Source organism: Ranitomeya imitator, chromosome 2 (genome assembly GCF_032444005.1).
Source record: "Ranitomeya imitator isolate aRanImi1 chromosome 2, aRanImi1.pri, whole genome shotgun sequence".
In the NCBI taxonomy this organism is placed as follows: domain Eukaryota; kingdom Metazoa; phylum Chordata; class Amphibia; order Anura; family Dendrobatidae; genus Ranitomeya; species Ranitomeya imitator.
The window spans coordinates 778,278,363-778,422,541 of record NC_091283.1 but is presented as its reverse complement, the minus strand read 5'-3'; positions in this window follow the sequence as shown (position 1 = coordinate 778,422,541).

Sequence of the window (144,179 nt, the reverse complement as noted above, 5' to 3'; positions counted from 1 at the left end):
AAGAGACAGGCTCCTAACGGGTGCCAAAGTGGAGGCTACAGGCTCCGCAGTCTTCCCCCTCCCTCTCCCTCTTTGGCCCGTAAGGGGAAGCTCTTCCTCAGAGCTGCTCCCACCACCTTCCTGTTCCTCACGCCACGATGGGTCAAGGACCTCATCATCTCCACTACCCTCTGCCACCAACTGCTCCTCCTGGGTAGTCTCGGCAGCACAGTACGCATCAGAAAGCGGCACCTGAGTTTCATCATCAGATGCGTACTGCGCTGTGGTCACCGGAGGCACTGGCCCACCTGCCTCTTCAGAGTCAGAGAGAAAAAGCTGTTGGGCATCACTGCACACTGCCTCTTCTTCCATTTCTCCAATGCTGCTTGGCTGGCCCCCTGTTTCCAAGCCAAGAGATTCAGAGAACAGAAGTAGAGACGGCTCCTGTCCTGGGCTCTCTGACTGCCTGGCCAATTTGGCAGGTGGTGAAGAGACAGATGGCTGCTCTCCAGTGCTCTGTGCCTGAGAGGATGTGGCACTAACTGAAGTTGATGCCGAGGCGTTAGCTGCCATCCACCCGACAACGGCTTCAATTTGGTCTTCACGCAGCAGCGGTGCACGGCGCTCTCCGACAAAGCTACGCATGAAGGACTGTTCCCTGCTGAAACTGAGTGACGACGAGTCACCGGCGCCCGCAGCAGGCACAGAATTACCACGTCCTCTCCCTGCTCCTCTCCCTGCTCCGCGCCCACGCCCACGTGCCTTACTCCCTGCCCTCTTCATCTTGGTTGACAGATAAAGATAAGCAGAAAAGTACTAAGGCCTTAGCGTGCTTATTCCTGAAATGCTCCTTCTAACAGGTGTAAGAAACACTAATGTTGTAAAGTGTGGACTAAACTTTATTATTTTTCAAATGTGGCCTACACAAGTGTTAAGTTGTGTTTGGTGAACTTTACTTTTTCTTTTGTGCAGATCGGGCTACAGAGCTAGTTTAAATCACACGGAGACCATGCAGACAGCCGTAAACGGCGCTGCAAGGCCAAAAAACCCTCCTCTAGGTTATCCTATGTAGTGTTTTTCCACTATTTAGCTGGAGACGGGTGGAAAGACACTAATAGGAATTTTTTTTTTTAAATTTTAAACAAGCTGCACTATTTGAAAAAAAGGAAATTGTTTTTCAAGGTATGAGGCAGTAACGCACCCTGAGCTGAATCCAACCGGCTATGGCTGCACACAGACTACAGGGCGAGCTGGGCTCACACGGAGACCGTGCAGACAGCCGTAAACGGCGCTGCAAGACCCAAAAACCCCCCTCTAGGTTATCCTATGTAGTGTTTTTCCACTATTTAGCTGGAGACGGGTGGAAAAACACTAATAGGGATTTTTTTTAAAAAATTTTAAACAGGCTGCACTATTTGAAAAAAAGGAAATTGTTTTTCAAGGTATGAGGCAGTAACGCACCCTGAGCTGAATCCAACCGGCTATGGCTGCACACAGACTACAGGGCGAGCTGCGCTCACACAGAGACCGTGCAGACAGCCGTAAACGGCGCTGCAAGGCCAAAAAACCCTCCTCTAGGTTATCCTATGTAGTGTTTTTCCACTATTTAGCTGGAGACGGGTGGAAAGACACTAATAGGAATTTTTTTTTTTAAATTATAAACAGGCTGCACTATTTGAAAAAAAGGAAATTGTTTTTCAAGGTATGAGGCAGTAACGCACCCTGAGCTGAATCCAACCGGCTATGGCTGCACACAGACTACAGGGCGAGCTGGGCTCACACAGAGACCGTGCAGACAGCCGTAAACGGCGCTACAAGGCCCAAAAACCCCCCTCTAGGTTATCCTATGTAGTGTTTTTCCACTATTTAGCTGGAGACGGGTGGAAAAACACTAATAGGGATTTTTTTTTAAAATTTTTAAACAGGCTGCACTATTTGAAAGAAAGGAAAATTTTTCTCAAGGTATGAGCCAGTAACGAACCCTGAGCTGAATCCAACCGGCTATGGCTGCACACAGACTACAGGGCGAGCTGGGCTCACACGGAGACCGTGCAGACAGCCGTAAACGGCGCTGCAAGGCCCAAAAACCCCCCTCTAGGTTATCCTATGTAGTGTTTTTCCACAATTTAGCTGGAGACGGGTGGAAAAACGCTAATAGGAAATTTGAGAAAAAATGTGCAGCAGGCTGCACTATGAGCAAAAAAGGACAACTGTGTGAGGCAGTGTGAACCCCCCCTGAGCTGAATACAACCGGGTATATGGCTGCACACAGACTACAGAGTGAGCTGCACACACACACACACACAGAGACCTTGCAGAACACTGTTAAAACAGCGCTGCAAGGCAAGAGCAAGGTGAACAGTGAAGAACACACAGCGTTTTGCTAAATTAGCCTTTGGAAAGGAAAATAAAGCAATTAGCTAGCTCAACTGGCCCTCAGTTAGAACACAGCGTCCTGTCCCTAACTGAAATCACAGCAGAGTGAGCGCAAAATGGCGGCAGCGTTTTTTATAGTGCAGAGTGACATCATTTCAGCAGCCAATCACAGCCTTGCCAGTACTTACATGCCCACCATGCTAAACAGGATGTGCCCACACTTCCAATCATTCCTCATTGGCTGCTGCGTTCTGTTTGAATTCTGGGAACTTCCGATTCCGGTATCCGATACGCGGGAAGTATCGGAATTCGGTATCGGAATTCCGATACCGCAAATATCGGCCGATACCCGATACTTGCGGTATCGGAATGCTCAACACTATTCGTAAACCAACTAGCTCCCTTAATCCTAGCAAACAAATCGGTAAGCAAAGGTAAAGGGTATTGAAACTTGACCGTGATTATATTCAAGAGGCGATAATCAATAGAGGGTCTCAAGGAACCATCTTTTTTAGCAACAAAAAAGAACCCCGCTCCCAACGGTGAAGAAGATGGTCGAATATGCCCTTTCTCCAAAGACTCCTTAATATAGATCCGCATGGCAGTATGTTCAGGTACAGACAGGTTGAAAAGTCGACCCTTAGGAAACTTACAGCATGGAATCAAGTCAATAGCACAATCGCAGTCCTTGTGCGGTGGAAGGAAACTGGACTTGGGCTCATCGAATACATCCTGAAAATCAGACAAAAACTCTGGAATTTCAGAAGAGGAAGAAGAGGAGATTGACATCAAAGGAACATCATTATGATCCCCCTGACAACCCCAACTAGTCACAGACATGGACTTCCAATCCAACACAGGATTATGTACCTGCAACCACGGAAAACCCAGCCCGATAGCATCATGCAAATTATGCAACACCAGAAATCGACAATCTTCCTGATGGGCTGGCGCCATGCGCATGGTCACCTGTGTCCAAAACTGGGGCTTATTTTTAGCCAAGGGTGTAGCATCAATGCCCCTTAAAGGAATAGGGTTCTGCAAAGGCTGCAAGGGAAAATCACAACGCCTGGCAAACTCAAAGTCCATTAAGTTCAAGGCGGCGCCTGAATCCACAAACGCCATGACAGAAAATGATGACAATGAGCAGATCAAGGACACAGATAACAGAAATTTAGGTTGTACAGTACTGCTGGTAAATGAACTGGTGATCCTCTTTGTCCGCTTAGGGCAGACAGAAATGACATGGGAAGCGTCGCCACAATAATAACACAACCTATTCTGACGTCTGAAACCTTGTCGTTCCGTTCTAGACAGAATCCTATCACACTGCATTGGCTCAGGAATTTGCTCTGAGGATAACGCGACAGCGCTCACAGTTCTGCGCTCCCGCAAGCGCCGGTCAATCTGAATGGCCAGAGACATAGAATCACTCAGACCGGAAGACGTGGGAAACCCCACCATAACATCTTTAACAGATTCAGAAAGACCCTTTCTGAAAATTGCCGCCAAAGCATCATTATTCCATTTAGTCAACACAGACCATTTTCTGAATTTCTGACAATACAATTCTGCCGCCTCTTGACCCTGAGACAGGGCCAACAAGGTCTTCTCAGCTTGATCCACAGAATTAGGTATAATAATAAGGTACATATAATAATCCTAAAGCCTGAAAAAAGGAGTCTACATTAAGCAAAGCCGGATTCCCAGATTCCAGGGAAAAATGCCCAATCCTGTGGATCGCCACGCAGCAGAGAGATGATGATTTTAACCTGCTGAATGGAATCACCAGAGGATCGAGGTCTCAGAGCAAAAAACAGTTTACAGTTGTCTTTAATACTCAAAAATTTGGACCTGTCACCAAAAAACAAATCAGGAGTAGGGATCTTCGGTTCTAAAACAGGAGTCTGAACAATATAATCAGAAATACCCTGTACCCGAGCAGCAAGCTGGACTACACGACAAGCTAATTCCTGAACATTCATGCTAGCACAAGGTTCCTCAGCCAACCAGAGATTAAGAGGGAGGAGAAGACAAAGCAGACTGAAGAAAAAAAAATGGCTCAAGACCTTTCTTCCCTTTTTCTGAGATGCATTTAACTCATTATTGGCCAGTTGTACTGTTAGCAAAAGAGGCCACTCTAGCTAAAATAGGAAAGGATAGGACAGGATACTAAGCGGTCAGTATTAAAATCCTTCCAAAAATATCCACAGCAGAAAATACAAAAACTCCACCATCTAACTAAAGATGTGGAGCGTATTTCTGCAACTCCAGAGAATCCAACAAGACTGAGAAAACACTTACACTGTCTAAGCTGGGCAAGAGAAAACAAATGAATAGCACAGAATATAAGCACACAGCTTGTGTGCCACAGAAAAAGAAACAGACACTTATCTTTGCTGAATTGGCAGCTAAGCAGGAGAAGCCAGACAAAGATCCAACACTTCCCAAGAAACATTGACAACTGGCAAGGACCAATGAGTCCTGCAAACTTAAATACCCCAGTCAGAATTGCAATCAGTAGATACACCTGTCCAAGACTGCAGCCCAGGGACAACTGCATTACCACCTAAACCACCGGAGGGAGCCCAAAAGCAGAATTCACAACAGGTATCATTAAAAACGTCAGCTCTGCATGCAAAAAAAAAGCCCTCACCTGACCCCAGATCACGGAAAAATGGAGACGCTACAGGTATTGGAAAATTGCACTATTTTTTTTATTTTTTTTATTTTTTTACCACTTAGATAAAAAATAACCTAGACATGTTATGGTGTCTATGAATTTGTAATGACCTGGAGAATCAAAATGGCAGGTCATTTTTAGCATTTAGTGAACCTAGCAAAAAAGCCAAACAAATAACAAGTGTGGGATTGCACTTTTTTGCAATTTCACCGCACTTGAATTTTTTTTCCTGTTTTCTAGTACACGACATGCTAAAACCAATGATGTTGTTTAAAAGTGTAACTAGTTCCACAAAAAATTAGCCCTCAAATGGCCATGCTGATGGAAAAAATAAAAAAGTTACGGCTCTGGGAAGGAAGGGAGCGAAAAACGAAAAGGCAAGACCGAAAAAAGCTGGGGTCATGAAGGGGTTAAACGCTATGGCATGAGACACAGGAGGACCCCACTGCTGACACAGAAGCATAAAAAGCTAGACTGCAGTTTGTCAAAATACACATGAGGAAGCCAAAATCCTTCTGGGAAAGTGTCTTGTTGACAGACTAGACCAATGTAGAGCATTTTGGTAAAGCACATCATTTTACTGTTTACTGAAAATGTTTTGCGATTGCTTTGCTTCTTCTGGCACTGGGTGTCTTGGCTGTGTGCAAGACATCATGAAATCTGAGCAATACCAAAGAATTTTGGCTTGCAATTTAATAGTCAATGTCAGAAAGCTGGGTTTACATCCTAGGTCCTGAATCCTCCAGCAAGACAATGGCCCCAAGCATATTTCAAAAAGAAATCAGAAATGGAGGGAAACAAAGTGCATGAGATTTCTGAAGTGGCTAGCAATGAGTCCGGATCTAAATCCCATTTAATACCTGTGGAGAGATCTTAAAATTGCTGTTGGGAGAAGGCACCCTTCAAATATGGGAGACCTGGAGCAGTTTTCAAATGAAGAGTCAATCAAAATTACAGTTTAGAGGTGTAAGTAGCTTGTTGATGGTTACATGAAGCGATTGATTGCAGTTATTTATTCCTAAGCGTGTGCAACAAAATATGAAGTTTTGAGGGTGCCAACAATTTTTTATGGCCTACTATTTGGCATTTTGTGTAAAATGATGTCCAATTTGGCTTTTTTCTCTGTTTTTTATTGTGTTTTTCTAATACTCACGAAGGAAATAAACATGTGTATAACAAAAATATTTGTAATTGCAATAACTTTATGGGAGAAATACTTCATTCAAGAGTGCCAACAATTTTGACTGTGACTATCAATATATATATATATATATATATATATATATATATACATATATATATATATATATATATATGTATATGTATATATATATATATATATATATATATATACAGTATATATATATATATATAGATAGGAAAAAAATGAGAGCAGCACAATGCTCACCGGTGGGTGCTAAGCCTCCTGGATAAGACCATCCACATGTCCAACCAAATAGTATGCCAAACAGAAAAAGAAGGCAGCACTCCAATAATTTTTAAAGGTGAAAAAGCTGTGAAGTTTATTTCAGACCCACATCTTGCTTTTTTTTTTCATTTTTTTTTAAGGTGAAAAAGCTGTGAAGTTTATTTCAGACCCACATCTCGCAACGTTTCGGCTCACACTGAGCCTTTCTCAAGCAGTGGGTGGTAACAAGTTGTGTCCTTATATATAGATAACCCTCAATCATTTACATAATAAATAGCCATACATATGCTTACAGTTATTGTGATAAATATACATCATACTTAAAAAATGCTCCATGTGTTACCCTGGTGTATAAAGTGCATTGTGCTAAGGTGCTTTAGACTTCTCTTGCTTCCACATACCCACTGATATTGCCGCTTTTAAAGCTATTTATGTTTTATTCTCTAATATGTATGAGATGATTCATATCCTCAGATATTAATAAAGTATAGCGCTTACCCTGCCGGACAGATGGAGTCACATGGAGGACTGAGTAGCCGCTGAATCCGGCGTTCCCTAAGGCTTACTGCGCATGACAAAGCCTCCCATACCCACATGTTGGGAAGCCAGCCAGTGAGATTATTATTATTTTATTATTATTATTATACAGTTTTATAGTGCCATTTATTCCATGGCGCTTTACATGTGAATATGAGGCAAATATAGACAAATACATTAAACATGAGCAGATAACAGGCACACGGGTGCATAAGGAGGGAGGACCCTGCCCGCGAGGGCTCACAGTCTGCAGGGGATGGGTGATGAAACACTAGGAGAGGGTAGGGCAGGTTGCGCGGTGGTTCAGTAACTTCAGGATCACTGCAGGCTTTAGGCTTGTCGGAAGAGGTGGGTCTTCAGGTTCTTTTTGAAGGTTTCTATGGTAGGCGAGAGTCTGATGTGTTGGGGTAGAGAGTTCCAGAGTATGGGGCAAGCACGGCAGAAGTCTTGGATGCGGTTGTGGGAAGAAGAGATGAGAGGGGAGTAGAGAAGGAGGTCTTGAGAGGATCGGAGGTTGCGTGTAGGTAGGTACCGGGAGACCATGTCACAGATGTATGGAGGAGAAAGGTTGTGGATGGCTTTGTATGTCATTGTGAGGGTTTTGAACTGGAGTCTCTGGGCGATAGGAAGCCAGTGAAGGGATTACAGGCGCTCCTTCATTTTGCCTGCGCCTGCGCACAGGAACTATGTCTGCCCCGCAGCTCCATCTTGGTTGTGGCAGCGCCGAGCTATATAATATATAGAAGAGCTCTCTCACTAAATATTCCTCCGCACTTTTTAATTATATTATCTTGTATACAGATACCAATTGGGCCACTATTATAATCCACTTTCAGCTAGCAGGACGGCACCTTATTCAGGCTGCCTCCCGCTGCCGATGGGCCTCTACTTTGACCTATGACCTTCTCAGATTACACAGTCTCCGTAGCAGGACCCATATCAGTGTGCCAATATTATGCCCAGTATCTGACAAAGAAAAAGACTTACTTCTAATATTGATTTTCTATATACAAAGATGAATGCCAATTTCATATTTATTGAGTCATATAAAGACAATCTCAACTGGCCAGCAAACCAACATCGGGTAATCATAAGAGGAATATTTTTAAACTAAAATGTATAAAGAAATTAAAGTGTATTGATAATTGTGTCCTCCTCTGTGAACTTCCAATCCATTAACAGCAGGGCAAGGACCTTTTCGCTGGGAGTGGATATACATCTAAAAAAATATACAAACATAACACTTATTAAAATAGGAGAAGTAGAACAGTCTTCATTCTGCATCTTCCATATTAACAACTGGAGTGTATATACAACCAATTCATATAAACATATCCCTTTAAGGTAGGACCATTTATGGATGGATTTTAAACTCTACATTTAGGCCTTTCGGCTTTAGTGTATCTAACTCATAAATCCAACGGAGTTCTAATTTTTTTAGAAGACACATTCTGTCCCCCCCTCTATATGTTGAAATGTTTATGATGAATATTACATACAGCAACTAGTGTAGAAAATGTCCTATTTTGGCGGGTTTAATTTTATACCTGACTAAATAAATTTTTAGACAATTAACAAGTATTGTTTCTTTGTACTTGTCACATCCACTTTACATGCACTTCCTTACCATTTTCTTTCCTAGACCTTCTCAAATTGTCTGCATCTTAAAAAAAAAAATATGTGGATATTCCTTTACTTTAAACTTCAATGCAGTCTGAGACTTAACATCTCATATTAGCCTTAACAGCAACTGTCGTAGACCAGCTGGCACCACCAACAAAAGGGAAGGTTCTGACACTCAGTGAAGATGCTTTTGTTTCAGTGGGCAACAAAGAATTCAAGGAAAGACCTATTATTAACAGCGGTGAGACCAGATTTACCATTTGATTAATCACTGGAGTCACAGTCAAAATTTAGTTAAAGCCGATTATAGCAAAGGAGACCTGTGTTAGTTCATTAGCTGAAGGAGGCTTGTAATTAACTTTCTTCCTTCATTAACTGTTTCTAGGGGAAAGAAAACACAAAAAAGTCATATATTCCGTCTCTGGTCGTTATTGTTTTTGTTGCCTGTCATAGTACACATTGTGTTTTCTGTGTTTTTCTAATCTATAGTGACACACTCATTTTTCAAATCCTTCAAAAGAGATAATGAGAGGTAACATAGCTTTTGATCTTTTTTCATAATTATTGCAGGGAGAAATCAATATGCTACAGAGAGGTCACCAATTTCCGTAAGCTTTCCTAACGCAAGTCTATGACTCCTGCCTCTAAGGAACTATACAGCTCTCAGACCAATTACAGTAGAGACTTGGATTTCAGTCTTCTTGAAGATCACCAGTGGGTCAGTACACATCCTGTCCAGTGACAAAGAGCAGTGCAGTTAATAAGTACTTTGCTGGATGTAGATGTATCTGTATTTTTCTACTGAGACGCTGCATTAGGGAGTGACAGCAGGAACGTCTCCGCTCTGGCGTCGAACAGTCCCTTGACCATGCATGCAATTTCAATTATTACAAGGCAATGCTGCAAGTATGAACGTTGGGATAAAATAAAGTAATTACATCTAATTAGGCAGCAGAAAAAAATGGTGGCCTGCCCGAGCTTTGCTGCCTTTGTTGACTTAACACAGGTAATGAATGAAACTTCAAAGTAGAAAGGGATGATTATTTCAGAGGGAGACACAGATCATTTTGTGAAGTAAAACAACATGTTTCTTCTTCAGGAATCCAGATAAATATGTTTTTGTCTCTTAGCAAAAAGATGTTAATGACAGAATAAGATATCAAGTTCCTATGGTGAGGATGTTTGACAGACACTTCAGAACTATAAAAGAAACTTTCAGTTTTAATTGTATAGGAGGAAAATGGCATTCAGATCCCAGTGCTAAAGAATCCTGATAAGCAAGCTGTTTTATTCTGAACATTGTGTGGGAATAAAAACCTGAGCAGTGGGTTATAATATACAGTATATTGTATGTACTACCTTTAAGGAAAAAATAGCCGCCATGGCTTGTAAGGTGACGTTCACACATTCTGTATTTGATCAGTATTTGTAAGCCAAAATCAGGAGTGGGGAAAAAACTCAGAAGTGGTGCACATGTTTCTATTATAATTTTCTTCTGATTGTTCCTCTCCTGGTTTTGGCTTATAAATACTGATATAAAATGCTGACCAAATACTGAACATGGGAATGTGGACTAAATTAGTGATTGACATTCCTAATTAGAGATGGGCAAAACCCGAAAAGTAAAGTTCGGTGTCTGTACCAAACACCTAATGTACGTTCATGGACCCCGAACACAGACTCTACCAGGAAGTTTGTGCTACTGTTTGGGTTTGGCACCCCGAACACTTGGGTGTTTCTCAAGCTGTCATCTGCATGACAGCATGAGAAATACTGGCAGCTCTGATCGGCGGTAAGATCATTACCACCGGTCAGAGCGCTGCACCTCTCATGCTGTCAGATGACCGCATGAGCTGGCAACTGTGACCAGAGGTTAAAAATTTACCTCCAATCTAAGGCGTCGGCTGTTGGGACTAGTAGTCCCATCAGCTGAAGCCTGATGTTGCTGATAACAGCGAGAGCAGGCGCCGCTGATGGGAGTATTCATCAGCAAGCACCTGTGCTATAAATATATAAATGAAAAAAATGGCATGAGTTTCCCTTATATTTTGGATAACCAGCATGGAAAAACAACCCTCAGCTGTTAGATTTAGCAATAATATCAAAAATAGAGGGCTGGCTGTCAAAAATGGGGGTACCCCATGCATTTTTTTTAAAAATATTTTTTTAACCCCTTCACAACCTTGGGGTTATCCATCTTTTGCGTTTACGTTTATTGCTCCCTGTCTTCCCAGAGTCATAACTTTTTTTTTTGTTTTTTAGTCAATATGGCCATGTGAAGTCTTTTTTTCGTGGGACGAGTTGCACTTTTACACTATTAGTTTTACCATATCATGTACAGGAAAACGACAAACAAAAATTGAAACTGCGGTGAAATTGCAAAAAAAGTACAATTCTTTTTTTTTTAACATGTTGACTACATGGTAAAACTGCCATTATTATTCCCCAGGTCATTACGAATTTGCAGATACAAAACATGTATAGGTTCTTTTTTAGGTGTTGAAAAAAAAATCCAAAGTTTGCAAAAAATAAAAATGTTGCCATTTTCCTAGACTCGTCGTGTCTCTATTTTTCGGGATCTGGGGCTAGGTGAGGGCTCTTTTTGGGTACCAAGCTGATGTTTTTATTCAAGCCATTTTGAGATAGATATGATCTTTTGATTGCCTGTTATTGCATATTATTGCTATGCTGCAGTGACAAAAAAAAATTCTGGCATTTTGATTTTTTTTCTCGTTACACTGTTTTTACCTGATCACATTAATTATTTTCATATATTGATAGATTGGACATCTCTGAATGCGGTGAACTCAAATGTATGTATTTTTTCTATTATTGTTTTCTTTTGAATGGGGTGAAAGGGGTGTGATTTGAAATGTTATATCTTTTTAACATATTTTTTAAATAATTTTTGTTTTATTTTGCACATGCTTCAATAATCTCCATGGAAGACTAGAAGCTGTGATCATCTGATCGCTTGTGCTATACACAGCATGGCTTCAGGGAAGGTTGTTAGGAGCAATTAAGTTAATTTCCTCCCAGCAGCGGGACTCTCAGTGTGGGCACCAGGCAGCTTCAGAACGCCACTAACCTGCAGACTGATCCCATATTTGTAAGTTAATGGCATTTTTGTACATGATATATTCCCTTGAATGATGATAGATGAAGGCACTAAGAAATTCAATGTATTTAAGTATATTGTCCATAGAATATACATTTTTATTAAAATGGTACAGACTGCTTATAAAAAACATGGCACCATACACTGTATGGCCTAACAGTAATTCAACCCTCCTCTGGCTTTTACAGCATTAGGGCACCTGGCAGAGATTGGACACCGATGAGGCCAGAGATTGGCTCATGGAAATGTCTGGTTGCCAACAGTGTGTTGAGAATGGGAAATTGCAAATTGCAAATTGTTTTATTACAAACTAGATGGCAGCCCGATTCTAAAGAATCGGGAGTCTAGAATCCATATATACTTTATTTATTCAAATGTAAGAATAATACAATTAATAAATAATAGTAAGAAAGAACAAAAATAATAGGCAGTATATGGAGAAAACACCAAACAAAAGTTCAAAATTGGTGTGAAAATGTCACTGAACCACTTCACAACTAAATATATATAGTTTTGGTAAATGGTATTATCATTTTTTTGACGAAATTCGGCAGGAGCTTGAAGAGCAACGTCACTGGGCCCGCCTCCACGCAGTAGAAACTTGCTGTGAGGTAAAAATTCAAAAATCACACCAAAATGGCGGGCGGAGTGTGTCACAGTACGGCACGTTTCTGATTGGTCGCTCGCAGCAGGCGGCAACCAATCAGACACTGGACACTGTTGACGTCACTTATCTCCGGACATTAGCTCCGGACATTAGCTCCGGACATTAGCTCCGGACATTAGCTCCGGACAAAGCCACGGAAGTTGGCACAAATTGCAGGAAGTAGTATTCTAGGCAATTATATATTAGATATTGTTTAAATAAGGATGATCTTTTCCCCTGTTCCTACTCTCCACATTTATCTGATCCAACCTTCTCCTATGCCTTTTTCTTTCCTTACAATTCCCCTCTACCTTTCCTAACCTTTTCTTCCACATTCTTTTCCTCCTGCATTAATCTTTTTTTCTCTGTTGATTCTTCTTTGAATATATCTTCTTACTTACTTGTTTAATAGAACAAGTTTTAGATCACTCTGTTATGTTTTATTACTCACCTTATTGAGTATAACTATAATCCCCTTCCCAGTAATTGTTAAAAAATCTCCCCCAAATAAAAAGAATATTGTTGAGAATGGGAATAGAAAGTATAGCAGGACCAATCAGAATTGGAACAACTTATGCCATCTTAATTATTTATATTCTCTGAAGGCCAGCTAAAAGGACACAATTAAAAAAGAGGTATGGACACACCCATGTAGACAAAACTATAAACCACCTTAATTGAAAGAAGTATGTACAAGCAAAAAACAATTATTAAAAACAGTTAAAAAATACTATGCCAGAATTACAAATCTGTAATAGTGTCCTGACATACTACCTTAAAGACCTTAAAGAAGCCCTTCTGCTAATTTTTTTTATTCCCTATTCCTGTGTAAATCTACCCATCATAATTCCACATGAGTCAATTCTCAGTAATTTAGACTCTCTGGATCACATTGCGTTCTATGTGTGAGCCAGAAGTCTCCTTTACATTTAAGCCTATGAAGCCTCATTCTGACGTTCTATAGACTTATACTGTAACATCCACTTTGGGGTCACGCAAAGCACATTTTAACCCAGAGAGTCTGAATTAACATTATGTGACTCAGAAGTAGAGACGAGCGAACTTGTACAGAAAACGGTCGCCAATCTCAAATTCGACACGGAAGTATCACATTCGGATTTGTGTTTGGATTGCCGAGCATTTTTCCTCAAAGTTGGAAAAAATTCGATCATCGTTCAGTAAATGATCGCGTTTCCACTAATGCTTTTGTTAAGATTTTGGCTGGGTGGTGGTGCTCTATGACAAGCTGGGGGATGTGTTTGATGAGAATAGGAATTGGGGAGAGGTGGGGGAGGGGGAGTAGCAACGGACTGTATTTTTTTTAAAAAACTAACTTTATGTGTTGACATTCTGGCAGCCAATCAGGGTGGAGAAAACATCCACAACATCCAGACACAAGGACTTCTGTCATTGTCTGCCAAAGTCACATGTCCCTCTCCATAAAAAAGTGAACATATTGTTTTGCTGGTGCTATTTCCTCAGTGTAAGAGTGCACAGAGGCTACTCCTGCTGCTGCAAGTTGTCGTATAGTTAACTAGAATCCTGTCCTGTGTGAAATCGACCTTCCAGCATAAGCAGTTTGTGTTAATAGTGTTGTGCAGGCAGGGGCCCACATTTTCTAATCCAAAATGTTTGGGCTAATACTGTTTTGCAGTCAGGACTCAGGAGGTCACATTTACTAATCAAAATCATTTTGGCTAGTAATGGGGTGCAGGCACCAGAACCCATTTCTTAATCCAAAACATTTGGGCTAACACTGTGTTGCTGTCAGGACTCATGAGGTCACATTTATTAATCAAAATCCAAAATCGTTTTGGCTAATATTGGGGTGCAGGCGCCACATTTCCTAATCTAAGTTATTTGTGCTAATACTCTGTTGCAGTCAGGACTCAGGAAGTCACATTAACTAATCAAAATTGTTTGGGCTAATATTGGGATGCAGGCACCAGGCCCCATTTCCTAATCCAAATTGTGTGTGCTAATACTGTGTTGCAGTCAAGACTCAGGAGGCCACATTTACTAATCAAAATCATTTCAGATAAAATTATAATGCAGGCACCAGGCCCCATTTTATAATCTAAATCATTTAGTCTAATACTGTGTTGCAGTTAGGTCTCACAAGGTCACATTTACCAATCAAAATCTTTGGGCTACTATTGGGGTGCAGGCACCAGGTCCTATTTCCTAATCCAAATCATTTGGGCTAATACTATGTTGCGGTCAGGACTCAGGAAATCACATTTACAAATCAAAATCATTTGGGCTAATATTGGGGTGCAGGCAGAAGGCCTCATTTCATAATCCAAATTGTTTGGGATAATACTCTGGTGCAGGCACCAGGCCTCACTTCATAATCCAAATTGTTTGGGATAATACTTTGGTACATAATATATATATCCTTTGTGTTAATACTGTGTTGCAGGCACCAGGCCTCTCTTTATAATATGAATCATTTGTGCTAATACTGTGCTGCGGGCACCAGGACTCATTTCATAATCCAAATCATTTAGCCTAATACTTTGGTACAGGCACCAGGCTCATTTTGTGATATAAATCCCTTGTGATAATACTGTGTTGCAGGCACAAGGCCTCATTTCATAATTCAAATCGTTTAGCCTAATACTCTGGTGCAGGCACCAGGTCTCATTTCATGATATAAATCTTTTGTGCTAATACTGTGTTGCAGGCACCAGACCCCATTTCATAATCCAAATTGTTTGAGAAAAAACTATGTTGCAGGCACCAGGCCTCATTTAATAATAAAATTAATTTGGGATGATACTCTGGTGCAGGCACTAAGCCTCACTTCATAATATAAATACTTTGTGCTAATACTGTGTTGCAGGCACCAAGCCTAACTTCATAATCCAAATTGATTGGGATAATACTCTGGTACAGGAACCAAGCCTCATTTCATAATCCAAATTGTTTGGCCTCATACTCTGGTGCAGGCACCAGGACTCATTTCATGATATAAATCTTTTGTGCTAATACTGTGCTGCAGGCACAAGGCCTCATTTCATAATCCAAATCATTTGGGATAATATTGATGTGCAGGCACCAGGCCACATTTCCTAATCAAAATTGTTTGGGCTAATATTGGGGTGCAGGCAGTAGTCTACTTTTCCTAATCCAAATTGCTTGTGCTAATATTGTTGTGCAGTCACCAGGCTACATTTCTTAATCAAAATTGTTTTGGGATAATACTCTGGTGAAGGCATCAGACCTCATTTCCTAATCCAAATCGTTTATTGCTAATATTGTTGGGCACTCACCAGACCACATTTCTTAATCAAAATTGTTTGGGCCAACATAGGAATGCAAGCAGGAGTCCTCATTTCGTAATCCAAATCATTTAGTATAATACTCTGGTGCAGGCACCAGGCCTCATTTAATAATTCAAATTGTTTGGGATAATACTTTCATGCAGGCACCACGCCTCATTTCATAATCCAAATCATTTAGGATAATACTCTGGTGCAGATACCAGGCCTCATTTCATAATCCAATTTGTTTGGGATAATATTCTGTTGCAGGCACCAGACCTCCTTTCATAATCCAAGTCATTGGGATAATATTCTGGTGCAGGCACCAGGCATCCTTTCATAATAAAAATATTTTGTACTAATTCTGTGGTTCCACCACTAGTCCACATTTCAGCATGTAAATCCTTTGTGCTAATTGTGTGGTCCAGCCACCAATCCAAATTTTAACGTATAAATCTTTTGTGCTAATTCTGTGGTCTAGTCACACTGTCTTAGCCAACTAATAATTATTATTAATTTAGTGACTGGTGACTGACAGGTCTAGGCCTAGGGTTGTGAAACAAATGGTTAAAAGAGGGGAAGTGTGCATTCAAAATGAGTGGGAAAAAGTAAGGTTGTAGTGGAAGGGTGAATAGGCTTGATGTTCTAGTTGTATGTGGGGTAGGTGGTAATGTTGTTGAAAGCTCTACTGAACAAACACTGACATCCTATCCAAAGAAAACTAACAACTTGTGCTACTGGATGGGCTACTCAACTCCCTTTCTTTGGCAGCCACACAGTGGCACGCCTTCTAGATGAGGGCCAGAGAGAGCATTTAGTCCAGTCAGTGGATGGCAAGCGCTGCATTAAGTGGCCTCCCTTCCTCCACCTTAACATCACACAGTCCTCAGAGATGGCAACAGAATGACAATTGTTTTCCTCCACGCTACAACTCTCCAACCACCCAACTGACTCAAAGTACAAATCATATAATTCTGCAACTTGGACTCATGGGGCAGGGCATCAGACATAGCTTGGACCACCATTTCTGGCCTAAATATTGATCAGTAACAGGTGGATGAGTGACAGGTGTAGGCCTGATTCTCTGAGATCCCTGCCAAATTCAGGCAACAAACATGAAGGAGACCCAATTTGGAGTCCAAACATTTCAAAAAATTAGAGTCAGACACCACTAAAGTTTCAACAATTTTCCGAGAGTATAAATAGTATAATGGGGCTCTGACACCTCTTCCACTACAGGAAAGCCACCAAATAGAGACCCAACTTGGAGTCTCCACATTTCCAAAAATTGTTAGTAACATCAGCAGGAACGGCAGGCACAGAAGCCATGACAAATGTGTCAAAGACTGCAATAACCCAAGATCAAAGCAGAACTCTAAAAGCTACACCATCATCTATTCTGCCCAGGAGGGTGACTGGGGTGCAAAAGTCAATGGTGATCTTTGACTTGTTCGTCTTGATGAAAGTTAGGTGGTCTACACTTACAGGGGACAGCCGGATGTGCTCATTCATGAGGATACCACCAACAGAGCTGAAGACACGTTCTTAGAGAACACTGGCTGCCGGACATGCCAAAACTTTCAAGACATGAAAGGTGAGCTTAGACCACTCTTCCGTTTTTGAAGACCAAAATGCCAAAGTGCCCCTTGATGACATTATTATTGAGCATGAGATACTCCAGCACCATTAACTCCAGTCGTTTCTGTGTGTCAGACTTGTACTCTAATCTGCTGGTGCAGGGGCTGGTCTTAAAAATGTGTGAAATGTGTGACTCCCAGAAATTGCTTCTGCCACTTATAGTGCTGCTGCTGCTAATGTTTTTCATTGATGATTCTATGTTTCCATGGTTTAAAGTCTATAATTGTGATGCACACTGTGTGCCTCACTGCTGTCTTGGGAATAAACACTCTCAAGATTGTCTACAAGTGTGTTTCGATACTCCAGCATACACGTGTCCCTTTCCAGGGTGAAGCATCTGGCAACATTTACTCTTGTACTGTGTATCTAACGGAAAGGCAACCCAGTAGTCAACCCTATTTCTAATCCTAACAATACGGATGTCATGTTGCAGATAGTGCAGCGAGAAGTTGCTCATGTGTTGGGCGCTTCCATGAAGTCTGAGTTCATGGTGTGTTGGTGGCGGGTAACACTCAAACTAGTTTCCTCCACACCCTCTCACCAACCACGGACAACAGAGAGGGGATCATTATACCCTTCATCGCCTGACTGTTGTACACCCATCACCTCTTCCTCCTTGTCCTCCTATATTTGTTTCTTGTCTCCTGCACCTTCACTAACAGTTTGTCTGGTACCATAAGCCTCCCTCGATTTCTGTAATCCACCCTCCCATGGTACCAGCGTGAGCAATGACAGGCTGGAATTTACAGATATTGTTATCCCTTTGGCATCCTCCTCTGCTTTCTGCTCTTCCTCTGGGACCATCATCCCCTTACACAGACTATTCAAACTGTGCTCCAGCATGTAGATGACTAGAATGGTGATGCTGATGATAGCATCTTCAGCGCTAATCATTTTAGCAGCCATTTTGAAACTGTGAAGAAGGCTATAGAGATGCTGTTTTGTCCCAAGCTATACTAAAGAACATACTGCACCGGGATCTGTCGCTGCTGCTATAGTCGCTGCAACATGTGTAGACTGGATTTCCAACATGTCGGCACTTCGTATATCAACTGGTTAACTGGTTGCCAGAAAGATCTCTGTAGCTATGCAAGTCGATGACCCACGGGTTGCGAAACAACAAAAGTGAGCACACAGCGATCGAGATTTCAGTATAAGCACATCCAGGCTGGGATTTTGACATAGAAATTGCTATGCTACCTGGTTGAGGACGTGAGCCATGCAAGGCACATGTGTGAGGTTGCCCCATCATAGGGCCGCCACCAGGTTCACACCGATATTGCACACTCCTTTCCGTGCATCCAGGTTCTATGGAGACAGCCATTGCTCAAACTCGACCTGAAAAGCTGTCCACAACTCTTTAGCTGTGTGAGGCAATAATTTTGTGAAATGTTTGTACTCCAAGTTTAGTTTTCTTCATGTGTGCTACCTGTTGCAGTAAGACACCCAGACCAGCAGTCCTGCACTTACTTTTAGTCACACACCTGTATTATTATCCTTAACCCCTTTACCCCCAAGGGTGGTTTGCACGTTAATGACCGGGACAATTTTTACAATTCTGACCACTGTCCCTTTATGAGGTTATAACTCTGGAACGCTTCAACAGATCCCAGTGATTCTGACAATGTTTTCTCATGACATTTTGTACTTCATGATAGTGGTAAAAAATTCTTTGATAGTACCTGTGTTTATTTGTGAAAAAAACGGAAATTTGGCGAAAATTATGAAAATTTTGCAATTTTCCAACTTTGAATTTTTATGCAATTAAATCACAGAGATATGTCACACAAAATACTTAATAAGTAACATTTCCCACATGTCTACTTTACATCAGCACAATTTTGGAACCAAAATTTTTTTTTTGTTAGGGAGTTATAAGGGTTAAAAGTTGACCAGCAATTTCTCGTTTTTACAACACCATTTTTTTTTTAGGGACCACATCTCATTTGAAGTCATTTTGAGGGGTCTATATGATAGAAAATACCCAAGTGTGACACCATTCTAAAAACTGCACCCCTCAAGGTGCTCAAAACCATATTCAAGAAGTTTATTAACCCTTCTGGTGCTTCACAGGAATTTTTGGAATGTTTAAATAAAAATGAACATTTAACTTTTTTTCACAAAAAATTTACTTCAGCTCCAATTTGTTTTATTTTACCAAGGGTAACAGGAGAAAATGGACCCCAAAAGTTGTTGTACAATTTGTCCTGAGTACACCGATACCCCATATGTGGGGGTAAACCACTGTTTGGGCACATGACAGAGCTCGGAAGCGAAGGAGCGCCATTTGACTTTTCAATGCAAAATTGACTGGAATCGAGATTGGACACCATGTTGTGTTTGGAGAGCCCCTGATGTGCCTAAACATTGAAACCCCCCACAAGAGACACCATTTTGGAAAGTAGACCCCTAAGGAACTTATCTAGAGGTGTGGTGAGCCCTTTGACCCACCAAGTGCTTCACAGAAGTTTATAATGCAGAACCGTAAAAATAAAAAATCATATTTTTTCACAAAAATTATCTTTTCGCCCCCAATTTTTTATTTTCCCAAGGGTAAGAGAAGAAATTGGACCCCAAAAGTTGTTGTACAATTTGTCCTGAGTATGCTGATACCCCATATGTAGGGGTAAACCACTGTTTGGGCGCATGGGAGAGCTCGGAAGGGAAGGAGCGCCGTTTGACTTTTCAATGCAAAATTGACAGGAATTGAGATGGGACGCCATGTTGCGTTTGGAGAGCCACTGATGTGCCTAAACATTGAAACCCCCCACAAGTGACACCATTTTGGAAAGTACACCCCCTAAGGAACTTATCTAGCTGTGTTTTGAGCGCTTTGACCCACCAAGGGCTTCACAGAAGTTTATAATGCAGAGCCGTAAAATAAAACAAAACATTTTTCCCACAAAAATTATTATTTTAGCCCCCAGTTTTGCACTTTCCCGAGGGTAACAGGAGAAATTGGACCCCAAAATTTGTTGCCCAATTTGTCCTGAGTGCAATGATACACCATATGTTGGGGGAACCACTGTTTGGGCGCATGGGAGGGCTCGGAAGGGAAGGAGCGCTATTTGGAATGCACACTTAGATGGAATGGTCTGCAGGTGTCACATTGCGTTTGCAGACCCCTAATGTACCTAAACAGTAGAAACCCCCCACAAGTGACACCATTTTGGAAAGTAGACCCCCTAAGGAACTTATCTAGATGTGTGGTGAGCACTTTGACCCACCAAGGGCTTCACAGAAGTTTATAATGCAGAGCTGTAAAAATAAAACAAACATTTTTTCCCACAAAAATTATTTTTTAGCCCCCAGTTTTGTATTTTCCCGAGGGTAACAGGAGAAATTGGACCCCAAAATGTGTTGTCCAATTTGTCCTGAGTGTGCTGATACCCCATATGTGGGGGAAACCACCGTTTGGGCACATGGGAGGGCTCGGAAGGGAAGGAGCTCCATTTGGAATGCAGACTTAGATGGAATGGTCTGCAGGTGTCACATTGCGTTTGCAGAGCCCCTAATGTACCTAAACAGTAGAAACCCCCAAAAGTGACACCATTCTGGAAACTAGACCCCCTAAGGAACTTATCTAGATGTGTTGTGAGAGCTTTGAACCCTCAAGTGTTTCACTAAAGTTTGTAACGCAGAGCTGTGAAAAAAAAAAAAAACTTTCCCCCCAAAATTATTTTTTAGCCCCCAGTTTTGTATTTTCCCCGGGGGTAAGAGGAGAAATTCGACCGCAAAAGTTGTTGTCCTATTTGTCCTGAGTACGCTGATACTGCATATGTTGGGGTAAACCCCTGTTTGGGCGCACGGGAGAGTTCGGAAGGGAAGAAGCACTGTTTTACTTTTTCAACGCAGAATTGGCTGGAATTGAGATCGGACGCCATGTCGCGTTTGGAGAGCCCCTGATGTGCCTAAACAGTGGAAACCCCCAATTATAACTGAAACCCTAATCCAAACACACCCCTAACCCTAATCCCAACCCTATTCCCAACTGTAAATGTAATCTAAACCCTAACCGTAACTTTAGCCCCAACCCTAACCCTAACTTTAGCCCCAACCCTAACTGTAGCCCTAACCCTAACCCTAGCCCTAACCCTAACCCTAACCCTAGCCCTAACCATAACCCTAACCCTAACCCTAGCCCTAACCCTAGCCCGAACCCTAGCCCTAACCCTAACCCTAGCCCTAACCCTAGCCCTAACCCTAGCCCTAACCGTAACCCTAACCCTAGCCCTAACCCTAGCCCTAACCCTAACCTTAGCCGTAGCCCTAGCCCTAACCCTAACCCTAGCCCTAACCCTAACCCTAACCCTAACCCTAGCCCTAACCCTAGCCCTAACCCTTGCCCTAACCCTAACCCTAACCCTAGCCCTAACCCTAGCCCTAGCCCTAACCCTAACCCTAGCCCTAACGCTAGCCTTAACCCTAACCCTAACCCTAGACCTAACCCTAGCCCTAATGGGAAAATGGAAATAAATACATTTTTGAAATTTTTCCCTAACTAGAGGGGTGATGAAGGGGTGTTTGATTTACTTTTATAGCGGGTTTTTTAGCGGATTTTTATTATTGGCAGCCGTCACACACTGAAAGACGCTTTTTATTGCAAAAAATATTTTTTGCGTTACCACATTTTGAGAGCTATAATTTTTCCACATTTTGGTCCACAGAGTCATGTGAGGTCTTTTTTTTTGCGGGACGAGTTGACGTTTTTATTGGTAACATTTTTGGGCAGGTGACATTTTTTGATCGCTTTTTATTTTGATTTTTGTGAGTCAGAATGACCAAAAACCAGCTATTCATGAATTTCTTTTGGGGGAGGCGTTTATACCGTTCCACGTTTGGTAAAATTGATAAAGCAGTTTTATTCTTCGGGTCAGTACGATTACAGCGATACCTCATTTATATTATTTTTTATGGTTTGGCGCTTTTATACGATAAAAACTATTTTATAGAAAAAATAATTATTTTTGCATCGCTTTATTCTCAGGACTATAACTTTTTTATTTTTTTGCTGATGATGCTGTATGGCGGCTCGTTTTTTGCAGGACAAGATGACACTTTTAGTGGTACCATGGCTATTTATATCTGTCTTTTTGATCGCGTGTTATTCCACTTTTTGTTCGGCAGTATGATAATAAAGCGTTGTTTTTTGCCTCGTTTTTTTTTTTTTTTTCTTACGGTGTTTACTGAAGGGGTTAACTAGTGGGCCAGTTTTATAGGTCGGGCTGTTACGTATGTGGCGATATTAAATATGTGTACTTTTATTGTTTTTTTTTTATTTAGATAAAGAAATGTATTTATGGGAATAATATTTTTTTTCATTATTTTGGAATATTTTTTTTTATTTTTTTTTACACATTTGGAAATTTTTTTTTTAACTTTTTTACTTTATCCCATGGGGGGACATCTCAGATCGGTGATCTGACAGTTTGCAGAGCACTCTGTCAGATCACCGATCTGACTTACAGCACTGCAGGCTTCACAGTGCCTGCTCTGAGCAGACTCTGTGAAGCCACCTCCCTCCCTGCAGGACCCGGATGCCGTGGCCATCTTGGATCCGGGTCTGGAGCAGGGAGGGAGGTAGAGAGACTCTCGCAGCAACGCAATCACATCGCGTTGCTGCGGGGGGCTCAGGGAAACCCGCAGGGAGCCCCCTCCATGCGCGATGCTTCCCTGTACCGCCGGCACATCGCGATCATGTTTGATCGTGGTGTGCCAGGCTTTAATGTGCAGGGAGTGGTCCGTGACCGCTCCTGGCACATAGTGCCGGATGTCAGCTGCGATAGGCAGCTGACACCCGGCCGCGATCGGCCGCGCTCCCCCCGTGAGCGCGGCCGATCGCGTATGACGTACTATCCCGTCGGTGGTCATAGGGGCCCACCCCACCTTGACGGGATAGTACATCTGATGTCAGAAAGGGGTTAAATGTTTCTAACAATAGTAGGCGATAAAGCTGATATTTGTGCCACCTGAATGTGGCTGAGCAGAAAAGCAGTTTGAGCTGTTACATGAGGTATCAGGGCTCCTACCAAAGCAGGCTGACACTTCATCTTAAATGAAACTTAAATTAAAAGCTCTAAATGCTGGCCCAGACTCTGATACCTCATGCATGACCCATGGCTGACTGCTGCTGTCACATTACTGCATTAATGCCACTTTTCTGGTGTCTGCCCCTAATTTGAGATGTTTGAACCCACCTTAAAGTGTTGTCTTTGCGTTTGGTTTTACTTTCCATTAAATTCAACGGGGTTCGGGTATGTAACACGTTTGTCGAACTGAACCGAATCTTGAATGTTTCGCTCATCTCTACTCAGAAGAGAAGCTAAACGGCGTGAGATACCAGAGGAGATGGTGATAGGTGAGTACATTAACACACTGACACTACACTACACAACATTTACACTGGTTTAGGGAATAAGAACACTTAAAAGAAATGCTTTTTTAAATAGAGAGTAAGGAGAAAAAATTGTAAGTCCTGCCTAATATGAAATTATGGGCATGATAAAATCTGTATCATAAATAAAATATTTATTTATTTTTAATAATTATTAATATTTAATGGCCTTTATCTCTATCTCGAGCCATGGTGAGTTGATGAAAGAATGATTTGCAGGAAGATCTATTTTATCCAAGTGTAGATAGGTCCATCAGGGTCTTCTCTGCTGTTATCTTGATGGTATCAAACCATCAGGTTGCTCGTCTTCCTCTTTGCCTCGTTTCTTCTTTCTTCCAACCATGATGTCCTTCTCCACTGATTGCTCATTTCGTATGATGTGTCCAAAGTAGGCAAGTTGAAGCTTGGTAATCCTTGCTTCAAGTGACATAACTGTCTTGATTTGTTGCAAAGTTGATTTGTTTTCTCTTCTTGCCATCCATGATTTTGATAACATCTTTCACCAGCACCACATTTCAAAGCTGTTGATGCTTCTTTTATCCTTTTTCTTTATCATCCAGATTCCACATCCGGTTGTTACAGTAGAAAAGACCAGACTATGTGTGAGTCGTGTCTCAAGTGCAAAAAAATCAAACTGCAATAAAGAGGAAATTAATTAAAAAATTCAGAATGTATCCATAAAAGTGCATCATTAAGTCCCCCTATAAAGCATGTATAAAAGAGAATTAAGAGATCCAAATACGTCAAAATGGACCTACATGTTACACTGCCTGAAATTTGGTGGGTCCAGATAATTTTTAAAAATTCTACAAAAATTCAATTTGCATTGAACCGATTTGTTCATCTCTATTATCTCTAGCTCCAAGTTAAAGTATAACACATTGCAGGAATGGACATAGACAGAAGAGATCCCCTGTGCAATGACAATATATGGTTCTTTGCATGGGCGGACATACCGCCGGTTCAACCGGTGCGACTGCACTGGGCCCAGAGGCTCCTGGGGGCCCCTGCAGGGCGGCTAATAATGAGGGCAATCAGGTCAGGTTATCCTGGCCTGATTGCCCTCTTGTGCCGCGGGCAGGGAGCAATCCCTGCAGCTCCGCTGCCTGCAAGAGAAAATGGCAGCGGAGTGGAGCTGCAGGGAATGGATGCTTCCTGGCAGCTTCCTGTCTCACACAGCACCAGCTGCATGACATCATCATTCGGCGCAGCGGCTGTGCGAGACAGGAAGCTGCCAGCGTGCGGCTTCATGATAGGATACCGTGCGCAGAGGTGAGACATCTCCTGTCTTCTTCACAGCTGCTCCTCCTCCCGGCTCGTACCTGTTAGATCGCCCCTTCTCCCTGCACACATTTCCAGCCTCTGCAGAACGGTGTCTGCACGCTCATGGCTGGATGGAAGCTGCAGCTTTGTGCAGGACCTCAATAACCCCCTAAACAGGAGGTAAAGAATGGTCCTAATGTGATGGATTGTTTAGTAGAGTAAAGCGAGGAGGCAGGGGCTGCAGTCAGAGACTAGAAGCAGTGATTTACTGACTGTGACCCCCGGAGCTTTGTGTTGTCTGGTAAGTGCAGGATTCTCATCCACAGACAACACCAACTAAAGTATATATACAGGTCCTTCTCAAAAAATTAGCATATAGTGTTAAATTTCATTATTTACCATAATGTAATGATTACAATTAAACTTTCATATATTATAGATTCATTATCCACCAACTGAAATTTGTCAGGTCTTTTATTGTTTTAATACTGATGATTTTGGCATACAACTCCTGATAACCCAAAAAACCTGTCTCAATAAATTAGCATATTTCACCCATTCAATCAAATAAAAGTGTTTTTTAATAACAAACAAAAAAACCAACAAATAATAATGTTCAGTTATGCACTCAATACTTGGTCGGGAATCCTTTGGCAGAAATGACTGCTTCAATGCGGCGTGGCATGGAGGCAATCAGCCTGTGACACTGCTGAGATGTTATGGAGGCCCAGGATGCTTCAATAGCGGCCTTAAGCTCATCCAGAGTGTTGGGTCTTGCGTCTCTCAACTTTCTCTTCACAATATCCCACAGATTCTCTATGGGGTTCAGGTCAGAAGAGTTGGCAGGCCAATTGAGCACAGTAATACCATGGTCAGTAAACCATTTACCAGTGGTTTTGGCACTGTGAGCAGGTGCCAGGTCGTGCTGAAAAATGAAATCTTCATCTCCATAAAGCATTTCAGCCGATGGAAGCATGAAGTGCTCCAAAATCTCCTGATAGCTAGCTGCATTGACCCTGCCCTTGATGAAACACAGTGGACCAACACCAGCAGCTGACATGGCACCCCACACCATCACTGACTGTGGGTACTTGACACTGGACTTCAGGCATTTTGGCATTTCCTTCTCCCCAGTCTTCCTCCAGACTCTGGCACCTTGATTTCCGAATGACATGCAAAATTTGCTTTCATCAGAAAAAAGTACTTGGGACCACTTAGCAACAGTCCAGTGCTGCTTCTCTGTAGCTCAAAAGTGGCTTTACCTGGGGAATGCGGCACCTGTAGCCCATTTCCTGCACACGCCTGTGCACGGTGGCTCTGGATGTTTCCACACCAGATTCAGTCCACTGCTTCCTCAGGTTCCCCAAGGTCTGGAATCGGTCCTTCTCCACAATCTTCCTCAGGGTCCGGTCTCCTCTTCTCGTTGTACAGCGTTTTCTGCCACATTGTTTCCTTCCAACAGACTTACCATTGAGGTGCCTTGATACAGCACTCTGGGAACAGCCTATTTGTTGAGAAATTTCTTTCTGGGTCTTACCCTCTTGCTTGAGGGTGTCAATGATGGCCTTCTTGACATCTGTCAGGTCGCTAGTCTTACCCATGATGGGGGTTTTGAGTAATGAACCAGGCAGGGAGTTTATAAAAGCCTCAGGTATCTTTTGCATGTGTTTAGAGTTAATTAGTTGATTCAGAAGATTAGGGTAATAGGTCGTTTAGAGAACCTTTTCTTGATATGCTAATTTATTGAGACAGGTTTTTTGGGTTATCAGGAGTTGTATGCCAAAATCATCAGTATTAAAACAATAAAAGACCTGACAAATTTCAGTTGGTGGATAATGAATCTATAATATATGAAAGTTTAATTGTAATCATTACATTATGGTAAATATTGAAATTTAACACTATATGCTAATTTTTTGAGAAGGACCTGTATATATATTATAGGTTTGTCGCCTTAAAAGGAGGGGGGCCCAGACACATTTCCTGCACAGGGGCCCCAAGCTGTCTGTGTCCGCCCCTGGTTCTTTGCATTCCAATAACTCATCATAATGCATAATTCCACCTACTTTAGAAGTAAAAGTGAGCCCCTTTACCTCTTAGGGTACCGTCACACAGTGGCATTTTGATCGCTACGACGGCACGATTCGTGACGTTCCAGCGATATAGTTACGATCTCTCAGTGTCTGACACGCTCCTGCGATCAGGGACCCCGCTGAGAATCGTACGTCGTAGCAGATCGTTTGAAACTTTCTTTCGTCGTCTAGTGTCCCGCTGTGGCGGCATGATCGCATGGTGTAACATATATCGTATACGATGTGCGCATAGTAACCAACGGCTTCTACATCGCACATACGTCATGAAATTATCGCTCCAGCGTCGTACATTGCAAAGTGTGACAGCAGTCTACGATGCTGGAGCGATATTGTTACGATGCTGGAGCGTCACGGATCGTGCCGTTGTAGCGATCAAAATGCCACTGTGTGACGGTACCCTTAGGCCCCTGTGCATTTGCACAGGTTGCACCAATAGTATGTTGGCCCCTGACAAATTGGAAAGCAGAACCAGGAAACTATATTATAGGATCAGAGCTGTCCTGTTAGCCAAAAAAGCAATCAATGTTAAAAGATTGTTAAAAAAGCAAAAACGAAAAAGGTTAACTTGTTTTATCTATAAAAGACATAATTAATGTTGTAATTCCCACTGGCAAAGTTTAAAATACCTGTCTTTTGTAAAATTGTCAAGAATACAGTATTTTTACCTGAGTACAGTAATAGTAGGATTATAATATGTATCATAAACTGAGGTTATGGTTCTTGAGCTTACATCTTACTGAATATGTCACTTACTAATCTTCAAAAGCATTTTACCTTTCTATTATGTCCCATTTTGAAACACAATTGCAAAGAGCAGAACAAAAAGCAAAGTCGTCTGCAAAGGATTTGACAGTGTAATTGGCCTTTGAAAGGGAATGTCATCATTATAATATATTATATTGAGGATGGTTTGTTGTAACAAAGCTACAAGTAGAAAAGTAGGTTAAAGAAGCTGAACGAGGTTTAGTCTTTCTGTAAACAATGCTGAAATAACAGAAAATGTTGTCTTCTGACACTTGAGTATACAATGTTAGGCTATGGTCACACCACCGTATTTTCTCTCATCAGAGAGAATCGGGAATATTATGCTAATCACATTCGGATCAATCCCTAATCAGAGTTTGATGAGAGTTTGATCACAGTGGGATCTGATTTTCTACGAGCAGAAGATAGGAAAATAATCTTTTTTTATTAATCTCTTCTTTATGAAAATCGGATCACACTCGGATGCCATCCGAGTGCTGTGCGATATTTTGGTGGACCTATTAACTTGCATGGCTTAATGCAATCTGATTTACCAATGCAAATTGGTCCGAGGAAAAATTCAGATGTGCACGGCCCCATAGAATATCATTAGCCCAAGTGTATTTTGTCGGATCACACTTGGATTGAAAGAACAGTTGTCTGGACCAGCCCCAAGGCCGGGTTCACACTTGCATACCGGGGTTTTGTGGACAGCTGCGTACTTCCTCCATGAAGCTCCGCCCACTTCCACACTTCTTCCGTTTAGGTCCTCCTACTTCTTTTTGCGTCCCCGTGCAGTCGGCGGGTGCATCAAAATGACGCATCCGCATACATCCACATGTCCTGCGTACCCAATGTTAAAAATAGGTATGCAGGACGCATGCAGAAGTAGGCAGACCTAAACGGAAGAAGTGCGGAAGTGGGCGGAGCTTCACAGAGGAAGTATGCAGCCGTCCGCAAAGCCCCAGTACGCATGTGTGAACTTAACCTAAGGCAAGTTTCGGATGAGCAGTCTAAAGGCATATGTGCCCATCTTACGGATTCCTCTCCTGCCCCAAACATGGGTCTAAGGACCCGAACTGAGAGTCACATAGACATCTGTGGCTGTAATTCACTCATCTAATTCTTTAAAATTGGTCTTTAAATAGTTTCTCCAGTGGTTTTTACTGAGTGTTGTGAATAGTGTACAGAAACTGGAAGATGATGAAATGTTAATATGTCATGTAGTTTATTTGTAGGTGGTGAATACATAGTAACATGTGTTATGGACCTGGTGGTTAGGAGCACCCGGAACGACCTGATGGTTAAACTCACACAGAACAAGCTCTGGGAAGTGAGAGCTCTGCTGACCGCAACCCCTAATCCTATCACACAACTAGAAATAGCCGTGGAGCGTACCTAACTCTACCTAGACGCCTCTTCACAGCCTAATAGCTAACTAGCCCTAGAGATAGAAAATAAAGCCTACCTTGCCTCAGAGAAATTCCCCAAAGGAAAAGGCAGCCCCCCACATATATTGACTGTGAGTAAAGATGAAAGTCACAAACACAGAAATGAAACAGGTTTAGCAAAGGGAGGCCAGACTTACTAAACAGACTGAGGATAGGAAAGGTATCTTTGCGGTCAGCACAAAAAACTACAAAAAGACCACGCAGAGTGTGCAAAAAGACCTCCGCACTGACTCACGGTGCGGAGGTGCCACTCTTCATCCCAGAGCTTCCAGCTAGCAAAGCAAAATCATGATAGCAGGCTGGACAAGGAAACAATGAACAAATAATTAACTAGCAGGGACTTAGCTTCTGCTGGAGTAGACAGGTCACCAGAAAGATCCAAAAGCGAACAGAACCAGTACAAGAACATTGACAGCTGGCATGGAGTAACGATCAAGGTGGAGTTAAATAGAGCAGCCAGCCAAGACTAAACTAGGTCACCTGTGGAAGGAACCTCAGAACCAGCAGCTCCACTCACAGCCACCAGAGGGAGTCCATGGACAGAACTCGCCAAAGTACCATTCATGACCACAGGAGGGAGTTTGATAACAGAATTCACAACAGTACCCCCCCTTGAGGAGGGGTCACCGAACCCTCACCAGAACCCCCAGGCCGATCAGGACGAGCCAAATGGAAGGCACGAACCAGATCGGCAGCATGAACATCAGAGGAAACAACCCAGGAATTATCTTCCTGACCATAACCCTTCCACTTGACCAGGTACTGGAGTTTCTGTCTCGAAATACGAGAATCTAAAATCTTCTCCACCACATACTCCAACTCCCCCTCGACCAACACCGGGGCAGGAGGGTCAACGGAGGGAACCATAGGCGCCACGTATCTCCGCAATAACGACCTATGGAACACATTATGGATGGCAAAAGAAGCTGGAAGGGCCAAACGAAATGACACAGGATTGAGAACTTCGGAAATCTTATACGGACCAATGAAACGAGGCTTAAACTTAGGAGAGGAAACCTTCATAGGAACATAACGAGATGACAACCAAACCAAATCCCCAACACGAAGTCGGGGACCAACACAGCGCCGGCGGTTAGCGAAACGTTGAGCCTTCTCCTGGGACAATGTCAAATTGTCCACCACATGAGTCCAAATCTGCTGCAACCTGTCCACCACAGTATCCACACCAGGACAGTCCGAAGGCTCAACCTGCCCTGAAGAGAAACGAGGATGGAAACCAGAATTACAGAAGAAAGGCGAAACCAAAGTAGCCGAGCTGGCCCGATTATTAAGGGCGAACTCAGCCAAAGGCAAGAAGGACACCCAATCATCCTGATCAGCAGAAACAAAGCATCTCAGATGTTTCCAAAGTCTGATTAGTTCGTTCGGTTTGGCCATTTGTCTGAGGATGGAAGGCCGAGGAAAAAGACAAATCAATGCCCATCCTAGCACAAAAGGACCGCCAAAATCTCGAAAAACAAACTGGGAACCTCTGTCCGAGACGATGGTCTCCGGAATGCCATGCAAACGAACCACATGCTGGAAAAACAATGGCACCAAATCAGAGGAGGAAGGCAATTTAGACAAGGGTACCAAATGGACCATCTTAGAGAAGCGATCACAAACCACCCAAATGACCGACATCCTTTGAGAGACAGGGAGATCTGAAATAAAATCCATGGAAATATGCGTCCAAGGCCTCTTCGGGACCGGCAAGGGCAAAAGCAACCCACTGGCACGAGAACAGCAAGGCTTAGCCCGAGCACAAGTCCCACAGGACTGCACAAAAGAACGCACATCCCGTGACAAAGAAGGCCACCAAAAGGATCTAGCCACCAAATCTCTGGTACCAAAGATTCCAGGATGACCAGCCAACACCGAACAATGAACCTCAGAGATAACTCTACTAGTCCATCTATCAGGGACAAACAGTTTCTCCGCTGGACAACGGTCAGGTCTATCAGCCTGAAACTTCTGCAGCACCCGCCGCAAATCAGGGGAGATGGCAGACAAAATCACCCCCTCTTTGAGAATACCCGCCGGCTCAGGAACACCCGGAGAGTCAGGCACAAAACTCCTTGACAGGGCATCAGCCTTCACATTCTTAGAGCCCGGAAGGTACGAAACCACAAAATCAAAACGGGAGAAAAACAGCGACCATCGAGCCTTTCTAGGATTCAACCGTTTGGCAGACTCGAGATAAGTCAAATTCTTGTGATCCGTCAAGACCACCACGCGATGCTTGGCTCCTTCAAGCCAATGTCACCACTCCTCGAATGCCCACTTCATGGCCAACAACTCTCGATTGCCAACATCATAATTGCGCTCAGCAGGCGAAAACTTTCTAGAAAATAAGGCACATGGTTTCATCACCGAGCCATCAGAACTTCTTTGCGACAAAACAGCCCCTGCTCCAATCTCAGAAGCATCAACCTCGACCTGAAACGGGAGCGAAACATCTGGCTGACACAACACAGGGGCAGAAGAAAAACGATGCTTCAACTCCTGAAAAGCCTTTACAGCCGCAGAGGACCAATTGACCACATCAGCACCTTTCTTGGTCAAATCAGTCAACGGTTTAGCAACACTAGAAAAATTAGCGATGAAGCGACGGTAAAAATTAGCAGAGCCCAGGAACTTCTGCAGGCTCTTCACAGATGTCAGCTGAGTCCAATCATAAATGGCCTGAACTTTAACAGGGTCCATCTCGATAGTAGAAGGGGAAAAAATGAAACCCAAAAATGAAACCTTCTGAACTCCAAAGAGACATTTTGACCCCTTCCCAAACAAGGAATTCGCACGAAGGACCTGGAACACCATTCTGACCTGCTTCACATGAGACTCCCAATCATTCGAAAAGACCAAAATATCATCCAAATATACAATCATGAATCTATCCAGGTACTTTCGGAAGATGTCATGCATAAAGGACTGAAACACAGATGGAGCATTAGAAAGCCCGAATGGCATAACCAGGTACTCAAAATGGCCCTCGGGCGTATTAAATGCTGTTTTCCATTCATCGCCCTGTTTAATTCGCACAAGATTATACGCCCCTCGAAGATCTATCTTGGTGAACCAACTAGCCCCCTTAATCCGAGCAAACAAATCAGACAGCAGCGGCAAAGAGTACTGAAATTTGACTGTGATCTTATTAAGAAGGCGGTAATCAATACAAGGTCTCAAAGAACCATCCTTCTTGGCCACAAAAAAGAACCCTGCTCCCAACGGTGATGATGACGGGCGAATATGTCCTTTCTCCAAGAATTCCTTTATATAACTCCGCATAGCGGCGTGCTCTGGCACAGATAAATTAAACAGTCGGCCCTTAGGAAACTTTCTACCAGGAATCAAATTAATACCACAATCGCAGTCCCTATGAGGAGGTAGGGCACTGGATTTGGGCTCATCAAATACATCCTGGTAATCTGACAAAAACTCAGGGACTTCAAAAGGAGTGGAAGGCGAAATTGACAGCAATGGAACATCACCATGTACCCCCTGACAACCCCAGCTGGACACAGACATAGATTTCCAATCCAATACTGGATTATGGACCTGTAGCCATGGCAACCCCAAAACGACCACATCATGCAGATTATGCAACACCAAAAAGCGAATTTCCTCCTGATGTGCAGGAGCCATGCACATGGTCAATTGAGTCCAGTACTGAGGCTTATTCTTGGCCAAAGGCGTAGCATCAATTCCTCTCAATGGAATAGGATACTGCAAGGGCTCCAAGAAAAAACCACAGCGCCTGGCAAACTCCAAGTCCATCAAATTCAGGGCAGCGCCTGAATCCACAAATGCCATAACAGAATAGGATGACAAAGAGCAAATCAGAGTAACGGACAAAAGAAATTTAGACTGTACCGTACCAATGGTGGCAGACCTAGCGAACCGCTTAGTGCGCTTAGGACAATCGGAGATAGCATGAGTGGAATCACCACAGTAAAAACACAGCCCATTCCGACGTCTGTGTTCTTGCCGTTCAGCTCTGGTCAAAGTCCTATCACATTGCATACATTTCAAAAACCTGACCTGCACATCCAAACATAGACTGAGTGTGAACAGGTGCTGAACCCAGAGTCGCCAACTCGTATATAGTTAAATAAATAGGGCAGCACACTGCAGCGCCAAAACATGCAAACTTGAAAAAACGAAATTTGAACTGCATTACTGCACTAGAAATATGAAAAATGAGAGCTTTTAGCGCACAAAAATGGCCAATTTTATGTGTACCTCGTAGCCACGTTAAGGCATCTCTCTTATACGAGGTCCTACGCTTGACCTACCTCACTGAGAATAAACGTCTCCATCTGAATGGGTACATGTAGAAACCTCTTCTTGGACTCAAATTCTCTCTCTATGTGGAGGGGTATTGGACCTACTATAATTAAAACACCTGAAACTAGGAGGCGGGGAGTGCACGATCAGAAGGCTAGAGAATACATTTCAAAAACCTGACCTGCACATCCAAACATAGACTGAGTGTGAACAGGTGCTGAACCCAGAGTCGCCAACTCGTATATAGTTAAATAAATAGGGCAGCACACTGCAGCGCCAAAACATGCAAACTTGAAAAAACGAAATTTGAACTGCATTACTGCACTAGAAATATGAAAAATGAGAGCTTTTAGCGCACAAAAATGGCCAATTTTATGTGTACCTCGTAGCCACGTTAAGGCATCTCTCTTATACGAGGTCCTACGCTTGACCTACCTCACTGAGAATAAACGTCTCCATCTGAATGGGTACATGTAGAAACCTCTTCTTGGACTCAAATTCTCTCTCCATGTGGAGGGGTATTGGACCTACTATAATTAAAACACCTGAAACTAGGAGGCGGGGAGTGCACGATCAGAAGGCTAGAGAATACATTTCAAAAACCTGACCTGCACATCCAAACATAGACTGAGTGTGAACAGGTGCTGAACCCAGAGTCGCCAACTCGTATATAGTTAAATAAATAGGGCAGCACACTGCAGCGCCAAAACATGCAAACTTGAAAAAACGAAATTTGAACTGCATTACTGCACTAGAAATATGAAAAATGAGAGCTTTTAGCGCACAAAAATGGCCAATTTTATGTGTACCTCGTAGCCACGTTAAGGCATCTCTCTTATACGAGGTCCTACGCTTGACCTACCTCACTGAGAATAAACGTCTCCATCTGAATGGGTACATGTAGAAACCTCTTCTTGGACTCAAATTCTCTCTCTATGTGGAGGGGTATTGGACCTACTATAATTAAAACACCTGAAACTAGGAGGCGGGGAGTGCACGATCAGAAGGCTAGAGAATACATTTCAAAAACCTGACCTGCACATCCAAACATAGACTGAGTGTGAACAGGTGCTGAACCCAGAGTCGCCAACTCGTATATAGTTAAATAAATAGGGCAGCACACTGCAGCGCCAAAACATGCAAACTTGAAAAAACGAAATTTGAACTGCATTACTGCACTAGAAATATGAAAAATGAGAGCTTTTAGCGCACAAAAATGGCCAATTTTATGTGTACCTCGTAGCCACGTTAAGGCATCTCTCTTATACGAGGTCCTACGCTTGACCTACCTCACTGAGAATAAACGTCTCCATCTGAATGGGTACATGTAGAAACCTCTTCTTGGACTCAAATTCTCTCTCTATGTGGAGGGGTATTGGACCTACTATAATTAAAACACCTGAAACTAGGAGGCGGGGAGTGCACGATCAGAAGGCTAGAGAATACATTTCAAAAACCTGACCTGCACATCCAAACATAGACTGAGTGTGAACAGGTGCTGAACCCAGAGTCGCCAACTCGTATATAGTTAAATAAATAGGGCAGCACACTGCAGCGCCAAAACATGCAAACTTGAAAAAACGAAATTTGAACTGCATTACTGCACTAGAAATATGAAAAATGAGAGCTTTTAGCGCACAAAAATGGCCAATTTTATGTGTACCTCGTAGCCACGTTAAGGCATCTCTCTTATACGAGGTCCTACGCTTGACCTACCTCACTGAGAATAAACGTCTCCATCTGAATGGGTACATGTAGAAACCTCTTCTTGGACTCAAATTCTCTCTCTATGTGGAGGGGTATTGGACCTACTATAATTAAAACACCTGAAACTAGGAGGCGGGGAGTGCACGATCAGAAGGCTAGAGAATACATTTCAAAAACCTGACCTGCACATCCAAACATAGACTGAGTGTGAACAGGTGCTGAACCCAGAGTCGCCAACTCGTATATAGTTAAATAAATAGGGCAGCACACTGCAGCGCCAAAACATGCAAACTTGAAAAAACGAAATTTGAACTGCATTACTGCACTAGAAATATGAAAAATGAGAGCTTTTAGCGCACAAAAATGGCCAATTTTATGTGTACCTCGTAGCCACGTTAAGGCATCTCTCTTATACGAGGTCCTACGCTTGACCTACCTCACTGAGAATAAACGTCTCCATCTGAATGGGTACATGTAGAAACCTCTTCTTGGACTCAAATTCTCTCTCTATGTGGAGGGGTATTGGACCTACTATAATTAAAACACCTGAAACTAGGAGGCGGGGAGTGCACGATCAGAAGGCTAGAGAATACATTTCAAAAACCTGACCTGCACATCCAAACATAGACTGAGTGTGAACAGGTGCTGAACCCAGAGTCGCCAACTCGTATATAGTTAAATAAATAGGGCAGCACACTGCAGCGCCAAAACATGCAAACTTGAAAAAACGAAATTTGAACTGCATTACTGCACTAGAAATATGAAAAATGAGAGCTTTTAGCGCACAAAAATGGCCAATTTTATGTGTACCTCGTAGCCACGTTAAGGCATCTCTCTTATACGAGGTCCTACGCTTGACCTACCTCACTGAGAATAAACGTCTCCATCTGAATGGGTACATGTAGAAACCTCTTCTTGGACTCAAATTCTCTCTCTATGTGGAGGGGTATTGGACCTACTATAATTAAAACACCTGAAACTAGGAGGCGGGGAGTGCACGATCAGAAGGCTAGAGAATACATTTCAAAAACCTGACCTGCACATCCAAACATAGACTGAGTGTGAACAGGTGCTGAACCCAGAGTCGCCAACTCGTATATAGTTAAATAAATAGGGCAGCACACTGCAGCGCCAAAACATGCAAACTTGAAAAAACGAAATTTGAACTGCATTACTGCACTAGAAATATGAAAAATGAGAGCTTTTAGCGCACAAAAATGGCCAATTTTATGTGTACCTCGTAGCCACGTTAAGGCATCTCTCTTATACGAGGTCCTACGCTTGACCTACCTCACTGAGAATAAACGTCTCCATCTGAATGGGTACATGTAGAAACCTCTTCTTGGACTCAAATTCTCTCTCTATGTGGAGGGGTATTGGACCTACTATAATTAAAACACCTGAAACTAGGAGGCGGGGAGTGCACGATCAGAAGGCTAGAGAATACATTTCAAAAACCTGACCTGCACATCCAAACATAGACTGAGTGTGAACAGGTGCTGAACCCAGAGTCGCCAACTCGTATATAGTTAAATAAATAGGGCAGCACACTGCAGCGCCAAAACATGCAAACTTGAAAAAACGAAATTTGAACTGCATTACTGCACTAGAAATATGAAAAATGAGAGCTTTTAGCGCACAAAAATGGCCAATTTTATGTGTACCTCGTAGCCACGTTAAGGCATCTCTCTTATACGAGGTCCTACGCTTGACCTACCTCACTGAGAATAAACGTCTCCATCTGAATGGGTACATGTAGAAACCTCTTCTTGGACTCAAATTCTCTCTCTATGTGGAGGGGTATTGGACCTACTATAATTAAAACACCTGAAACTAGGAGGCGGGGAGTGCACGATCAGAAGGCTAGAGAATACATTTCAAAAACCTGACCTGCACATCCAAACATAGACTGAGTGTGAACAGGTGCTGAACCCAGAGTCGCCAACTCGTATATAGTTAAATAAATAGGGCAGCACACTGCAGCGCCAAAACATGCAAACTTGAAAAAACGAAATTTGAACTGCATTACTGCACTAGAAATATGAAAAATGAGAGCTTTTAGCGCACAAAAATGGCCAATTTTATGTGTACCTCGTAGCCACGTTAAGGCATCTCTCTTATACGAGGTCCTACGCTTGACCTACCTCACTGAGAATAAACGTCTCCATCTGAATGGGTACATGTAGAAACCTCTTCTTGGACTCAAATTCTCTCTCTATGTGGAGGGGTATTGGACCTACTATAATTAAAACACCTGAAACTAGGAGGCGGGGAGTGCACGATCAGAAGGCTAGAGAATACATTTCAAAAACCTGACCTGCACATCCAAACATAGACTGAGTGTGAACAGGTGCTGAACCCAGAGTCGCCAACTCGTATATAGTTAAATAAATAGGGCAGCACACTGCAGCGCCAAAACATGCAAACTTGAAAAAACAAAATTTGAACTGCATTACTGCACTAGAAATATGAAAAATGAGAGCTTTTAGCGCACAAAAATGGCCAATTTTATGTGTACCTCGTAGCCACGTTAAGGCATCTCTCTTATACGAGGTCCTACGCTTGACCTACCTCACTGAGAATAAACGTCTCCATCTGAATGGGTACATGTAGAAACCTCTTCTTGGACTCAAATTCTCTCTCTATGTGGAGGGGTATTGGACCTACTATAATTAAAACACCTGAAACTAGGAGGCGGGGAGTGCACGATCAGAAGGCTAGAGAATACATTTCAAAAACCTGACCTGCACATCCAAACATAGACTGAGTGTGAACAGGTGCTGAACCCAGAGTCGCCAACTCGTATATAGTTAAATAAATAGGGCAGCACACTGCAGCGCCAAAACATGCAAACTTGAAAAAACGAAATTTGAACTGCATTACTGCACTAGAAATATGAAAAATGAGAGCTTTTAGCGCACAAAAATGGCCAATTTTATGTGTACCTCGTAGCCACGTTAAGGCATCTCTCTTATACGAGGTCCTACGCTTGACCTACCTCACTGAGAATAAACGTCTCCATCTGAATGGGTACATGTAGAAACCTCTTCTTGGACTCAAATTCTCTCTCTATGTGGAGGGGTATTGGACCTACTATAATTAAAACACCTGAAACTAGGAGGCGGGGAGTGCACGATCAGAAGGCTAGAGAATACATTTCAAAAACCTGACCTGCACATCCAAACATAGACTGAGTGTGAACAGGTGCTGAACCCAGAGTCGCCAACTCGTATATAGTTAAATAAATAGGGCAGCACACTGCAGCGCCAAAACATGCAAACTTGAAAAAACGAAATTTGAACTGCATTACTGCACTAGAAATATGAAAAATGAGAGCTTTTAGCGCACAAAAATGGCCAATTTTATGTGTACCTCGTAGCCACGTTAAGGCATCTCTCTTATACGAGGTCCTACGCTTGACCTACCTCACTGAGAATAAACGTCTCCATCTGAATGGGTACATGTAGAAACCTCTTCTTGGACTCAAATTCTCTCTCTATGTGGAGGGGTATTGGACCTACTATAATTAAAACACCTGAAACTAGGAGGCGGGGAGTGCACGATCAGAAGGCTAGAGAATACATTTCAAAAACCTGACCTGCACATCCAAACATAGACTGAGTGTGAACAGGTGCTGAACCCAGAGTCGCCAACTCGTATATAGTTAAATAAATAGGGCAGCACACTGCAGCGCCAAAACATGCAAACTTGAAAAAACAAAATTTGAACTGCATTACTGCACTAGAAATATGAAAAATGAGAGCTTTTAGCGCACAAAAATGGCCAATTTTATGTGTACCTCGTAGCCACGTTAAGGCATCTCTCTTATACGAGGTCCTACGCTTGACCTACCTCACTGAGAATAAACGTCTCCATCTGAATGGGTACATGTAGAAACCTCTTCTTGGACTCAAATTCTCTCTCTATGTGGAGGGGTATTGGACCTACTATAATTAAAACACCTGAAACTAGGAGGCGGGGAGTGCACGATCAGAAGGCTAGAGAATACATTTCAAAAACCTGACCTGCACATCCAAACATAGACTGAGTGTGAACAGGTGCTGAACCCAGAGTCGCCAACTCGTATATAGTTAAATAAATAGGGCAGCACACTGCAGCGCCAAAACATGCAAACTTGAAAAAACGAAATTTGAACTGCATTACTGCACTAGAAATATGAAAAATGAGAGCTTTTAGCGCACAAAAATGGCCAATTTTATGTGTACCTCGTAGCCACGTTAAGGCATCTCTCTTATACGAGGTCCTACGCTTGACCTACCTCACTGAGAATAAACGTCTCCATCTGAATGGGTACATGTAGAAACCTCTTCTTGGACTCAAATTCTCTCTCTATGTGGAGGGGTATTGGACCTACTATAATTAAAACACCTGAAACTAAAAGCTCTCATTTTTCATATTTCTAGTGCAGTAATGCAGTTCAAATTTCGTTTTTTCAAGTTTGCATGTTTTGGCGCTGCAGTGTGCTGCCCTATTTATTTAACTATATACGAGTTGGCGACTCTGGGTTCAGCACCTGTTCACACTCAGTCTATGTTTGGATGTGCAGGTCAGGTTTTTGAAATGTATTCTCTAGCCTTCTGATCGTGCACTCCCCGCCTCCTAGTTTCAGGTGTTTTAATTATACAGGTCCTTCTCAAAAAATTAGCAAATAGTGTTAAATTTCATTATTTACCATAATGTAATGATTACAATTAAACTTTCATATATTATAGATTCATTATCCACCAACTGAAATTTGTCAGGTCTTTTATTGTTTTAATACTGATGATTTTGGCATACAACTCCTGATAACCCAAAAATCCTGTCTCAATAAATTAGCATATTTCACCCATCCAATCAAATAAAAGTGTTTTTTAATAACAAACAAAAAAACCAACAAATAATAATGTTCAGTTATGCACTCAATACTTGGTCGGGAATCTTTTGGCAGAAATGACTGCTTCAATGCGGCGTGGCATGGAGGCAATCAGCCTGTGACACTGCTGAGATGTTATGGAGGCCCAGGATGCTTCAATAGCGGCCTTAAGCTCATCCAGAGTGTTGGGTCTTGCGTCTCTCAACTTTCTCTTCACAATATCCCACAGATTCTCTATGGGGTTCAGGTCAGGAGAGTTGGCAGGCCAATTGAGCACAGTAATACCATGGTCAGTAAACCATTTACCAGTGGTTTTGGCACTGTGAGCAGGTGCCAGGTCATGCTGAAAAATGAAATCTTCATCTCCATAAAGCATTTCAGCCGATGGAAGCATGAAGTGCTCCAAAATCTCCTGATAGCTAGCTGCATTGACCCTGCCCTTGATGAAACACAGTGGACCAACACCAGCAGCTGACATGGCACCCCACACCATCACTGACTGTGGGTACTTGACACTGGACTTCAGGCATTTTGGCATTTCCTTCTCCCCAGTCTTCCTCCAGACTCTGGCACCTTGATTTCCGAATGACATGCAAAATTTGCTTTCATCAGAAAAAAGTACTTGGGACCACTTAGCAACAGTCCAGTGCTGCTTCTCTGTAGCTCAAAAGTGGCTTTACCTGGGGAATGCGGCACCTGTAGCCCATTTCCTGCACACGCCTGTGCACGGTGGCTCTGGATGTTTCCACACCAGACTCAGTCCACTGCTTCCTCAGGTTCCCCAAGGTCTGGAATCGGTCCTTCTCCACAATCTTCCTCAGGGTCCGGTCTCCTCTTCTCGTTGTACAGCGTTTTCTGCCACATTGTTTCCTTCCAACAGACTTACCATTGAGGTGCCTTGATACAGCACTCTGGGAACAGCCTATTTGTTGAGAAATTTCTTTCTGGGTCTTACCCTCTTGCTTGAGGGTGTCAATGATGGCCTTCTTGACATCTGTCAGGTCGCTAGTCTTACCCATGATGGGGGTTTTGAGTAATGAACCAGGCAGGGAGTTTATAAAAGCCTCAGGTATCTTTTGCATGTGTTTAGAGTTAATTAGTTGATTCAGAAGATTAGGGTAATAGGTCGTTTAGAGAACCTTTTCTTGATATGCTAATTTATTGAGACAGGTTTTTTGGGTTATCAGGAGTTGTATGCCAAAATCATCAGTATTAAAACAATAAAAGACCTGACAAATTTCAGTTGGTGGATAATGAATCTATAATATATGAAAGTTTAATTGTAATCATTACATTATGGTAAATAATGAAATTTAACACTATATGCTAATTTTTTGAGAAGGACCTGTAGTAGGTCCAATACCCCTCCACATAGAGAGAGAATTTGAGTCCAAGAAGAGGTTTCTACATGTACCCATTCAGATGGAGACGTTTATTCTCAGTGAGGTAGGTCAAGCGTAGGACCTCGTATAAGAGAGATGCCTTAACGTGGCTACGAGGTACACATAAAATTGGCCATTTTTGTGCGCTAAAAGCTCTCATTTTTCATATTTCTAGTGCAGTAATGCAGTTCAAATTTCGTTTTTTCAAGTTTGCATGTTTTGGCGCTGCAGTGTGCTGCCCTATTTATTTAACTATATACGAGTTGGCGACTCTGGGTTCAGCACCTGTTCACACTCAGTCTATGTTTGGATGTGCAGGTCAGGTTTTTGAAATGTATTCTCTAGCCTTCTGATCGTGCACTCCCCGCCTCCTAGTTTCAGGTGTTTTAATTATAGTAGGTCCAATACCCCTCCACATAGAGAGAGAATTTGAGTCCAAGAAGAGGTTTCTACATGTACCCATTCAGATGGAGACGTTTATTCTCAGTGAGGTAGGTCAAGCGTAGGACCTCGTATAAGAGAGATGCCTTAACGTGGCTACGAGGTACACATAAAATTGGCCATTTTTGTGCGCTAAAAGCTCTCATTTTTCATATTTCTAGTGCAGTAATGCAGTTCAAATTTCGTTTTTTCAAGTTTGCATGTTTTGGCGCTGCAGTGTGCTGCCCTATTTATTTAACTATATACGAGTTGGCGACTCTGGGTTCAGCACCTGTTCACACTCAGTCTATGTTTGGATGTGCAGGTCAGGTTTTTGAAATGTATTCTCTAGCCTTCTGATCGTGCACTCCCCGCCTCCTAGTTTCAGGTGTTTTAATTATAGTAGGTCCAATACCCCTCCACATAGAGAGAGAATTTGAGTCCAAGAAGAGGTTTCTACATGTACCCATTCAGATGGAGACGTTTATTCTCAGTGAGGTAGGTCAAGCGTAGGACCTCGTATAAGAGAGATGCCTTAACGTGGCTACGAGGTACACATAAAATTGGCCATTTTTGTGCGCTAAAAGCTCTCATTTTTCATATTTCTAGTGCAGTAATGCAGTTCAAATTTCGTTTTTTCAAGTTTGCATGTTTTGGCGCTGCAGTGTGCTGCCCTATTTATTTAACTATATACGAGTTGGCGACTCTGGGTTCAGCACCTGTTCACACTCAGTCTATGTTTGGATGTGCAGGTCAGGTTTTTGAAATGTATTCTCTAGCCTTCTGATCGTGCACTCCCCGCCTCCTAGTTTCAGGTGTTTTAATTATAGTAGGTCCAATACCCCTCCACATAGAGAGAGAATTTGAGTCCAAGAAGAGGTTTCTACATGTACCCATTCAGATGGAGACGTTTATTCTCAGTGAGGTAGGTCAAGCGTAGGACCTCGTATAAGAGAGATGCCTTAACGTGGCTACGAGGTACACATAAAATTGGCCATTTTTGTGCGCTAAAAGCTCTCATTTTTCATATTTCTAGTGCAGTAATGCAGTTCAAATTTCGTTTTTTCAAGTTTGCATGTTTTGGCGCTGCAGTGTGCTGCCCTATTTATTTAACTATATACGAGTTGGCGACTCTGGGTTCAGCACCTGTTCACACTCAGTCTATGTTTGGATGTGCAGGTCAGGTTTTTGAAATGTATTCTCTAGCCTTCTGATCGTGCACTCCCCGCCTCCTAGTTTCAGGTGTTTTAATTATAGTAGGTCCAATACCCCTCCACATAGAGAGAGAATTTGAGTCCAAGAAGAGGTTTCTACATGTACCCATTCAGATGGAGACGTTTATTCTCAGTGAGGTAGGTCAAGCGTAGGACCTCGTATAAGAGAGATGCCTTAACGTGGCTACGAGGTACACATAAAATTGGCCATTTTTGTGCGCTAAAAGCTCTCATTTTTCATATTTCTAGTGCAGTAATGCAGTTCAAATTTCGTTTTTTCAAGTTTGCATGTTTTGGCGCTGCAGTGTGCTGCCCTATTTATTTAACTATATACGAGTTGGCGACTCTGGGTTCAGCACCTGTTCACACTCAGTCTATGTTTGGATGTGCAGGTCAGGTTTTTGAAATGTATTCTCTAGCCTTCTGATCGTGCACTCCCCGCCTCCTAGTTTCAGGTGTTTTAATTATAGTAGGTCCAATACCCCTCCACATAGAGAGAGAATTTGAGTCCAAGAAGAGGTTTCTACATGTACCCATTCAGATGGAGACGTTTATTCTCAGTGAGGTAGGTCAAGCGTAGGACCTCGTATTAGAGAGATGCCTTAACGTGGCTACGAGGTACACATAAAATTGGCCATTTTTGTGCGCTAAAAGCTCTCATTTTTCATATTTCTAGTGCAGTAATGCAGTTCAAATTTCGTTTTTTCAAGTTTGCATGTTTTGGCGCTGCAGTGTGCTGCCCTATTTATTTAACTATATACGAGTTGGCGACTCTGGGTTCAGCACCTGTTCACACTCAGTCTATGTTTGGATGTGCAGGTCAGGTTTTTGAAATGTATTCTCTAGCCTTCTGATCGTGCACTCCCCGCAACTAGTTTCAGGTGTTTTAATTATAGTAGGTCCAATACCCCTCCACATAGAGAGAGAATTTGAGTCCAAGAAGAGGTTTCTACATGTACCCATTCAGATGGAGACGTTTATTCTCAGTGAGGTAGGTCAAGCGTAGGACCTCGTATAAGAGAGATGCCTTAACGTGGCTACGAGGTACACATAAAATTGGCCATTTTTGTGCGCTAAAAGCTCTCATTTTTCATATTTCTAGTGCAGTAATGCAGTTCAAATTTCGTTTTTTCAAGTTTGCATGTTTTGGCGCTGCTTTGTGCTGCCCTATTTATTTAACTATCACATTGCATAGGCTCAGGCCTATGCTCAGAGAATACCGCCAAATGGTGCACAGCTTTGCGCTCACGCAAGTGCCGATCGATCTGAATGGCCAAGGACATAGACTCATTCAGACCAGCAGGCGTGGGAAATCCCACCATGACATCCTTAAGGGCTTCAGTAAGACCCTTTCTGAAAATTGCCGCCAGGGCACACTCATTCCACTGAGTAAGCACAGACCACTTTCTAAACTTCTGACAATACACCTCCGCTTCATCCTGACCCTGACACAAAGCCAGCAAGATTTTCTCTGCCTGATCCACTGAATTCGGTTCATCATAAAGCAATCCAAGCGCCAGAAAAAACGCATCTACATCACGCAATGCAGGATCTCCTGGCGCAAGGGAAAATGCCCAGTCTTGAGGGTCACCACACAACAAAGAAATAATGATCTTTACTTGTTGAACGGGGTCACCAGAGGAGCGGGGTTTCAAAGCTAGAAACAGTTTACAATTATTTTTGAAATTCAAGAACTTAGATCTATCCCCAGAAAACAAATCAGGAATTGGAATTCTAGGCTCTAACATCGGATTCTGAACCACAAAATCTTGAATGTTTTGTACCCTTGCAGTGAGATGATCCACACAAGAGGACAGACCTTGAATGTCCATATCTACACCTGTGTCCTGAACCACCCAGAGGTTAAGGGGAAAAGAAAGACAAAACACACTGCAGAGAAAAAAAAATGGTCTCAGAACTTCTCTTATCCCTCTATTGAGATGCATTAATACTTTGGGCCTGCTGTACTGTTATGGACCTGGTGGTTAGGAGCACCCGGAACGACCTGATGGTTAAACTCACACAGGACAAGCTCTGGGAAGTAGGAGCTCTGCTGACAGCAACCCCTAATCTTATCACACAACTAGAAATAGCCGTGGAGCGTACCTAACTCTACCTAGACGCCTCTTCACAGCCTAAGAGCTAACTAGCCCTAGAGATAGAAAATAAAGCCTACCTTGCCTCAGAGAAATTCCCCAAAGGAAAAGGCAGCCCCCCACATATATTGACTGTGAGTAAAGATGAAAGTCACAAACACAGAAATGAAACAGGTTTAGCAAAGGGAGGCCAGACTTACTAAACAGACTGAGGATAGGAAAGGTATCTTTGCGGTCAGCACAAAAAACTACAAAAAGACTACGCAGAGTGTGCAAAAAGACCTTTGCACCGACTCACGGTGCAGAGGTGCCACTCTGCATCCCAGAGCTTCCAGCTAGCAAAGCAAAATCATGATAGCAGGCTGGACAAGGAAACAATGAACAAATAATTAACTAGCAGGGACTTAGCTTCTGCTGGAGTAGACAGGTCACCAGAAAGATCCAAGAGCGAACTGAACCAGTACAAGAACATTGACAGCTGGCATGGAGTAACGATCAGAGTGGAGTTAAATAGAGCAGCCAGCCAAGAATAAACTAGGTCACCTGTGGAAGGAACCTCAGAACCAGCAGCTCCACTCACAGCCACCAGAGGGAGTCCATGGACAGAACTCGCCGAAGTACCATTCATGACCACAGGAGGGAGTTCAATAACAGAATTCACAACAAACATGGTAACATAGTTATTAAGGTTGAAGGAAGACTTTAAGTCCATCTAGTTCAACACATAGCCTAACCTAACATGCCCTAACATGTTGATCCAGAGGAAGGAAAAAAAACCCATGTGGCAAAGAGTAAGCTCCACATTGGGGAAAAAAATTCCTTCCCGACTCCACATACGGCAATCAGACTAGTTCCCTGGATCAACGCTCTATCAAGGAATCTAGTATATATAACCTGTAACATTATACTTTTCAAGAAAGGCATACAGTCCCCTCCTAAATTTTAGTAATGAATCACTCATTACAGCATCATATGGCAGAGAGTTCCATAGTCTCACTGCTCTTACAGTAAAGAATCCGCGTCTGTTATTATGCTTAAACCTTCTTTCCTCCTTGTCCCTGTCTCAGGTCTATGAATAAAAAGATCTCCCTTAGCCTTTGTTTTTCCAAACTAAATTGCCCCAAGTGTAATAACCTATCTTGGTACTGCAGACCCCCCAGTCCTCTAATAACCTTGGTCGCTCTTCTCTGCTCCTGCTCTAGTTCAGCTATGTCTTTCTTATACACCGGAGACCAGAACTGTGCACAGTATTCTAAGTGTGGTCGCACTAGTGACTTGTAAAGAGGTGAAATTATGTTCTCCTCATGAGCATCTATGCCTCTTTTAATGCATCCCATTATTGTATTTGCCTTTGTAGCAGCTGCCTGACACTGGCCACTAAATGTGAGTTTGTCATCCACCCATACACCCAGGTCTTTTTCATTGACGGTTTTGCCCAGTGTTTTACAATTAAGCACATAGTTATACATCTTATTTCTTCTGCCCAAGTGCATGACCTTACATTTATCCCCATTAAAGCTCATTTGCCATTTATCAACCCAAGCTTCTAGTTTGCATAAATCATCCTGTAATATAAAATTGTCGTCCTGTTACCCTGCATAGTTTAGTGTCATCTGCAAATATTGAAATTCTACTTTGTATGCCCCCTACAAGGTCATTAATAAATATGTTAAAATGAAGAGGGCCCAATACTGACCCCTGTGGTACCCCACTGCTAACCGCGACCCAGTCCGAGCGTGCACCATTAATAGCCACCCTTTGTTTCCTATCCCTGAGCCAGCTCTTAACCCACTTACACATATTTTCCCCTATCCCCATTGTTCTCATTTTATGTATCAACCTTTTGTGTGGCACCGTATCAAAAGCTTTTGAAAAGTCCATATACACTACGTCCACTGGGTTCCCTTGGTCCAGTCCGTAACTTACCTCTTCATAGAAATTGATCAGATTAGTCTGACATGAACGATCCCTAGTATTGATACTGGATCATGAGTAGTGTTGAGCGATACCTTCCGATATTTGAAAGTATCGTTATCGGATGGGATCAGCCGATATCCAAAAAATATCAGATATCGCCGATACCGATACCCGATACCAGTGCAAGTCAATGGGACACAAATATCGGAAGTGATCCTGGATGGTTCCCAGGGTCTGAAGGAGAGGAAACTCTTCTTCAGGCCCTGGGATCCATATTCATGTAAAAAATAAAGAATAAAAATAAAAAATATGGATATACTCACCCCTCCGACGAACCCTGGCTGTCACCGCTGCAAGCGTCTGCCTCCTAACCGCTCACCTGACCGCTCACCTGACCGCGACGTCATCGAAGGTCCTTCACTCACTGCATTCTTAGGAACGGAGGCAGACGCTTGCAGCGGTGACAGCCAGGGTTCGTCGGAGGGGTAAGTATATCCATATTTTTTATTTTTAATCTTTATTTTTTAAATGAATATGGATCCCAGGGCCTGAAGGAGAGTCTCCTCTACTCCAGACCCTGGGAACCATACGCACCGCACACGCCGAAGATGACTGGGAACTTATAGGAACTTCCGATTCCGATTTCCGATATCGCAAAAATATCGGAACTCGGTATCAGAATTCCGATACAGTAAATATCGTCCGATACCCAATATTTGCAGTATTGGAATGCTCAACACTAGTCATGAGGTTATTCCTCTTCAGATACTCCAGTATAGCATCCCTTAGAATGCCCTCCAGGATTTTACCCACAATAGAGGTTAAGCTTACTGGCCTATAATTTCCGAGTTCAATTTTTGTCCCCATTTTGAATATTGGCACCACATTTGCTATACGCCAGTCCTGTGGTACAGACCCTGTTATTATGGAGTCTATAAAGATTAAAAATAATGGTCTATCAATGACTGTACTTAATTCCTGCAGTACTCGAGGGTGTATCCCATCCGGGCCCGGAGATTTGTCAATTTTAGTGATTTTTAGACGCCGCTGCACTTCCGGCTGGGTTAAGCAGGTGAAATTAAATGGGGAATTTTTATTTATCACTGATCATATTGTCTGCCATGGAATTTTCTTGTGAAAATACTGATGAAAAAAAGTCATTTAGCATATTGGCTTTTTCCTCATCCTCATCCACCATTTCACCCAGACTATTTTTAAGGGGGGCAACACTATCATTTTTTAGTTTCTTACTATTTATGTAGTTAAAGAATATTTTGGGATTATTTTTACTCTCTTTGGCAATGAGTCTCTCTGTCTAAATCTTTGCTGCCTTGATTTGCTTTTTACAGAATTTATTTAATTTTCTGTATTTATTTAATGACTCATCTTTACCTGCTTCCTTTAATTCTCTAAATGCTTTATTTTTGTCACTTATTGCGCCCCTTACAGCTCTATTTAGTCATATTGGTTTCCTCCTATTTCTAGTATGTTTATTCCCATACGGTATATACTGTGCACAGGTCCTATCCAGGATGCTAATAAACGTCTCCCATTTTCTTTGTGTATTTTTGTGTCTCAGGATATCGTCCCAGTTAATTGCACCAAGATCCTCTCTCATCCGTTGGAAAGTTGCCCTCCTGACGTTTAGTGTCCTTGTAACCCCTCTACTACACATCTTATTAAAGGATACATGAAAACTTATTATTTTGTGATCACTATTCCCCAAGTGACTCCCAACCCTTATATTTGCTATGCGGTCTGGCCTGTTGGTTAATATTAGGTCTAGCAGTGTCCCCCTTCTTGTTGGGTCCTGAACCAGTTGTGAAAGGTAATTGTCTCTCATAGTTGTCAAAAGCCAATTACCTTTGTTGGAACTGCAGGTTTCTGTTCCCCAATCTATTTCAGGGTAGTTGAAGTCCCCCCTAATAATGACTTCTCCTTGAGATGCAGCTTCATCTATTTGCTTTACAAGGATATTCTCTGTTGCTTCCATTATTTTTGCAGACTTATAACAAACCCCTATCAGTAATTTATTATTTTTTCCCCCTCCCTTTATCTCCACCCACAGGGACTCTACATTTTCATTAGATTCACCTATATTATCACGCAGGATGGGTTTTAAGGATGATTTTACATATAGACACACCCCTCCCCCTCGCTTATCTGTACGGTCATTTCTGAACAGACTATAGCCCTGCAAGTTAACAGCCCAGTCATGGCTCTCATCCAGCCACGTCTCAGATATCCCCACCATGTCATAGTTGTGCTCCAACAAAATTAATTCTAATTCGTCCATTTTTGGTGAGGCTCCTGGCATTAGTATGCATGCACTTTATGTATCTCTCTGCACCTCTATTCTTTCTTAAATTATTAATTGTTCTAACCCCACCTCCCATGCCACCCCCCCCCCCCCCCCAATTTCTTTACTTATGCCCAGGTCTCTATCTGCACTATCTTCCCCTCTTATAAAATTAATACCCTCCCCCCAATCCTTATTTTAAACACTCCTCCAACCTTCTAGCCATTTTCTCCCCCAGCACAGCGGCACCTTCCCCATTGAGGTGCAGCCCGTCCCTAGCGTAGAACCTGTAGCCATCTGAGAAGTCTACCCAGTTCTCCAGGAACCCAAATCCCTCCTTCCTACACCAATTCTTGAGCCACTTATTAACCTCTCTAATCTCCCATTGCCTCTCTGGCGTGGCACGTGGTACAGGCATTATTTCAGAAAATACCACCTTTAATATTGCAGCCTAATTCACTGAAATCATCTTTAAGGACCTTCCACCTACCTCTTACTTTGTCATTTGTGCCAATGTGCACCATGACCGCTGGGTCCTCACCAGCCCCTCCCAATAATCTGTCAACCCGATCAGTGATGTGTCAGACTCGAGCGCCAGGTAGGCAGCATACCGTTCGACTATCCTTGCCTCTGTGGCAGATTGCCCTATCTGTCCCCCACTACCAGCACCTGTCTGGCCAGCCCTGCTCTCCTATTTCCCTCCTTACTGTAGCAGTCACTCCTCCGGCTTTCAGAGGACATGCCTGGCTGCAGCAGTGCTACCCCTGCACTGGCACCCCCCTCATCTGCCAACTTAGCAAACTTATTGGGGTGTGCCAGATCAGGTCTAGCCTCCCTGGCACTCTTCGCTCTACCCGGCCTTCTAACTGTCACCCAGCTTGCTTCTCCACTGTCCTGTGGCTCCATCCTACCATCCCCCACCTCATCTATCCCATTGAGCATCTGCTCAGTGAGCAGAAGACTCCTTTCCATATTGTCAATGGATCTCAGTGTTGCCAGCTGCACATTTAGATTCAGAATCTGGGCTCCGAAATGCACAATGTGCTCACATCTCACACAGCAGTATGCACCCTCCACCGGCTGCTCAAGGACTGCATACATGTGGCAAGATGTGCACTGGATGGCATTAACAATAGTGGAGCACATTTCCTAATGGGGATTGCACCAGACAGAAACGTTAAATAAAAAATAAATACAAAGTATTAATAAAATACAGACAGCAATTCAGTAATTCCTCCCTTGGAAACTCCCTGAACCCAAAGTCACTGAATCATAAGTCACACTTACCGCCATTCACACTTACGCTCAGGTCACACTCAGCTCGTTCACACTCGCTAACCTGAAGATTTAAAGAGATTTTTTTTGCAATTCACCCTGCTGTTCAATGCACTTCCAAAAGGACTTGAGCCCCAACCAGCTGCCCCTTATAAAACCTTAATTATGAGCCCCCACCCTAAATTAACCCCTTGTGAATATAGCTATTCACAATTCAGCAACTCACACCAATTCACACAGGTATTTATTAAAGGTTGCTTACATACACTTACCTATAAAGGATACTTTACAAATAACGCCTAATTAGGTCTACTTATCCAATTGATATAGGTCAATAGACAGTCCCCCAAGAGTATAATCATTTTTCCCAAAGGGGTAGTGGACTAGCCTGCAGAGTCAGGCACAGCATGCAAGCAAAATGACTATTCAAAGGGATAGTGTCACATATCAATCTCAGAAAAAGCAGCACCCCATGCATGACTGTGCACAGTAGTACAGCGCAGCGCTGTGCCTGGAGTCTGGCAAGCAAAGAATTATTTCAGGTTCCTTCAGCTTTAAGGTTCCAGTGGTGCTGACTAAGGATGAGTAAACCCATACCAGTAGCGTAATCACCATTGAGACATGACCGTGAGTAACTTATGATCTTGACAAAGAGCGCATGTCGCTCGAAACGCGTCAAAGGAGGCCTGTACTCACTTTTTTGTAAACACACAATTTTAATTTTTACTTCAAGTACTTTGGATAATAAAATGCACCTTTTTAGATTTCATCTGTGAGCTGGATACTTCTGCTTTCTCCATTGAATGCTGTACCCTGCCCAGGTGCTATCCGTGCTCCAGAAGTGTGGAATCACAGGTGGTGAGCTGGATCTTCTTCTGTGATTTTAACTTATGAAGCATCGCTCTCAGAATGATGCTCCATAGGTTGCAATAGAGAATCACTGGACGTCGTAAGAGCCACAATGAATTAAGTCAGAGCTGTGGGGGTTCTTTTTTAATAATAAATGGGTAAACCCGGGAATGTGTCAGGGTCCAGGAATCTTTATTCAAATAAACTTTTTCCTGCTTGTGTGTCTTTTTATTTTTAAATACATGGTTAGTAATCATAGAATAATAGCATACTACAGTTGAAAGGGACCTCCAGGGTCATTGTGTCCAACCACCGGCTCAATGCAGTATTCACTAAACCATCTCACCAGATGTCTGTCCAGCCTCTGTTTGAAGACTTCCAATGAATGAGAACTCACCACTAGTGTTGAGCGATACCGTCCGATACTTGAAAGTATCGGTATCGGATAGTATCGTCCGATACCCGAAAAATATCGGATATCACCGATACCGATATCCGATACCAATACAAGTCAATGGGACATCAAGTATCGGAATGTATCCTGATGGTTCCCAGGGTCTGAAGGAGAGGAAACTCTCCTTCAGGCCCTGGGATCCATAGTGAGGTGTAAAATAAAGAATTAAAATAAAAAATATTGATATATTCACCTCTCCGGCGGCCCCTGGACATCACGCTGGTAACCGGCCGGCTTCTTTGTTTAAAATGAGCGCCTTTAGGACCTGCGAATGACGTCGCGGCTTCTGATTGGTCGCGTGCCGCTCATGTGACCGCCACGCGACCAATCAGAAGCCGCGACGTCATTCGCAGGTCCTCAATTCCTAGAATTAGGAGTTTAGTGAATGAGAATGACGTCGCGGCTTCTGATTGGTCGCGTGGCGGTCACATGGGCGGCACGCGACCAATCAGAAGCCGCGACGTCATTCTCAGGTCCTAAAGGCGCTCATTTTAAACAAAGAAGCCGGCCGGTTACCAGCGTGATGTCCAGGGGCCGCCGGAGAGGTGAATATATCAATATTTTTTATTTTAATTCTTTATTTTACACATCCCTATGGATCTGATACCGATACCCGATACCACAAAAGTATCGGATCTCGGTATCGGAATTCCGATACCGCAAGTATCGGCCGATACCCGACACTTGCGGTATCGGAATGCTCAACACTACTCACCACCTCTCGTGGCAGCCTGCTCCACTCATTGATCACCCTCACTGTGAATTTTTTTTTTCTACTATCTTATCAGTATCTTCTCCCTTTTAATTTCAGTTCATTGCTTCTGTGTTTCCATGTGCAAATAAGAATGAGAATTATCCCTTCATAAATTTGTAGGCGGGTATTAAGTCTTCTCTTTGCCTTCTTTTTTGCAAGCTAATCATTCCCAGAGCCTTTCATCGTTCCTCATTGGACATACTTTGCAGTCCTCTCACCATCCTGGTAGCTCCTCTCTGAACTTGCTCCAGTTTTTTAATGTATTTTTTAAAATGTGGTGCCCATTATGGAAACAGTATTACAGATGAGGCCTGACCAAGGAGGAGTATATGAGATAATTACTTCACGTGATCTAGTCTCTTTGTTTCTCTTAATACATCGTAGAATTGTGTTTTCTTTTTCACACTAGTAATGGGGGTGTCTGATAATCCTCCCCTGCACTTAGTGCCAGCAGACATTACACAGCTGACATCAACCTCAAAAACTATTACCGCTATTGCCACCGCACCAATTTGTGCATTTAATGGATGAGGTCAGGTCTTATTAACCCCTTTCTGACATTAGACGTATTATCCCATCGAGGTGGGGTGGGCCCGTATGACCACTGACGGGATAGTACGTCATATGCTATTGGCCGCGCTCACGGGGGGAGCACGGCCGATCGCGGCCGGGTGTCAGATGACTATCACAGCTGACATCCGGCACTATGTGCCAGGAGCGGTCACGGATCGCTTCTGGAGCATTAACCCCCGGAACACTGCGATAAAACATGATCTCAGCATTCCGGCGGCAAAGGGAAGCATCGCGCAGAGAGGGGGCTCCCTGCGTGCTTCCCTGAGACCCTCAGAGCAACGCGATGTGATCGCGTTGCTCCGAAGGTCTCCTACCTCCTCCTCCCTGCAGGCCCCGGATCCAAAATGGCCGCGGGGCTGCTTCCGGGTCCTGCAGGGAGGTGGCTTACAATCGCCTGCTCAGAGCAGGCGCTGGTAAGCCAGGAGCACTGCCTGTCAGATCGCTGATCTGACACAGTGCTGTGCAAAGTGTCAGATCAGCAATCTGACACTATAGTGTGATGTCCCCCCTGGGGCAATGTAAAAAAGTTTAAAAAAAACATATTTACTTGTGAAAAAAAAATCCTAAATAAAGAATATATATATATATATATATATTGTTCCAATAAATACATTTCTTTATCTAAATAAAAAAAGCAATAAAAGTACACATATTTAGTATCGCCGCGTAGCGACCCGACCTATAAAACTGTCCCACTAGTTAACCCCTTCAGTGAGTCACAAAAAAACTAGGTAAAAAACAATGCTTTATTATCATACGAATAAAAAGTGGAATAACACGCGATAAAAAAAAGGATATAAATATCCATGGTACTGATGAAAACGTCATCTTCTCCCGCAAAAAACGAGCCGCCATACAGCATCATCAGCAAAAAAATAAAAAAGTTATAGTCCTCAGAATAAAGCGATGCAAAAATCATTATTTTTTTAATATAAAATAGTTTTTATCGTATAAAAGCGACAAAACATAAAAAAAGATATAAGTGAGGTATCACTGTAATCATACTGACCCGAAGAATAAAACGGCTTTATCAATTTTACCAAACTCGGAACGGTATAAACGCCTCCCGCAAAAGAAATTCATGAATAGCTGGTTTTTGGTCATTCTGCCTCACAAAAATCAGAATAAAAAGTGATCAAAAAATGTCACGTGCTCGAAAGTGGTACCAATAAAAACTTCAACTCGTCCCGCAAAAAACAATATCTCATGTGGCTATGTGGACCAAAATATGGAAAAATTATAGCTCTCAAAATGTGAAGACGCAAAACTATTTCTTGCAATAAAAAGCGTCTTTTAGTGTGTGACATCTGCCAATCATAAAAATCCATTAAAAAACCCGCTATAAAAGTAAATCAAACCCCCCTTTTTCACCCTCTTAGTTTGGGAAAAATAATAAAATTTAAAAAAATGTATTTATTTCCATTTTCCCATTAGGGCTAGGTTTGGGCTGGGGTTAGGGCTAGGGTTAGGGCTAGGGTTAGGGTTGGGGCTAAACTTAGGGTTGAGGCTAGGGTTAGGGCTGGGTCTAGGGTTAGGGTTGGGGCTAGGGTTAGGGTTGGGGCTAGGGTTAGGGTTAGGGCTAGGGTTAGGGCTACAGTTAGGGCTGGGGCTAAAGGTAGGGTTGGGGCGGGCTAACGTTAGGGTTAGGGTTTGGATTACATTTACTGTAGGGATTAGGGTTGGGATTAGGGTTAGTGGTGTGTCTGGGTTAGAGGTGTGGTTAGGGTTATCGTTGGGATTAGGGTTAGGGGTGTGCTTGGATTAGGGTTTCAGTTATAATTGGGGGGTTTCCACTGTTTAGGCACATCAGGGGCTCTCCAAACATGACATTGAGTCCGATCTCAATTCCAGCCAATTCTGCGTCGAAAAAGTAAAACAGTGCTCCTTCCCTTCCGAGCTCTCCCGTGAGCCCAAAGGTTTACCCCAACATATGGGGTATCAACGTACTCAGGACACATTGGACAACAACTTTTGGGGTCCAATTACTCCTGTTATCCTGTTGACCATACATTGTTGTTTTCATTTGTTTATTTATTAACAAGTTCAGTAAACTACACAGGCAAGGCACTGCTCCAGTCCTCCAAGGTGCCGTAGATCTCATTTTTTAAACAATGAAGGGGATCTCTGTGTCTTCCAGCTGATTGTCAGTGCTATCCCCATTTGTAAGATATTAGTGGATGCCATAAATATAATGTAGCCCTGGAAAACCCATTTAGTACAGTTGCTAACCAGCTGCTTTTATGTAATTCTTTGCACTACTGTACTCGTTTAGTTAGAAGAATGGTAGAAGCACTAAATAATATTAAGTTAAAATTGATTTTAAAAATTCTAAAGGTAAAACAAGCATCAAAAGAAAAAAACATACATAAACTTTAACTGTGGTGACCTCACTTTGCTCTGCTATGCCTTGAAAAGAGAAAAACATCAACATCAATTCACTTTCCGCATTGAGCTCTGTAGCATGTCCAATTCACTATAATTACATTTAAGCTTCCTTCATAATTAACAAGATCGTATAAATTGAAAAAAAAAATAGCAAAAAACATAAAAAAAGAGACCTTGCTAAGTGAATAATAAATCAGGATACAATTAATGCTTCCACAGATACTTTATGAAATCACTAGTGACTCCGTCGCTTCCTTTACTACTGTCTGGGAGACTCTACAATGTTATTTAAGAGGTGAGATTATGAGCACTTCCGTATTCTGGGGAAAAAAAGATATAGTTCAGGAAGCCTTAAGCATTTTCAAAGACAGCTATTCTTTTACTGTTTGATGGAACTAATGAAATATGTAGACAAACTAGAGAGAACATAATAAAATAAATATACTGTATAATTAGAAACTTACAAACCAAAATTCTCAAGAAAATGTACAGAGCTATGATAAAATTATACAGTTCACATGCAAAGTTCTTACAATGTATCATGTTACGCACTGCTGGATATAATATCTGCCATGTTATATTGAACATCCACCAAATGCATTTATTGGTAGATAAAAATTAAGACATGAAAGGATTTCGTCACCTGATTTTTGCCATCTAATCCAAGAGCAGCATAATGTAGGGACAGAGACCCTGATTCCAGAGATGTATAACTTATTGGGTTTTCTGTTCCACTTCTGACAAACTCAGTAATTTATCAACAGAAGATTATCGCTAAAGAACTCGTAAACCTGCTGTCATTCAGTTCTCCATATTCATGTGTTCTGTATAAACCACACCACTGGTTAGCAGCTTTCTGCCTATTCACAGTGTACACAGAAAGATAATAATCAATGTTGTGAGTAGGGTTGAGCGAAACGGGTCGTTCATTTTCAAAAGTCGCCGACTTTTGGCAAAGTCGGGTTTCATGAAACCCGATCCGACCCCTGTGCGGGGTCGGCCATGCGGTACGCGACTTTCGCGCCAAAGTCGCGTTTCAATTACGCGAAAAGCGCCATTTCTCAGCCAATGAAGGTAAACGCAGAGTGTGGGCAGCGTGATGATATAGGTCCTGGTCCCCACCATCTTAGAGAAGGGCATTGCAGTGATTGGCTTGCTGTCTGCGGCGTCACAGGGGCTATAAAGGGGCGTTCCCGCTGACCGCCATCTTACTGCTGCTGATCTGAGCATAGGGAGAGGTTGCTGCCGCTTCGTCAGAAGCAGGGATAGCGTTAGGCAGGGTACATTAACCCCCAAACCGCTTGTGCTGTAGCGATTTCCACTGCCCAACACCACCTTCGGTGTGCAGGGACAGTGGAAGCTACATTTTTTTTTTCCCTCAGCGCTGTAGCTCATTGGGCTGCCCTAGAAGGCTCCCTGATAGCTGCATTGCTGTGTGTACGCCGCTGTGCAAACCAACTGCTTTTTTCAAAGCACAAATCCTCTTGTTCCTTCCTTTCTGCACAGCTATCTTTTTTGTTTGTCCACACTTTTTATTTAATTTGTGCATCAGTCCACTCCTTATTGCTGCCTGCCATACCTGGCTGAGATTACTGCAGGGAGATAGTAATTGTTGGACACTCCCTGTTTTTTTTTTTTTTTTTTTTTTTTTGTGGGAGATTAAGATTGACATTTCTGCTAGAGTGCCATCCCTGTGTGTGCGATCTCTCACTCAGTGGGCCATAGAAAGCCTATTTATTTTTTTGCTTGATTTGGGTTATAAAATCTACCTGAAAAAATCAATACATCAATCAGTGGGAGAAAAATATTGGCCTCAGGGCTTGTGTGCCACTCTTGACTCCTGTGTGTGCCACCTCTCAGTCAGTGGGCCATAGAAAGCCTATTTATTTTTTTGCTTGATTTGGGTTCTAAAATCTACCTGAAAAAATCACTACATCAATCAGTGGGAGAAAAATATTGGCCTCAGGGCTTGTGTGCCACTCCTGACTCCTGTGTGCATCATCACTCACTCAATGGGCCACAGAAAGCCTATTTTTTTTTTTTTTTGCTTTATTTGGGTTCTAAATTCTACCTGAAAAAATCAATAAATCAATCAGTGGGAGATTAATATTGGCCTTTGGGCTTGTGTGCCAGTCCTAAGCGTGCCATCTCTCTCTCTCAGATAGTGGGCCATAGAAAGCCTATTTATTATTTTTTTTATTGGGTTTATGAATTTTCCCTGGAAAAAAAAAAAAAGTGGGAGATTAATATTGGCCTCTGGGCTTGTGTGCCAGTCCTGAGCGTGCCATCTCTCTCACAAATAGTGGGCCATAGAAAGCCTATTTATTTTTTTTTTTTTTGGTTTTATAAATTCTCCCTGAAAAAAAAAAGGGAGATTAATATTGGCCTTTGGGCTTGTGTGCCAGTCCTAAGCGTGCCATCTCTCTCTCTCAGATAGTGGGCCATAGAAAGCCTATTTATTATTTTTTTTATTGGGTTTATAAATTTTCCCTGGAGAAAAAAAAAAAAGTGGGAGATTAATATTGGCCTCTGGGCTTGTGTGCCAGTCCTGAGCGTGCCATCTCTCTCACAAATAGTGGGCCAAAGAAAACCTATTTATTTAATTTTTTTGGTTTTATAAATTCTCCCTGAAAAAAAAAGGGAGATTAATATTGGCCTTTGGGCTTGTGTGCCAGTCCTAAGCGTGCCATCTCTCTCTCTCAGATAGTGGGCCATAGAAAGCCTATTTATTATTTTTTTTATTGGGTTTATAAATTTTCCCTGAAAAAAAAAAAAAGTGGGAGATTAATATTGGCCTCTGGGCTTGTGTGCCAGTCCTGAGCGTGCCATCTCTCTCACAAATAGTGGGCCATAGAAAGCCTATTTATTTTTTTGGTTGATTTGGGTTCTAAATTCTACCTGAAAAAGTCAATAAATCAATCAGTGGGAGATAAATATTGGCCTCTGGGCTTGTGTGCCACTCCTGACTCCTGTGTGCGTCATCTCTCACTCAGTGGGCCATAGAAAGCCTATTTTTTGTTTTATTTGTTTTATAAATTCTCCCTGAAAAAATAATTTTATTTTATTTGGTTTCTAAATTCTTCCTGAAAAAATCATTTTTTTTTATTATTTTTTTTTTCTAAAGTCTCCCTGGAAAAAAAAAAAAAATCAAATCAGTGGGAGATTAATATTGCCCTTTCTGCTTGTGTGCCAGTCTTGACTCCTGGGTGTGCCATCTCTCTCTCTCTCTCCAATTGTGGGCCATAGAAAGCCTATTATTTTTTTAGCTTGATTTGGGTTCCAAAATCTACCTGAAAAAATCACTACATCAATCATTGGGAGAACAATATTGGCCTCTGGGCTTGTGTGCCACTCCTCACTCCTGTGTGCGTCATCTCTCACTCCGTGGGCCATAGAAAGCCTATTTTTTCTTTTATTTGTTTTCTAAATTCTCCCTGAAAAAATAATTTTATTTTATTTGGTTTCTAAATTCTTCCTGAAAAAATCATTTTTTTTTATAATTTTTTTTTTCTAAAGTCTCCCTGGAAAAAAAAAAAAATCAAATCAGTGGGAGATTAATATTACCCTTTCTGCTTGTGTGCCAGTCTTGACTCCTGGGTGTGCCATCTCTCTCTCTCTCTCCAATTGTGGGCCATAGAAAGCCTATTATTTTTTAGCTTGATTTGGGTTCCAAAATCTACCTGAAAAAATCACTACATCAATCAGTGGGAGATAAATATTGGCCTCTGGGCTTGTGTGCCACTCCTGACTCCTGTGTGCGTCATCTCTCACTCAGTGGGCCATAGAAAGCCTTTTTTTGTTTTATTTGTTTTCTAAATTCTCCCTGAAAAAATCATTTTATTTTATTTGGTTTCTAAATTCTTCCTGAAAAAATCATTTTATTCTATTATTTTTTTTTCCTAAAGTCTCCCTGAAAAAAAAAAAAAATCAAATCAGTGGGAGATTAATATTTACATTTGTGCTTCAGTGACAGTCCTGCGTGTGTGGCATCTCTCTCATTTGTTGCCACCAACAACAGAGTGTGTAACATTGTGCCTGATTTTCGTTGTGGTCTCACTCACCTGTAAAGGGGTAGCTAAATCATACTGAAGTTATAGCTCACCGTGTAAGTTGTGTGACAGCAACAAATACCGTTAGTTTGGTTACGTTTTTAAAACAATGAGGAAGTCTGGTGGAAGAGGTCGTGGCCGGGGGCGTTCATTGTCAGCTGGTAATGAGGGTAGTGGTAGTGGTGGAGCATCAGCTGGTCGTGGGAAAAAAAATATTGCACCTAAGTCTGGAGCTGTGGAGCCAGGTTCGACGTCTTGCTACACAAGGCCTCGAACGCTCCCTTTTCTGGGAGTAGGAAAACCGCTTTTAAAGCCGGAGCAGCAAGAGCAAGTTTTGGCTTATCTTGCTGACTCAGCCTCTAGCTCTTTTGCCTCCTCTCGTGAAACTGGTAAATGTCAAAGCAGCGCGTCGTTAGTGGATGTTCACGGTCAGGGACAAGTCGCTTCCTTGTCCTCTTCAGCAAAAACAACAACAGAGAAGAATGCAGCAGGCGACACAACGGGTTACTCCATGGAGCTCTTTACACATACCGTCCCTGGTGCAGTGCTTCCTGAAAAGTTATCCGGGGTTATCCGACCTGCTCCTCAAAGTGCGTGGACTTTGCTCACATATCCGCCGTTCGCCCGTACACTCCAGCCGTATGCAGACCTATCAGCGTTCTTTGAACCTTCCCCAGCATTGCCTAATCATAGACGTTGCAACAAGGTGGAACTCAACACTGCACATGCTTCAGAGACTGTGCGAACAGAGGCGGGCTGTTATGTTTTTGTGGGAGGATACACATACACGGGCAGGCAGTAGGATGGCAGACATGGAGTTGTCAGGTGTGCAGTGGTCGAAGATTCAAGACATGTGTCAAGTCCTTCAGTGTTTTGAGGAATGCACACGGCTGGTTAGTGCAGACAACGCCATAATAAGCATGAGCATCCCCCTAATGCGTCTGCTGATGCAAAGTTTGACGCACATAAAGGATCAGGCGTCTGCAGCTGAGGAAGAGGAAAGCCTTGATGACAGTCAGCCATTGTCTGGCCAGGGCAGTGTACAGGACGAGTTAGCGGGCGAAGAGGAGGAGGAGGACGAGGAGGATGATGGGGATGATTATATTTTTAATGAGGAAGCTTTTCCGGGGCCACTGGAAGTTGGTGGCGCGGCAAGGCCGGGTTCTGGTTTTTGGAGGGACACAAGTGACGTGGATTTGCCTGAAACTGCCCCTCAACCAAGCACAACCGCAGATTTGAGAACTGGAACTTTGGCCCACATGGCGGATTATGCCTTACGTATCCTCAAAAGGGACACACGCATAACTAAAATGATGAACGATGACGATTACTGGTTGGCCTGCCTCCTTGATCCTCGCTATAAAGGCAAATTGCAAAATATAATGCCACATGAGAACTTGGAACTAATATTAGCAACCAAACAATCAACTCTTGTTGACCGTTTGTTTCTGGCATTCCCTGCACACAGCGCCCGTGATCGTTCTCACACGAGCTGCAGGGGCCAGCAGACCAGAGGAGTTAGAGGGGCAGAAATCAGAAGTGGCGTTGGCCAGAGGGGTTTTCTGACCAGGTTGTGGAGTGATTTTGCTATGACCGCAGACAGGACAGGTACTGCAGCATCAATTCAAAGTGACAGGAGACAACATTTGTCCAGTATGGTTACAAACTATTTTTCATCCCTTATCGATGTTCTCCCTCAACCGTCATTCCCATTTGATTACTGGGCATCAAAATTAGACACCTGGCCAGAATTGGCAGAATATGCATTGCAGGAGCTTGCTTGCCCGGCAGCTAGTGTCCTATCAGAAAGAGTATTCAGTGCTGCAGGTTCAATACTAACAGAAAAAAGGACTCGTCTGGCTACCCAAAATGTAGATGATCTAACCTTCATTAAAATGAACCACAACTGGATTTCGAAATCTTTTGCCCCACCTTGCCCGGCTGACACCTAGCTTTCCTATGAAAAGGTCTTGCCTGTGGACTATTCTGAATGACTTTTCCAATCTCGTAATTTTCTGCACCTGATTGTCCAGCATACGACATGTTTACACCTCACTAAATGGCCAAACTCCCCACACGGGGCCGTGGTATTGACACTTGGCGCCAGCACCCGTGAGAGTGCTGTTTGTCTGAAGAGGTGGGTGTGCCCGCTTTTGGTCGACGGCCCTGCCACTGGGTCCCTCCTAGTACAATAAAGTGTCTCTGGCGGTGGTGGTGCGCACCCAACGTCAGACACACCGTTGTAATATGAGGGGCCCTGGGCCTGTACCGCCGGCCACAAGACAGTTCCCCCCCCAGCTCAAACAGTGCTCTACCACTTGCAAAATTATCTCACAGCTCCACCAATGTTTAGTCTATGCGCTGACATCCTTCAATGCCTGCCACTGACAATACCATTGTATTGACATTTTTGTTATGTTAGGCCTTCGAAGCCTGTCTGCGGTCACTCCTTCCACTATGCCTCCACTGACCACACCACTGCTGCCTGTGTACCCCTGGAACCAATTTAAAATTGCCTATAGCCATGTGTTATTATTTTAGGCCTTCGATGCCTGTCTGCGGTCACTCCTTACAATATGCCTCCACTGACCACACCACTGCTGCCCGTGTACCCCTGGAACCAATTTAAAATTGCCTACAGCCAGCCCAATTTTTTTATTTTAGGCCTTCGATGCCTGTCTGCGGTCCGTTCTTTCTACTACTACTACACTGACCAGGTCACTGCTGCCCGTGTTCCCCTGGAACCAATTTAAAATTGCCTACAGCCATGTGTTATTATTTTAGGCCTTCGATGCCTGTCTGCGGTCACTCCTTCCACTAGGCCTCCACTGACCACACCACTGCTGCCCGTGTACCCCTGGAACCAATTTAAAATTGCCTACAGCCAGCCCAATTTTTTTATTTTAGGCCTTCGATGCCTGTCTGCGGACCGTTCTTACTACTACTACTACACTGACCAGGCCACTGCTGCCCGTGTTCCCCTGGAACCAATTTAAAATTGCCTACAGCCATGTGTTATTATTTTAGGCCTTCGATGCCTGTCTGCGGTCACTCCTTCCACTAGGCCTCCACTGACCACACTACTGCTGCCCGTGTACCCCTGGAACCAATTTAAAATTGCCTACAGCCAGCCCAATTTTTTTATTTTAGGCCTTCAATGCCTGTCTGCGGTCCGTTCTTTCTACTACTACTACACTGACCAGGCCACTGCTGCCCGTGTACCCCTGGAACCAATTTAAAATTGCCTACAGCCATGTGTTATTATTTTAGGCCTTCGATGCCTGTCTGCGGTCACTCCTTCCACTAGGCCTCCACTGACCACACCACTGCTGCCCGTGTACCCCTGGAACCAATTTAAAATTGCCTACAGCCAGCCCAATTTTTTTATTTTAGGCCTTCGATGCCTGTCTGCGGTCCGTTCTTTCTACTACTACTACACTGACCAGGCCACTGCTGCCCGTGTTCCCCTGGAACCAATTTAAAATTGCCTACAGCCATGTGTCATTATTTTAGGCCTTCGATGCCTGTCTGCGGTCACTCCTTCCACTAGGCCTCCACTGACCACACCACTGCTGCCCGTGTACCCCTGGAACCAATTTAAAATTGCCTACAGCCAGCCCAATTTTTTTATTTTAGGCCTTCGATGCCTGTCTGCGGTCCGTTCTTTCTACTACTACTACACTGACCAGGCCACTGCTGCCCGTGTTCCCCTGGAACCAATTTAAAATTGCCTACAGCCATGTGTTATTATTTTAGGCCTTCGATGCCTGTCTGCGGTCACTCCTTCCACTAGGCCTCCACTGACCACACCACTGCTGCCCGTGTACCCCTGGAACCAATTTAAAATTGCCTACAGCCAGCCCAATTTTTTTATTTTAGGCCTTCGATGCCTGTCTGCGGTCCGTTCTTTCTACTACTACTACACTGACCACACCACTGCTGCCTGTGTACCCCTGGAACCAATTTAAAATTGCCTACAGCCATGTGTTATTATTTTAGGCCTTCGATGCCTGTCTGCGGTCACTCCTTACAATATGCCTCCACTGACCACACCACTGCTGCCCGTGTACCCCTGGAACCAATTTAAAATTGCCTACAGCCAGCCCAATTTTTTTATTTCAGGCCTTCGATGCCTGTCTGCGGTCCGTTCTTTCTACTACTACTACACTGACCAGGCCACTGCTGCCCGTGTTCCCCTGGAACCAATTTAAAATTGCCTACAGCCATGTGTTATTATTTTAGGCCTTCGATGCCTGTCTGCGGTCACTCCTTCCACTAGGCCTCCACTGACCACACCACTGCTGCCCGTGTAACCCTGGAACCAATTTAAAATTGCCTACAGCCAGCCCAATTTTTTTATTTTAGGCCTTCGATGCCTGTCTGCGGACCGTTCTTTCTACTACTACTACACTGACCAGGCCACTGCTGCCCGTGTTCCCCTGGAACCAATTTAAAATTGCCTACAGCCATGTGTTATTATTTTAGGCCTTCGATGCCTGTCTGCGGTCACTCCTTCCACTAGGCCTCCACTGACCACACCACTGCTGCCCGTGTACCCCTGGAACCAATTTAAAGTTGCCTACAGCCAGCCCAATTTTTTTATTTTAGGCCTTCCATGCCTGTCTGCGGTCCGTTCTTTCTACTACTACTACACTGACCAGGCCACTGCTGCCCGTGTACCCCTGGAACCAATTTAAAATTGCCTACAGCCATGTGTTATTATTTTAGGCCTTCGATGCCTGTCTGCGGTCACTCCTTCCACTAGGCCTCCACTGACCACACCACTGCTGCCCGTGTACCCCTGGAACCAATTTAAAATTGCCTACAGCCAGCCCAATTTTTTTATTTTAGGCCTTCGATGCCTGTCTGCGGTCCGTTCTTTCTACTACTACTACACTGACCAGGCCACTGCTGCCCGTGTTCCCCTGGAACCAATTTAAAATTGCCTACAGCCATGTGTTATTATTTTAGGCCTTCGATGCCTGTCTGCGGTCACTCCTTCCACTAGGCCTCCACTGACCACACCACTGCTGCCCGTGTACCCCTGGAACCAATTTAAAATTGCCTACAGCCAGCCCAATTTTTTTATTTTAGGTCTTCGATGCCTGTCTGCGGACCGTTCTTTCTACTACTACTACACTGACCAGGCCACTGCTGCCCGTGTTCCCCTGGAACCAATTTAAAATTGCCTACAGCCATGTGTTATTATTTTAGGCTTTCGATGCCTGTCTGCGGTCACTCCTTCCACTAGGCCTCCACTGACCACACCACTGCTGCCCGTGTACCCCTGGAACCAATTTAAAATTGCCTACAGCCAGCCCAATTTTTTTATTTTAGGCCTTCGATGCCTGTCTGCGGTCCGTTCTTTCTACTACTACTACACTGACCAGGCCACTGCTGCCCGTGTACCCCTGGAACCAATTTAAAATTGCCTACAGCCATGTGTTATTATTTTAGGCCTTCGATGCCTGTCTGCGGTCACTCCTTCCACTAGGCCTCCACTGACCACACCACTGCTGCCCGTGTACCCCTGGAACCAATTTAAAATTGCCTACAGCCAGCCCAATTTTTTTATTTTAGGCCTTCGATGCCTGTCTGCGGTCCGTTCTTTCTACTACTACTACACTGACCAGGCCACTGCTGCCCGTGTTCCCCTGGAACCAATTTAAAATTGCCTACAGCCATGTGTTATTATTTTAGGCCTTCGATGCCTGTCTGCGGTCACTCCTTCCTCTAGGCCTCCACTGACCACACCACTGCTGCCCGTGTACCCCTGGAACCAATTTAAAATTGCCTACAGCCAGCCCAATTTTTTTATTTTAGGCCTTCGATGCCTGTCTGCGGTCCGTTCTTTCTACTACTACTCCACTGACCAGGCCACTGCTGCCCGTGTTCCCCTGGAACCAATTTAAAATTGCCTACAGCCATGTGTTATTATTTTAGGCCTTCGATGCCTGTCTGCGGTCACTCCTTCCACTAGGCCTCCACTGACCACACCAATGCTGCCCGTGTACCCCTGGAACCTATTTATAATTGCATAGAGCATCCTTTTTTTAATAGTAGGCGTACAAAGTCTGTCTGCGGTTCACTATTGAAATTGTCCTCCACTGCCCAGAGCACTGCAGCTTGTGTACCCCTGTAACTTTTTTCTGCTGCAGTGAGCCACATTTTTGGTTTGAGTCCTACTACCTGTGTCTGTCTGCGCCACTCAATTCAGCTGTGTTCCTTTGAAAAAAGCTGAGCGTCAATAGTCTTGTTTTCAGCCTCTAGGAATTTTAAAACTGCATTGGGTGTACAACTTTGGTAGGGCCTACTAACGGTGTCTGCCTCCCCAAGGTGTTCCCCAGGTGTCCTCTCCATTGCTTCAATCTTCATGCTCTCGTTTAGTAGTTGTTGGAAACTACGCTGCATTAGGCCTACAAATTGGGTATGGGGTGTAGAGAGATGGTGTGTTACACTCCAAGGTGTTCCCCAGGTTTCCTCTCCATTGCTTCAATCTTCATGCTCTCGTTTAGTAGTTGTTGGAAACTACGCTGCATTAGGCCTACAAATTGGGTATGGGGTGTAGAGAGATGGTGTGTTACACTCCAAGGTGTTCCCCAGGTTTCCTCTCCATTGCTTCAATCTTCATGCTCTCGTTTAGTAGTTTTTGGAAACTACGCTGCATTAGGCCTACAAATTGGGTATGGGGTGTAGAGAGATGGTGTGTTCCACTCCAAGGTGTTCTCCAGGTTGACTTTCCTGAGCTTCAATCTTCATGCTCTCGTTTAGTAGTTGTTGGAAACTACGCTGCATTAGGCCTACAAATTGGGTATGGGGTGTAGAGAGATGGTGTGTTCCACTCCAAGGTGTTCTCCAGGTTGCCTTTCCTGAGCTTCAATCTTCATGCTCTCGTTTAGTAGTTGTTGGAAACTACGCTGCATTAGGCCTACAAATTGGGTATGGGGTGTAGAGAGATGGTGTGTTCCACTCCAAGGTGTTCCCCAGGTTTCATCGCCATTGCTTCGATCTTCATGCTCTCGTTTAGTAGTTGTTGGAAACTACGCTGCATTAGGCCTACAAATTGGGTATGGGGTGTAGAGAGATGGTGTGTTCCACTCCAAGGTGTTCCCCAGGTTTCCTCGCCATTGCTTCGATCTTCATGCTCTCGTTTAGTAGTTGTTGGAAACTACGCTGCATTAGGCCTACAAATTGGGTATGGGGTGTAGAGAGATGGTGTGTTCCACTCCAAGGTGTTCGCCAGGTTTCCTCGCCATTGCTTCGATCTTCATGCTCTCGTTTATTAGTTGTAGAAAACTACACTGCATTAGGCCTACAAATTGGGTATGGGGTGTAGAGAGATGGTGTGTTCCACTCCAAGGTGTTCCCCAGGTTTTATCGCCATTGCTTCAATCTTCATGCTCTCGTTTAGTAGTTGTTGGAAACTACGCTGCATTAGGCCTACAAATTGGGTATGGGGTGTAGAGAGATGGTGTGTTCCACTCCGAGGTGTTCTCCAGGTTGCCTTTCCTGAGCTTCGATCTTCATGCTCTCGTTTAGTAGTTGTTGGAAACTACGCTGCATTAGGCCTACAAATTGGGTATGGGGTGTAGAGAGATGGTGTGTTCCACTCCAAGGTGTTCTCCAGGTTGCCTTTCCTGAGCTTCAATCTTCATGCTCTCGTTTAGTAGTTGTTGGAAACTACGCTGCATTAGGCCTACAAATTGGGTATGGGGTGTAGAGAGATGGTGTGTTCCACTCCAAGGTGTTCCCCAGGTTTCCTCTCCATTGCTTCGATCTTCATGCTCTCGTTTAGTAGTTGTTGGAAACTACGCTGCATTAGGCCTACAAATTGGGTATGGGGTGTAGAGAGATGGTGTGTTCCACTCCAAGGTGTTCTCCAGGTTGCCTTTCCTGAGCTTCGATCTTCATGCTCTCGTTTAGTAGTTGTTGGAAACTACGCTGCATTAGGCCTACAAATTGGGTATGGGGTGTAGAGAGATGGTGTGTTCCACTCCAAGGTGTTCTCCAGGTTGCCTTTCCTGAGCTTCGATCTTCATGCTCTCGTTTAGTAGTTGTTGGAAACTACGCTGCATTAGGCCTACAAATTGGGTATGGGGTGTAGAGAGATGGTGTGTTCTACTCCAAGGTGTTCCCCAGGTTTCCTCTCCATTGCTTCGATCTTCATGCTCTCGTTTAGTAGTTGTAGAAAACTACACTGCATTAGGCCTACAAATTGGGTATGGGGTGTAGAGAGATGGTGTGTTCCACTCCAAGGTGTTCCCCAGGTTTCGTCCACATTGCTTCGGTCTTCCGACTCTCGTTTAGTAGTTGTAGAAAACTACACTGCATTAGGCCTACAAATTGGGTATGGGGTGTAGAGAGATGGTGTGTTCCACTCCAAGGTGTTCTCCAGGTTGCCTTTCCTGAGCTTCGATCTTCATGCTCTCGTTTAGTAGTTGTTGGAAACTACGCTGCATTAGGCCTACAAATTGGGTATGGGGTGTAGAGAGATGGTGTGTTCCACTCCAAGGTGTTCCCCAGGTTTCCTCGCCATTGCTTCGATCTTCATGCTCTCGTTTAGTAGTTGTTGGAAACTACGCTGCATTAGGCCTACAAATTGGGTATGGGGTGTAGAGAGATGGTGTGTTCCACTCCAAGGTGTTCCCCAGGTTTCATCGCCATTGCTTCGATCTTCATGCTCTCGTTTAGTAGTTGTAGAAAACTACACTGCATTAGGCCTACAAATTGGGTATGGGGTGTAGAGAGATGGTGTGTTCCACTCCAAGGTGTTCCCCAGGTTTCCTCGCCATTGCTTCGATCTTCATGCTCTCGTTTAGTAGTTGTTGGAAACTACGCTGCATTAGGCCTACAAATTGGGTATGGGGTGTAGAGAGATGGTGTGTTCCACTCCAAGGTGTTCTCCAGGTTGCCTTTCCTGAGCTTCGATCTTCATGCTCTCGTTTAGTAGTTGTTGGAAACTACGCTGCATTAGGCCTACAAATTGGGTATGGGGTGTAGAGAGATGGTGTGTTCCACTCCAAGGTGTTCTCCAGGTTGCCTTTCCTGAGCTTCAATCTTCATGCTCTCGTTTAGTAGTTGTTGGAAACTACGCTGCATTAGGCCTACAAATTGGGTATGGGGTGTAGAGAGATGGTGTGTTCCACTCCAAGGTGTTCCCCAGGTTTCATCGCCATTGCTTCGATCTTCATGCTCTCGTTTAGTAGTTGTTGGAAACTACGCTGCATTAGGCCTACAAATTGGGTATGGGGTGTAGAGAGATGGTGTGTTCCACTCCAAGGTGTTCCCCAGGTTTCCTCTCCATTGCTTCGATCTTCATGCTCTCGTTTAGTAGTTGTTGGAAACTACGCTGCATTAGGCCTACAAATTGGGTATGGGGTGTAGAGAGATGGTGTGTTCCACTCCAAGGTGTTCTCCAGGTTGCCTTTCCTGAGCTTCGATCTTCATGCTCTCGTTTAGTAGTTGTTGGAAACTACGCTGCATTAGGCCTACAAATTGGGTATGGGGTGTAGAGAGATGGTGTGTTCCACTCCAAGGTGTTCTCCAGGTTGCCTTTCCTGAGCTTCAATCTTCATGCTCTCGTTTAGTAGTTGTTGGAAACTACGCTGCATTAGGCCTACAAATTGGGTATGGGGTGTAGAGAGATGGTGTGTTCCACTCCAAGGTGTTCCCCAGGTTTCATCGCCATTGCTTCGATCTTCATGCTCTCGTTTAGTAGTTGTTGGAAACTACGCTGCATTAGGCCTACAAATTGGGTATGGGGTGTAGAGAGATGGTGTGTTCCACTCCAAGGTGTTCCCCAGGTTTCCTCTACATTGCTTCGATCTTCATGCTCTCGTTTATTAGTTGTTGGAAACTACGCTGCATTAGGCCTACAAATTGGGTATGGGGTGTAGAGAGATGGTGTGTTCCACTCCAAGGTGTTCTCCAGGTTGCCTTTCCTGAGCTTCGATCTTCATGCTCTCGTTTAGTAGTTGTTGGAAACTACGCTGCATTAGGCCTACAAATTGCGTATGGGGTGTAGAGAGATGGTGTGTTCCACTCCAAGGTGTTCCCCAGGTTTCCTCTCCATTGCTTCGATCTTCATGCTCTCGTTTAGTAGTTGTAGAAAAGTACACTGCATTAGGCCTAGAAATTGGGTATGGGGTGTAGAGAGATGGTGTGTTCCACTCCAAGGTGTTCTCCAGGTTGCCTTTCCTGAGCTTCGATCTTCATGCTCTCGTTTAGTAGTTGTTGGAAACTACGCTGCATTAGGCCTACAAATTGGGTATGGGGTGTAGAGAGATGGTGTGTTCCACTCCAAGGTGTTCTCCAGGTTTCCTCGCCATTGCTTCGATCTTCATGCTCTCGTTTAGTAGTTGTTGGAAACTACGCTGCATTAGGCCTACAAATTGCGTATGGGGTGTAGAGAGATGGTGTGTTCCACTCCAAGGTGTTCCCCAGGTTTCCTCTCCATTGCTTCGATCTTCATGCTCTCGTTTAGTAGTTGTTGGAAACTACGCTGCATTAGGCCTACAAATTGGGTATGGGGTGTAGAGAGATGGTGTGTTCCACTCCAAGGTGTTCCCCAGGTTTCCTCTCCATTGCTTCGATCTTCATGCTCTCCTTTAGTAGTTGTTGGAAACTACGCTGCATTAGGCCTACAAATTGGGTATGGGGTGTAGAGAGATGGTGTGTTCCACTCCAAGGTGTTCTCCAGGTTGCCTTTCCTGAGCTTCGATCTTCATGCTCTCGTTTAGTAGTTGTTGGAAACTACGCTGCATTAGGCCTACAAATTGGGTATGGGGTGTAGAGAGATGGTGTGTTCCACTCCAAGGTGTTCTCCAGGTTGCCTTTCCTGAGCTTCAATCTTCATGCTCTCGTTTAGTAGTTGTTGGAAACTACGCTGCATTAGGCCTACAAATTGGGTATGGGGTGTAGAGAGATGGTGTGTTCCACTCCAAGGTGTTCCCCAGGTTTCCTCTCCATTGCTTCGATCTTCATGCTCTCGTTTAGTAGTTGTTGGAAACTACGCTGCATTAGGCCTACAAATTGGGTATGGGGTGTAGAGAGATGGTGTGTTCCACTCCAAGGTGTTCTCCAGGTTGCCTTTCCTGAGCTTCGATCTTCATGCTCTCGTTTAGTAGTTGTTGGAAACTACGCTGCATTAGGCCTACAAATTGGGTATGGGGTGTAGAGAGATGGTGTGTTCCACTCCAAGGTGTTCTCCAGGTTGCCTTTCCTGAGCTTCAATCTTCATGCTCTCGTTTAGTAGTTGTTGGAAACTACGCTGCATTAGGCCTACAAATTGGGTATGGGGTGTAGAGAGATGGTGTGTTCCACTCCAAGGTGTTCCCCAGGTTTCATCGCCATTGCTTCGATCTTCATGCTCTCGTTTAGTAGTTGTTGGAAACTACGCTGCATTAGGCCTACAAATTGGGTATGGGGTGTAGAGAGATGGTGTGTTCCACTCCAAGGTGTTCCCCAGGTTTCCTCTCCATTGCTTCGATCTTCATGCTCTCGTTTATTAGTTGTTGGAAACTACGCTGCATTAGGCCTACAAATTGGGTATGGGGTGTAGAGAGATGGTGTGTTCCACTCCAAGGTGTTCTCCAGGTTGCCTTTCCTGAGCTTCGATCTTCATGCTCTCGTTTAGTAGTTGTTGGAAACTACGCTGCATTAGGCCTACAAATTGCGTATGGGGTGTAGAGAGATGGTGTGTTCCACTCCAAGGTGTTCCCCAGGTTTCCTCTCCATTGCTTCGATCTTCATGCTCTCGTTTAGTAGTTGTAGAAAACTACACTGCATTAGGCCTACAAATTGGGTATGGGGTGTAGAGAGATGGTGTGTTCCACTCCAAGGTGTTCCCCAGGTTTCCTCCCCATTGCTTCGATCTTCATGCTCTCGTTTAGTAGTTGTAGAAAAGTACACTGCATTAGGCCTAGAAATTGGGTATGGGGTGTAGAGAGATGGTGTGTTCCACTCCAAGGTGTTCTCCAGGTTGCCTTTCCTGAGCTTCGATCTTCATGCTCTCGTTTAGTAGTTGTTGGAAACTACGCTGCATAAGGCCTACAAATTGGGTATGGGGTGTAGAGAGATGGTGTGTTCCACTCCAAGGTGTTCTCCAGGTTTCATCGCCATTGCTTCGATCTTCATGCTCTCGTTTAGTAGTTGTTGGAAACTACGCTGCATTAGGCCTACAAATTGCGTATGGGGTGTAGAGAGATGGTGTGTTCCACTCCAAGGTGTTCCCCAGGTTTCCTCTCCATTGCTTCGATCTTCATGCTCTCGTTTAGTAGTTGTTGGAAACAACTCTGCATTAGGCCTACAAATTGGGTATGGGGTGTAGAGAGATGGTGTGTTCCACTCCAAGGTGTTCCCCAGGTTTCCTCTCCATTGCTTCGATCTTCATGCTCTCGTTTAGTAGTTGTAGAAAACTACACTGCATTAGGCCTACAAATTGGGTATGGGGTGTAGAGAGATGGTGTGTTCCACTCCAAGGTGTTCCCCAGGTTTCGTCCACATTGCTTCGGTCTTCCGACTCTCGTTTAGTAGTTGTAGAAAACTACACTGCATTAGGCCTACAAATTGGGTATGGGGTGTAGAGAGATGGTGTGTTCCACTCCAAGGTGTTCCCCAGGTTTCGTCCACATTGCTTCGATCTTCCGACTCTCGTTTAGTAGTTGTTGAAAACTACACTGCATTAGGCCTACAATTTGGGTATGGGGTGTAGAGAGATGGTGTGTTCCACTCCAAGGTGTTCTCCAGGTTGCCTTTCCTGAGCTTCGATCTTCATGCTCTCGTTTAGTAGTTGTTGGAAACTACGCTGCTTTAGGCCTACAAATTGGGTATGGGGTGTAGAGAGATGGTGTGTTCCACTCCAAGGTGTTCCCCAGGTTTCCTCGCCATTGCTTCGATCTTCATGCTCTCGTTTAGTAGTTGTTGGAAACTACGCTGCATTAGGCCTACAAATTGGGTATGGGGTGTAGAGAGATGGTGTGTTCCACTCCAAGGTGTTCCCCAGGTTTCATCGCCATTGCTTCGATCTTCATGCTCTCGTTTAGTAGTTGTAGAAAACTACACTGCATTAGGCCTACAAATTGGGTATGGGGTGTAGAGAGATGGTGTGTTCCACTCCAAGGTGTTCCCCAGGTTTCCTCGCCATTGCTTCGATCTTCATGCTCTCGTTTAGTAGTTGTTGGAAACTACGCTGCATTAGGCCTACAAATTGGGTATGGGGTGTAGAGAGATGGTGTGTTCCACTCCAAGGTGTTCTCCAGGTTGCCTTTCCTGAGCTTCGATCTTCATGCTCTCGTTTAGTAGTTGTTGGAAACTACGCTGCATTAGGCCTACAAATTGGGTATGGGGTGTAGAGAGATGGTGTGTTCCACTCCAAGGTGTTCTCCAGGTTGCCTTTCCTGAGCTTCAATCTTCATGCTCTCGTTTAGTAGTTGTTGGAAACTACGCTGCATTAGGCCTACAAATTGGGTATGGGGTGTAGAGAGATGGTGTGTTCCACTCCAAGGTGTTCCCCAGGTTTCATCGCCATTGCTTCGATCTTCATGCTCTCGTTTAGTAGTTGTTGGAAACTACGCTGCATTAGGCCTACAAATTGGGTATGGGGTGTAGAGAGATGGTGTGTTCCACTCCAAGGTGTTCCCCAGGTTTCCTCTCCATTGCTTCGATCTTCATGCTCTCGTTTAGTAGTTGTTGGAAACTACGCTGCATTAGGCCTACAAATTGGGTATGGGGTGTAGAGAGATGGTGTGTTCCACTCCAAGGTGTTCTCCAGGTTGCCTTTCCTGAGCTTCGATCTTCATGCTCTCGTTTAGTAGTTGTTGGAAACTACGCTGCATTAGGCCTACAAATTGGGTATGGGGTGTAGAGAGATGGTGTGTTCCACTCCAAGATGTTCTCCAGGTTGCCTTTCCTGAGCTTCAATCTTCATGCTCTCGTTTAGTAGTTGTTGGAAACTACGCTGCATTAGGCCTACAAATTGGGTATGGGGTGTAGAGAGATGGTGTGTTCCACTCCAAGGTGTTCCCCAGGTTTCATCGCCATTGCTTCGATCTTCATGCTCTCGTTTAGTAGTTGTTGGAAACTACGCTGCATTAGGCCTACAAATTGGGTATGGGGTGTAGAGAGATGGTGTGTTCCACTCCAAGGTGTTCCCCAGGTTTCCTCTCCATTGCTTCGATCTTCATGCTCTCGTTTATTAGTTGTTGGAAACTACGCTGCATTAGGCCTACAAATTGGGTATGGGGTGTAGAGAGATGGTGTGTTCCACTCCAAGGTGTTCTCCAGGTTGCCTTTCCTGAGCTTCGATCTTCATGCTCTCGTTTAGTAGTTGTTGGAAACTACGCTGCATTAGGCCTACAAATTGCGTATGGGGTGTAGAGAGATGGTGTGTTCCACTCCAAGGTGTTCCCCAGGTTTCCTCTCCATTGCTTCGATCTTCATGCTCTCGTTTAGTAGTTGTAGAAAACTACACTGCATTAGGCCTACAAATTGGGTATGGGGTGTAGAGAGATGGTGTGTTCCACTCCAAGGTGTTCCCCAGGTTTCCTCCCCAATGCTTCGATCTTCATGCTCTCGTTTAGTAGTTGTAGAAAAGTACACTGCATTAGGCCTAGAAATTGGGTATGGGGTGTAGAGAGATGGTGTGTTCCACTCCAAGGTGTTCTCCAGGTTGCCTTTCCTGAGCTTCGATCTTCATGCTCTCGTTTAGTAGTTGTTGGAAACTACGCTGCATTAGGCCTACAAATTGGGTATGGGGTGTAGAGAGATGGTGTGTTCCACTCCAAGGTGTTCTCCAGGTTTCCTCGCCATTGCTTCGATCTTCATGCTCTCGTTTAGTAGTTGTTGGAAACTACGCTGCATTAGGCCTACAAATTGCGTATGGGGTGTAGAGAGATGGTGTGTTCCACTCCAAGGTGTTCCCCAGGTTTCCTCTCCATTGCTTCGATCTTCATGCTCTCGTTTAGTAGTTGTTGGAAACTACGCTGCATTAGGCCTACAAATTGGGTATGGGGTGTAGAGAGATGGTGTGTTCCACTCCAAGGTGTTCCCCAGGTTTCCTCTCCATTGCTTCGATCTTCATGCTCTCGTTTAGTAGTTGTAGAAAACTACACTGCATTAGGCCTACAAATTGGGTATGGGGTGTAGAGAGATGGTGTGTTCCACTCCAAGGTGTTCCCCAGGTTTCCTCGCCATTGCTTCGATCTTCATGCTCTCGTTTAGTAGTTGTTGGAAACTACGCTGCATTAGGCCTACAAATTGGGTATGGGGTGTAGAGAGATGGTGTGTTCCACTCCAAGGTGTTCCCCAGGTTTCCTCTCCATTGCTTCGATCTTCATGCTCTCGTTTAGTAGTTGTTGGAAACTACGCTGCATTAGGCCTACAAATTGGGTATGGGGTGTAGAGAGATGGTGTGTTCCACTCCAAGGTGTTCTCCAGGTTGCCTTTCCTGAGCTTCGATCTTCATGCTCTCGTTTAGTAGTTGTTGGAAACTACGCTGCATTAGGCCTACAAATTGGGTATGGGGTGTAGAGAGATGGTGTGTTCCACTCCAAGGTGTTCTCCAGGTTGCCTTTCCTGAGCTTCAATCTTCATGCTCTCGTTTAGTAGTTGTTGGAAACTACGCTGCATTAGGCCTACAAATTGGGTATGGGGTGTAGAGAGATGGTGTGTTCCACTCCAAGGTGTTCCCCAGGTTTCATCGCCATTGCTTCGATCTTCATGCTCTCGTTTAGTAGTTGTTGGAAACTACGCTGCATTAGGCCTACAAATTGGGTATGGGGTGTAGAGAGATGGTGTGTTCCACTCCAAGGTGTTCCCCAGGTTTCCTCTCCATTGCTTCGATCTTCATGCTCTCGTTTATTAGTTGTTGGAAACTACGCTGCATTAGGCCTACAAATTGGGTATGGGGTGTAGAGAGATGGTGTGTTCCACTCCAAGGTGTTCTCCAGGTTGCCTTTCCTGAGCTTCGATCTTCATGCTCTCGTTTAGTAGTTGTTGGAAACTACGCTGCATTAGGCCTACAAATTGCGTATGGGGTGTAGAGAGATGGTGTGTTCCACTCCAAGGTGTTCCCCAGGTTTCCTCTCCATTGCTTCGATCTTCATGCTCTCGTTTAGTAGTTGTAGAAAACTACACTGCATTAGGCCTACAAATTGGGTATGGGGTGTAGAGAGATGGTGTGTTCCACTCCAAGGTGTTCCCCAGGTTTCCTCCCCATTGCTTCGATCTTCATGCTCTCGTTTAGTAGTTGTAGAAAAGTACACTGCATTAGGCCTAGAAATTGGGTATGGGGTGTAGAGAGATGGTGTGTTCCACTCCAAGGTGTTCTCCAGGTTGCCTTTCCTGAGCTTCGATCTTCATGCTCTCGTTTAGTAGTTGTTGGAAACTACGCTGCATTAGGCCTACAAATTGGGTATGGGGTGTAGAGAGATGGTGTGTTCCACTCCAAGGTGTTCTCCAGGTTTCCTCGCCATTGCTTCGATCTTCATGCTCTCGTTTAGTAGTTGTTGGAAACTACGCTGCATTAGGCCTACAAATTGCGTATGGGGTGTAGAGAGATGGTGTGTTCCACTCCAAGGTGTTCCCCAGGTTTCCTCTCCATTGCTTCGATCTTCATGCTCTCGTTTAGTAGTTGTTGGAAACAACTCTGCATTAGGCCTACAAATTGGGTATGGGGTGTAGAGAGATGGTGTGTTCCACTCCAAGGTGTTCCCCAGGTTTCCTCTCCATTGCTTCGATCTTCATTCTCTCGTTTAGTAGTTGTAGAAAACTACACTGCATTAGGCCTACAAATTGGGTATGGGGTGTAGAGAGATGGTGTGTTCCACTCCAAGGTGTTCCCCAGGTTTCCTCGCCATTGCTTCGATCTTCATGCTCTCGTTTAGTAGTTGTTGGAAACTACGCTGCATTAGGCCTACAAATTGGGTATGGGGTGTAGAGAGATGGTGTGTTCCACTCCAAGGTGTTCCCCAGGTTTCCTCTCCATTGCTTCGATCTTCATGCTCTCGTTTAGTAGTTGTTGGAAACTACGCTGCATTAGGCCTACAAATTGGGTATGGGGTGTAGAGAGATGGTGTGTTCCACTCCAAGGTGTTCTCCAGGTTGCCTTTCCTGAGCTTCAATCTTCATGCTCTCGTTTAGTAGTTGTTGGAAACTACGCTGCATTAGGCCTACAAATTGGGTATGGGGTGTAGAGAGATGGTGTGTTCCACTCCAAGGTGTTCCCCAGGTTTCATCGCCATTGCTTCGATCTTCATGCTCTCGTTTAGTAGTTGTTGGAAACTACGCTGCATTAGGCCTACAAATTGGGTATGGGGTGTAGAGAGATGGTGTGTTCCACTCCAAGGTGTTCCCCAGGTTTCCTCTCCATTGCTTCGATCTTCATGCTCTCGTTTATTAGTTGTTGGAAACTACGCTGCATTAGGCCTACAAATTGGGTATGGGGTGTAGAGAGATGGTGTGTTCCACTCCAAGGTGTTCTCCAGGTTGCCTTTCCTGAGCTTCGATCTTCATGCTCTCGTTTAGTAGTTGTTGGAAACTACGCTGCATTAGGCCTACAAATTGCGTATGGGGTGTAGAGAGATGGTGTGTTCCACTCCAAGGTGTTCCCCAGGTTTCCTCTCCATTGCTTCGATCTTCATGCTCTCGTTTAGTAGTTGTAGAAAACTACACTGCATTAGGCCTACAAATTGGGTATGGGGTGTAGAGAGATGGTGTGTTCCACTCCAAGGTGTTCCCCAGGTTTCCTCCCCATTGCTTCGATCTTCATGCTCTCGTTTAGTAGTTGTAGAAAAGTACACTGCATTAGGCCTAGAAATTGGGTATGGGGTGTAGAGAGATGGTGTGTTCCACTCCAAGGTGTTCTCCAGGTTGCCTTTCCTGAGCTTCGATCTTCATGCTCTCGTTTAGTAGTTGTTGGAAACTACGCTGCATTAGGCCTACAAATTGGGTATGGGGTGTAGAGAGATGGTGTGTTCCACTCCAAGGTGTTCTCCAGGTTTCCTCGCCATTGCTTCGATCTTCATGCTCTCGTTTAGTAGTTGTTGGAAACTACGCTGCATTAGGCCTACAAATTGCGTATGGGGTGTAGAGAGATGGTGTGTTCCACTCCAAGGTGTTCCCCAGGTTTCCTCTCCATTGCTTCGATCTTCATGCTCTCGTTTAGTAGTTGTTGGAAACAACTCTGCATTAGGCCTACAAATTGGGTATGGGGTGTAGAGAGATGGTGTGTTCCACTCCAAGGTGTTCCCCAGGTTTCCTCTCCATTGCTTCGATCTTCATTCTCTCGTTTAGTAGTTGTAGAAAACTACACTGCATTAGGCCTACAAATTGGGTATGGGGTGTAGAGAGATGGTGTGTTCCACTCCAAGGTGTTCCCCAGGTTTCCTCGCCATTGCTTCGATCTTCATGCTCTCGTTTAGTAGTTGTTGGAAACTACGCTGCATTAGGCCTACAAATTGGGTATGGGGTGTAGAGAGATGGTGTGTTCCACTCCAAGGTGTTCCCCAGGTTTCCTCTCCATTGCTTCGATCTTCATGCTCTCGTTTAGTAGTTGTTGGAAACTACGCTGCATTAGGCCTACAAATTGGGTATGGGGTGTAGAGAGATGGTGTGTTCCACTCCAAGGTGTTCTCCAGGTTGCCTTTCCTGAGCTTCGATCTTCATGCTCTCGTTTAGTAGTTGTTGGAAACTACGCTGCATTAGGCCTACAAATTGGGTATGGGGTGTAGAGAGATGGTGTGTTCCACTCCAAGGTGTTCCCCAGGTTTCCTCTCCATTGCTTCGATCTTCATGCTCTCGTTTAGTACTTGTAGAAAACTACACTGCATTAGGCCTACAAATTGGGTATGGGGTGTAGAGAGATGGTGTGTTCCACTCCAAGGTGTTCCCCAGGTTTCTTCCACATTGCTTCGGTCTTACGACTCTCGTTTAGTAGTTGTAGAAAACTACACTGCATTAGGCCTACAAATTGGGTATGGGGTGTAGAGAGACGGTGTGTTACACTCCAAGGTGTTCCCCAGGTTTCGTCCACATTGCTTCGATCTTCCGACTCTCGTTTAGTAGTTGTTGAAAACTACACTGCATTAGGCCTACAAATTGGGTATGGGGTGTAGAGAGATGGTGTGTTACACTCCAAGGTGTTCTCCAGGTTGCCTTTCCTGAACTTCTATCTTCAGGCTCTCATTAAATTGTAGTTAAATGGAACAACTGCATTTGGCGTACTAGTTGGTTTGGGGCCTACTATCGGTGTCTGCCACTCCTTGCTGTTCTCCTGGTTTCCTGTCCTGAAATTCCATTTTCAGGCTCTTGTTAAGTAGTTGTTAATGTTAGACTGCATTTGGCCTACTAGTTGGGTTGGGGCCTACTATCGGTGTCTGCCACTCCTTGCTGTTCTCCTCAACTGAACAAAGCTGGGCCGCCTGTTTACTACGGTTGCCAATTTTGAACTGCATGTCGACTACTTACTGATTTGGGCCTACTCTCTGTGTCAGCCTCTCATTCCAGTTGTCCTCCACTGCAATGCCCCCTGGTTAGTCCTGTGTTACCAATTTTGAACTGCATTTAGCCCACTTTATTCTTTGGGCCTATATCTGTGTTTCCTCCTCATCCTGCCCATTGCCCAGCCAGTGATAGATGAGTCTGCTGGTACATTGACCCATAACGCAAAATTCCCCTTGCACGCTACACAGCAAGATTGTGACCCTGCTGAAAGTCAGGTTCCTCTTCACGCATACCATACCACCTTACACGGGGACAAAGAGGAAGGTGCAGATGAAAGTGCAGGTTCCTTCATCAGGTGGGGGGAGGAATACTAGTTGGCGACGTCACTGGCACAGGGCCTCTCATAGTACGCAAAAGTGTTGCTGCCGGTGGGAGGCGCCCCCGCCGTGCAAACACACCGCTGTACTTTGAGGGGCCCTGTGCCAGTGCCAATGCCAACGAGTGGGCCCCCCCTGCTTGCTCAGGATCACAGCACTTGCAAAGTTGAAATACTTACCTCTCCCTGCTCCACTGCCGTGACGTGGTCCAGATTTACTGGGCCCACTAATTACTTGAACCAGCCCTACCCCCCACAACTTTAGCCAAATGACCCCCAATTTCAAATGCCTTCCAATTATTATAAGGTAAATTACGATTGACAAGCTTCTTTAACAAGAATGGATGTTTTTGCCATTAAAATGGGCAGTGTAGGTGTTTTCCTGGCCTCCACTCACTGCCGACTATGCTCCCCCATTGACTTGCATTGGGTTTCGTGTTTCGGGCGATACCCGACTTTTCGCGATAATCGGCCGATTCCACTCAACTCGACTTCTAAGATAGTCGGGTTTCGCGAAACACGGCTCGACTCTAAAAAGGTCAAGGTCGCTCAACCCTAGTTGTGAGCTCAAAATGAAAAAAAATTGCTTGACCTACAGCAGAAAAAAAAACAATTTTATCAAAATGGCAGGATGCAGCCAAATAAGTAATATATCACATCCTTGCGCAGGCGTGTACTGCGGAGGACACAGCATGAACTTCAACCCAATATTGCAGCCAGCATGCAGCCTGCGGGTAAGGAAAGGGTGAATCAAACACCTGAAAACCCCGCCCATATGACCACAAAACAGTCCCGCCAAATTCAGGTAACAGGTTCCCTTTAAAAGCACAGTAAGTGAAACGTCGCTGGATTCAGGATCACTGGACGTGCAATATGCTGCTCTCAGATTAAGTTGCAAAAACTTGGTGACACATTCCTTTTAAACTGGTCTAAGCTTTATTTGATTTTCGCCATCTTGTGATGAAATATAAAAGCATAAGACATCATGTAGGTATACAGTATCAGTATCATAGACAATATTTAAGAAGTTTAAGTAGTCTACAGAATATATGAAAATTCTTTGTGGCCATCAAGCAGAGATAAATGATCATTTCTTGTGAATATTCCCTGTTCCTTAGAATAGATCTTAGAAATCTCATTATTTAAATACAGATGCTTCTCACAAAATTAGAATATCATCAAATATTTAATTTATTTCAGCTCTTCAATACAAAAAGTGAAACTCATATTATATAAAGTCATTACAAACAGAGTGATCTATTTCAAGTGTTTATTTCTGTTAATTTATGATTATGGCTTACAGCCAATGATAACCCAGAAGTCATTATCTCAGTAAATTAGTAAAATTAGCAAAAACATCTGCAAAGGCTTCCGAAGCATTTAAAAAGGTCCCTTAAGGTACCTTCACACTAAACGACGCTGCAGCGATCCAGACAACGATCCGGATCGCTGCAGCGTCGCTGTTTGGTCGCTGGAGAGCTGTCACACAGACAGCTCTCCAGCGACCAACGATGCCGGTAACCAGGGTAAACATCGGGTAACTAAGCGCAGGGCCGCGCTTAGTAACCCGATGTTTACCCTGGTTACCATCCTAAAAGTAAAAAAAACAAACGCTTCATACTTACCTTCGGCTGTCTGTCCCCGGCGCTCTGCTTTTCTGTACTGGCTGTGAGCACAGCGGCCGGAAAGCAGAGCGGTGACGTCACCGCTCTGCTTTCCGGACGCTGTGCTCACAGTGAGTGCAGGAAAGCACAGCGCCGAGGGACAGACAGCCGAAGGTAAGTATGAAGCGTTTGTTTTTTTTACTTTTTGGATGGTATCCAGGGTAAACATCGGGTTACTAAGCGCGGCCCTGCACTTAGTAACCCGATGTTTACCCTGGTTACCAGCCAAGACATCACTGAATCGGTGTCACACACGCCGATTCAGCGATGTCAGCGGGAGAGCCAACGACCAAAGAAAGTGCTGGCCCTCTAGCCCCGACCAACGACATCACAGCAGGATCCTGATCGCTGCTGCGTGTCACACTGAATGATATCGCTAGCGAGGACGCTGCAACGTCACGGATCGCTAGCGATATCGTTTAGTGTGAAGGTACCTTAAGTCTGTTCCAGTAGCTCCACAATCATGGAGAAGACTGCTGACTTGACAGATGTCCAGAAGGCGGTCATTGACACACTTCACAAGGAGGGTAAGCCACAAAAGGTCATTGCTAAAGAAATTGGTTGTTCACAGATTGCTGTATCCAAGCATATTAATGAGAAGTTGAGTGAAAGGAAAAAGTGTGGTAGAAAAAGGTGCACAAGAAACCGGGATAATCGCAGCCTTGAAAGTATTGATAAGAAGAGGCAATTCAAAAATTTTGGGGAGATTCACGAGAAGTGGACTACTGCTGGAGTTATTGCTTCAAGAGCCACCACATTCAGACATATCCAGGACATGGGCTACAAGTGTCCCATTCCTTGTGTCAAGCCACTCATGACTAGGGTTGAGCGACTTTTACTTTTATAGGATCAGGTCGGATTTCACGAAACCCGACTTTTTCAAAAGTCGGGTCGAGTGAAATCGGCCGATCCTATAAAAAAGTCGGGGTCGTCGTGGCTTGTGATTGGTCGCGCGACCGCCCATGTATATACTCACCCTCGGACGCGCCCTGCTTCTTTCCGGCAGCCTTCCTTCCTAAGAATCAGCGCTTGAAGGACCTTCGGTGACGTAGCGGCTTGTGATTGGTCGCGTGAGCGGTCACATGGGCGGTCGCGCGACCAATCACAAGCCGCGACATCATCTAAGGTCATTCACGCGCTGATTCTAAGGAAGGAAGGCTGCCGGTTAGTACCAGGGCGCGTCAGAGGGTGAGTATAGCAATATTTTTTATTTTAATTCTTTATTTTACACTTAAATATGGATTCCGATACCGATTTCCGATATTGCAAACATATCGGAACTCGGTATCGGAATTCCGATACCAGATTCAGAAGATCGCCGACCTCATGGCCGACCCCACACAGGGGTCGGGTCGGGTTTCATGAAACCCGACTTTGCCAAAAGTCGGCAACTTCTGAAAATGGCCGATCCATTTCGCTCAACCCTACTCATGACCAATAGATAACGCCAGAAGCATCTTACCTGGGCCAGGGAGAAAAAGAACTGGACTGTTGTCAGTGGTCCAAGGTGTTTTCAGATGAAAGTAAGTTTTGCATTTCATTTGGAAATCAAGGTCTCAGAGTCTGGAGGAAGAGTGGAAAGGCCACAAACCAAGCTGCTTGAGGTCTAGTGTGAAGTTTCCACAATCAGTGATGGTTTGGGGAGCCATGTCATCTGCTGGTGTAGGTCCACTGTGTTTTATCAAGACCAAGAATCTATGGGGTATTGTCAAGAGGAAGATGAGAGACACCAGACCCAACAATGCAGATAAGCTGAAGGCTGCTATCAAAGGAACCTGGGCTTCCATAACACCTCAGCAGTGCCACAGGCTGATCTCCATGCCACGCTGCATTGATACAGCAATTGATACAAAAGAAGCACCAACCAAGTATTGAGTGCATTTACTGAACATACATTTCAGTAGGCCAACATTTCGGATTTTAAAATAATTTTTCAAGCTGTTGTTATAACGCATTCTAATTTACTGAGATAATGAATTTGGGGTTTTCATAGGCTGTAAGCCATAATCATCAACATTAACAGAAATTTACACTTGAAATAGATCACTCTGTTTGTAATGACTCTGTATAAAATATGAGTTTCACTTTTTGTATTGAAGAACTGAAATAAATTAACTTTTTGATGATATTCTAATTTAGTGAGACGCACTTGTAGATAGTTACTTGACCAAAAAAGTAACTAAATATAGAGACCAATGGAGAGAGCTGAAGAAGCGAACTAAAGCAGGGAGGCTCGCTCAGCGGGGTCAGGGCCAAAGATCTTGTCAGGAATTGAATCGTAAAACAAGAGGTTAGTCAAAATTCTTGCTAAGTTCAGAAAACAGGAGGAATCAGAAAACCAGCCGAGGCAAGGACAAGGGCAAGTGTCAGGAAGCAAAACTATTTGACTGGCAGTGTTAGGGCTCTCTGCCACTTGCGATTAAATTGGACCTTTGCAATCTGATTAAAAATCGGATTGCATTCAGACCAATGCTATTCTATCATTGTGTGCTCATCTGCGATATTTTTTCCAGGTCAGTTTGGATCAGGATAGGACTGTGATTGTTTGTGAAAATCGGATCGCATTCACCAATAGAAGACAATGCGTGCAAGAAGAAAATCACACAGCATTCGGACAATGTGAGTGCCATCTGACTTTTACGCACCTATGTCCTTGAAATTTCAGCAGCTGAGTACAGTGAAAATCACAGCGTGACCCAACAAAATAGAATAGATAGAACACTTGTATACACATATTGTAGAATAGATAGATATAAAGATGTCAGTAACATATATAATTAATACAGTGCTTGTGTAGCTTTCTGTACATGTATTTTTTACTAAAAACATCATTTTCTGAAAAAAATGGAGTGGGATCTCCTGACATTTTATTAACCAGCAGAGGGAAAGCGGACAGCTGGGGGCAAGCTTGGAAAGGGGGTAATACCCATGGAGCTTCCCAGGCTATGAACATCAGCTCACAGCTGTATACTTAGCCTTTCCTGGTTATTAAAATGGGGGACCCTAAAAAAATTACATGGCATCCCCGTATAATTAACAACCAGCAATTCTAGGCACATTACCGAAAGGCACTGAGCTGAACAAGCAATCTCCACTCAGTGTTTCTGCTGGATGGCAGGTTGTATAGTCACATCATGCAACAATGCAGCCTGCCATCTAGATGAAGCATAGCTAGATGTGTCACGGGACAATTGGATTATTATCTTCTTGGTGGACAGGTAAGGAAGATGGTTGTTTATTATTTTAATTCTTTTACAGGAGACATTGGCTTCTGTGAATTGGGTGTTTTGGTAGATTTGGATTCAATACAGGAGTCTGTGTCATATAAATTATTATAATAATAAAAGGACTTTATTCTGGGTATTACTTTTTTTAACAATTTGACTATGGCATCTAACAGACACCTCTCCATTATTAACCTCTAGGCTTTATGTCATCTGATAATACAACGGTAACATCAGCCACAATACTATCTACCCACTTGCCTCGAAACAAAGCGTAACAGCTGGCGCACTCCCTAATATAGGTCAATACTGGAAGAATGGGGGTGCTGAACCAGTGGCTTAAATGTGGTCACAAAAAACAAGAAGAAAAGAAGCCACTAAACAAATGTTCGCACACCACCTGATATATATCAAAAAAGGAACAACTTTATTGGGTAGCACAACAATAAAAACATTTAAAAACAATACAACGAAACTCCCCCCGTCAGGTCCACGAAGCTCCCAAATAACTGTATATATGCTGCATAAGACATATAGATGTGAGACAGGCTGAGTACGACCTAAAGTGTCATATAATATCACGTAACACAATGCGATCAAAAACCGGGTATCCAAAGAGGGGTCTGAGTCCACATGACCCTAAGGAAATGAGCTGGGAGGGAGGGCGAAACAGAAACACACTCCCTGCCCCTATGTGTGAAAGCCCCAAAAGAGCCAAAATGACTCGAGGGTCCGGCGTGCCAATACCTGGAACATGTGATAATGCCGCACTCACTCTGTAGGATGTGAGCAGGGATAACAATACCAGGGCACACGCAGCGAAAGACCCCTAGGACCCCGTAAAAGATCAAACCACAGCCATATAGTCACCTGAATAGAGACAACAAGCACGCAGCCACATAAGGAGCAGGACCGACGCGAGGGAGGACCCAACGCGTGTCGCGGTTGCACAGACTGCTTCGTCAGGGGAAGTGCTTACCCTGGGAAGAGTATGTCCTTAAATGCTGGTGCCGGTGATCAGACCGCGCCGCACGTGTGCGCCGCCGTGGACCGGAAGTGACGTGTCCGGGACTGGGATGCCGCCCGCGCCTGCGCAGAGAGGGATGAGGGCTGAGAATGGGCAGACGTCTCTGCCCACACAGTTCCAATGCGCACGCGCCGGAGGTGATCAGCGGTGCGCATCGCAACTAATGAGGATGGAACCCAGGTTATAGTAAGGGGGAGGAACCTTGGATCTGTAGTCACGGGTAAAGGGGGTGACCCTTAAGGAAACCCATTATACTCAGTGCGCCAAGCAGGATAAACTAATGGGAACATTAGGGCAAGTGGGAAGAGCGAGGTTAATTGCCAGAATTGGCACATCTTACGGATGCACCATTTTTAGGGTGGCTGAGAACTGACTGATGTTTTTAGTCTGAGAGAGGGCCAATATCGAAGGCCCCATCCTGGGTTATATCGATATCAGCATGCAGCTGTTTGCCTAGCCTTTGCTGGTTAGTAAATATAAGGGAACCCTACAACATTTTTTTGGGAGGTTCCACATTTTAATAACGAAGAAAAGCTATGTACACAGCTGTGAGCTTATAATAACCCGAGAAGCTCCATGTGTATTACCCCCTTCCAAGGCTCTAAAGATCAGCCCCCAGCTGTCTGTTTTCCCTCTGCTGATTAATACAATTTCGAGAGACCCCACACAATTTTATTCTGAAATTAATGTATTTAATAATAAAATGCACTACATGTACAGTAAGCTACACAAGCAAAGCATTGATTACATATCTCATTCACATATTTTATATATATATATATATATATATATATATATATATATTATATGTATATATGCCCTCAACATCTCCTGCCTTGACTACTGCAACATCCTTTTCTGTGGCCTCCCTGCTAACATCCTTGCACCTCTGCAGTCCATCCTTAACTCTGCTACCTGATTAATTCATCTCTCTCCTCGCTACTCCTCCGCTTCTCTCCTCTGCATACCTCTTCACTGGCTCCCATTCCCTCAGCATATCCAGTTCAAATTATTAATACTGATCTACAAAGCCATCCATAACCTGTCTCCTCCATATATCTCTGAACTAATCTCCCGATATCTTCCCTCACGCAATCTCCGATCCTCCTAAGACCTCCTTCTCTCCTCCACACTTATTCGCTCCTCATCCAACCGCCTCCAAGACTTCTCCCAAATATCCCCGATCCTCTGGAATTCTGTGCTCCAACAAGTCCGACTATCAACCACTTTCGGATCCTTCACACAGAACCTGAAAACCCACCTCTTCAAGAAAGCCTACAGCTTTCAATGACCCCACTACCACCTCACCAACACCGGAGCTGCTGCAACCCCCCAATCTACTGTCTCCTTCCCCATAATCCTGTTTGGATTCTTTTTAGGATATATCTATACATGTCCATTTATTGAAGATCTGTAGGGCAGATGATAACAATCTTCTGTATTACTCAGAGCTTTTATGATCATAGAATTATAGAATAATAGAATGTTAGAGTTGGAAGGGACCTTCTGGGTCATCTGGTCCAACCCCCTGCTCAAAGCAGAATTCACTAAATCATCCCAGACAAATGTCTGTCCAGCCTCTGTTTCAAGACTTCCATTGAAGGAGAACTCACCACCTCTCGTGGCAGCCTGCTCCACTAACTGATCACCATAACTGTCAAAAAGTTTTTCTAATATCTAACCTGTGTCTCCTCCCATTCAGTTTCATCCCATTGCTTCATTGGAGCAATAACCCATTACATTTAATGTAGCAAACATACTTTCTCCTTTGAGGTCTCCTCTCATATCATCTTCTAAATGAAAGAATATAAGTGAAGCTTAGATGTACAGCGGGATTCCGGGAATACAGAAACAATAGTAAATCTTTCTGACATTACCAGCATTACAAAATGAAGTGTCAACTAACACTTATAAAGTAAACCATCTAAGACAATTATTTTCAAGTACCGGTAGGTCTACAAAGACTGAGGGTACTTAACATGACTTTCAAATAGCCATGTCATAATAATATACATGTTCTGCAGTCTCCAGAAGTATTGTGCAATATGCAGTAAATTCTATTATCGTTCATCCAAGGGTTTATTTCCATCGCAACAATGCACATATTTTACAAAATAACACATTTGTTGAGAAGTAAATGGTTTCTTAATACTATAATTTTTGAATGGAATACCTCTGTTATGAATTGGTGAAAGGGATCATTTCAGTAAATATACTATCATTACACCTGCAGATAGATAGATAGATAGATAGATAGATAGATAGATAGATAGATAGATGAGAAAGCCTGCAAACTATCTATTTTTCTTCCTATATATCTCTCTTCTCTAATATATTTTAAATTTTTAAATATCTATATTCAGTATTTTATCTATTTCTTTATGTAATGTCTATCTTTTAAGGTTTAGCTAGTTTAGCTGTATAAAGAGCCGTGGAGGTCTGGATACCCAGTAATGCTACATGTATCTCAGACACTGCTGTAATCCTTGTGAGAGTAGCCTCCCTGCATTGTTTTTGTGCTTAATAGATGCTTTATATATAGATAATTATATTTCTTTTTCCGTGTCTGCGAATTGAGATACTGATTTGGCTTTTATCCTACGTCATATTGCAAGACTCATTAAATGGTTGATTGTGACTTGTAGGATCGCTACTTCCAACAGGTGGCGCTATAGAGTTTAAGTCCTCTTTTTCTCTGAGGAGGCAATTTGCATATTTTCTTTAAACAAACGCTCTATTATTCTTTTTATTGCAGAGCTAGAGTATAACCCTGTCCCTGGTCTTAAACTGACCAGCCGCTGTCTTCAGCTGTTCCTGATGCCACTCCTGTCAGCCTTCAGCAGTTTGTGACTTGCCAGATCCCTCCAATGTTTGCTGGAACAATCCCAAAGTCACTATTCAATATAAAAGTCTATGAGAGACAGAACAAGGCCAGAACGAGGCTCTCAGTCAGAGGTAACAGTCACAATAAGCAACACTGGGTGCTACAACAGGTCGAGACCCAGACAGGCGTTTGCCATGTTCTGGGATCTTGGTAATATACACAATGCATGGCTAAGACATATAGTATATCCACAACTCCTTATGGAATCATAGCTCACTCAATAGAGCAGTTTAGACTGCATGAAATCCAAAGACAAGCAAGCCTTTGGTTCTAAGGGAAGCTGGCGAAAGGTGTGAGATCTGTCACTCACAGCCTTTTGACACTTGACTCCCTCCCTGTTGCTACTAGCTGCACACTGAAGGAGAATTTTAAACTGTCAATAATTCCCATCCTTCACCACAAATAGCCTAACTTTACAATTCGTAATCAATATCATATCAGTGGGTACAACATCCGAAACCCAGAATTGAATACTACAGCTCCTTCCCAATGTTTTGTGGTCACTCCCTGGTCCTGCAGATCAGCTACTATATAAATAAATGGAAACCGATTTACAGTGCCACCAGTGTCCAGTTTTCTGTGTGATGGAGCTGTAGCGTTAACTCCATATACTATATCATATATTACATTTTATATCTGGACAATGCTTGAGCTGGAAACCAGCTGATGAGTGCAGGAGTCGGGAGTCGCACCACACCAATCTGGTATTGATCACTTATAGGATAGGTCATGAAAAAAAAAAAAGAAAAAGTAGTGGTAAACCACCTTAAGAGATTAATTTGTTTTTGTTTTGTAATTATATCAGATTGATATATCTAATGATTTGTTTCAGGTAAGACAAGAGGTAACGTTTTCAGATATAATACTATGTGACAGTTGACTTTGCCTATAAGCTAGTATTATTAACTATAATCCTTTTTTCCAATAGGTAGAAAATAATTCCAACAAAAACGATCACCCTTTAAACTAATCTGTTCCTAATGCAATTAATAGTACATTTACTGCAGTCTGCAATGCAGAAGAGCTTAGCGAGACTGTGGTCAAGACACGCATTTTATGGATTTTCCCTAAAGCTTCCTTTTTTAAGGAAGCTTTGATAAAAAACACATGATCTCAATTATCATTAACAATGCATGTTTTGTAAGTATGAAGCTCTCAGCGCTGAGAAGATGAACAGGACTTCCATAATAAAGTCATATATGTGATAAGTCCCATCTCACTAATTTATCATTCTGTTACAAAGTTATTTTAACCTTTGCCCAATGCCTCTACGGACTGGGTTTTTTCAATGAGGTGTAACTAAACTGTATTCCATTTTCTTTACCATAGAGAATATGCACAGGTTTCTTTGTTATATTATGTATATGGATTTTTAAAACATTAGCAGCACCTACAGGACCCAAATGCAATCATACAAGTGTTGTATTAACAAGTTAGAAATCACTAGAGGCATCAACAATGTTTTATACTTATTACTATTGTACAAGTATAAGACTTTCTAATTTAAAGAATTTCAACAGACTGCTGCATGGAAGCTGACAGCAAATAAGAGTAAGCGTTCATTCACACGTCTGATTTTTGCGAAAAATTTACCCATTATTCTATTCAGACTTTGATTAGTGTTTGACCAGAGTTTGGTCAGTGTCATCCATTTTTCTTAAGCATGAAGAAATAATAGTAAGAAAAAGTTTATCCACCTCCTCCATTCTGACAGTCCTTAAAAATTGGACCACACTCAGTTGTCATCCGAGTGCAGTGTGATTTTTTTCATGGGTTCAATGACTTTCATTGCCACGTAAAAATCAGACATTTCTCCCCAAATTTTCATGGAATTCTAGGTTCACGATAACTCATAGTCTATGGTGTCATTCAAATCTGTGAAAAACCCAGATCACACTTGTACGAGAAAACTGGACGTCTGGACGAGGCCTTATTCACATTTGTGAGAATCAATGAATATGGGAATTTTTCTTGGCTCCAAGATGATGATTTCGCCTCTAGCAGTGGTTGATATTATTTCACTCTACTGTTAAGGGCTCATTCACATGTTCAGTTTTTCTAGTACAAATGCTGAGTTTTTCACAGATGGCACTTGTTGCCATAACAGTGTATGAAGTAGTTCCGGTATTTTCTTTGGACAGAGTGGCAAAAGCACAAAGTTTTGCCTGATATTGATCCAAGTGTTGAATTAATTTTGGCAATGAAAGTCGATGGTTCCGTTAAAATAAAAGTCAAATAGCACTTAGATGCCATCCATATGCTGCATATTTTTTTAATAGGAGAAGCTTGGGAAATCTCAAGCAGTTTTTTTTCATTCCCCCCCAAAAAAAAGATTAAACTCAATCATTCATATTAATTACCCACAAGTTTGAAAAGCCATTGGGCCTTAAAGTAAAATAGTTCTTCCAGGAGGTTATAAACCATTACCACCACTCTGTGCTTCTAACAAATCTCCATTTAATGATTCTTAGAAATTGTTTTGTAATGAAACTCAGTTGGATTGCTGGTAGACAATCCAAGCTAAAATTCTCCAACTGATCCACTTTGTCCATACATGGACTTAAAGGGTTAGACGACTTACCGACAATTTTTTCGTGCTCACCTCGTCTTTTCTTCCGAGATCCAGTGCTCACTCTCCAGGGATGCTGCTGGTCTTTTGCACTCATGTGGCCAGCACATGCCCACAACAGCTAGTAGATGACTGCAGAGGTCATATGTGGTATTCAGGTTTATAGTATTAGGACAAAGAAACTCACCTTCAAGATGTGGTGACTGAACCCACTCTTCACTTTGCTGCAGAAGGAGAAATCATAACATCTTATACTAGCAATACAATTTTCTCCTGCTTGTATTGTGACATGCAACACAGATAGAAATAAGAGTCCAAAAGTACAGGAGAGGTGATTCACTAAAACTCACATTTCCTTGCAGTGCAATAAATCTTGATAGCTACATCTGCTTGCTATTTGCAGAGACAGAAGCATAAAGGGAACCTGTTCCGTAAAAAAGAAACATTACTAAGATATGGGGTTATTCTGCAGGTTAATAGCATTCTGAACCTGCCTGGAGCCTGCACTTAGAGCCCCACTGCCAGGAGGAAATTAACTTTATTCCCCTCGGCAGTGTTTGGCTTCCAGCCATAGGGGTGGAGCCAGCGGGTTCAGTCATCACTGTAACGGCTCCCCGACACTGACTGACAGCCGGCCCTAATTCTGATCCTGCTGTCAACAAAGGTTTTTTTTATTCTTTAACCTCTATGTACACAGTATTAGTTATAAATAGGGATGGGCGAACCCAAACTGTAAAGTTTGGGACCGTAACGACACATAGTGTTCGGTCACATGGTCCCGAACACGAGTTTCCATGGGAAACCCATGTTACAGTTCAGGTCCAGTTTAGGTATTAAAAAAAATAAGAAAATTAGTAATAAACATTAGAATTATACTTACCTGTCCAGCGATGTGCCCCCCCGTCCTGCTGTCTCGCGGCGCATCTGCTTCCAGAGCCACTCATTACCTTCTACCAGTATTCACTGTGAATACTGGCGGCAGTTCATGAGCGGCCCCGATAGCAGATGTGGCTGGGAGACAGTGGGATGGGAGGACGCGTCCATGGACAGGTAAGTATAATTCTAATGTTTATTATTAATATTCTGCTTTTTTTACAGCCCCCCACCCCATCCCGTATATGTAAAGTCCGAGTTTGGGATTCAGACGCAAGTTCATGTCACGTCCAGCCCCAAAGTCAAACTTTACAAAGAACTTGGGTGAACCTGCCGAACCCAATCATCGGGGGGTTCGCCCAGGACTAGTTATAAACAAACAGTTTGGTGTTTCTTTAATTGGTTTATACAGTATTACTTTTTGAATAGTCTATTATACGTATATGTCTGGCAGTGATATGTATTTATAACTAATCTTGTATTATTTGGTACATTTTGTTTATACATTTGCTAATATTACCTGCAGAGATCATTGCAGAGCTGTCGCTGATTATACCTGACACATCTGCAGCTTCTTCTCACCTTCAGCTTCCATCTCACAGGCAGACAGGGTTGTAATATTGTTGCAATACAGCAGAGCTCAGAGAGCTGCAAAAATATGTTTGCAAGAAGATACATTTTAGATATCCTGCTCTGTCTAAGCTACTTGTAAGAGCTATTAGCTATGAGATGAGCGAACGTGCTTGGAAAACATTCACCAACTTCGGAGCGAACGTAACACAGTCGGACACATTTTCGCATTCACAAGCATTTTTACTCAAAGTTGGCAAAAGTCGGTCACAATTTAGTAAATCATCACGTCTCCACGAATGTTTTTGTTATTACTTTGGCTATGATAGTGGTGCTATATGATGAGAGGGGGCGGGGGAATGAGTTTGATGAGGGGAGGGGGTGTGTTTAGGTCAGAGGAGCATGTGGAGAGGTTTTAGCAGCAGCACACGCTTTTTTTTTCCAAGGTCTTCTGTGATTGGTTGCCACAGTCTCATGTCCCTGGCCAAATAAAAAACGGACATCTTATTTTGCTGGCCCAATTCGCTCAGTGTCACAGTGCAGAGAGGTCACTTCTGCGCTAGTGCTGGTGATGAAAGTGAACTTATCCTATGTGAAATCGATCTTCCAGAATCAAAGTAGATTGTGCCAAAATTGTGTGGCAGTTTCCGGAAGCCCCATCAACTACTCCAAATCGTTTGTGCTAAAACTGTGTTTCAGTGGCAACTCAGAAGGCCAGATTTCCACTTATAAAATCTATAGGCCTAATATAGTGGTGCAGCCACAAGGCCCAATTAGTTACTCCAAATCATTTGTGCTAAAACTGTGCTTCAGTGCCAGCCAGATTTCCACGTAAAAATGATTAGGCTAACTTGTCACGCACAGTGTGAGAAGATTAAGTGCAAAAAAGAGGGAAAAGAAGCACAAATGGAGTGGAGACCCCTAGACAGATCTAATAGCACCCTGCCTCCCCTACCATCCCTAAATTGGTTCCACACCAATCACCGAGTAGGAACCTAAGCCTTGTATATCCCTAGAACTAGGCCCTGAAAAGGGAAGGGGGTTAGCACTGCTTCTACTGAACATGAGGTTCTTAGTTTAACATTCTGATCAGACTGTATGAAGCCCACTGCCACGTCACAGCAAACCTCTAGGTGGGTCCCTATTGCCCTAACAGAGTGGAGATATGCACCTACCACCACGCAGCAACAATGCACCAGCAGGGCAGATGGCCTGAGAGGCATCATGCTGCATCACGCTCATGCTGCAAGACTGAGTCCCCATGACTCCAGACTGTGCCGTTCCACCAGCACAAAATCACAGCAAAAATGTCAGCCACACAGCACCAGCGCTAAATGAAAGGAGCATTGAAACTCACCTTCCTCAAGCTCTCCAGTGAGAGCAGAAATGGGCTAGACCCCTTTCTTTGCAGTCTCCTGCTAATTAAAATTACTTGTGCCAATTGGGAGGAGTGCATATCCAAGAAAAAATGGACAGATCATGCAATATGCTGAAAAAGAGAATTGACTGCACCTCCAAAAATATACCGTGTTTTTCGCTTTATAAGATGCACTTTTATGATCCCCAAAATTAGGGGGAAAACGGGGGTGCGTTTTATAAACCGAACATTGCTCTTACCGATGCTGCTGTGCGTTGTGGTGGTGGTGCAGTGGTCCTGTGGTGTGCGGTGGTGGAACGGAGGCGAGTTGTGGTCCTACGGTGGTGGTACAGTGGTGAGCGGTGGTGGTATGGTGGTGAGCGGTGGCCTTGCAGCAGCGGCATATGGCAGACGCCTTTCTTCTTCTGGGGTCTGGCTTACGGCTTCTCAGAAGGTGCAGCAGGCACAGATGGAGGACAGCCGAGATCTCCATCCATGCCTGCCTCTATGCGATGTTTCCAGGAAATTGACCATGGGTGCGGCGCAGGCGCAGATGGAGCTCTCGGCCTAGCTTTGATGACTTCACCACTGGTGAATGATGCTGCGCTCACAGCAGCTCATTCATCAGTTAGTTTCAACTTGGATGGTCGCATCTTGGCACCATCCAGGTTAAAAACTGTTTCTCCCCAAACATGGATTATGGCGTGGGACAGAACGACAGACAGGTATGTTATATTGCTAATTTTTATTTTACTTTTATTACGGGAGATCGAGAGCTTCGGCGATATTAGGTGAGGTTGTAAGTATGGTTTCATTGAGATTATTAAAGGAGTCTGTGTCATGTTTTCAAATAAAGGATTTTATTCTTGCTGTGTCTTTATTTACATTTATTTACAATACAACTATAGGATTAGTATAATGGATAGGCATCTTATAGATGCCTCTCCATTACTAAGCCGTGAACCTGATGTCACCTGACAATACAAAGGTGACATCAACCCCACAAATATGAACCCCTCTTGCCACCGCTACAGGGCAAGTGGGAAGAGTCGGGCAAAGCACCAGAATTGGCGCATCTAATAGATGCGCCTTTTCTGGGCAGCTGCGGGCTTCTATTTTTAGGCTGGGGAACCAATATCCATGGCCCCAGCAGTGAGCTTTAGCAAGGCTGGTTGTCAAAAATGGGGGGGACCCCACGCTGTTTTTAAAATTATTTATTTAAATAATAAAAAATAAGGCATGGGGACCCCTCTATTCTTGATAACCAACCTTGCGTGCGTCTTAAAATCAGGTGAGTCTTATAAAGCGAAAAATACAGTACATTGATCTAATGCCGCTAGGCAAAAAATATATTACTGAACATGAGATTCTTAGTTTAACATTCTGATCAGACTGTATGAAGCCCACTGCCATGTCATGGCAAACCCTTTGGTGGGTCCCTATCGCTTCAATCGAGCGGAGAAGTGAGCCGACCACTGTGCAGCGACAATGAACCAATGCCTCATGGTGCTCATGCTGCAAGACTGAGTCCCCATGACTCCAGACCGCACCGCCCAACCAGCAGAAAACCACAGCAACAATGGTCGCCACACAGCATCAACACCAAATGAAAGGAGCATTGAAACTCACCTTCCTTAAGCTCTCCAGTGAGAGCATAAATGGGCTACACCCCTTTCTTTGAAGTCTCCTGCTAATTACAATCACCTGTGCCAAATGGGAGGTGTACACATCCCAAAAAATGCTAACACTCCACGGCTTCACAAGAGAAAATGTGAACATCACTGGCAACTATCTGATGCAGACTGGAGTCTATAATCACCCAGGTCCAGGTGTGTCAATTAGAGCCGGAGGGAGGTTGCCACTGGGTCCAAAAGTCAGATGGATTAAGAAGGTGTCTGCAATGCCAAATTCAGAGACCTTCTGCAGCCAGATGCAGAGTGACTGTAGCATCTGACACCCCCGTGACACTACAATAGTGATGCAGCCACGAGGTCCAATTAGCTACCATCACAGTCGGGGTGAATGAGAGCCAATCAGCTTTTAAGAAAGTAGACATGACTGCTGCTTTAGTGTCACCTAGCATAACACATCTTTCTCAATTCACTGTAAGATCTACACCTGCACCTCACTCACAGTCAAGCAGTTTTTCCTGTTTTTCGTACTCTGCCCTCTCTGAGCACAGCAGCCAGCTCTCGGTCCCACAGTTGTGGTCACGTAAAAGAATGTTTCCTCCTACAAATGGCAAAGCTAAGAGCTTGAACTCCACCATCTCCAATCTGTTGGCCACAGAAATTCTGCCATTCCGCCTGGTGGATACAGACGGTTTCTGAAAGTTGATGGCTGTCACAGTCCCCCAAAACCAGTTGCCCAGTCACCATTACTTCTCAAAGAAAGCTGTTCCTGCACCACACTAGCATGTTGTCGACAACATCACCCATTTCTTCCTGAAAAAATCTTTGTCAAGGTGCATTTCACCACTGACACTTGGACAAGCAAACATGGGCAGGGGCATTACATCTCGCAGAATGGGCACTAGGTGACTGTTGGCTGTGGGGGCAGGCGGTCAAGGGGCACAGAGGAAGAGTTGGAAGAAGAAGAGAATGTGGAAGGGATAACATTATCTCAAATTTCCAGGCTGTCCTTGCACAGGTGGGTGCCATGGGGGGTGGCTTGCAGTGATCACGATGGGCTCTCGGAATCAGATAAACTGTTAGTGAAGATGCAGGTGTGATGAACAAATGGAGGAGGATGAGTTGATGGAGGCATAGCAGTCAGGAGATTGATATTGATCCGCTCTCTGTTGTCTGTGGTTGGTGGGAGGGGGCAGAGGAAGCAACCTTGAGTATTACCCCACCTCCAACAGAGCATGAACTTGCACCTCATGGAAGCACCAGACAGATTAGTCCCTTCCTACTGCACTATCTTCAGCATGATGCATGTATTCTTAGGGTTACAAATAGTGCAAACTACTGGGTTGCCACTCTGTTAGATCCACGGTAGAAGAGTTAATTTAGCCAGATGCTTTTTCCCCGCAAAGGGATGCGCACATGCTGGAGTTTCAAAACACACTTCTAGACAATATTAAAAGTGGTTTTCCTCAAGACAGCACTGAGGCAAACAGTGTACATCCCAGTTCTAGATGTACAACCCAGGGAACGTCAAGGCGTCATCGCAAAAACATTAGCAGTAGCAGCAGCAGTAGAAGTGGCATAAGCAATTTCAGTGAGTCGTTTAACACATTTTTTAGACCAGACCGCGCACCAATTGAACAGAGTCTGACACATTGTGAATGACTGGGGAGTATGATGCAGGAGTATCTGGAGCTCAATATCAATGCCATCGGGGGAGTTTGGACCTTTTTGGCATTTTGGCATTAAGTAATGAAAGAGTGGCCTGAGCTCGCCTTGGAGGTTTTGTCATGCCCGGCAGCCAGCGTTCTCTCAGAATGTGTCTTCAGCGCTGCTGGTGGTTTCCTGACAGATAAGCACATCCACCTGTCCCCTCAAATTGTAGACCACCTAACTTTCATGAAAATGAAGAAGTCATGGATCTCCAACTTTTGCACCCCAGTCATAGATTGGACAGACTAAGCGATGGTGTCATTTTTAGTATCATGTATTCATCTTGCGGTACTGCTGTCTGTGCCATCTTTGTCATGTCTTATGTGCCTGCTGTTGCTACTGCTGCTGATGTTACCATCAATTTTTTGAAATATGGAAACTCCAAGTCAGGTCTCCATCTGGTGGGTTGAGTGTAGTGGAAGATGTGTCAGAGGCCTATTATTCTCTTTCTACTTTGTGGAAATTGATGGCACTTTAATGGTGTGTGACAATTATTTTTTTGAAATGTGGAGACTCCAAGTTGGGTCTCCATCTGGTGGATTGCCTGTGTAAGTAGAGCTCCCAGACAGGCAGATCTAAACTCACTTTTACTCAACTACCTGTGTTTCTTAACTTACACTTTGTACCAATATTACTATATGAAACTGACGTTTTTGCCATTTGAGTGTGGCTGGAAAAGAAAGGTGCTGCATGAGGTATCAGGGCTCCCAGATAAGAAGGCTTACAACACTCCCTTAGGCACCACATCTTAATTGAAACTTCAACTGAAAGCTCAGAATGCTGGCCCAGATCCTGATACCTCATTTATGGCAGATGTCTGACTTCTGCTGTGCCATTATCAAATTTATACTGTAGGTAAATTGATACTACGATTCCTGCTGTCTGCTCCTAATTTGGGGAAATATTTGTGCTACAAGTTTGGTCTCCATCATGTGTGGTGCCTGTTGCAATATGGTTCCCAGGTCTGCACATACTTTTAGTCAACTGCCAGTGTTACTTTCCTTACATTTTTCTACCAATAGTACTGTATAAAAATGATGTTTGTGCCATCTGAATGTGGATGGAATGAAAAAAAAAGAATTGGAGGTATGCATGAGGTATCAGTTCTGCTAGCTAAGAAGGCTTACACAGATTCTTTAACCACCAAATCCTCATTGAAACTTCAATTCCAAGCTGTAAATGCTGGGCCAGACCCTGATACCTCATGCATGGACCATGGCTGACTGCTGCTGTGCCATTTGCAAATTTCTACTGTGGGTCAATTCATGCCAGATTTCATGGTATCTACCCCTAATCTTAGCGGTTTCAGAAGCTTTTTGTCACCCTTTAAGGTGTTGTGTATACATTTGGTTTGGCCTCCCATTGAATCTAATGGGGTTCATGTACATTCGTCAAACATGTTTGGTGAACGTCTAATCGTTCGGCGACTCGAACCGAGCCATAACTTGAAAGGCTTGCTCATATCTACTTAGAGCCTGATATAACCCCACTGCCATCTCACCACTCTGAGCTGCTGCCTCACCAACATCGGCGCTCCTGTAACCCCTGAACTTAATGTCTCCTTCCCCATTATCCTGTAGAACGTAAGCCTCCAAGGATAGTTTCCTTTCCTCTCTGTACCTGTCTGTCACTATTAGTTTGATTACTGTAATTTCTATTTGTGATTTGTATATAACCTCTCCTCATGTACAGCACCATAAAATCAATGGTGCTCTAAAAATAAATATTAATTATAATAATAATCCTCAATGGGAGAACTCTGAAAACAGGATCTGTGGGTGCACTCTGCATACAGGCAGTGTAATAATCAGCTGGCCACTCTGTCTCTGTATACAGGCTGTGTAATACTCTGAACCTTTTTGGGGTGCAAAGAATGAGGAGAGCATTAAATAGGATACATAGCTGTGGTGCTGCAGGTGGTGGTGGTGTAGTTGTTGCAGGGAGAGTATGTTGTCTATCTGTGCCTGCTACACACCCAAATTACACCTTCCTCTGGTGCACGCAGGTGACAGGATGCTCTGCGTAATTTCATAGGCTCTAGTAATGCAGTGTGCAGACCAACAAGTAGGCCAGGGATGAGGGCTGGGTGGAAGATAATGTAGAGGCTGTTTTCAGAGTACCCCCACAGACGCTGTTTTGCAGAGAACCTCCAAAAAGGCTGTTTTGCAGAGTACCCTGACATAGCATGTTTTCAGAGTATGACAACAGAGCACCACCCCAAAGAAATAAGTGGAAAAAAAATAAATAAAAACAGTGTTGACTACTTCCTCCTCCGCCTTTTCCACATCCACTGCCACATCCACCTCTACCCCCTTCTCAACCTCCTCCACTTGGACCTCCACCTCCAGATTAAAGATTTTTTTTTTTTATTCTATTTTATTTCAAGTCTTTTTTTATCCACATTTGTTTGCCGGGCAATTGTCCTGCTATTACCCCGATTTTGCTTCCTTTTGCAATCCCATAGCCCTTTCTAAAACATTCTTGCAGCACCAAAGTTTGGATCTCCATTGTCTTCTATTGGGTTCAGATTCAAGGTTAGAGTTGGGATAACCGAACCGAACTTTGGACTACAGTATGACCGAACTGGACAAACCCGAACATCCTCGCTTCCACTCATCCCCAGCAGAGAAGCAAAAGAGCTGTAAGTGCAATGCCCCCCAACTGCACATACCACTCATTAGCATTCACTTTGAACTATGGATTTGTCTAAATTAGCAAAATAGATTTCTACAAGAAATGTAATGATTTATTCAGCAATAAAGCACATCTACATGCATGTCCTTAGTTCGGATATAAAATCCTAAAGACAAGTTCTTTTTAAGTATTCAGTAAACGTGATTTGGAAGAAAGATTTGGCATGAATGTGTTAAATGATAGAATTCTGTTCTTTGTTTTTAATTATATTTAAGCACAGAAGGGACTTATAGGAAACCTGTATGAAGAGTTGAAAAAAAATGATTCAATCATTAGCTGTGAAAAAGGTCATTTGCAGTATAAAGAGTGAAATTTTGATCTTCTAAAATGTATTTTCTGAAATTGTAGTTTTAGCTGAAGAGGGAGTAGCAATATCCCTAGTGAAGCTGGAAATAGTAAACCAATAAATATGTGTAAGCTCTGTGAGAATGAGTATTACTTAATGAGAAACGTGTATTCTTAGTGTAAAGTCACACAGGGATTTTCCAACATAAGACAATATTAATTTAAATAGATGCAAGATGGATAGTGTAACACTGCTACTCACTTGGGAGCGATATAAGGTATCACAGGAACTGTTTCTATTTAAAACTCTGGCTAGTTTATTTCAGTCCTCATAAACCACATTACAGGAAAATATAAATACAACCCCTGTCGGACACAAAGTGAAGCATAAATCAAAAGTCTATATAATATTGCTGGTTGGCCCGGTTGGCTTAGAGTCCAAGCTGCTTAGTCCTTTCGCTAAGCCACACAATGCAGGAGGTCTACACACCCCTCTTATGGGAAGAATGAATCAATATCACCATTACACACTGAATGGGAAACCACTGGGTAAATTTGACAGGGAGAAGGACTTGGGGATCCTAGTTAATGATAAACTTACCTGGAGCAGCCAGTGCCAGGCAGCAGCTGCCAAGGCAAACAGGATCATGGGGTGCATTAAAAGAGGTCTGGATACACATGATGAGAGCATTATACTGCCTCTGTACAAATCCCTAGTTAGACCGCACATGGAGTACTGTGTCCAGTTTTGGGCACCGGTGCTCAGGAAGGATATAATGGAACTAGAGAGAGTACAAAGGAGGGCAACAAAATTAATAAAGGGGATGGGAGAATTACAATACCCAGATAGATTAGCGAAATTAGGATTATTTAGTCTAGAAAAAAGACGACTGAGGGGCGATCTAATAACCATGTATAAGTATATAAGGGAACAATACAAATATCTCGTTGAGGATCTGTTTATACCAAGGAAGGTGACGGGCACAAGGTGGCATTCTTTGCGTCTGGAGGAGAGAAGGTTTTTCCACCAACATAGAAGAGGATTCTTTACTGTTAGGGCAGTGAGAATCTGGAATTGCTTGCCTGAGGGGGTGGTGATGGCGAACTCAGTCGATGGGTTCAAGAGAGGCCTGGATGTCTTCCTGGAGCAGAACAATATTGTAACATACAATTATTAGGTTCTGTAGAAGGACGTAGATCTGGGGATTTATTATGATGGAATGTAGGCTGAACTGGATGGACAAATGTCTTTTTTCGGCCTTACTAACTATGTTACTATGTTACACAGAAACATCTGTCAGATAAACAGGTCCCATTTTACATTTTATAATGTGAACCACACCCAGGGGTGTAGGTATGGTGAGCAGCCTTCTCAACCTAACTCTTCGGCTGCTAATAATTAGATCTGGGCCTAACATGGCTGATAAACCCATCTTAGTACTATGCAAACTAGATCACTGCTCCTTATTTATATAACAGAGGACATGCACCTCTTTGAAACATATCCATGTCCGATTCATCTTGTAAAGAGCTCCATGGAGTAACCTGTAGTGTTGCCTGACGCATCCTTCACTTTTGGTTTGGGTGAAGGACCCAAGGAATCGTCTTGTTCCTGACCGCGAGCATCCACTGACAACTCGCTGCTTTTATATTTGAAACTTTCTGAAGAGGAGGCGAAAGAGCTAGAGGCTGAGTCAGCAATGAAAGCCAAAACTTTTTCCTGCTGCTCCAGCTTTAAAAGCCGTTTTCCTACTCCCAGATAACACCTCCAGCCTTAGGTGCTATTGTGCTTTTGCCACTACCACCAGATGCACCACCACCATCAGTACCATCTCGCAACCACCGCCCATGGCCTCTTCCACCTGACTTCCTAATTTTTTGGAAAATATAACCAAAATAACAACCATTATATGGTACTGTAAAACAAGGTAGAAGGTGTATATAAAGGTGATGAGATTTTAAATCTTCCTTTTTTTGGGGGGAGACTGAACAAAAAAATCAGGCCCTGTGCAAAAAAACAACACAATGTAAGTGCTTGAAAGTGGCTGGCTGATATACCACAAACTAACAGGACTGAAATATATCCGCTTTGTGATCATTTGAATCTCACTTTTTTTTGGGGGGAGACTAAACCAAACCTCAGGCCCTGTGCATAAAACAACACAATGTAAGTGGCAGAAAGTGGCTGGCTGATATACCACAAACTAACAGGACTGAAATATATCCACTTTGTGATCATTTGAATCTCACTTTTTTGGGGGGGAGATTAAACCAAACCTCAGGCCCTGTGCATAAAACAACACAATGTAAGTGGCAGAAAGGGGCTGGCTGATATACCACAAACTAACAGGACTGAAATATATCCACTTTGTGATCATTTGAATCTCACTCTTTTGGGGGGGAGACTAAACCAAACCTCAGGCCCTGTGCATAAAACAACACAATGTAAGGGGCAGAAAGTGGTTGGAAGATATATGAAAAAATACAAGGACTGTAGTACAATTTCAATCTCCCTACAATGATCTCAGGACACGTATGTCAGCAATAAAAAGGACTGCTGCACACAAAAGTGTGGACAAATAAACAAGATAACTGTGCAGAAAGGAGCAACAGGATTTTTGCTTTTAAAAAAGCAGTTGGTTTGCACAGCGGCGTGCAAACAGCAATGCAGGTATCAGGGAGCCTTATAAGGCAGCCTAATAAGCTACAAAGCTGATGCACAAAAATATAGCCTCCACTGTCCCTGCAAACAAATGGTGGTGTTGGACAGTGGAAATCGCTACAGCACAAGCAGTTTCGGGGCTTAATCTTCCCTCCCTAACTATATCCCTTCTTCTGATGAAGCTGCGGCAACCTCTCTCTATGCTACGATCGGCAGAAGTAAGATGGCGGTCGGCGTGCACGTCCCTTTATAGCCCCTGTGACGTCGCAGAAAGCAAGCCAATCACTGTCATGCCCTTCTCTAAGATGGTGGGGACCGAGACATTTGTCATCACGCTGCCCACACTCTGCGTCCTCCTTCATTGGCTGAAAAATGGCACTGAACGTGTAATTCGAAACGCGACTTTGGCGTGAAGATCGCCGACCTCATGGCCTATCCCACACTAGGATCGGGTCAGGTTTCATGAAACCCAACTTTGCCGAAAGTCGGCGATTTTTTAATTTGTCCGATCCGTTTCTCTTAACCCTAGTCTGAATACTTGTTTGACCGACAATTCTGCGGTTTGTTCAGTGGTAGGAATTCCTTTAGTCTGAATTAAATGTGCCATCTTTGTGAGCCGATCCACCAAAACAAGGATAACAGTCATTTCTTTTGAGGGAGGAAAGTTCACAATAAAATCCACTGAGATTGATCCCAAAGGTCTGTTGTGAATTCTGCTCTTGGGCTCCCTCCGGTGGTTATGAGTGGTAGTGCTGCTGTCTTTGGATCGCAGCATTTATCAGGTGTGTTCACTTTTTGCAATTTGGACTCAGCTATTTAGTCCTGCTTGATCCTTTAGTCAGTGCCAGTTGTCCATTGTTTTTGGAGGACTCACATCCATTCCTTGTCTCTCCTGTTTTGCTGTTCATTTCAACAAAGATAAGTTCTGGCTTTGGTTTTGCTGTCCACCTGCTGTGGACCTTATAGTTTTGTGCATTTTTATGTTTTGTCTTGTCCAGCTTTGTCTGTGAAGGATTTTTTGCAGCCAAGCTGTCTCTGGAGATGCAGATATACCCTCCATGTCTTTAGTCAGATGTGGTGATTTGTATTTTCTGTGGTGGATATTTTCTAGTGTTTTAATACTGACCGCATAGTACTCTGTCCTATTCTTTCTTTTTAGCTAGAATGGCCTCCTATGCTAAATCCTGATTTCATGTCTGCGTATGTTATTTCCCTCTCCTCTCACAGTCAATATTTGTGGGGGGCTGTCTATCCTTTGGGGATTTTCTCTGAGGCAAGAGAGTTTTCCCGTTTCTGTCTTTAGGGGAAGTTAGTTCTTAGGCTGTGTCGAGGGGTCTAGGGAGTGTTAGGTACCCCCCACGGCTACTTCTAGTTGTGCTGCTAAGTTCAGGGTTTGCGGTCAGTACAGGTACCACCTTCTCCAGAGTACGTCTCATGCTGCTCCTAGGCCACCAGATCATAACAGTATAACTGGCCAACAATGAGTTAATTGCATCTCAGAAGAAGGGAGGAAAGGTTTTGAGCCATTTTTTTTTCCTTAGCCTGTTTTGTCTTTTCCTCCCTCTTAATCTCTGGGTGGCTGCGGAACCTAGTAATAACATGAATATTCAGGAGTTAGTTTCTCATGTGGATCAGCTTGCTGCTAGGGTACAGGGTATTTCAGATTATATTGTTCAGACTCCTGCCTTAGAACCTAAGATTCCCACTCCTGAGTTATTCTTTGGTGACAGATCCAAATTTTTGAGTTTCAAAAATAACTGTAAACTGTTTTTTGCATTGAGACCCCGGTCCTCTGGTGATCCCATTCAGCAGGTTAAAATCATCATATCCCTGCTGCGTGGTGACCCACAGGATTGGGCATTTTCCCTGGAAACTGGCAATCCTGCTTTGCTTAATGTTGATTCTTTCTTTCAAGCATTGGGGTTATTGTATGATGAGCCTAATTCTGTGGATCAAGCTGAGAAGATCTTGTTGGCCTTGTGTCAGGGTCAAGAAGCGGCAGAATCATATTGTCAGAAATTTAGAAAATAGTCTGTACTGACTAAATGGAATGAGGATGCCTTGGCGGCAATTTTCAGAAAGAGTCTTTCTGAATCCGTTAAAGATGTTATGGTAGGGTTCCCCACGCCTGCTGGTCTGAGTGATTCTATGTCTCTGGCCATTCAGATTGATCGGCGCTTGCGCGAGCGCAGAGTTGTGCACACTGTGGCATTGTCCTCCGAGTGGAGTCCTGAACCTATGCAGTGTGATAGGATTTTGTCTAGAGCTGAACGTCAAAGATTCAGGCGTCAGAATAGGTTGTGATTTTACTGCGGTGATTCTGCTCAAGTTATTTCTGATTGCCCTAAGCGTACAAAGAGAATCGCTAGTTCTGTTACCATCAGTACTGTACAACCTAAATTTCTGTTATCTGTGACCTTGATCTGCTCATTATCATCATTTTCTGTCATGGCATTTGTGGATTCAGACGCCGCTCTGAACTTAATGGACTTAGAATTTGCCAGACGTTGTGGTTTCCCATTGCAGCCTTTTCAGAACCCTATTCCTTTAAGGGGCATTGATGCTACACCGTTGGCTAAAAATAAACCTCAGTTTTGGACACAGCTGACCATGCGCATGGCGCCAGCCCATCAGGAAAATTGTCGTTTTCTGGTGTTGTATAATTTGCATGATGATATTGTGCTGGGTTTTCCATGGTTACAGCTACATAATCCGGTGTTAGATTGGAGATCTATGTCTGTGACTAGTTGGGGTTGTCAGGGGGTTCATGGTCACCTTCCTTTGATGTCAATTTCCTCTTCCCCCTCTTCTAAAATTCCTGAGTTTTTGTCAGATTTCCAGGATGTATTCGATGAGCCCAAGTCCAGTTCCCTTCCACCGCATAGGGACTGTGATTGTGCTGTTGACTTGATTTCAGGTTGTAAGTTCCCTAAGGGCCGACTTTTCAACCTGTCTGTGCCAGAACATGCCGCCATGCGGAGCTATATTAAGGAGTCTTTGGAGAGGGGGCATAGTCAGCCATCTTCTTCACCATTGGGAGCAGGGGTTTTTTTTGTTGCCAAGAAGGATGGCTCCTTGAGACCCTGTATTGATTATCGCCTCTTGAATAAGATCACGGTCAAATTTCAATATCCTTTGCCTTTGCTTACTGATTTGTTTGCTAGGATTAAGGGGGCTAGCTGGTTTACCAAGATTGACCTTCGAGGGGCATATAATCTTATTCGTAATAAGCAGGGTGACGAATGGAAAACTGCATTTAATACTCCCGAAGGCCATTTTGAATACCTTGTGATGCCATTCGGACTCTCTAATGCCCCATCTGTGTTCCAATCCTTCATGCATGATATCTTTCGGAGTTATCTTGATAAATTCATGGTGGTATATTTGGATGATATTTTGATTTTTTCCGATGATTGGGAGTCTCATGTGAAACAGGTCAGGATGGTATTTCAGATCCTCCGTAATAATGCTTTATTTATGAAGGGGTCAAAGCGCCTCTTTGGAGTGCAGAAGGTTTCTTTTTTGGGCTTCATTTTTTCTCTCTCATCTATAGAAATGGATCCGGTTAAGGTTCAGGCCATTCATGATTGGATTCAGCCCACATCTGTGAAGAGCCTTCAGAAATTCTTGGGCTTTGCTAATTTTTATCGTCGTTTCATTGCCAACTTCTCCAGTGTGGTTAAACCTCTGACCGATTTGACGAAGAAAGGCGCTGATGTGACAAATTGGTCTTCCGCGGCTGTTTCTGCCTTTCAGGAGCGTAAACGCCGATTTACTTCTGCCCCTGTGTTGCGTCAGCCAGATGTTTCTCTTCCATTTCAGGTTGAGGTTGACGCGTCTGAGATTGGGGCAGGGGCCTTTTTGTCTTAGAGGAATTCTGATGGTTCCTTGATGAAACCGTGTGCCTTCTTTTCTCGGAAGTTTTCGTCTGCGGAACGCAATTATGATGTCGGCAATCGGGAGTTGTTGCCTATGAAGTGGGCATTTGAGGAGTGGCGACATTGGCTTGAGGGGGCCAAGCACCGTATTGTGGTCCTGACCGATCATAAGAATCTGATTTACCTCAAGTCTGCCAAACGGCTGAATCCTAGACAGGTTCGATGGTCCCTGTTTTTCTCCCGTCTTGATTTTGTAGTCTCGTACATTCCTGGTACTAAGAATGTTAAGGCGGATGCCCTCTCTAGGAGTTTTTTTCCTGATTCCCCTGGGGTTCTTGAGCCGGTCGGCATTCTGAAGGAAGGGGTGATTCTTTCTGCCATCTCCCCTGATTTATGACGGGTTCTTCAGGAATTTCAGGCTAATAAACCTGACCGCTGTCCAGTGGGGAAACTGTTTGTTCCTGATAGATGGACTAGTAAAGTGATTTCTGAGGTTCATTGTTCTGTGTTGGCTGGCCATCCTGGGATTTTTGGTACCAGAGATTTGGTTGGTAGGTCCTTTTGGTGGCCTTCTTTGTCGCGGGATGTGCGTTCTTTTGTGCAGTCCTGTGGGATTTGTGCGTGGGCTAAGCCTTGCTGTTCCCGCACTATTGGGTTGCTTCTGCCTTTGCCGGTCCCTGAGAGACCTTGGACACATATTTCGATGGATTTTATTTCAGAGCTTCCGGTTTCCAAGAGGATGTCTGTTATCTGGGTGGTTTGTGACCGGTTCTCTAAGATGGTTCATTTGATACCTTTGCCTAAATTGCCTTCTTCTTCTGATTTGGTTCCGTTGTTTTTTCAGCATGTGGTTCGTTTGCATGGCATTCCGGAGAATATTGTGTCCGATAGAGGTTCCGAGTTTGTTTCTAGGTTTTGGCGGGCCTTTTGTGCTAGGCTGGGCATTGATTTGTCTTTCTCTTCCGCATTTCATCCTCAGACAAATGGCCAAACCGAGCAAACTAATCAGACTTTGGAAACTTATTTGAGATGCTTTGTGTCTGCTGATCAGGATGATTGGGTGGCTTTCTTGCCATTGGCCGAGTTTGCCCTTAATAATCGGGCTAGTTCTGCTACCCTGGTTTCGCCTTTTTTTTGTAATTTTGGTTTTCATCCTCGTTTTTCTTCAGGGCAGGTTGAGCCTTCTGATTGTCCTGGTGTGGATTCTGTGGTTGACAGGCTGCAGCAGATTTGGGCTCATGTGGTGGAGAATTTGGTGTTGTCTCAGGAGGAGGCTCAGCGTTTTGCTAACCGTCATCGGTGTGTTGGTTCCCGGCTTCGGGTTGGGGATTTGGTCTGGTTGTCTTCCCGTCATGTTCCTATGAAGGTTTCTTCCCCTAAGTTCAAGCCTCGGTTTATTGGTCCTTATAGGATTTCTGAGATTATCAATCCAGTGTCTTTTCGTTTGGCCATTCCAGCCTCTTTTTCCATCCATAATGTTTTCCATAGATCTTTGTTGCGGAAGTATGTGGTGCCCGTTGTTCCCTCTGTTGATCCTCCGGCCCCGGTGTTGATTGATGGGGAGTTGGAGTATGTGGTTGAGAAGATTTTGGATTCTCGTTTTTCAAGGCGGAAGCTTCAGTATCTGGTCAAATGGAAGGGTTATGGCCAGGAGGATAATTCTTGGGTTGTTGCCTCCGATGTTCATGCTGACGATTTGGTTCGTGCCTTTCATTTGGCTCGTCCTGATCGGCCTGGGGGCTCTGGTGAGGGTTCGGTGACCCCTCCTCAAGGGGGGGGGGGTACTGTTGTGAATTCTGCTCTTGGGCTCCCTCCGGTGGTTATGAGTGGTAGTGCTGCTGTCTTTGGATCGCAGCATTTATCAGGTGTGTTCACTTTTTGCAATTTGGACTCAGCTATTTAGTCCTGCTTGATCCTTTAGTCAGTGCCAGTTGTCCATTGTTTTTGGAGGATTCAAATCCATTCCTTGTCTCTCCTGTTTTGCTGTTCATTTCAACAAAGATAAGTTCTGGCTTTGTTTTTGCTGTCCACCTGCTGTGGACCTTATAGTTCTGTGCATTTTCATGTTTTGTCTTGTCCAGCTTTGTCTGTGAAGGATTTTTTGCAGCCAAGCTGTGTCTCTGGAGATGCAAATATACCCTCCATGTCTTTAGTCAGATGTGGTGATTTGTATTTTCTGTGGTGGATATTTTCTAGTGTTTTAATACTGACCGCATAGTACTCTGTCCTATTCTTTCCTTTTAGCTAGAATGGCCTCCTATGCTAAATCCTGATTTCATGTTTGCGTATGTTATTTCCCTCTCCTCTCACAGTCAATATTTGTGGGGGGATGTCTATCCTTTGGGGATTTTCTCTGAGGCAAGATAGTTTTCCCATTTCTGTCTTTAGGGGAAGTTAGTTCTTAGGCTGTGTCAAGGGGTCCAGGGAGTGTTAGGTACCCCCCACGGCTACTTCTAGTTGCGCTGCTAAGTTCAGGGTTTGCGGTCAGTACAGGTACCACCTTCTCCAGAGTACGTCTCATGCTGCTCCTAGGCCACCAGATCATAACACCCTGGCCTAGATGGAACTGGAAGGGGTTGAAGAAGTCCTAGAGGAGAAGATCGAGGCGTCTTGTTCCGTGCACATGTTAAACAGGAAGAAACATATTTTCTCACATCCTTCCTACAATTATGCCACCAAAAAGAACGAAGTAGTAGTTCTTGAGTTTTCATTACTCCAGGGTGTCCTACATGTTTGGAATCATGGACACGTTTGAGGACTTCAAGTCGAGCAGATTTGGGGACATACAGCTCTGGCAAAAATTAAGAGACCACCACATCAAAACCCTGTCATGGGCAGCCCAATCTCCAGACCTGAACCCCACTGAAAACCTCTGGAATGTAATCAAGAGGATGATGGATAGTCACAAGCCATCAAACAAAGAAGAACTGCTTAAATTTTTGTGCCAGAAGCAGTGTGAAAGACTGGTGGAAAGCATGCCCAGACGCATGAAAGCTGTGCTTAAAATCATGGTTATTCCACAATATATTGATTTCTGAACTCTTCCTGATTTAAAACATTAGTATTGTTGTTTCTAAATGATTATAAACTTGTTTTCTGTACATTATTTGAGATCTGAAAGCACTGGGTTTTTTTTATTTTTGACAATTTTTCTTTGTCAGAAAAAAATACAAAATGTATTGCTTGGAACATTGGAGACATGTTGTCAGAAGTTTATAGACTAAAAGAACAATTTACATTTTACTCAAAAATATACCTCTGAAGAGAAAAATCAGACAAACTGAACATTTTGCAGTGGTCTCTTCATTTTTTACAGAGCTGTATATTTGGTGGTTCTGCATCCAAAATACCTCCTTAAAGGAAAAATCAATGTCATTAGAAGGATGGTTAAGAAAGAAGTCAGTTTGGTATCCCTCTAATTTTCGTCAAAAATTCTTTGGAGTCCAATATTCCCCAAAAAATGTTTGGACATAGAATAGTATAGTCACTGCTATACTTCTCCTGAGGTCCAGGTTCAACAAAAAACCTGGACAGAGTATTTGCCATTTCTTGAACCCTGCCAATAGGAAATTATAAAATTAAGCCCAGAGAAAAATAAGACCCAACATGATACAGATGAAATCCTAATCTTTTGCTGCTGTATCCAGCTGCAAGACAGATCTTTGCATGGACAGCTGCTATCGTAATCTGGATTTGGCATTTAAATTGGCTTTTGCCTTTGCCGTGGCTTGTGAGGAAGAAAGAAGAAGAGAGAAGATGTCGTTGTCGCTGCTGGCAACACCCCATCTCTGAAGTCCGAGAGAGCCGTGGAGCCAACCACACGTTGTACGCCGAGCTGCGTGAAAACCAGGAGAAGTTTTTCGACTGCACGAGGATGTCAGAACAGAGCTTCGATAACTTGCAGAAAAGTGTCCGAATATCCATTACCAGGCAGGAAACACAACTACATCAAGCAATTCCTGCTGAGGACCCTGAGGTACGTAATTTTGAAAAAAAAAACACATGTCGTTAGCATTATTGTTAGAAAAGCCATGTACTTATTTTTTTTCCATTTTCTGTTCGGCAGATTCCTGGCTACCGGAGAGACCTTGTCATCTCTACATTTTCAATTCTGGATTGGAGTGTCCACCCTTTCTGGGATTGTTGGAGATACCTGCTGTCCTTTATGTGATGTTCTGCGTGAATAATTCCTCCCCCAATCCACAACTGAACTGTGGCTGGAAAATGCTGCAAAATTCAAGGAAATTTGTAATTTTCCAAACTGTGTGGGGGCTGTGGATGGCAAACACATTCAGATTATGAAACCTGATGGAAGTGGATCTGAGTATTTCAATTACAAAAAATACTTTTTGATTATTCTCCTGGTGATTGCAGATGCTGAATGTCAATTTGTCGCCGTTGACATTGGCTCATTTAGACGAGGAATTGACTCACAGACTTTCAAAAACTCTGACATAGGCCAACATTTGTATAGTAATAATTTCAATTTTCCATCGCACAACCACATTGGGAGGTGAGGGTGGAGGTGGTGGGTCCAATTTTGGCTGACATTTTTTGCTCTGGGTCTTCATTTTCCTGTGCTGAGCAGACTCACTAGTGGAAGTCTGTTTTTTGTAGGTACCTCTGCTTTTCTTGCTTGGCTGAGTGGGATTGGTGGCTTCTGTAGCAGTGTGCTGGTGTGGTGCTGGACTGGGCAACGTGGTGGATGCTGAATGCTGAAGGAGTGCTGCACTCTGGAGCATGATGTAGCCAGTTCCTGCACATGTTCAGTCTGAAGTACACATGCGCATCGAACACATACTTGCACATATGCATGCGTACCAATATGTTCCCATAGACAGTAATGCATTGCTTATACCCACTCATCCACATGTGTATGCCTGCGCACATTTGACGACTCAAAAGATGCAACATGTTGCATTCGCTGGACACCGGGAAATGATGCACAGGGATGCATCCACATACATCTGCATGCAAACTGATGCCAACGCATGTCCCTGCGTACACAATATTAAAGATAAGTACGCAAGACGCATGCGGACAGCAAGCAGGCCTACGCTGCACAAAAAAAACGTTAATGTGAAACCGGTCTAACATGTCATAGTTATTTTCATCAGCTGACATGGCATGAGAAAGAAATGCACATGTATGAATCTGCATTTTGTCTCCAACTCACTGTGATAAAACAGCTCCCACCGCAGAGTCTGAGGTGTCTACTTTGACAACAAACGACAGTTCAGTGTTTGGATGGACAAGTAATGGTGCAGAAGTAAAAAATGTCTTTAGTTTGTCAAATGCCATTTGTACCTCTTGAGACCAAAACAACACTTTGGTTTTATTTGTGAGTAAAGTAATTGGTAAGATTATTTTGGAAATGTTTTTAAAGAATCTTCTATAGCAATTTGCAAATCCTATAAAGAGCTGAATGTCTTTTAACATTTCTTGGGGTAGGCCAGTCAACCACAGCTCTGATTTCACTGGGATCCATGCTCACACCTTTTGGAGAGATAATATATCCCAGAAATTGAGTTCTGGTTTGTTCGAATTCACATTTTCCGAGTTTGATAGAGATGGTTTTCAAGTAAACATTCCAGGGCTAACTAGACATGTCTGGGATGCTCCTCCAGGGTATCTGACAATATATGAATGTCATCAAGATAAACAGCAACAAATTGATCCAAAAAATCTTGAAAAACATCATTGATGAAGTGATGAGATGATAGAGATTGTTTTCTAGTAGACTTTCCAGGACTAACTGGACATGCCTGTGATGCTCCTCCAGAGCATCTGGAAATATGAGAATGTCATCATCAAGATAAACAAATTGATCAAAAAAATCTTGAAAAACATCATTGATGAAGTGCTGAAAGGTGGCAGGGGCGTTGCTAAGGCCGACAGGCATAACTAAATATTCAAAATGTCGATATCTTATTCTAAACCCGGTTTTACACTCATCTCCTGGGTGGATTCATATGAGACTATAAGCTCTTCTTAGATCGAGTTTGGTAAAAAGTTTGGCAGAACGCAGTCTCTCCAGCAATGCAGGGATTAAAGGGAGTGGGTAACGAGTCGCAATGGCAATTTTATTGATTTCTCTATACTCAATACATGACTGTAGGGTTGAGTCCTTCTTTTCTCCAAAAAAACAAGGGTGCTCCAGCTGGCGAATAAGATGGTTGAATAAAGCCTTTCTCTAACTTTTCGATTAGGTATTCCTTCCATATTTTTAATTCTGGCTCAGAAAGATTGTAAATTCACACAAATGGAATGGACGCTCCAGGAAGCAATTCAATGGGGCACTCATAAGAACAATGAGGAGGCATTTGATCGGCTACCTTCTTACTGCACACCTCACTGAACTGCTGGTACTGAGGTGGTAGTTTATCAAAATTCTGATGAGAAATCTCGTAAATTTGAATTTGTTTGGAAACAGATACATTAGCATGGCAATTGTTCTTACAGTACTCCGAGGGAAATGTTGTGGTCCTCAATGTCCAGTTGATAGATGGGTTATGAAAACCAGGGAATTCCTCGAATAACTGGAAATTGGGGAGATGAAATAAGATGAAAACTAACCACTTCATGATGATTCGGCTCAATACAGATTTCCAGTTCAATTGTCTCATGAGTAACAGGTCCAGATGACAAAGTCAATCCATCCACAGTTTCCATATTGATGGGCATGGACTTAAGGTACCGTCACACTTAGCGACGCTGCAGCGATACCGACAACGATCCGGATCGCTGCAGCGTCGCTGTTTGGTCGCTGGAGAGCTGTCACACAGACCGCTCTCCAGCGACCAACGATGCCGGTAACCAGGGTAAACATCGGGTAACTAAGCGCAGGGCCGCGCTTAGTAACCCGATGTTTACCCTGGTTATCATCCTAAAAGTAAAAAAAACAAACACTACATACTTACCTACAGCCATCTGTCCTCCAGCGCTGTGCTCTGCACTCCTCCTGTACTGTCTGTGTGAGCACAGCGGCCGGAAAGCAGAGCGGTGACGTCACCGCTCTGCTTTCCGGCTGACCGACACTCACAGACAGTACAGGAGGAGTGCAGAGCACAGCGCTGGAGGACAGACGGCTGTAGGTAAGTATGTAGTGTTTGTTTTTTTTACTTTTAGGATGGTAACCAGGGTAAACATCGGGTTACTAAGCGCGGCCCTGCGCTTAGTTACCCGATGTTTACCCTGGTTACCAGTGAAGACATCGCTGGATCGGTGTCACACACGCCGATTCAGCGATGTCTGCGGGGAGTCCAGCGACCAAATAAAGTTCTGGACTTTCTTCCCCGACCAGCGACAGCACAGCAGGGGCCTGATCGCTGCTGCCTGTCACACTGGACGATATCGCTAGCGAGGACGCTGCAACGTCACGGATCGCTAGCGATATCGTCTAGTGTGACAGTACCTTTAGTCCTACTTGCAATGTTATTGTCAAGTGTGAATTCTAAGCCCATGAAATTCCCTCTTGCTCCAGAATCTAACATGGCAGAGCATTGTATCTTTTGGCTTCCAATTATGACCTGTATGGGAACGACAAAATGAGATGATGGTGATTGCTTTTTGCCTTTTTCTTGCATTACGAACAAGATGGCCTGCAGAACTGGATCAGACCATTCAAAGAGTTCTAAATTGCTTTCAGTCCTGGCATTTATGAAGGCTATGGTCCTTTTTTTAGGACAGTTGATTGCAAAATGTCCAGCTCCCCCACAATAGAGACATAGATTCTCTGTATGCCGCATCTCCTTCTCTACTGCAGAGAGTAATTTACAGTTTACATCAATTTGCATAGGTTCAGGAACAGCTTCCTTTTCCTGTTGGTTTTTCAATGCTAATTGAGTGAAGGAGTAGTTAAAGGTGTTTCCAAACACTCACAGCCTTTCCTTCCTTCGTTCAGTAAGTCTCTAATCAGTTAGGATGCATAGCTAAATAATGTCCTCCAAATTATCAGGGGTCTCAACTGTTGCAAGTTCATCTTTTATTAGCTCTGATAATGCTCGTTGAAATTGACTACTCTGGGCAGCCAAATTCCATGTGGTGTCTGCGACCCAATGGCGGACTTCGGAGGTATATACAGCTACAGAGTGCTGCCCTTGACGTAGGTTATGTAATTTGGTTTCAGCTGTAGCACAACGATTTGGGTCATTAAACACTTGGTTCACAGCAGTGATGAAAGTAACTAAGTCATATAGGAGGTAAACATTCTTCTCCACATAAGGTGAGGCCCATGCAAGAGCCTCATCATCATCAGATTAATGATAAAGAGAACCCTTTTCCTGCCAATGGTAAATGGAGAAGGATGCATCTGGAAATAGATATAGCATTGATTTAGGAATCCACAGTAGTGATAACGATTCTCGCTGAACTTTGTGGGCAGCGGCATGCGTGCATTTGATTCCGGGCCAGAGTTTGCGAAATTCCAGAATTTGCCTCTGCAACTCAATAATTTCCTTTTGCTGACCCAACACCTGTGTCTGCAACGTAGAAAATTTTTCATGGTAGGTGTACCAAAATTCTGAAGTTCAGCAACTTGTTGCCTCAGTTGGGCTGCAACGGACTCCATTTTGTGGGCATGATTATTCTGTTATGGACTGACCTGGTTGGAGTAGTGATATTGCAACCACTAGGGGCGGCACCGTGAGATAGCATAGTCTGGAATAGCCAAGGAGTTTGTACACAGGAACAGCAACATTGTTTGAAGGAATAAGCAGGAATCATAGTAAACAAAGCCAGAGGTTGTTTACGAGGAGCAGCAGTGTCATTTGAGGGAACAGCAGGTGGAAGGGAGCTTGACTAGAGGCAGGTAGCTCAATAATCATGCAAGGAAATGAGAGCAAGGCCAGGTTTCAGTAGAGTGTCCAATCAGGATGAGTCAATCAGGAACTCAGGGTAGTAACAAACAGAAAACTCAGGGTGGAAACATCAGCAACAACATAGGTACAAGTATTTGGGATAGCACGGAACTATCCAGCAAGCTGAAAAGCTCAGAAGGAATAGCTGCTATTTGGTGCACGGGAGCTGCTAGGTTGAAATCCTGAGACTCTTGTGCCTGGAGATGTTTCTTTACAATGGGCATTACCTTCGCAACCCACTCCTATATCTGGGTAATGAGCTCAATGCTCCAATGAAGCGTGACCTTGGCTTCCCAGGTTACTTTTGCTATATAAAGGAAACCTCACAGATGTTGGTCACACAGGTATTGAAAAGTAGAGAATCAGGTAGAAGCTTTTGGAACCTCCTGGATAGAAAATAATAGATATGGGAGGAGACAGTTCCAATCTCAACCGTCTTTTTCTATGACCTACTGTGTAAGAATGTCAAAAGTTGCATGATTTTGTTGCACAAATTTTGCAACATTTGACAGTGCTTTATGCCAGAATAATGAAGAAAGCAGTTTTATGAATCAGACTCATAAACTTCCATATATCCAGTCACACATCAATTTTAAAAAGATATCTATGTGTTCAATCCATGAAACTAAGAACATGTCCTATTCTCATTCATTTTGTGGATAAGACTTAACTATTAAAATCTATCGGAATCCATTCAAAATTTATGAAAAAAGGAAAAGGTGGGTGCTAGTAAATCTTCTCATCCCAATCCAGTTGACTAGTCTCTCCCTATGTGTGTGCAGTATGCAATCATGTGGCACTTGTCTGATTCATGCTGCCTGGGTTTGAGCAGCAAAAATCTGATAACTAGTTCCCGTTAATAAATTAAAACATTCTTAATGGTGAGATGTGACATCCAAACCTAAAAGGTACCTTGATTAAGCCCCAATGGTTGGTAAATTCAGGTATTATGATAGCTATGTCTTTATTACATTGTAACTTAATACCTTAGCCAAGACAAATTGGCTTGTTGATGTTCCCTGGAAGGAGCATCCAGTGCGTTGAATTGTCTAGACCCTCAAAAAAAAATTCTTACCACAATTGCCAAATCTCCAGTATATCATCTCTACCATTAATTCCTTCATCCATCTCCATGACTATGTGTGGAACTTGAACAATGATTTACTACATATCTCCAAGTGCTGGACCTTCATGCTGTCTACTTATGAAATAGATATTGCTGGGGAAGACAAGACCATTAGATAAGCTATGAGAATGGAAAACAGAGCTCTTACTTCAAAGGAACTATGAATAAATAAAATGATATTTCCAGTTATTCCTATATGTTTTGCTTGGGGTGGGTATGTGTAATTAATATAATTAACCTAGCCACTTATTTAACTGCAAGGCTTACAATTTATAAGGCAGTAATAATAATAATTTTATATCTATAGCGCCGACATATTCTGCAGAACCTTACATTTTAGAGGGGACTTGTACATGCAATAGACATTAGAGCATAACAATAAGCACATACTGTAGATCAAAACAGATACTAAAAGGAATGAGGGCCCTGCTCACAAGCTTACAATCTATGAGGAAAAGGGGAGACACAAAAGGTGGATAGTAGCAATTGCTTTAGTTGTTCAGAACAGCCATAGTGTAAGAATCGGGTGTTCATGTAAAACTAAATGAACCGGTTATCAGCCTAAGCATGTAACAGTACAGACACAGAGGGCTAGTAAATGCATAAAGCATGTGAGAACATGATGCGAGAAACCTGGTTATGGTAAAAATTTTGAATGGGCAACACAGGGACAGGTAGATAGTTGAGATGGTAGGTCAGTCTGAACAAATGCGTTTTTAGGCCACGCTTAAAACTGAGTTGATTGGGAATTAATCACATTAACCTGGGGCGTGCATTCTAAAAAATTGGCGCAGCATGTGAAACGTCTTGGAGACAGGAATGAGAGGTTCTCATTATTGAAGATGCTAACCTCAGGTTATTAGCAGAATGGAGGGCACGGGTGGGGTGGTAGATTGAAACGAGGGAGGAGATGTAGGGTGCTGCTGAGCCATCGAGTGCTTTGTGGGTCAGGGTAATAAGTTTGTATTGGATTCTGGAGTTAGATAGGTAACCAGTGTAATGAATTGCACAAGGTAGAGGCATTTGTGTCCTTTCCAAAGAATAGCAGGTATTACCGGCACTGAATGCTGTTAAATTCCCCCGTCTATAGCAATTTGATCTTCTACGGATCGGAAACTCTGGGCTCACTGCTGAAAAGGGTGGTGCTCCACATAGGAAATCCACAATTCATATAGCATACAAAACGAAGAAAAGAAATGTGGCACTCACCAGATTTCTTCAGCTAGAAACGTGTCCTTTATTTAACACTTAAGTGAAAAATGACATTCTTCAGCTTTGACAGGAGTGAGTGAGGGAGCGCGGAGTGATGAGACTGGATGACAGCCGTTTCGCGCACTAGCACTTCCACGGGTCCATGTGAACAACTATAGTGATGTCATTTCCTTATAAAGGGGTAAGATCACCATAGAAACAAACAGTTTGATATACAAAATATTTAAAAACAAACAATGTCTTATCAATTAATTGAAAAATACAAGCGAACTAGATGAATACTGCCATATCCAGCTTATCATTCAAGCCTATCAGACCTTGGTTTTTAAAATCCACTTGGCTTCACATTGTAGAAGTAGTTTATTGTGATTACCACCATATGGTGGAAAATTAACCATTTTTAAGCCTGCAAATCGTAACAGGTTGGGATCACTACTGTGCTTCTCCTGCATATGTTTGACAAACCGCACACGCCCCTTGCCTGATGACACTGAATTGTAGTGTTCACGAAATCTGACCATCAGTGGTCTTATTGTTTTACCAATATAAAAACGATTGCATGACAAAATATTACATAAACTACAAATCTACTTTTGCACGTCATAAAATAATTTACGTGGTGCTCTATGGTGTCAATTTTGAGGGGATTATCCGTTATATGTAGGTGGCAGAAACTGCAATTGCCATATTTGTAATTTCCCTGTGGAATAGTTTTTTTAATCCAATTATTTTCTGTCGGCTGTAAACGATTTCTAACCAACAGATCGCCTATGTTTTTTGATCTTTTATAGGCGAATTGCGGAGCATGAGCAGCTAAACTGCATAAATCCGCATCCCTTTGTAAAACATGCCAGTTTTTTCGTATAACCGCATGTATTTCACTATCCATTGTGCTATGTTTAAAGGCAAAAGTGAATCTGTGATTAATATTTGAGCTATCAACCCCAATTTTTAACTTTCCCCTTTTCCAGGAGATTAATTTGGGACAATTTATCTGCTCGTGATTCTGCTTGTTGCAGTAAATATTGAGGGTATCCCTGATCAATAAACCGTGTTTTTAGTTCCGTGATTTGTTTTTTGTAGCTGACCTCATTGTTGTTAATTTTTCTCAGACTTACCATCTGGCTATAAGGGATGCTCTGTTTGGTGTGCATGGGGTGAGCACTTTGAAAATCCAAAATATTATTAGTAGCTGTTAATTTTCTGTGAACACTCATAAATATTTCCTCATCTTTAATCTCTATTTTAACATCTAAAAGCTCTAGTTGATCTTTATCAAAGACAGCTGTAAATTTCATATTCTCATCATTATTTTCGTTTAAAAATGTGACAAAGTCATGGAACTCCTATTCAACCCCATCCCATATTATAAAGATGTCATCAGCAAAGCGTAAATAGAGGCGTATGTGCTTAAGAAAGGGGTTTTGGGACCCGGTGACATGCTTCTCCTCAAACGCTGCTAAAAACAGGTTCGCGAAAATGCATGCCACCGGAGTACCCTTTGCAGTACCGGTCCTTTGCAGATACCATTTGTCCAACAATTTAAAAGCATTATTATCAGAAGCCGTGACGTCATTCGCAGGTCCTTAATTCCTAGAATTAGGAGTTTAGTGAATGAGAATGACGTCGCGGCTTCTGATTGGTCGCGTGGCGGTCACATGAGCGGCACGCGACCAATCAGAAGCCGCGACGTCATTCGCAGGTCCTAAACGCGCTCATTTTAAACAAAGAAGCCGGCCGCTTACCAGCGTGATGTCCAGGGGCCGCCGGAGAGGTGAGCATATCAATATTTTTTATTTTAATTCTTTATTTTACACATCCCTATTGATCCGATACCGATACCCGATACCACAAAAGTATCGAGTCTCGGTATCGGAATTCCGATACCGCAAGTATCGGCCGATACCCGATACTTGCAGTATCGGAATGGTCAACACTACTTCTAACCCTTTTCGCTGGGAAATTCTCGTATACAGGTTCGCAATATCAATTGAAGCTAATGCAAAGGTTGGTTGCCATTGAAAATTTTTTAAAGCAAGAAGAAAATCTCCCAAATCTTTGATAAAGGATGGGATTTTTGAGAGCAGTGGTTTCAGCAACCAGTCCAGGAATTGAGAGAGAGGTTCGGTTAACAAATCTTTGCCCTATATAATTGGGCATCTGGGCAGTTTCTCTGCATGCTTATGGATTTTTGGTATGCTATACTAGTGCGGATAATTTGGATGTTCAGGTAACAATTTTTCCGCTTTATTTCTAGTTATGGTACCTTTTTCCACATATTTTCTTAATAAACCTCTCAGTTTTCTTTAAATTTATTTGTCGGATTGTTATCCAACCTCAAATATGTATCCGGGTCATTCAATTGTGAAAAGGCTTCTTTGATGTAGTATGCCTTATTTAGGATTACAAGATTACCGCCTTTGTTGGCTTTTCTAATAATTACGTCGTCCCATTTTTGAATTTCCCGTAGGGCTCTCTCTTCAAGCAGCGGGAGGTTTTTAACGGGTTGTTTATACAAAATAGCATCAACGTCCTTTAAAATTAAATCGTGGAATAAATCCACCACATTGCCTGGTGACATTGGCGGTAAAAAGCTTGACTTAATACCTCCTTTAAATGGCTCGAGTGATTGCGTTACGCTAGGCGAAGTGTGAACAGTTGCTGATTCCATAATGCCATCATTTAAGTTTGCCAATAATTAAGCATCCTCTACATCTTCTTTTGGATACGCCATAAAACCTAGGCTTCAATGGTTGCCGGGGTTTCCGTAGTGGTGGTAGATGTATTTCCCTCTTTGCTTTTACTAAAGAATTTGTGAAGATGTAATTTTCTAATGCTCCTAAATAAATCAATCTTGAATTCACATATGTCAAAATATTCGGGTAAACAAAAATTTAAACCTCGTGAAAGAACCTGAATTTGGTCCGTTGTCAACGTCTTGTTAGATAAATTGATGACTTGAAAAGTGTTTTCTTCATTTTTTGCATTTTTTATTTCCTCCATGAAACCTGTTTGCGCTTTTTCATAGTGCTTTTTTCGGCCCCCTCTTCTGATTTTTTTCCTAAAGTGATTGGCGTTCCCACGGTGGTTGAAGTAGATGCCCTTACCTCAGTATGTTCTTCTGTCGCACTCGAGTCTGAATCCGTTATCCAGCCATCTTTAGACGACTTTTGCTTTTTGACAAATTTTTTGGGGCAGTTGGTGTATAGTGGATTGGGCATAGAGCAAGTCTGTAGGTGGATCCATGAAGTCATCAGGGTGGCTTGGTCCATGAGGTCATCAAGGTGGGCGTCACTGTGGGTGGATCCATGAGGTCATCAGGGTGGGCGTCATCTTGGATACCAGCACATGGTGTGCTGAAACAGGAAATGGCAGCCATCTTTAGTGTCCCACTTTGATCTGAGAAAGCTTATTAGGGTTAACAATACACGTTATGGGTTGCTTCTCTGTTATGAACAGGTGATTCAGAATCACAATGGACCTAGTGGTTAAGAGCACACAAAGTGACCTGATAGTTACTAACATAGGACGAGCTCTGAGACGTGGGAACTCTGCTGACCGCAATCCCTAATCCTATCATACAACACTAGAGGTAGCCGTGGAGTGCTCCTGACCAGACCTAGGTGCCTCAGGCACAGCCTGAGAAACTAGCTAGCCCTGAGGATAGAAAAATAAGCCTACCTTACATAGTAACATAGTAACATAGTTAGTAAGGCCGAAAAAAGACATTTGTCCATCCAGTTCAGCCTATATTCCATCATAATAAATACCCAGATCTACGTCCTTCTACAGAACCTAATTATTGTATGATACAATATTGTTCTGCTCCAGGAAGACATCCAGGCCTCTCTTGAACCCCTCGACTGAGTTCGCCATCACCACCTCCTCAGGCAAGCAATTCCAGATTCTCACTGCCCTAACAGTAAAGAATCCTCTTCTATGTTGGTGGAAAAACCTTCTCTCCTCCAGACGCAAAGAATGCCCCCTTGTGCCCGTCACCTTCCTTGGTATAAACAGATCCTCAGCGAGATATTTGTATTGTCCCCTTATATACTTATACATGGTTATTAGATCGCCCCTCAGTCGTCTTTTTTCTAGACTAAATAATCCTAATTTCGCTAATCTATCTGGGTATTGTAGTTCTCCCATCCCCTTTATTAATTTTGTTGCCCTCCTTTGTACTCTCTCTAGTTCCATTATATCCTTCCTGAGCACCGGTGCCCAAAACTGGACACAGTACTCCATGTGCGGTCTAACTAGGGATTTGTACAGAGGCAGTATAATGCTCTCATCATGTGTATCCAGACCTCTTTTAATGCACCCCATGATCCTGTTTGCCTTGGCAGCTGCTGCCTGGCACTGGCTGCTCCAGGTAAGTTTATCATTAACTAGGATCCCCAAGTCCTTCTCCCTGTCAGATTTACCCAGTGGTTTCCCATTCAGTGTGTAATGGTGATATTGATTCCCTCTTCCCATGTGTATAACCTTACATTTATCATTGTTAAACCTCATCTGCCACCTTTCAGCCCAAGTTTCCAACTTATCCAGATCCATCTGTAGCAGAATACTATCTTCTCTTGTATTAACTGCTTTACATAGTTTTGTATCATCTGCAAATATCGATATTTTACTGTGTAAACCTTCTACCAGATCATTAATGAATATGTTGAAGAGAACAGGTCCCAATACTGACCCCTGCGGTACCCCACTGGTCACAGCGACCCAGTTAGAGACTATACCATTTATAACCACCCTCTGCTTTCTATCACTAAGCCAGTTACTAACCCATTTACACACATTTTCCCCCAGACCAAGCATTCTCATTTTGTGTACCAACCTCTTGTGCGGCACGGTATCAAACGCTTTGGAAAAATCGAGATATACCACGTCCAATGACTCACCGTGGTCCAGTCTATAGCTTACCTCTTCATAAAAACTGATTAGATTGGTTTGACAGGAGCGATTTCTCATAAACCCATGCTGATATGGAGTTAAACAGTTATTCTCATTGAGATAATCCAGAATAACATCCCTCAGAAACCCTTCAAATATTTTACCAACAATAGAGGTTAGACTTACTGGCCTATAATTTCCAGGTTCACTTTTAGAGCCCTTTTTGAATATTGGCACCACATTTGCTATGCGCCAGTCCTGCGGAACAGACCCTGTCGCTATAGAGTCACTAAAAATAAGAAATAATGGTTTCTTGCCTCAGAGAAATTCCCCAAAGGAAAAGGCAGCCCCCCACATATAATGACTGTGAGTTAAGATGAAAATACAAACACAGAGATGAAATAGATTTTAGCAAAGTGAGGCCCGACTTACTGAATAGACCGAGGATAGGAAAGATAGCTTTGCGGTCAGCACAAAAACCTACAAACAACCACGCAGAGGGGGCAAAAAGACCCTCCGCACCGACTAACGGTACGGAGGTGCTCCCTCTGCGTCTCAGAGCTTCCAGCAAACAAGAAAAACCAATATAACAAAGCTTGACAGAAAATATAGCAAACAAAAGTAACACAAGCAACACTTAGCTTATGCAGGGCAGACAGGCCACAAGAACGATCCAGGAGAAAGCAAGACCAATACTGGAACATTGACTGGAGGCCAGGAACAAAGAACTAGGTGGAGTTAAATAGAGCAGCACCTAACGACTTAACCTCGTCACCTGAGGAAGGAAACTCAGAAGCTGCAGCCCCACTGTTAAAAATCGTTATTGCGCAAAAATATCTAATCAAGACTTAACCAGGTGCGTTATTCTTAAAAGAAAAATGTCATGATATTCTGACGAAAGTATAGTGGTTTATTGAGTTATCCACCATCGCAGCAAAAACATAAAAGGTAGATGAAACAATTACAAACAGAGTGTCCATGTGTAGATATCAGCGCTTCTCCTGTTACTCATCTTTCCAGGGTCCTGAATGGTAGAAGTCATCTGTCTGTGTGAAAGTCTGAAGTCATCATGGCATGGAGTAGCTAACAGCTGTTGTTCCTCGTGTCTTGTCCCATGTCCATGGAGAATGATGGTGAAGAAAGGGAGGTGACCGTCCCACGTGACAAAAAACCCCCCACCCTCCTTAGAGACGTTATTTATATGGTTTCTACAGATCACGTGTCTTCTGTATATGGTGTTAACTTATAGTCTGAGCTACATACACAAAAATAGCTTTTGATAGTGTCAGCAAGAAGCAATGTGCTCAGTACAGAATAAAAATAAGAATAATTAATATTTAACAATTCCCCCTTTTGAGGGTGACAGACATTGATTGGAACCCTCAAATTAAAAATATTAATTAGATCTACTTTCTTCTTTAGCAAAATAATATAATAAATAGTAATATCAATAATATTGTTTTATGTTCTTAATAATATAATGATATGTAAATTCATGTTATGGTAGGCCGTGACTAATATTCATATAAAATATATATATATTATACTTCCCTATATCTACTTGAAGCATCTCAGGTCTGATGTCATCTGGTCTTCATATTGATGTCTTCTTCTTTTAAAACAATCTTTATTATAAGTCTTTTGTAATAGATGATAGCATGTAGATATGTAGAGACCGTGTGTCATGTGTCAATCAAAGTCCATAAATTCAAATGTTGATAAGAAAACAAAGTTCATAGATGAAATGTAGCTTTAATATCTGTGCAGTGTCACCTTTAGAAACCTGGACTTACATTGGCTCGCCTTGGAAATCATCTGGAATCCTCATATCGTCCGCACTGGTCTTGGAACAGGTGTGACGTCTTTGGTCAGCACAGCAAGGGTTACATTGACTCTTCCTTGCCAAACATAGCACCATAACCAGTCCTTAGTGCACAGGACACATGTCAGGGTTGTAGCGTCCTGACAATTACCTGAGTGATCACCAGCTTTCATGGAAGTCTTATAGGTGATAGGAAACCACTGGATAGTGATAACACAGTTCATCTTTGATACTGTACTCAGTTGTCAGTGATGGATGCTGTAGTTGTTGTCAATAGTGACATGAATTGTATTTGACACAGTCTATTATTACTCAGAAATCATAGCATTGTTACCTTGTGGAACTTCTGGATAACGGCTTTATCTTCTTGTAACTTTTTAGAATCAATTGAATTTAGAAAAATATAAAATCTTTATTAACGTCTTTAGTATCTTGATTGAAGTCTTCATTCCCTATTCTATACCAAATCTGGTAATTTCCCTAACTGATAATATCACAGCGTACCATAGCAATCAATAATATCCATATAATTATTAAATTATATTAATATGAAATTTATATTTTGAAAATAAAATAATAATAATAATAATAATAATAATAATAAATGATATATTATTTACCATATTCTTCATGTGATTGGACATTTTTATGTCGTAGGTGTAATTTCTTCTTGAACCCATAGATGTCAGTGTGTCTTTTATGTAACAAGTGCTGATATTTATTATTAAAACTTTATTAATTTATGTTCAGTAAACCAATAATATGTAAGTATGTATAGCCATGAACCAAAATAAGTATATATATGAATAAATGAATGAATGAATGAAAGAATTGTTGTATTTAACTCAGGATTGAAACATTTCTTGTATAATGAAACCATATGATCACTGTATTTGATCAAGCAATATTCTTGTATTAGACATTACTCTATTAAATATTGATCTTTTTCTTGAGATGAAAAATAAAAATGAAAAATAAAAGTGAAGAAAAAATTAAAAATGAAAAATTAAAATAAGGCCTTCATTTGTTGATGAAAAAAAATGAAAAATAAAAAATAAAAATGAGAATAAAAAATAAGAATAAGACCTTTATATGTTGATGACAAATGCTGAGGTTATGTCTCGTCTCAGTAACACATTTCCTTAATATTTTCCTCATGTAAATGTTGTCATGACCTAGGATTACCAAAATATTGAAATTATGCAACTTTGCATATAATACCCTTAATTAGAGGAAAAAATGACTTTTATAATATTTATTGTTATTGTACCCAATAATACCTTATTAATATTTCTTCTTTATTAAAATGTGTGAAGAAGAGGTATTGATGAAATGTGATGATGTGATCAGGATCAAAAACACATTTCCCCCTTAATATCAAAAAATATTATTTTATGAAAAAATTAATTTGTAAAAACCCAAGTGAAAAATAATTATTTTTATTACTGTCATATCAACTTTATGACTTATATTTGTTTGAAGATGTATACTTATTTATGTAACTATAAAAAAACACTGAATATGAAAAAATTATCATTTGGAAAAATTATTCTAAATGTAGGTTTTCTTGATAAACCATATTGATGTGTTATTGTACTTATTAAATAATAATAACTAAAGAAATATATGTTGCATAATAATATTTAAATATATCTTAATATTCTAATAATTTAACTGAATCCTATTATTATTATTTTTTTTTAAACACACAGTTGTTGGGTTTTTTTTTTTTCTGACATACCATAAATCATGAGGCCTCAGTCAAACTGTGCATCCACATTCCACATTCCACATACCACGCTCTGGTCACTCTTACATCACATCTCATGTCAAATTCACTCAGCAGCTGCTCATATGTTCTCTCACCTGTCACATGTGACTCACATAGACGTTCACAATACATTTCACATACAAAGAATAAAAAACATGTATATTAACCCAAAATATTGTATCCTAATTATCAATCAATGCGCATTGTAATCTATTAAATTTAGTATTCTAATATTTCTTTGAATATTCCCCAAATATTATCTAACAATATGTTTTAACCTATAGAAAGGACTCCTCCATTTACAAGAAACCCGAGTTGAATGTTTCAACACTATTTCGGTACAAGCCTGTTACTGAAACCATTTGAATGTAAAAGCTGAGGAAAATTCCTAAAATTAAAACAACAAGGCTATATGATATTCCTTAACTCACATCTGTCACGTCATGCACCATGCAGTGGGAGGAAAAAAAAAACATAATGTTACAGAAAAACATGTAGTACACACATTTTTAGGTTATTAGATATATTATTTATTTTTAAGTGTTAAATATATAAAAATCATGCAGTTAATATAACTTCCTGTGTGAATAAGACATAAATTCATGAAACAGGTATTTTTTGTTCAATCCTCGCTTTGAAAGTAAAATTCTAAGGGAAAATAAAAGATAAAGGTTATTTTCATATTTATTTCAAAACAAAATAATTTAGATATCTTATACATATGTATATACTTAATAAATGTATTTAATTGTAATTCTAAATATTTTTTACTGGAGTAAATTTTAATTATTTCACTATATATATAAAAATGCAGTTAATATAATCTCTACTTATACAAATATGCTACAGTATTTACTGTATACTATATTAATATATATAACTGCAGAATTATATTGAATAAAATAATTACATATTAATAAATAATACATTGTATAACATCATATAATATAATTACATTTTTAGCCAATTCCTATCCCAAAATGTAGCTAAATGCTTTATTTAGTAAGGTCAGTTTTAACCCTATGGACTCTTTGAAGAGCTGCTGTGATAATGGAGTGTTCAGCTGAGCTCCCCCTGGGATACTCACCTGCTTCCGTCTGTCAGTTTCCGCCATCTTTACAGACAGATCTGACCCTTCAGATTTTAAATCTTTCAGAGAAATTTCTTTAATAGACTCCTGAATCTTTTCATAGGGTTTGTAGCAAATATGTAATTTTCTTCGTACTTCATAGATTTGATTTTGGATCAGTTTTGGAGATTTTGATTTTGGCTTTTGATAAGATTGAATTCTGACTGGTTTCAAAAACTTAGTAAAATGTGTTTTCCTTTCAAGATTCTCGTGTTTTCTAGAAAAATCAAGGGATTGGGCGCATTCGTATAAAGAATTTTTCTGTGTAGCAATTACACGAGATACAGGATTTAAGAATTTAAACTTGTTTACAAAACAATTTATCATGGATTGTTGATTCAAATTCGTACAGACCAATTTATAAATCCTTTCAAAAATGGCCATAAAAGTAAACGTACATTCTTCCCGGTCAATCTTCAATTTTAGAAGAATATCAAGATCTGGATAATTTTCTTTCAATCCACAGAAAATCAAAATTCTTAATCTTTCTACATCAGTCATCTTTTCGTGGAACTCATCAGTCTGCATTTTTAGTGAGAGTCTTCTGGAGAAGATTACCGGAAGCCAAATTTTAAACAAATTATTTCTCTGCACATTAGTCAAATCAAACTTATCAGCAAAACTCTCAAATATCTCTGAATTTCTGCACACATGGATTTTGTCATCATATGCAGGAATGATTTTGCATAATTTTAGCAGGATTTTCCTAGATTTAAGTTGGAGTTGGGCCTCTGAGTCGTCTATTTTTAAGGGCAATGGTACATCTGTCCCTCGTAGATCATCTTTGTCAATTGTCATGTCTCCTTCACTTCCTCCATCTTGTTTTTCATCTTGTGTCACAAAGTCAATGTCACTTTGGGTGGTCATCGTCATTACAGATACGTGCGTCACATCTTTCTCACTCTTCTCATTACAGTCAATCTTGGGAACATCATTCGTTTCCTTAGAAATTCTTTCTACACTGTCTTTTTTGGACTTCTCTGTCACAAACTCGTTAAATACATAAACCATATGTAAGATATTTTTAAGTTGCTCTTTTTCTTTTTTCTTAGACATTAGCTTAGAATCTAAATTCGAATTCGCTATTCTGCATTCTGCAAATAAATTAGACCAAAATATTTCTAAGCTAGATCCATACAAACTTACAAATTCTATCTGACTTGATTTAGCATATGAATTTATCAAATCCATTTGTCTTACCTTGAAATCTCAGCTTGTAGTTCCTTTGCTGTACAACGCTGGGCTCCGGACTTCAGCACGGCTATTTTTAACACGTCTGTTCTTCAGCACTACCAGTGCTTGCTGTCAATCCGTACAACACCTGTTAGTCTCCGTCATTCGTAGGTTCTTGTAAGATCTTTGTGACTTGAAATTTTGAAGTGGAATTCCTGAATACTTGCACAATCTAGCGGAACTCTTCTGTCTTCCCCCGTGTGCAAGAAGAAGGAAATTCACGCAAAAATAGCACAAAAAATCAAAACTGGCTGGCTGAGCCAAATGTTAAAAATCGTTATTGCGCAAAAATATCTAATCAAGACTTAACCAGGTGCGTTATTCTTAAAAGAAAAATGTCATGATATTCTGACGAAAGTATAGTGGTTTATTGAGTTATCCACCATCGCAGCAAAAACATAAAAGGTAGATGAAACAATTACAAACAGAGTGTCCATGTGTAGATATCAGCGCTTCTCCTGTTACTCATCTTTCCAGGGTCCTGAATGGTAGAAGTCATCTGTCTGTGTGAAAGTCTGAAGTCATCATGGCATGGAGTAGCTAACAGCTGTTGTTCCTCGTGTCTTGTCCCATGTCCATGGAGAATGATGGTGAAGAAAGGGAGGTGACCGTCCCACGTGACAAAAAACCCCCCACCCTCCTTAGAGACGTTATTTATATGGTTTCTACAGATCACGTGTCTTCTGTATATGGTGTTAACTTATAGTCTGAGCTACATACACAAAAATAGCTTTTGATAGTGTCAGCAAGAAGCAATGTGCTCAGTACAGAATAAAAATAAGAATAATTAATATTTAACACCCACCAAAGGAAGCTCATAGACAGAACCAGCCGAAGTACCACTCATGACCACAGGAGGGAGCTTGACCACAGAATTCACAACACTTCTCTCAATCTGTAATGTCTTGAGGTTAATTAAGTATTTGATCTTATGGCTCTCCTCAACATAACAATTGGTGAGAAATATGATCCTGGCTGCAGCATTCAAGACAGATTGGAGAGAGGAGATTTAGGTAAGAGGGAGACCGATTAGTAGAGAGTTGCAATAGTCCAGATGAGAATGAATAAGAGAATAAATGGAATAAATGGAATAAATTAATAATTGAGAGTTTTTGCAGAGTCAAAAGTAAGAAAGGGTCAAATTCTAGAAATGTTTTTGAGGTGCAGATAACAAGAGCGAGCCAGGGATCGGATGTCGGGGGTGAATGAAAGCTCGGAATCAAGTATGACCCCAAGCTGGCATGTTCCACACACGTAAATGGCAATGTCTGGCATAGACACATTACTATAGGGAGGAAACACAAGGAATTCTGTTTTTGACAAGCTCAGCTTCAGATAGAGGGAGGACATGATGTTAGAGACAGCGGCAAGACAATCACTAGTATTTTCTAAAAAGGCAGGCGTGATATCAGGAGTAGTGGTGTATAATTGGGCGTCATCAGCATAGAGATGGTACTGGAAACCAAATCTACTGATTGTTTGACCAATAGGGGCAGTATACAAAGAGAGGTGGAAGGGACTTAGAACCGATCCTTGAGGAACTCCAACAGTAAGGAGAAGATGAGAGGAGGAGGAGCCAGCAAAAGATAGAGCGGTCAAAAGTGAAGGAGCGGTCAGATAGATAGGTGGAGAGCCAGGAGAGAACGGTGTCCTTGAGGCCAATGGAGCAGAGTATAGTGAGGAGGAGCTGATGATCTACAGTGTCGAATGCTGCAGTGAGATCCAAGAGAATTACCAGGGAGCAGTGACCATTAGGTTTAGCTGTTAGTAGATCATTAGAGACTTTAGTAAGAGCAGTTTTAGTAGAGTGTAAAAAGCAGAAACCAGATTGTAGAGGGTCCAGAAGAGAGTTATCTGAGAGATAGCTGATAAGATGGGAGTGGACCATGCATTCCAGGAGTTTAGAGATGAAGGGAAGATTAGAGACAGGTCTATAGTTAGCGGCACAGTTTTGGTCGAGGGATGATATTTTAAGTTATGGATGTATGATGGCATGCTTAAATGAGGAGGGAAAGATACCAAAAGAGAGAGAGAAGTTGAATATTTTTGTTAGGGTGGGTGGTGACAGCAGGGGAAAGGGACTGGAGAAGATGTGACGGAATGGGGACACTGCTGTAAGTGGTCAGGTGAGAACATTAAAGGAGCCTGATTACTTCTTCTTCTGTGACTTGTTCAAAGTCAGAGAATGAGCTAGATGCACTGGGAGAGGGAGGAGAGTGCATGGTATGAGGGGATTGGGAGATAATTTCCTGTCGGATATGGTCAATTTTTTCTTTGCAATACATGCAGGGTTCAGTGCAATAGATTGAATGAGTTAAATACCTGTTAGGTATCGAGTTCCTGCCGCTGCACAGGGGGAATCTTGCACCATGTCCTCTGCAGTCTCTCATTCTTCCCCAGCCACAGTGGAATCTGCTCAGCAGAGACATCAGTCCCACCGTCTGGCTCAAGCTAATACTGTGCATCTGTTTACAGCTGCTGTCCCAGGACCAGCCTTTGTAACCAGCATTGATCAGCAGTGAGCCGACATTCCAGGGACTAAGTCCTTGTGAGGACTGGCGGAATACACCGAGTTAATATCGATGTTATAACTGCTGCTAGAAAATGACGGCACTATATGGCGGCATAAGTGAGCTCAGTTTCTTCACTGAGTCACACAGAAAAGAACACACTGTGCCCTGTTAGTGTTACAGGGAACACAGCTAACTGCTGAGCTGATGACAGTCAGTGGTCACGCACACAGAGAAGCACACAAAAACTCCTCACCGGAGGTGCCGATATTCTAGGGGCTTATTTCAGCCGGGCCCCTGAATACAATCATACAGGCGCAATCATAATTAGCAAGCTCATAACATGAAGTGATAGTAGCACATGGCCGTGTGGCCATGCAAACCCTTTATAGCTGCAGCAGCTTCAGGACCTTCCTAAAGGACCGATGGAAGCTGCTATAATACCAGAGTAACTTCAGGACCTTCCTAGAGAACCAATGATAGCTGCAGCAGTACCTGAGCATGTGACCCCTGACCTCCAATGAGAGGTCTTACCCTGGGCATGCTCAGAAGGGAAAAAGCAGGACTTAGTCCCAGAGACGTCTGCTTGCTGCTGACCAGTACTGGCTACAATGGCTGAGCCTGGGAAAGCAGCAGAAACCATCCATACAGTATCAGGCTCAGCCAGATGCTGGGACCGACGTCTCCGCTGAGAAGACTCCACTGCGGCTGGAGAGGAATGGGAGACCACAGAGGAGATGGCTCGAAATTCCCCCTGTGCAGAGGCGGGAACTCGACCCCTAACAGTCCTGCTTTTCATCTACTGAGCATGCCCGTGGCACAACCTCTCATTGGAGGTCGGAGGTCACATGCCCAGGTCCTTTAGCGGCTCTGATTGGACAACCAGGAAGGTCCTGGAAGGCTGCGACTATAAGAGGTTCGCATGGCCACTTGGCCATGCGCTAGTGTAGACCTGACTATGTATGTGTGTGCTGAGAGATTGATACTGGTGAATGCTCCTTAATGATCCCCATTCCTTTGGTTGTTGTCTGGGTATTAGGGTGCGTGAAGCAAGCAGTCAGTGCCTAATAGAGGCTTCTCAGCTACATTCACACTACTGGTCAGTGTAGGGTGGGAATTCCCACTTGTTTTCAGCATCTGACTCAGGGAATCCTCAGGCGCAGTCTGAAAAGCCACCGAGGGTCAGAGCGAGATCAATCACCAGCATAGTGGGGGTGAATTTTACGGATCCCACTGGCGTCCATCTGCTGCACCCTGTGACTGCTAACATAGCATAGCATTTCCTTTGTTTCTATGCGACTCTGTGAAGCAACAGAGTTCGCATCAGTTCATACCAGGTGATGGAACCCATGTTTATTATGTCGTAGTACCACCATATAGTGCTGCCATTACCTAGCAGCAGGTTCCATCTCTGCACGGTGGACCCGGGGCTGCGAATACACACCTAATTACAATCTTTATATTTATTAGGTGCATTCTGCCAGCCCTAACAATACCTGCATGAAGAGAATAGAGATGAGTGTTAGATTGTGCCATGGTATTACTGCCCGTACTTTGATAAATATACTTAGATTAAATATACATAAATGCTAACGTGACTAGATGCCTATCATACACTATTCCTACTGCCATACCTCACCATTGACGAATTGAAGATAAGAGCAGTATTATAGTAGAATATAGAAAGGATCTGTATCGGCCCTGAATTTATTTTTTCTTGTATGTGGCAGCAACAAAATGTGGAGTTATGCAAGTACCACTGCTAGCTTTGATGAATTTATGTGTACAGATGACCATAAAAAAACATGAATCGGTCAATGAGTGCATGGAAAAAATCAGAAGCAAGGATAACAATTTATAAGGCAATAATCCCTGCCTAGATACTTGTCAAATACTATACCTGCTGGAACACCTCACTGTAGATGAATTGCAGATAGGAGAGTTATTATTATAACGGAATAAAATCTATTTGAATTAGCCCTGAAAAAAGCAATTAGTTTAATGTAGCAGCATCAAGGACTGTTATTTCATTAACCCTGCTGGGGAATATAGAGGAATGTTTCGCTTTTACTCAGCCTGATATGAAAAAGACCAGGATGTTCTGTACTTACTGTACAAACTCTCCTGTTCTGGTTGTGAAATCTTCTAAGCAGTGTGAGAATTCTGTAGTATTTTTCCCATTAATAATGAGTGGGTCTCCTACATCGGTAAAGCGTATGCCAAAAGAGATGCCAAAAATGAGAAGAATGCTCTCCAATACCACTGTTAAGAGATGTAGTGTAAGGCCTCAGAAAACATTTTTTTTCCCATTATTAAGGAGTGGGTATCCTAGATAGGTAATGTGCATGCATAAGACCGCAGTATAAATATAGAAAAGTGGTTTTTTTTTTACAATTTCTTCCTTTTTTTTAAAGCATGTAGCACACTAAATGTTGTAGATAATTTCACTACTCAATAAAGTGCAGTATTACAATTGTGACGGGGTGTACGGCAAAGAAAGAAGGGACAACAGGCCGAGGGATGATTCAACAGATTTATTATCAAGAACGCTGGAACAACACATGCAGGTAGATCTACAGAGTCCACAATTAGTCCAACGGAACAGATTCAGGGGCACCTCCCAATAATCCTTGTGCCAGCTAACAAAGCAATAGTCCACACGAGTCCAAGGGATCCCAAAACAATCCCACGAACGACGAGATATGTCCTCAGCTCAAGTCTCGCACCGTTCGCTTCCGCAGTCACAGATGGACATGGGGTCTTGCCTCAGCTAAGAATCCCCACTCCTTCTCCTTTAAGGATCAACTCACATCTGATCTCAAAATAAGAATGGATTGTCTGAGCTCCTGGGATTTGCCCATGAAGGGGGGTAGGGGTCACACCTTCTATTCAATGGTTGGGTCCACCAGAAGATTCTAGACTGGTGGTCTCCGCTTAGTCTATGTAGTATGTACATTTCACTAGCCACCTGCTGTGAGGAAGAATGGCTATTCTTTCACTAGTGGTATTGACAAAGCTTAATTACATTATAGCCTAGGGCTGCAAGTATTGGGGGAAGGAGACATATTGTTAATAATGAACTCCCAGCACAAGAAAATACATAAACTACAGCTAATAGAAACCAGAGAACAGTTACATACATCAAATGGCATATTATTCAAATACAGGACAGGGCAAAAGTACATATCATGACAATCCCTTCCCCTCCCAATTTGTGTACGTACTAGGGACCTCTACAGGTCACTGTTTAAGTACACACAGGCAGAGCGTAACTTACATGTGGCTTCATGCAGCCACGAATTGACATCGTAGCTCTCCCACATTATTGCCCAGGAGAATATCTGCAGGCAGACCACCCATCACCCCAACCACACATCGTCTGACCCCAAAACCAAAGTTCAGATCCATAGTGGCCTTGGGAACAGTCCTCCATTGTCCACCAGCCAGTTCAATGACAATCCCAGGTCCTCGATGGATTGCCTCAGGCCGAACCACTCGAGGATCAGCCAGTGTGAGGAAAGCCCCTGAGTCACAAAATCCAATAAGTCTCTGTCCATCCAGTACAACCTCCTGCAAGTGTTTACCTCGATGAGCAGAAGTCGTCATAGCTGCAGGTCGCACACCATAAACTCCTAGTGGTGCAACATGGGTGGGTGAGGCACTAGGCCAGTCCTCACGTAGTGGTGACACGTTGTCCTCCATGGCACTTGGCTGTACATAATTAATAATACGACTGGGTACAGGATTAATCCTCATTTGAACAGCTGGGCAGGAGGCTTGCAGATGCCCCGGCTGTCCACATCGATAGCATCTGTGCTGGGTCTCACTCCATCCAAGGCGTCCTCTTGGGTGAGGGGTAAGGGAACCTGGAGGCCGGCCCCCACCTGAAGGTGCTGTAGGGTTTTGAGGACGACTCCTCCATGGGCTGGCTGGGCATGAGGCCTGCAGATGCCCCGGATGCCCACAACCATAACACCTGCGCTCTGCTACTTCCTCTCCTCGTCGTATTCCAGAAAACGCAGTAGAAGCAACTAGAGGCACATTTACATGGGTATCAGCATGAGGTGGTGGCTTAGAGGAACGGGGAACAATGGGGACAGAAGAACAGGGGGCCATTGTCCTCCATTCCTTCTGCTCTGATCCCACTGCTGCCACCAGTTTGAGACGGGGTGTACGGCAGAGCAAGAAGGGACAACAGGCCGAGGGATGATTCAACAGATTTATTATCAAGAACGCTGGAACAACACATGCAGGTAGATCTACAGAGTCCACAATTAGTCCAACGGAACAGATTCGGGGGCACCTCCCAATAATCCTTGTGCCAGATAACAAAGCAATAGTCCACACGAGTCCAAGGGATCACAAAACAATCCCACAAATGACGAGATATGTCCTCAGCTCAAGTCTCGCACCGTTCGCTTCCGCAGTCACAGATGGACATGGGGTCTTGCCACAGCTAAGAATCCCCACTTTTTCTCCTTTAAGGATCAACTCACATCTGATCTCAAAATAAGAATGGATTGTCTGAGCTCCTGGGATCCGCCCATGAAGGGGGGTAGGGGTCACACCTTCTATTCAATGGTTGGGTCCACCAGAAGATTCTAGACTGGTGGGCTCCGCTTAGTCTATGTAGTATGTACATTTCACTAGCCACCTGCTGTGAGGAAGAATGGCTATTCTTTCACTAGTGGTATTGACAAAGCTTAATTACATTATAGCTTAGGGCTGCAAGTATTGGGGGAAGGAGACATATTGTTAATGGTGAACTCCCAGCACAAGAAAATACATAAACTACAGCTAATAGAAACCAGAGAACAGTTACATACATCAAATGGCATATTATTCAAATACAGGACAGGGCAAAAGTACATATCATGACAACAATGTCAAGCAAATTTGCACACTTCAAATGGATATATGAAACTGCAGTATAAATGTATCAATTATATTTTTTAAACAATTTCATAGTTTGGGGGGCTTTGTGGCCCAACTGCAGCACGCTAAATGCTGTATAAAGTTTCACAGCTCAAAAAAAAGGTTGTATCAAAATGCCAGGCAAATTTGCACACCTCATATGAAGCTATCAGACTGCAGTATAAATATAGCAATTCGATTTTTTTAACAAACAATTTATTTTTTGGGGGGTTTTGGGGGTTTTTGAAGACCAACTGTAGCACGATAAATACAGTATAAAAATTCACTGCTCAAAAAAATTGCAGTAATACAATGCCAGACAAAATTTGCATACCTCATATGAAAGTATGAGACTTCAGTATAAATATAGCAATGCAATTTTTTTTTAACAAACCATTTCATTTTGGGGGGAGGGGGGTTGTGGCTGAGCTGTGGTACCATAAGGGTAAGTTCACACTGGGCATTTCTGCAGCTTTTTTTTTCTGCAGCAAAACCAGATCTTCTTGGCAGGAAAGAAGCTGCGACAAAAACACAGGTTTAGGTGAGTTTTTGGTGCGTGTTTTTTCTCTTTGTCCATGCTAATGTCCTTGAATTTGAAAAGAATGTTGATAGCCCTGAAAAGAGACTTTGGTGTCAGTTGCAGACTGCAGCATAAAGGACTTGCAATTCACCCAATCCTGCCCTACATGATCACTTCAGCACAATTTCTCCTTAAGTGCTGCTAACCACAGTATTAATGTTGATTATAATTAGCCCTAAGAGGGACTGTTGTACTTCACAGAAATATAAATGTGGTTGAATCGCTAGATAACACGCAGCTACAATTCACTCCCTCTCCGCACCTCTCCCTACACTGCTTGTGTCTGGGGTACAGTGTGATGATTATGGCGATATGCGGCCAGCTAATCACAGTAATGCCAAAACCAAAATGTCACAAGTGTGTCACATCCACCTGGGAGATCTGGAGTTAGGCAATCTTTACATACTGTGAATTGCAGGTACTCCATTTAGCCTGTTCTTCTTTCCACATATTACACGGACTTTGCTTCCTTTGGTGCTGAAGAGGTTAACCACTCTTTGTATGCTGATTTAGAGACATGCAGCTCCATCTCACAGCTGCTCCTGGCCTGCTCATTTTCTCTCTCTATAAGACCTGGCTAGACCTCCTCATCTGGTTTGCTGGAGTTGGTGTGCTGAAGTTGGAGTTCATAGTTGCTGCTGGAGATTGTTGTCTCCTGTTTTGAGTGTATGCTTTCTCCATTATCCTATTCTCATTTGGTTTGTACTTCCCTATTCTTCCTTTTATTTCTCTCTTCCCTTGGTGAGTGTTTTTTGTATGTAACTTGCTTTTTAGTATCCCTGTTTGTCTTACATGTATATGCACTTACTTATCTGTCCAAGGTATCCTGGGGCAGGGGACAACTTAGGACATTAACAGTAGCATAATAAGGTCTGAGACTCAGGCCTCTCCACCTATAAGAGTACCCTCAGGACAGCGATAGTTAGTGTCCCAGTTCCATGGACAGTTTGAGGCCCATTCCTTATCGAAGCATGACACAAGATGGCTATGGCATTACAGTGACTGTCAGGCAATCTGCACGTCTTCAATGGTTATCTACAAAGCACCAAAAATGCGAGGTAAGGTCTCGAGCTCCCGCTTGAACATTGAAAAAATACTAGCCAAGTAACGAGCATCCCGAGAACACTGATGCTTGAGCAAGTAACAAGTAGTGACGAGCGCAATCGCTCATCACTAGTGTTGAGCGATACCGTCCGATACTTGAAAGTATCGGTATCGGATAGTATCGGCCGATACCCGAAAAATATCGGATATCGCCGATACCGATATCCGATACCAATACAAGTCAAAGGGACATCAAGTATCGGAATGTATCCTGATGGTTCCCAGGGTCTGAAGGAGAGGAAACTCTCCTTCAGGCCCTGGGATCCATAGTGAGGTGTAAAATAAAGAATTAAAATAAAAAATATTGATATATTCACCTCTCCGGCGGCCCCTGGACATCATGCTGGTAACCGGCCGGCTTCTTTGTTTAAAATGAGTGCCTTTAGGACCTGCGAATGACGTCGCGGCTTCTGATTGGTCGCATGCCGCTCATGTGACCGCCACGCGACCAATCAGAAGCCGCGACGTCATTCGCAGGTCCTCAATTCCTAGAATTAGGAGTTTAGTGAATGAGAATGACGTCGCGGCTTCTGATTGGTCACGTGGCGGTCACATGGGCGGCACGCGACCAATCAGAAGCCGCGACGTCATTCTCAGGTCTTAAAGGCGCTCATTTTAAACAAAGAAGCCGGCCGGTTACCAGCGTGATGTCCAGGGGCCGCCGGAGAGGTGAATATATCAATATTTTTTATTTTAATTCTTTATTTTACACATTAATATGGATCCGATACCGATACCCGATACCACAAAAGTATCGGATCTCGGTATCGGAATTCCGATACCGCAAGTATCGGCCGATACCCGATACTTGCGGTATCGGAATGCTCAACACTACTCATCACTACTCATACATCCTTTTTGAGGGTTATAGCAAGACCTGGGAAAATTAAGAGTAATAGACTGGTATGGAATGCTCAATTAAGTTAGGGGCTTAGTTTTATATAAGCCATACCCTCAAATTATTATTATTATTATTATTATTTATTATTATAGCGCCATTTATTCCATGGCGCTTTACATGTGAGGAGGGGTATACATAATAAAACAAGTACAATAATCTTGAAAAATACAAGTCACAACTGGTACAGGAGGAGAGAGGACCCTGCCCGCGAGGGCTCACAATCTACAAGGGATGGGTGAGGATACAGTAGGTGAGGGTAGAGCTGGCCGTGCAGCGGTTTGGTCAAATGAAATTACTTCCATTTTTCATTGCTGCTCTCATTTTAACTTATTTCACAATGTATGTGACAAGTTCTCAAGGATGAAATCCTTGGGATCTACCGTATTTTTCAGACTATAAGATGCACTTTTTTTCCCAAAATTTTTTTGGGGAAAATGGAGGTGTGTCATGCGCAGATTGAAATCTCAGCAACGAGATCTCGTCCCAAAATCTCGGGAGATGAGATCTCAGTGCCTAGATCTCAATCTGTGCATGTGCACCCCTCGGAAGCCATCGCATTGCAGCAATGGATGTGCGGGCCATCCAGGCTTTCACAAATGTCGGTGGAGCCCTCGCACCACAGAGCACCACCAAACCTGCTGCACCAGTCTGGAATGGGATTTCCCAGAGGCCACCGCATCACAGCAATGGATGTGCTGGGGCTTGGGGCTTTCAGAAAATATTGGCAGAGCCCCTGCACCAAAGCATCGCCGAACCTTCCACACCAGACTGGGATGGGAGTCATATCATTGCTGGACTACCGAACACCCCCTGTGACCAAGCTCCACCACCACTGCCAATACCCCCACCCAGCTAAGCTGAATTCAGACTGTAAGACGGATCCTCATTTGACAGAATAATTTTTTCCCTATTTTCCTTCTGAAAATTTGAGTTGCGTCTTATGGTCTTATGGAAGATAGTATTCTGCTACAGATGGATCTGGATAAGTTGGAAACTTGGGCTGAAAGGTGGCAGATGAGGTTTAACAATGATAAATGTAAGGTTATACACATGGGAAGAAGGAATCAATATCACCATTACACACTGAACGGGAAGCCACTGGGTAAATCTGACAGGGAGAAGGACTTGGGGATCCTAGTTAATGATAAACTTACCTGGAGCAGCCAGTGCCAGGCAGCAGCTGCCAAGGCAAACAGGATCATGGGGTGCATTAAAAGAGGTCTGGATACACATGATGAGAGCATTATACTGCCTCTGTACAAATCCCTAGTTAGACCGCACATGGAGTACTGTGTCCAGTTTTGGGCACCGGTGCTCATGAAGGATATAATGGAACTAGAGAGAGTACAAAGGAGGGCAACAAAATTAATAAAGGGGATGGGAGAACTACAATACCCAGATAGATTAGCGAAATTAGGATTATTTAGTCTAGAAAAAAGACGACTGAGGGGCGATCTAATAACCATGTATAAGTATATAAGGGGACAATACAAATATCTCGCTGAGGATCTGTTTATACCAAGGAAGGTGACGGGCACAAGGGGGCATTCTTTGCGTCTGGAGGAGAGAAGGTTTTTCCACCAACATAGAAGAGGATTCTTTACTGTTAGGGCAGTGAGAATCTGGAATTGCTTGCCTGAGGAGGTGGTGATGGCGAACTCAGTCGAGGGGTTCAAGAGAGGCCTGGATGTCTTCCTGGAGCAGAACAATATTGTATCATACAATTATTAGGTTCTGTAGAAGGACGTAGATCTGGGGATTTATTATGATGGAATATAGGCTGAACTGGATGGACAAATGTCTTTTTTCGGCCTTACTAACTATGTTACTATGTTACTATGGTCCGCTGCATCTTATAGTCCAAATTCCAGCTCTGAGGGACCTATCTAATCATCACTAAAACCCCCAGCAACCGAGACCCCAGAGAAAATCCGACTCTGGGGGGTGCTATACACTTTAAGTACCCTTAACTGCCACTGTTAAAGACGTATCGGATGTTGTTAAGGGGTTAAAGGGAACCTGTCAGGTCCCTCGTGCCCTCAGAATCACCAGCAGTTATGGCTGCATATCTAAATTTCCTGCCTAACAGTCCCTGTATTACATTACATACATAAACAGACATTTAGAAAAAGTATTTCTAAAGGCCATTTATGATATGGAAATGAGGCCTTTGACTAGTTGAGGGGGTCTTAATGTCCCCAGACTAGTCGGCCCTCTTAGCAGGTTATCACGCCCCTTTGGGTGTGATAACATAACTTACAAGCTCCGGGTTCATCGCAAGCGCTATACTTACTTTGCTCATGCGCATGGCTTCTTCCCCTTTCATCACTGATCCTCTGAAGTCAGGAGTACGCATGCCGGCTTCAGAGAGGTGCACTGCTCTTGATTGGAAGGAAGTCTCTGCAGTGCGCCTCTCTGAAGACAACACACATACACCTGGCTTCAGAGGATAAATGATGAGAGCGAAAGAAGCTGTGTGCATTAGGGTTGAGTGAAACGGGTCGTTCATTTTCAAAAGTCGCCGACTTTTGGCAAAGTCGGGTTTCATGAAACCCGATCCGACCCCTGTGCGGGGTCGGCCATGCGGTACGCGACTTTCGCGCCAAAGTCGCGTTTCAATGACGCGAAAAGCGCCATTTCTCAGCCAATGAAGGTAAACGCAGAGTGTGGGCAGCGTGATGACATAGGTCCTGGTCCCCACCATCTTAGAGAAGGGCATTGCAGTGATTGGCTTGCTGTCCGCGGCGTCACAGGGGCTATAAAGGGGCGTTCCCGCCGACCGCCATGTTACTGCTGCTGATCTGAGCTTAGGGAGAGGTTGCTGCCGCTTCGTCAGAAGCAGGGATAGCGTTAGGCAGGGTCCATTAACCACCAAACCGCTTGTGCTGTAGCGATTTCCACTGCCCAACACCACCTTCGGTGTGCAGGGACAGTGGAAGCTACATTTTTTTTTTTCCCCCTCAGCGCTGTAGCTCATTGGGCTGCCCTAGAAGGCTCCCTGATAGCTGCATTGCTGTGTGTACGCCGCTGTGCAAACCAACTGCTTTTTTCAAAGCACAAATCCTCTTGTTCCTTCCTTTCTGCACAGCTATCTTTTTGATTTGTACACACTTTTTATTTAATTTGTGCATCAGTCGACTCCTTATTGCTGCCTGCCATACCTGGCTGAGATTACTGCAGGGAGATAGTAATTGAAGGACACTCTGTTTTTTTTTTTTTTTTGTGGGAGATTAAGATTGACATTTCTGCTAGAGTGCCATCCCTGTCTGTGTCATCTCTCACTCAGTGGGCCATAGAAAGCCTATTTATTTTTTTGCTTGATTTTGGTTCTAAAATCTACCTGAAAAAATCACTACATCAATCAGTGGGAGAAAAATATTGGCCTCAGGGCTTGTGTGCCACTCCTGACTCCTGTGTGCATCATCACTCACTCAGTGGGCCATAGAAAGCCCTTTTTTTTTTTTTTTTGCTTTATTTGGGTTCTAAATTCTACCTGAAAAAATCAATAAATCAATCAGTGGGAGAATAATATTGGCCTTTGGGCTTGTGTGCCAGTCCTGAGCGTGCCATCTCTCTCACAAATAGTGGGCCATAGAAAGCCTATTTATTTATTTTTTTTTGGTTTTATAAATTCTCCCTTAAAAAAAAAGGGAGATTAATATTGGCCTTTGGGCTTGTGTGCCAGTCCTAAGCGTGCCATCTCTCTCTGTCTCTCAGATAGTGGGCCATAGAAAGCCTATTTATTATTTTTTTTATTGGGTTTATAAATTTTCCCTGGAACAAAAAAAAAAAAGTGGGAGATAAATATTGGCCTCTGGGCTTGTGTGCCACTCCTGACTCCTGTGTGCGTCATCTCTCACTCAGTGGGCCATAGAAAGCCTTTTTTTGTTTTATTTGTTTTCTAAATTCTCGCTGAAAAAATAATTTGATTTTATTTGGTTTCTAAATTCTTCCTGAAAAAATCATTTTATTCTATTTTTTTTTTTTCCTAAAGTCTCCCTGAAAAAAAAAAAAAAAAACAAATCAGTGGGAGATTAATATTGCCCTTTCTGCTTGTGTGCCAGTCTTGACTCCTGGGTGTGCCATCTCTCTCTCTCTCTCCAATTGTGGGCCATAGAAAGCCTATTATTTTTTTTAGCTTGATTTGGGTTTCAAAATCTACCTGAAAAAATCACTACATCAATCAGTGGGAGATAAATATTGGCCTCTGGGCTTGTGTGCCACTCCTGACTCCTGTGTGCGTCATCTCTCACTCAGTGGGCCATAGAAAGCCTTTTTTTGTTTTATTTGTTTTCTAAATTCTCCCTGAAAAAATCATTTTATTTTCTTTGGTTTCTAAATTCTTCCTGAAAAAATCATTTTATTCTATTTTTTTTTTCCTAAAGTCTCCCTGAAAAAAAAAACCAAAAAAACAAATCAGTGGGAGATTAATATTGCCCTTTCTGCTTGTGTGCCAGTCTTGACTCCTGGGTGTGCCATCTCTCTCTCTCTCTCCAATTGTGGGCCATAGAAAGCCTATTATTTTTTTTAGCTTGATTTGGGTTCCAAAATCTACCTGAAAAAATCACTACATCATATTTTATTTGGTTTCTAAATTCTTCCTGAAAAAATCATTTTATTCTATTATTCTTTTTTCCTAAAGTCTCCCTTAAAAAAAAAAAAAATCAAATCAGTGGGAGATTAATATTTACATTTGTGCTTCAGTGACAGTCCTGCGTGTGTGGCATCTCTCTCATTTGTTGCCACCAACAACAGAGTGTGTAACATTGTGCCTGATTTTCGTTGTGGTCTCACTCACCTGTAAAGGGGTAGCTAAATCATACTGAAGTTATAGCTCACCGTGTAATTTGTGTGACAGCAACAAATACCGTTAGTTTGTTTACGTTTTTAAAACAATGAGGAAGTATGGTGGAAGAGGTCGTGGCCGGGGGCGTTCATTGTCAGCTGGTAATGAGGGTAGTGGTAGTGGTGGAGCATCAGCTGGTCGTGGGAAAAAAAATATTGCACCTAAGTCTGGAGCTGTGGAGCCAGGTTCGTCGTCTGGCTACACAAGGCCTCGAACGCTCCCTTTTCTGGGAGTAGGAAAACCGCTTTTAAAGCCGGAGCAGCAAGAGCAAGTTTTGGCTTATCTTGCTGACTCAGCCTCTAGCTCTTTTGCCTCCTCTCGTGAAACTGGTAAATGTCAAAGCAGCACGTCGTTAGTGGATGTTCACGGTCAGGGACAAGTCGCTTCCTTGTCCTCTTCAGCAAAAACAACAACAGAGAAGAATGCAGCAGGCGACACAACGGGTTACTCCATGGAGCTCTTTACACATACCGTCCCTGGCTTAGAAAGTGAAGCAGTTAACAGTCCATGCCCATTACAAGTTGAATCTGACATGGAGTGCACTGATGCACAGCCACAGCCAGACTACTATGCTGGTCCTTTGACTCAGACCACAACATTGCCCTCGCAGGGTGCTGATCAAGAATCAGACCCTGATGAGACTATGTTGCCCCATCACG